The sequence below is a fragment of the Elephas maximus genome, chromosome 14 (genome assembly GCF_024166365.1).
Source record: "Elephas maximus indicus isolate mEleMax1 chromosome 14, mEleMax1 primary haplotype, whole genome shotgun sequence".
Classification (NCBI taxonomy): Eukaryota; Metazoa; Chordata; class Mammalia; order Proboscidea; family Elephantidae; genus Elephas; species Elephas maximus.
This window is the reverse complement of record NC_064832.1, coordinates 12,931,639-13,075,817: the sequence shown is the minus strand read 5'-3', so window position 1 is coordinate 13,075,817 and position 144,179 is coordinate 12,931,639.

Sequence of the window (144,179 nt, the reverse complement as noted above, 5' to 3'; positions counted from 1 at the left end):
ATAGAGCTCCACGACCTCAGCTATTTTCCCCGACCTTTGGCCCGTGCCCTCGTGACTGTGTCGTCTCTAGTTACACTTCTCCTCCGATCACACTGAATCCGCCACCCGCAGATACCTCAGCGTGGAAATCAACATCTATCACTGGCTGCACTCTCACAGGTCACTAGGTGTCTAGGCTCAGGCTGACCTTGGCTGTCTCCTGCCCAGGCAAGGAGCCTGCCTATTCCTTCAAAGGAAATGAGGACACGTGGTCACTGGCCGACATCCTTTCTTTCATCCACACAGCGGTCTAGATGAGGGTCAAGAGGCCAGGTAGGCCAGGTGAAGGCTGAGCGCGGGGCCTAAGGCTTCTTTCCCAATCACCGTGGAGACAGCCACCGGAAGGCTGGCCGGAACTTCTGACGGGGACGGGTCACAGCCACTGAGCCAATAGGAGAGGTCCAGCCTAACCGGCCAGTTCCGCAGAGCCCTCCATTTTACCCAAGGACACGCAACGGCCCCTCGTGTCTTTGGCCACAAAATCCAGGGCACCCAGGGAGTAACTTCACAGTAGGCAACCCCTCATGTGGACACGTTCGACACACTGGGCCAGCAGGCAGGTCCCACTCTTCCACTTACGCTAGGATGTCGGTAGGCAAGGCGCCCTTCCTCAGCATCTATGGCCCCTCTCTCTGTGTCTTCATTCAGACACATCTCTTCATTCTACCCCGAGACACATCACAAGTATCAGGGGCCTGAGAGAGAGCCTGGAGATGAAATGGGGTAGGCTTCTGGCTGTACCGCTTCCCCGTGGCTAGAGAATAGCAGCTAATCTCTCTGGAAGGTCTTAGCTTCTGCTGATTCACATGGCAATACAGTAGGGGCGGACCACGGCCAGGTGGAGCTTCTGGGCAGATGCAACCTCCGAGGCGACGAATACTTCCGCTCCTGCTTTCTATGCTGAAAACCTCCCCCCGCCAACTGGGATGGGCAGACAGCACTGACCCACACCTGCCAGGGGCCTTTCCTGGGACTAAAGATCCCAACCTGGTCTCAACGTCGTCACCCTCTCAGCACACACCCTTCCTGCACACATAATCCTAATCCTGCCTTTCTCCGTCAGGGCCCTATCCTACTAGGAAAAAAAGCGTGCCGCTCATAAAGGCCGATGCCAGGAAAATCGAGGAGACACTGCCGTTTTCCAAGTTTTTGCTGTCTACATGTCCCCGCCTCCGCTGGAAGGCCGCGTACGTGGCCGGGCTCCGAAGGCAAGGCCGAAATCCTGGCAGCCTGGGCCCCAGCGGTCCAATGGTTTATGGACGTGGGGACAGGGGTCGCCACTTTGCCACATACAGGAAGAATCCTTGGGCCCTTGACTGGCTCGCCATTCAGCTCCACGACGTCCACTGCTGGCCCTGGCCTTTGGCCGGTGCCACATTGAACGTGTGCTCCGGAGCGATGTTTCTCCACCCGTCACTATCGTTCTGCCACCAGGGCATATGTGAGTGTGGGAGTCACCGCTCGTCACTGGCAGCAGTGTCACAAGTCACTAGACTTCCAGGCACCCGCTGACCTAGGCTGCCTTCTGCCCCAGGCAAGGTCCCGAATCCTTTATCCCAGATGCTGACACCTGGCCATTGGCGGACATACATTTTTATCAACACGGAGGTCTGAGCGAGGGTTAGCAGGCCAGGTAGGTGAAGTGAAGGCCAGGTGGGCAGGGCTGAGGCTTCTTTGCCATCACCATGGAGACAGTCCCCCCACCGCAAGAGTGGGCGGAGCTTATGATGGGCCTGGTGACAAGACTGAGCCAATGGCAGAGATCCGGCCCACCAGGCAGATGACACAGGGCCCTCCAGTGTGACCTATGATACCTAGCGGACACAGGATTTGAGCACACCCTGGGAAAGAAAGGCTACGCAGGCACAAGGGAGGCCCTGGTGCGGACTGGTTCAGGGCACTGGCAGAGCAGGCCAGGCACCTCTTTCCCACTTCCCTGAGGATATCAGTACGCAAGGCATCCCCACTCAGCATCTCTTGCCTCTCTCTCTCTGTCTCTCTCTGGATGTGTTCATTCTCGGAAATCTCTTCCTTCTCCCCCTGAGTCACTTCTCAGCTTGGAGTGCCTGACAGAGTGCCTAGAGACCAAAGAGCAAAGGGGGAAGGCCTCTGGCTCTACTGCTTGCCCATGGGCAGAGAAGATCTGCTAGTCTATCTGCAAGGTCTAGAGAGTAGTCACTGATTGGGGAGCTACATCACGGGCGGACCCTGGCCAGGTGAAGTTTGCTGACACGTGGCAGCCTCTCTGGAGACTGCTAATTCCGCTGCTTACATTGTATGCAAATACCCGGTGAGTGCCATTAGCAGAAAACGTTGACATATACCTGCCAGAGGCCTACGCTGGGTCTGAAGAGTCCACCCTGCTCTCCAGCGACTCATCATCTCAGCACACACTTTGCACGCACACATGGACTTCCGTTCTCTCCACGAATGCCTTCCACCTGCTAGGAAACACAGGATGTCACTCAGCCAAAGGAGAGCACAGGCAAAGTCAACTGAAGCCCCCATTTGCAAGACTCTGCCCTCTGCTGGTCCACAGCCCCCGCTGGCACACAGCGTGTGCGTCACTTCTCCGAAGACAAGGCCGAAATCCGGGCATCCAAGGCCCCAGCGGTCCAGAGTCTGCGCATGGCGGCATATGGATCACCACTTTGCCATGTACAGGAGGAAGGCCTGGGCCCTAGACTGGCTCCAATAGAGCTCCACGACCTCAGCTATTTTCCCCGACCTTTGGCCCGTGCCCTCGTGACTGTGTCGTCTCTAGTTACACTTCTCCTCCGATCACACTGAATCCGCCACCCGCAGATACCTCAGCGTGGAAATCAACATCTATCACTGGCTGCACTCTCACAGGTCACTAGGTGTCTAGGCTCAGGCTGACCTTGGCTGTCTCCTGCCCAGGCAAGGAGCCTGCCTATTCCTTCAAAGGAAATGAGGACACGTGGTCACTGGCCGACATCCTTTCTTTCATCCACACAGCGGTCTAGATGAGGGTCAAGAGGCCAGGTAGGCCAGGTGAAGGCTGAGCGCGGGGCCTAAGGCTTCTTTCCCAATCACCGTGGAGACAGCCACCGGAAGGCTGGCCGGAACTTCTGACGGGGACGGGTCACAGCCACTGAGCCAATAGGAGAGGTCCAGCCTAACCGGCCAGTTCCGCAGAGCCCTCCATTTTACCCAAGGACACGCAACGGCCCCTCGTGTCTTTGGCCACAAAATCCAGGGCACCCAGGGAGTAACTTCACAGTAGGCAACCCCTCATGTGGACACGTTCGACACACTGGGCCAGCAGGCAGGTCCCACTCTTCCACTTACGCTAGGATGTCGGTAGGCAAGGCGCCCTTCCTCAGCATCTATGGCCCCTCTCTCTGTGTCTTCATTCAGACACATCTCTTCATTCTACCCCGAGACACATCACAAGTATCAGGGGCCTGAGAGAGAGCCTGGAGATGAAATGGGGTAGGCTTCTGGCTGTACCGCTTCCCCGTGGCTAGAGAATAGCAGCTAGTCTCTCTGGAAGGTCTTAGCTTCTGCTGATTCACATGGCAATACAGTAGGGGCGGACCACGGCCAGGTGGAGCTTCTGGGCAGATGCAACCTCCGAGGCGACGAATACTTCCGCTCCTGCTTTCTATGCTGAAAACCTCCCCCCGCCAACTGGGATGGGCAGACAGCACTGACCCACACCTGCCAGGGGCCTTTCCTGGGACTAAAGATCCCAACCTGGTCTCAACGTCGTCACCCTCTCAGCACACACCCTTCCTGCATACATAATCCTAATCCTGCCTTTCTCCGTCAGGGCCCTATCCTACTAGGAAAAAAAGCGTGCCGCTCATAAAGGCCGATGCCAGGGAAATCGAGGAGACACTGCCGTTTTCCAAGTTTTTGCTGTCTACATGTCCCCGCCTCCGCTGGAAGGCCGCGTACGTGGCCGGGCTCCGAAGGCAAGGCCGAAATCCTGGCAGCCTGGACCCCAGCGGTCCAATGGTTTATGGACGTGGGGACAGGGGTCGCCACTTTGCCACATACAGGAAGAATCCTTGGGCCCTTGACTGGCTCGCCATTCAGCTCCACGACGTCCACTGCTGGCCCTGGCCTTTGGCCGGTGCCACATTGAACGTGTGCTCCGGAGCGATGTTTCTCCACCCGTCACTATCGTTCTGCCACCAGGGCATATGTGAGTGTGGGAGTCACCGCTCGTCACTGGCAGCAGTGTCACAAGTCACTAGACTTCCAGGCACCCGCTGACCTAGGCTGCCTTCTGCCCCAGGCAAGGTCCCGAATCCTTTATCCCAGATGCTGACACCTGGCCATTGGCGGACATACATTTTTATCAACACGGAGGTCTGAGCGAGGGTTAGCAGGCCAGGTAGGTGAAGTCAAGGCCAGGTGGGCGGGGCTGAGGCTTCTTTGCCATCACCATGGAGACAGTCCCCCCACCGCAAGAGTGGGCGGAGCTTATGATGGGCCTGGTGACAAGACTGAGCCAATGGCAGAGATCCGGCCCACCAGGCAGATGACACAGGGCCCTCCAGTGTGACCTATGATACCTAGCGGACACAGGATTTGAGCACACCCTGGGAAAGGCTACGCAGGCACAAGGGAGGCCCTGGTGCGGACTGGTTCAGGGCACTGGCAGAGCAGGCCAGGCACCTCTTTCCCACTTCCCTGAGGATATCAGTACGCAAGGCATCCCCACTCAGCATCTCTTGCCTCTCTCTCTCTGTCTCTCTCTGGATGTGTTCATTCTCGGAAATCTCTTCCTTCTCCCCCTGAGTCACTTCTCAGCTTGGAGTGCCTGACAGAGTGCCTAGAGACCAAAGAGCAAAGGGGGAAGGCCTCTGGCTCTACTGCTTGCCCATGGGCAGAGAAGATCTGCTAGTCTATCTGCAAGGTCTAGAGAGTACTCACTGATTGGGGAGCTACATCACGGGCGGACCCTGGCCAGGTGAAGTTTGCTGACACGTGGCAGCCTCTCTGGAGACTGCTAATTCCGCTGCTTACATTGTATGCAAATACCCGGTGAGTGCCATGAGCAGAAAACGTTGACACATACCTGCCAGAGGCCTATGCTGGGTCTGAAGAGTCCGCCCTGCTCTCCAGCGACTCATCATCTCAGCACACACTTTGCACGCACACATGGACTTCCGTTCTCTCCACGAATGCCTTCCACCTGCTAGGAAACACAGGATGTCACTCAGCCAAAGGAGAGCACAGGCAAAGTCAACTGAAGCCCCCATTTGCAAGACTCTGCCCTCTGCTGGTCCACAGCCCCCGCTGGCACACAGCGTGTGCGTCACTTCTCCGAAGACAAGGCCGAAATCCGGGCATCCAAGGCCCCAGCGGTCCAGAGTCTGCGCATGGCGGCATATGGATCACCACTTTGCCACGTACAGGAGGGAGGCCTGGGCCCTAGACTGGCTCCAATAGAGCTCCACGACCTCAGCTATTTTCCCCGACCTTTGGCCCGTGCCCTCGTGACTGTGTCGTCTCTAGTTACACTTCTCCTCCGATCACACTGAATCCGCCACCCGCAGATACCTCAGCGTGGAAATCAACATCTATCACTGGCTGCACTCTCACAGGTCACTAGGTGTCTAGGCTCAGGCTGACCTTGGCTGTCTCCTGCCCAGGCAAGGAGCCTGCCTATTCCTTCAAAGGAAATGAGGACACGTGGTCACTGGCCGACATCCTTTCTTTCATCCACACAGCGGTCTAGATGAGGGTCAAGAGGCCAGGTAGGCCAGGTGAAGGCTGAGCGCGGGGCCTAAGGCTTCTTTCCCAATCACCGTGGAGACAGCCACCGGAAGGCTGGCCGGAACTTCTGACGGGGACGGGTCACAGCCACTGAGCCAATAGGAGAGGTCCAGCCTAACCGGCCAGTTCCGCAGAGCCCTCCATTTTACCCAAGGACACGCAACGGCCCCTCGTGTCTTTGGCCACAAAATCCAGGGCACCCAGGGAGTAACTTCACAGTAGGCAACCCCTCATGTGGACACGTTCGACACACTGGGCCAGCAGGCAGGTCCCACTCTTCCACTTACGCTAGGATGTCGGTAGGCAAGGCGCCCTTCCTCAGCATCTATGGCCCCTCTCTCTGTGTCTTCATTCAGACACATCTCTTCATTCTACCCCGAGACACATCACAAGTATCAGGGGCCTGAGAGAGAGCCTGGAGATGAAATGGGGTAGGCTTCTGGCTGTACCGCTTCCCCGTGGCTAGAGAATAGCAGCTAGTCTCTCTGGAAGGTCTTAGCTTCTGCTGATTCACATGGCAATACAGTAGGGGCGGACCACGGCCAGGTGGAGCTTCTGGGCAGATGCAACCTCCGAGGCGACGAATACTTCCGCTCCTGCTTTCTATGCTGAAAACCTCCCCCCGCCAACTGGGATGGGCAGACAGCACTGACCCACACCTGCCAGGGGCCTTTCCTGGGACTAAAGATCCCAACCTGGTCTCAACGTCGTCACCCTCTCAGCACACACCCTTCCTGCACACATAATCCTAATCCTGCCTTTCTCCGTCAGGGCCCTATCCTACTAGGAAAAAAAGCGTGCCGCTCATAAAGGCCGATGCCAGGAAAATCGAGGAGACACTGCCGTTTTCCAAATTTTTGCTGTCTACATGTCCCCGCCTCCGCTGGAAGGCCGCGTACGTGGCCGGGCTCCGAAGGCAAGGCCGAAATCCTGGCAGCCTGGGCCCCAGCGGTCCAATGGTTTATGGACGTGGGGACAGGGGTCGCCACTTTGCCACATACAGGAAGAATCCTTGGGCCCTTGACTGGCTCGCCATTCAGCTCCACGACGTCCACTGCTGGCCCTGGCCTTTGGCCGGTGCCACATTGAACGTGTGCTCCGGAGCGATGTTTCTCCACCCGTCACTATCGTTCTGCCACCAGGGCATATGTGAGTGTGGGAGTCACCGCTCGTCACTGGCAGCAGTGTCACAAGTCACTAGACTTCCAGGCACCCGCTGACCTAGGCTGCCTTCTGCCCCAGGCAAGGTCCCGAATCCTTTATCCCAGATGCTGACACCTGGCCATTGGCGGACATACATTTTTATCAACACGGAGGTCTGAGCGAGGGTTAGCAGGCCAGGTAGGTGAAGTCAAGGCCAGGTGGGCGGGGCTGAGGCTTCTTTGCCATCACCATGGAGACAGTCCCCCCACCGCAAGAGTGGGCGGAGCTTATGATGGGCCTGGTGACAAGACTGAGCCAATGGCAGAGATCCGGCCCACCAGGCAGATGACACAGGGCCCTCCAGTGTGACCTATGATACCTAGCGGACACAGGATTTGAGCACACCCTGGGAAAGGCTACGCAGGCACAAGGGAGGCCCTGGTGCGGACTGGTTCAGGGCACTGGCAGAGCAGGCCAGGCACCTCTTTCCCACTTCCCTGAGGATATCAGTACGCAAGGCATCCCCACTCAGCATCTCTTGCCTCTCTCTCTCTGTCTCTCTCTGGATGTGTTCATTCTCGGAAATCTCTTCCTTCTCCCCCTGAGTCACTTCTCAGCTTGGGGTGCCTGACAGAGTGCCTAGAGACCAAAGAGCAAAGGGGGAAGGCCTCTGGCTCTACTGCTTGCCCATGGGCAGAGAAGATCTGCTAGTCTATCTGCAAGGTCTAGAGAGTAGTCACTGATTGGGGAGCTACATCACGGGCGGACCCTGGCCAGGTGAAGTTTGCTGACACGTGGCAGCCTCTCTGGAGACTGCTAATTCCGCTGCTTACATTGTATGCAAATACCCGGTGAGTGCCATGAGCAGAAAACGTTGACATATACCTGCCAGAGGCCTACGCTGGGTCTGAAGAGTCCACCCTGCTCTCCAGCGACTCATCATCTCAGCACACACTTTGCACGCACACATGGACTTCCGTTCTCTCCACGAATGCCTTCCACCTGCTAGGAAACACAGGATGTCACTCAGCCAAAGGAGAGCACAGGCAAAGTCAACTGAAGCCCCCATTTGCAAGACTCTGCCCTCTGCTGGTCCACAGCCCCCGCTGGCACACAGCGTGTGCGTCACTTCTCCGAAGACAAGGCCAAAATCCGGGCATCCAAGGCCCCAGCGGTCCAGAGTCTGCGCATGGCGGCATATGGATCACCACTTTGCCATGTACAGGAGGGAGGCCTGGGCCCTAGACTGGCTCCGCTAGAGCTCCACGACCTCAGCTATTTTCCCCGACCTTTGGCCCGTGCCCTCGTGACTGTGTCGTCTCTAGTTACACTTCTCCTCCGATCACACTGAATCCGCCACCCGCAGATACCTCAGCGTGGAAATCAACATCTATCACTGGCTGCACTCTCACAGGTCACTAGGTGTCTAGGCTCAGGCTGACCTTGGCTGTCTCCTGCCCAGGCAAGGAGCCTGCCTATTCCTTCAAAGGAAATGAGGACACGTGGTCACTGGCCGACATCCTTTCTTTCATCCACACAGCGGTCTAGATGAGGGTCAAGAGGCCAGGTAGGCCAGGTGAAGGCTGAGCGCGGGGCCTAAGGCTTCTTTCCCAATCACCGTGGAGACAGCCACCGGAAGGCTGGCCGGAACTTCTGACGGGGACGGGTCACAGCCACTGAGCCAATAGGAGAGGTCCAGCCTAACCGGCCAGTTCCGCAGAGCCCTCCATTTTACCCAAGGACACGCAACGGCCCCTCGTGTCTTTGGCCACAAAATCCAGGGCACCCAGGGAGTAACTTCACAGTAGGCAACCCCTCATGTGGACACGTTCGACACACTGGGCCAGCAGGCAGGTCCCACTCTTCCACTTACGCTAGGATGCCGGTAGGCAAGGCGCCCTTCCTCAGCATCTATGGCCCCTCTCTCTGTGTCTTCATTCAGACACATCTCTTCATTCTACCCCGAGACACATCACAAGTATCAGGGGCCTGAGAGAGAGCCTGGAGATGAAATGGGGTAGGCTTCTGGCTGTACCGCTTCCCCGTGGCTAGAGAATAGCAGCTAGTCTCTCTGGAAGGTCTTAGCTTCTGCTGATTCACATGGCAATACAGTAGGGGCGGACCACGGCCAGGTGGAGCTTCTGGGCAGATGCAACCTCCGAGGCGACGAATACTTCCGCTCCTGCTTTCTATGCTGAAAACCTCCCCCCGCCAACTGGGATGGGCAGACAGCACTGACCCACACCTGCCAGGGGCCTTTCCTGGGACTAAAGATCCCAACCTGGTCTCAACGTCGTCACCCTCTCAGCACACACCCTTCCTGCACACATAATCCTAATCCTGCCTTTCTCCGTCAGGGCCCTATCCTACTAGGAAAAAAAGCGTGCCGCTCATAAAGGCCGATGCCAGGGAAATCGAGGAGACACTGCCGTTTTCCAAGTTTTTGCTGTCTACATGTCCCCGCCTCCGCTGGAAGGCCGCGTACGTGGCCGGGCTCCGAAGGCAAGGCCGAAATCCTGGCAGCCTGGGCCCCAGCGGTCCAATGGTTTATGGACGTGGGGACAGGGGTCGCCACTTTGCCACATACAGGAAGAATCCTTGGGCCCTTGACTGGCTCGCCATTCAGCTCCACGACGTCCACTGCTGGCCCTGGCCTTTGGCCGGTGCCACATTGAACGTGTGCTCCGGAGCGATGTTTCTCCACCCGTCACTATCGTTCTGCCACCAGGGCATATGTGAGTGTGGGAGTCACCGCTCGTCACTGGCAGCAGTGTCACAAGTCACTAGACTTCCAGGCACCCGCTGACCTAGGCTGCCTTCTGCCCCAGGCAAGGTCCCGAATCCTTTATCCCAGATGCTGACACCTGGCCATTGGCGGACATACATTTTTATCAACACGGAGGTCTGAGCGAGGGTTAGCAGGCCAGGTAGGTGAAGTCAAGGCCAGGTGGGCGGGGCTGAGGCTTCTTTGCCATCACCATGGAGACAGTCCCCCCACCGCAAGAGTGGGCGGAGCTTATGATGGGCCTGGTGACAAGACTGAGCCAATGGCAGAGATCCGGCCCACCAGGCAGATGACACAGGGCCCTCCAGTGTGACCTATGATACCTAGCGGACACAGGATTTGAGCACACCCTGGGAAAGGCTACGCAGGCACAAGGGAGGCCCTGGTGCGGACTGGTTCAGGGCACTGGCAGAGCAGGCCAGGCACCTCTTTCCCACTTCCCTGAGGATATCAGTACGCAAGGCATCCCCACTCAGCATCTCTTGCCTCTCTCTCTCTGTCTCTCTCTGGATGTGTTCATTCTCGGAAATCTCTTCCTTCTCCCCCTGAGTCACTTCTCAGCTTGGAGTGCCTGACAGAGTGCCTAGAGACCAAAGAGCAAAGGGGGAAGGCCTCTGGCTCTACTGCTTGCCCATGGGCAGAGAAGATCTGCTAGTCTATCTGCAAGGTCTAGAGAGTAGTCACTGATTGGGGAGCTACATCACGGGCGGACCCTGGCCAGGTGAAGTTTGCTGACACGTGGCAGCCTCTCTGGAGACTGCTAATTCCGCTGCTTACATTGTATGCAAATACCCGGTGAGTGCCATGAGCAGAAAACGTTGACACATACCTGCCAGAGGCCTTCGCTGGGTCTGAAGAGTCCACCCTGCTCTCCAGCGACTCATCATCTCAGCACACACTTTGCACGCACACATGGACTTCCGTTCTCTCCACGAATGCCTTCCACCTGCTAGGAAACACAGGATGTCACTCAGCCAAAGGAGAGCACAGGCAAAGTCAACTGAAGCCCCCATTTGCAAGACTCTGCCCTCTGCTGGTCCACAGTCCCCGCTGGCACACAGCGTGTGCGTCACTTCTCCGAAGACAAGGCCGAAATCCGGGCATCCAAGGCCCCAGCGGTCCAGAGTCTGCGCATGGCGGCATATGGATCACCACTTTGCCACGTACAGGAGGGAGGCCTGGGCCCTAGACTGGCTCCAATAGAGCTCCACGACCTCAGCTATTTTCCCCGACCTTTGGCCCGTGCCCTCGTGACTGTGTCGTCTCTAGTTACACTTCTCCTCCGATCACACTGAATCCGCCACCCGCAGATACCTCAGCGTGGAAATCAACATCTATCACTGGCTGCACTCTCACAGGTCACTAGGTGTCTAGGCTCAGGCTGACCTTGGCTGTCTCCTGCCCAGGCACGGAGCCTGCCTATTCCTTCAAAGGAAATGAGGACACGTGGTCACTGGCCGACATCCTTTCTTTCATCCACACAGCGGTCTAGATGAGGGTCAAGTGGCCAGGTAGGCCAGGTGAAGGCTGAGCGCGGGGCCTAAGGCTTCTTTCCCAATCACCGTGGAGACAGCCACCGGAAGGCTGGCCGGAACTTCTGACGGGGACGGGTCACAGCCACTGAGCCAATAGGAGAGGTCCAGCCTAACCGGCCAGTTCCGCAGAGCCCTCCATTTTACCCAAGGACACGCAACGGCCCCTCGTGTCTTTGGCCACAAATTCCAGGGCACCCAGGGAGTAACTTCACAGTAGGCAACCCCTCATGTGGACACGTTCGACACACTGGGCCAGCAGGCAGGTCCCACTCTTCCACTTACGCTAGGATGTCGGTAGGCAAGGCGCCCTTCCTCAGCATCTATGGCCCCTCTCTCTGTGTCTTCATTCAGACACATCTCTTCATTCTACCCCGAGACACATCACAAGTATCAGGGGCCTGAGAGAGAGCCTGGAGATGAAATGGGGTAGGCTTCTGGCTGTACCGCTTCCCCGTGGCTAGAGAATAGCAGCTAGTCTCTCTGGAAGGTCTTAGCTTCTGCTGATTCACATGGCAATACAGTAGGGGCGGACCACGGCCAGGTGGAGCTTCTGGGCAGATGCAACCTCCGAGGCGACGAATACTTCCGCTCCTGCTTTCTATGCTGAAAACCTCCCCCCGCCAACTGGGATGGGCAGACAGCACTGACCCACACCTGCCAGGGGCCTTTCCTGGGACTAAAGATCCCAACCTGGTCTCAACGTCGTCACCCTCTCAGCACACACCCTTCCTGCACACATAATCCTAATCCTGCCTTTCTCCGTCAGGGCCCTATCCTACTAGGAAAAAAAGCGTGCCGCTCATAAAGGCCGGTGCCAGGAAAATCGAGGAGACACTGCCGTTCTCCAAGTTTTTGCTGTCTACATGTCCCCGCCTCCGCTGGAAGGCCGCGTACGTGGCCGGGCTCCGAAGGCAAGGCCGAAATCCTGGCAGCCTGGGCCCCAGCGGTCCAATGGTTTATGGACGTGGGGACAGGGGTCGCCACTTTGCCACATACAGGAAGAATCCTTGGGCCCTTGACTGGCTCGCCATTCAGCTCCACGACGTCCACTGCTGGCCCTGGCCTTTGGCCGGTGCCACATTGAACGTGTGCTCCGGAGCGATGTTTCTCCACCCGTCACTATCGTTCTGCCACCAGGGCATATGTGAGTGTGGGAGTCACCGCTCGTCACTGGCAGCAGTGTCACAAGTCACTAGACTTCCAGGCACCCGCTGACCTAGGCTGCCTTCTGCCCCAGGCAAGGTCCCGAATCCTTTATCCCAGATGCTGACACCTGGCCATTGGCGGACATACATTTTTACCAACATGGAGGTCTGAGCGAGGGTTAGCAGGCCAGGTAGGTGAAGTGAAGGCCAGGTGGGCGGGGCTGAGGATTCTTTGCCATCACCATGGAGACAGTCCCCCCACCGCAAGAGTGGGCGGAGCTTATGATGGGCCTGGTGACAAGACTGAGCCAATGGCAGAGATCCGGCCCACCAGGCAGATGACACAGGGCCCTCCAGTGTGACCTATGATACCTAGCGGACACAGGATTTGAGCACACCCTGGGAAAGAAAGGCTACGCAGGCACAAGGGAGGCCCTGGTGTGGACTGGTTCAGGGCACTGGCAGAGCAGGCCAGGCACCTCTTCCCCACTTCCCTGAGGATATCAGTACGCAAGGCATCCCCACTCAGCATCTCTTGCCTCTTTCTCTCTGTCTCTCTCTGGATGTGTTCATTCTCTGAAATCTCTTCCTTCTCCCCCTGAGTCACTTCACAGCTTGGGGTGCCTGACAGAGTGCCTAGAGACCAAAGAGCAAAGGGGGAAGGCCTCTAGCTCTACTGCTTGCCCATGGGCAGAGAAGATCTGCTAGTCTATCTGCAAGGTCTAGAGAGTAGTCATTGATTGGGGAGCTACATCACGGGCGGACCCTGGCCAGGTGAAGTTTGCTGACACGTGGCAGCCTCTCTGGAGACTGCTAATTCCGCTGCTTACATTGTATGCAAATACCCGGTGAGTGCCTTGAGCAGAAAACATTGACACATACCTGCCAGAGGCCTACGCTGGGTCTGAAGAGTCCACCCTGCTCTCCAGCGACTCATCATCTCAGCACACACTTTGCACGCACACATGGACTTCCGTTCTCTCCACGAATGCCTTCCACCGGCTAGGAAACACAGGATGTCACTCAGCCAAAGGAGAGCACAGGCAAAGTCAACTGAAGCCCCCATTTACAAGACTCTGCCCTCTGCTGGTCCACAGCCCCCGCTGGCACACAGCGTGTGCGTCACTTCTCCGAAGACAAGGCCGAAATCCGGGCACCCAAGGCCCCAGTGGTCCAGAGTCTGCGCATGGCGGCATATGGATCACCTCTTTGCCACGTACAGGAGGGAGGCCTGGGCCCTAGACTGGCTCCGCTAGAGCTCCACGACCTCAGCTATTTTCCCCGACCTTTGGCCCGTGCCCTCGTGACTGTGTCGTCTCTAGTTACACTTCTCCTCCGATCACACTGAATCCGCCACCCGCAGATACCTCAGCGTGGAAATCAACATCTATCACTGGCTGCACTCTCACAGGTCACTAGGTGTCTAGGCTCAGGCTGACCTTGGCTGTCTCCTGCCCAGGCAAGGAGCCTGCCTATTCCTTCAAAGGAAATGAGGACACGTGGTCACTGGCCGACATCCTTTCTTTCATCCACACAGCGGTCTAGATGAGGGTCAAGAGGCCAGGTAGACCAGGTGAAGTCTGAGCGCGGGGCCTAAGGCTTCTTTCCCAATCACCGTGGAGACAGCCACCGGAAGGCTGGCCGGAACTTCTGACGGGGGGACGGGTCACAGCCACTGAGCCAATAGGAGAGGTCCAGCCTAACCGGCCAGTTCCGCAGAGCCCTCCATTTTACCCAAGGACACGCAACGGCCCCTCGTGTCTTTGGCCACAAAATCCAGGGCACCCAGGGAGTAACTTCACAGTAGGCAACCCCTCATGTGGACACGTTCGACACACTGGGCCAGCAGGCAGTTCCCACTCTTCCACTTACGCTAGGATGTCGGTAGGCAAGGCGCCCTTCCTCAGCATCTATGGCCCCTCTCTCTGTGTCTTCATTCAGACACATCTCTTCATTCTACCCCGAGACACATCACAAGTATCAGGGGCCTGAGAGAGAGCCTGGAGATGAAATGGGGTAGGCTTCTGGCTGTACCGCTTCCCCGTGGCTAGAGAATAGCAGCTAATCTCTCTGGAAGGTCTTAGCTTCTGCTGATTCACATGGCAATACAGTAGGGGCGGACCACGGCCAGGTGGAGCTTCTGGGCAGATGCAACCTCCGAGGCGACGAATACTTCCGCTCCTGCTTTCTATGCTGAAAACCTCCCCCCGCCAACTGGGATGGGCAGACAGCACTGACCCACACCTGCCAGGGGCCTTTCCTGGGACTAAAGATCCCAACCTGGTCTCAACGTCGTCACCCTCTCAGCACACACCCTTCCTGCACACATAATCCTAATCCTGCCTTTCTCCGTCAGGGCCCTATCCTTCTAGGAGAAAAAGCGTGCCGCTCATAAAGGCCGATGCCAGGAAAATCGAGGAGACACTACCGTTTTCCAAGTTTTTGCTGTCTACATGTCCCCGCCTCCGCTGGAAGGCCGCGTACGTGGCCGGGCTCCGAAGGCAAGGCCGAAATCCTGGCAGCCTGGGCCCCAGCGGTCCAATGGTTTATGGACGTGGGGACAGGGGTCGCCACTTTGCCACATACAGGAAGAATCCTTGGGCCCTTGACTGGCTCGCCATTCAGCTCCACGACGTCCACCGCTGGCCCTGGCCTTTGGCCGGTGCCACATTGAACGTGTGCTCCGGAGCGATGTTTCTCCACCCGTCACTATCGTTCTGCCACCAGGGCATATGTGAGTGTGGGAGTCACCGCTCGTCACTGGCAGCAGTGTCACAAGTCACTAGACTTCCAGGCACCCGCTGACCTAGGCTGCCTTCTGCCCCAGGCAAGGTCCCGAATCCTTTATCCCAGATGCTGACACCTGGCCATTGGCGGACATACATTTTTATCAACACGGAGGTCTGAGCGAGGGTTAGCAGGCCAGGTAGGTGAAGTGAAGGCCAGGTGGGCGGGGCTGAGGCTTCTTTGCCATCACCATGGAGACAGTCCCCCAACCGCAAGAGTCGGCGGAGCTTATGATGGGCCTGGTGACAAGACTGAGCCAATGGCAGAGATCCGGCCCACCAGGCAGATGACACAGGGCCCTCCAGTGTGACCTATGATACCTAGCGGACACAGGATTTGAGCACACCCTGGGAAAGGCTACGCAGGCACAAGGGAGGCCCTGGTGCGGACTGGTTCAGGGCACTGGCAGAGCAGGCCAGGCACCTCTTTCCCACTTCCCTGAGGATATCAATACGCAAGGCATCCCCACTCAGCATCTCTTGCCTCTCTCTCTCTGTCTCTCTCTGGATGTGTTCATTCTCGGAAATCTCTTCCTTCTCCCCCTGAGTCACTTCACAGCTTGGGGTGCCTGACAGAGTGCCTAGAGACCAAAGAGCAAAGGGGGAAGGCCTCTGGCTCTACTGCTTGCCCATGGGCAGAGAAGATCTGCTAGTCTATCTGCAAGGTCTAGAGAGTAGTCACTGATTGGGGAGCTACATCACGGGCGGACCCTGGCCAGGTGAAGTTTGCTGACACGTGGCAGCCTCTCTGGAGACTGCTAATTCCGCTGCTTACATTGTATGCAAATACCCGGTGAGTGCCATGAGCAGAAAGCATTGACACATACCTGCCAGAGGCCTACGCTGGGTCTGAAGAGTCCACCCTACTCTCCAGCGACTCATCATCTCAGCACACACTTTGCACGCACACATGGACTTCCGTTCTCTCCACGAATGCCTTCCACCTGCTAGGAAACACAGGATGTCACTCAGCCAAAGGATAGCACAGGCAAAGTCAACTGAAGCCCCCATTTGCAAGACTCTGCCCTCTGCTGGTCCACAGCCCCCGCTGGCACACAGCGTGTGCGTCACTTCTCCGAAGACAAGGCCGAAATCCGGGCACCCAAGGCCCCAGTGGTCCAGAGTCTGCGCATGGCGGCATATGGATCACCTCTTTGCCACGTACAGGAGGGAGGCCTGGGCCCTAGACTGGCTCCGCTAGAGCTCCACGACCTCAGCTATTTTCCCCGACCTTTGGCCCGTGCCCTCGTGACTGTGTCGTCTCTAGTTACACTTCTCCTCCGATCACACTGAATCCGCCACCCGCAGATACCTCAGCGTGGAAATCAACATCTATCACTGGCTGCACTCTCACAGGTCACTAGGGGTCTAGGCTCAGGCTGACCTTGGCTGTCTCCTGCCCAGGCAAGGAGCCTGCCTATTCCTTCAAAGGAAATGAGGACACGTGGTCACTGGCCGACATCCTTTCTTTCATCCACACAGCGGTCTAGATGAGGGTCAAGAGGCCAGGTAGACCAGGTGAAGTCTGAGCGCGGGGCCTAAGGCTTCTTTCCCAATCACCGTGGAGACAGCCACCGGAAGGCTGGCCGGAACTTCTGACGGGGGGACGGGTCACAGCCACTGAGCCAATAGGAGAGGTCCAGCCTAACCGGCCAGTTCCGCAGAGCCCTCCATTTTACCCAAGGACACGCAACGGCCCCTCGTGTCTTTGGCCACAAAATCCAGGGCACCCAGGGAGTAACTTCACAGTAGGCAACCCCTCATGTGGACACGTTCGACACACTGGGCCAGCAGGCAGTTCCCACTCTTTCACTTACGCTAGGATGTCGGTAGGCAAGGCGCCCTTCCTCAGCATCTATGGCCCCTCTCTCTGTGTCTTCATTCAGACACATCTCTTCATTCTACCCCGAGACACATCACAAGTATCAGGGGCCTGAGAGAGAGCCTGGAGATGAAATGGGGTAGGCTTCTGGCTGTACCGCTTCCCCGTGGCTAGAGAATAGCAGCTAATCTCTCTGGAAGGTCTTAGCTTCTGCTGATTCACATGGCAATACAGTAGGGGCGGACCACGGCCAGGTGGAGCTTCTGGGCAGATGCAACCTCCGAGGCGACGAATACTTCCGCTCCTGCTTTCTATGCTGAAAACCTCCCCCCGCCAACTGGGATGGGCAGACAGCACTGACCCACACCTGCCAGGGGCCTTTCCTGGGACTAAAGATCCCAACCTGGTCTCAACGTCGTCACCCTCTCAGCACACACCCTTCCTGCACACATAATCCTAATCCTGCCTTTCTCCGTCAGGGCCCTATCCTTCTAGGAGAAAAAGCGTGCCGCTCATAAAGGCCGATGCCAGGAAAATCGAGGAGACACTACCGTTTTCCAAGTTTTTGCTGTCTACATGTCCCCGCCTCCGCTGGAAGGCCGCGTACGTGGCCGGGCTCCGAAGGCAAGGCCGAAATCCTGGCAGCCTGGGCCCCAGCGGTCCAATGGTTTATGGACGTGGGGACAGGGGTCGCCACTTTGCCACATACAGGAAGAATCCTTGGGCCCTTGACTGGCTCGCCATTCAGCTCCACGACGTCCACCGCTGGCCCTGGCCTTTGGCCGGTGCCACATTGAACGTGTGCTCCGGAGCGATGTTTCTCCACCCGTCACTATCGTTCTACCACCAGGGCATATGTGAGTGTGGGAGTCACCGCTCGTCACTGGCAGCAGTGTCACAAGTCACTAGACTTCCAGGCACCCGCTGACCTAGGCTGCCTTCTGCCCCAGGCAAGGTCCCGAATCCTTTATCCCAGATGCTGACACCTGGCCATTGGCGGACATACATTTTTATCAACACGGAGGTCTGAGCGAGGGTTAGCAGGCCAGGTAGGTGAAGTGAAGGCCAGGTGGGCGGGGCTGAGGCTTCTTTGCCATCACCATGGAGACAGTCCCCCCACCGCAAGAGTGGGCGGAGCTTATGATGGGCCTGGTGACAAGACTGAGCCAATGGCAGAGATCCGGCCCACCAGGCAGATGACACAGGGCCCTCCAGTGTGACCTATGATACCTAGCGGACACAGGATTTGAGCACACCCTGGGAAAGGCTACGCAGGCACAAGGGAGGCCCTGGTGCGGACTGGTTCAGGGCACTGGCAGAGCAGGCCAGGCACCTCTTTCCCACTTCCCTGAGGATATCAGTACGCAAGGCATCCCCACTCAGCATCTCTTGCCTCTCTCTCTCTGTCTCTCTCTGGATGTGTTCATTCTCGGAAATCTCTTCCTTCTCCCCGAGTCACTTCAGAGCTTGGGGTGCCTGACAGAGTGCCTAGAGACCAAAGAGCAAAGGGGGAAGGCCTCTGGCTCTACTGCTTCCCCATGGGCAGAGAAGATCTGCTAGTCTATCTGGAAGGTCTAGAGAGTAGTCACTGATTGGGGAGCTACATCACGGGCGGACCCTGGCCAGGTGAAGTTTGCTGACACGTGGCAGCCTCTCTGGAGACTGCTAATTCCGCTGCTTACATTGTATGCAAATACCCGGTGAGTGCCATGAGCAGAAAACGTTGACACATACCTGCCAGAGGCCTACGCTGGGTCTGAAGAGTCCACCCTGCTCTCCAGCGACTCATCATCTCAGCACACACTTTGCACGCACACATGGACTTCCGTTCTCTCCACGAATGCCTTCCACCTGCTAGGAAACACAGGATGTCACTCAGCCAAAGGAGAGCACAGGCAAAGTCAACTGAAGCCCCCATTTGCAAGACTCTGCCCTCTGCTGGTCCACAGCCCCCGCTGGCACACAGCGTGTGCGTCACTTCTCCGAAGACAAGGCCGAAATCCGGGCATCCAAGGCCCCAGCGGTCCAGAGTCTGCGCATGGCGGCATATGGATCACCACTTTGCCACGTACAGGAGGGAGGCCTGGGCCCTAGACTGGCTCCGCTAGAGCTCCACGACCTCAGCTATTTTCCCCGACCTTTGGCCCGTGCCCTCGTGACTGTGTCGTCTCTAGTTACACTTCTCCTCCGATCACACTGAATCCGCCACCCGCAGATACCTCAGCGTGGAAATCAACATCTATCACTGGCTGCACTCTCACAGGTCACTAGGTGTCTAGGCTCAGGCTGACCTTGGCTGTCTTCTGCCCAGGCAAGGAGCCTGCCTATTCCTTCAAAGGAAATGAGGACACGTGGTCACTGGCCGACATCCTTTCTTTCATCCACACAGCGGTCTAGATGAGGGTCAAGAGGCCACGTAGGCCAGGTGAAGGCTGAGCGCGGGGCCTAAGGCTTCTTTCCCAATCACCGTGGAGACAGCCACCGGAAGGCTGGCCGGAACTTCTGACGGGGACGGGTCACAGCCACTGAGCCAATAGGAGAGGTCCAGCCTAACCGGCCAGTACCGCAGAGCCCTCCATTTTACCCAAGGACACGCAACGGCCCCTCGTGTCTTTGGCCACAAAATCCAGGGCACCCAGGGAGTAACTTCACAGTAGGCAACCCCTCATGTGGACACGTTCGACACACTGGGCCAGCAGGCAGGTCCCACTCTTCCACTTACGCTAGGATGTCGGTAGGCAAGGCGCCCTTCCTCAGCATCTATGGCCCCTCTCTCTGTGTCTTCATTCAGACACATCTCTTCATTCTACCCCGAGACACATCACAAGTATCAGGGGCCTGAGAGAGAGCCTGGAGATGAAATGGGGTAGGCTTCTGGCTGTACCGCTTCCCCGTGGCTAGAGAATAGCAGCTAATCTCTCTGGAAGGTCTTAGCTTCTGCTGATTCACATGGCAATACAGTAGGGGCGGACCACGGCCAGGTGGAGCTTCTGGGCAGATGCAACCTCCGAGGCGACGAATACTTCCGCTCCTGCTTTCTATGCTGAAAACCTCCCCCCGCCAACTGGGATGGGCAGACAGCACTGACCCACACCTGCCAGGGGCCTTTCCTGGGACTAAAGATCCCAACCTGGTCTCAACGTCGTCACCCTCTCAGCACACACCCTTCCTGCACACATAATCCTAATCCTGCCTTTCTCCGTCAGGGCCCTATCCTACTAGGAGAAAAAGCGTGCCACTCATAAAGGCCGATGCCAGGAAAATCGAGGAGACACTGCCGTTTTCCAAGTTTTTGCTGTCTACATGTCCCCGCCTCCGCTGGAAGGCCGCGTACGTGGCCGGGCTCCGAAGGCAAGGCCGAAATCCTGGCAGCCTGGGCCCCAGCGGTCCAATGGTTTATGGACGTGGGGACAGGGGTCGCCACTTTGCCACATACAGGAAGAATCCTTGGGCCCTTGACTGGCTCGCCATTCAGCTCCACGACGTCCACCGCTGGCCCTGGCCTTTGGCCGGTGCCACATTGAACGTGTGCTCCGGAGCGATGTTTCTCCACCCGTCACTATCGTTCTGCCACCAGGGCATATGTGAGTGTGGGAGTCACCGCTCGTCACTGGCAGCAGTGTCACAAGTCACTAGACTTCCAGGCACCCGCTGACCTAGGCTGCCTTCTGCCCCAGGCAAGGTCCCGAATCCTTTATCCCAGATGCTGACACCTGGCCATTGGCGGACATACATTTTTATCAACACGGAGGTCTGAGCGAGGGTTAGCAGGCCAGGTAGGTGAAGTGAAGGCCAGGTGGGCGGGGCTGAGGCTTCTTTGCCATCACCATGGAGACAGTCCCCCCACCGCAAGAGTGGGCGGAGCTTATGATGGGCCTGGTGACAAGACTGAGCCAATGGCAGAGATCCGGCCCACCAGGCAGATGACACAGGGCCCTCCAGTGTGACCTATGATACCTAGCGGACACAGGATTTGAGCACACCCTGGGAAAGGCTACGCAGGCACAAGGGAGGCCCTGGTGCGGACTGGTTCAGGGCACTGGCAGAGCAGGCCAGGCACCTCTTTCCCACTTCCCTGAGGATATCAGTACGCAAGGCATCCCCACTCAGCATCTCTTGCCTCTCTCTCTCTGTCTCTCTCTGGATGTGTTCATTCTCGGAAATCTCTTCCTTCTCCCCGAGTCACTTCAGAGCTTGGGGTGCCTGACAGAGTGCCTAGAGACCAAAGAGCAAAGGGGGAAGGCCTCTGGCTCTACTGCTTCCCCATGGGCAGAGAAGATCTGCTAGTCTATCTGGAAGGTCTAGAGAGTAGTCACTGATTGGGGAGCTACATCACGGGCGGACCCTGGCCAGGTGAAGTTTGCTGACACGTGGCAGCCTCTCTGGAGACTGCTAATTCCGCTGCTTACATTGTATGCAAATACCCGGTGAGTGCCATGAGCAGAAAACGTTGACACATACCTGCCAGAGGCCTACGCTGGGTCTGAAGAGTCCACCCTGCTCTCCAGCGACTCATCATCTCAGCACACACTTTGCACGCACACATGGACTTCCGTTCTCTCCACGAATGCCTTCCACCTGCTAGGAAACACAGGATGTCACTCAGCCAAAGGAGAGCACAGGCAAAGTCAACTGAAGCCCCCATTTGCAAGACTCTGCCCTCTGCTGGTCCACAGCCCCCGCTGGCACACAGCGTGTGCGTCACTTCTCCGAAGACAAGGCCGAAATCCGGGCATCCAAGGCCCCAGCGGTCCAGAGTCTGCGCATGGCGGCATATGGATCACCACTTTGCCACGTACAGGAGGGAGGCCTGGGCCCTAGACTGGCTCCGCTAGAGCTCCACGACCTCAGCTATTTTCCCCGACCTTTGGCCCGTGCCCTCGTGACTGTGTCGTCTCTAGTTACACTTCTCCTCCGATCACACTGAATCCGCCACCCGCAGATACCTCAGCGTGGAAATCAACATCTATCACTGGCTGCACTCTCACAGGTCACTAGGTGTCTAGGCTCAGGCTGACCTTGGCTGTCTTCTGCCCAGGCAAGGAGCCTGCCTATTCCTTCAAAGGAAATGAGGACACGTGGTCACTGGCCGACATCCTTTCTTTCATCCACACAGCGGTCTAGATGAGGGTCAAGAGGCCAGGTAGGCCAGGTGAAGGCTGAGCGCGGGGCCTAAGGCTTCTTTCCCAATCACCGTGGAGACAGCCACCGGAAGGCTGGCCGGAACTTCTGACGGGGACGGGTCACAGCCATGAGCCAATAGGAGAGGTCCAGCCTAACCGGCCAGTACCGCAGAGCCCTCCATTTTACCCAAGGACACGCAACGGCCCCTCGTGTCTTTGGCCACAAAATCCAGGGCACCCAGGGAGTAACTTCACAGTAGGCAACCCCTCATGTGGACACGTTCGACACACTGGGCCAGCAGGCAGGTCCCACTCTTCCACTTACGCTAGGATGTCGGTAGGCAAGGCGCCCTTCCTCAGCATCTATGGCCCCTCTCTCTGTGTCTTCATTCAGACACATCTCTTCATTCTACCCCGAGACACATCACAAGTATCAGGGGCCTGAGAGAGAGCCTGGAGATGAAATGGGGTAGGCTTCTGGCTGTACCGCTTCCCCGTGGCTAGAGAATAGCAGCTAATCTTTCTGGAAGGTCTTAGCTTCTGCTGATTCACATGGCAATACAGTAGGGGCGGACCACGGCCAGGTGGAGCTTCTGGGCAGATGCAACCTCCGAGGCGACGAATACTTCCGCTCCTGCTTTCTATGCTGAAAACCTCCCCCCGCCAACTGGGATGGGCAGACAGCACTGACCCACACCTGCCAGGGGCCTTTCCTGGGACTAAAGATCCCAACCTGGTCTCAACGTCGTCACCCTCTCAGCACACACCCTTCCTGCACACATAATCCTAATCCTGCCTTTCTCCGTCAGGGCCCTATCCTACTAGGAGAAAAAGCGTGCCGCTCATAAAGGCCGATGCCAGGAAAATCGAGGAGACACTGCCGTTTTCCAAGTTTTTGCTGTCTACATGTCCCCGCCTCCGCTGGAAGGCCGCGTACGTGGCCGGGCTCCGAAGGCAAGGCCGAAATCCTGGCAGCCTGGGCCCCAGCGGTCCAATGGTTTATGGACGTGGGGACAGGGGTCGCCACTTTGCCACATACAGGAAGAATCCTTGGGCCCTTGACTGGCTCGCCATTCAGCTCCACGACGTCCACCGCTGGCCCTGGCCTTTGGCCGGTGCCACATTGAACGTGTGCTCCGGAGCGATGTTTCTCCACCCGTCACTATCGTTCTGCCACCAGGGCATATGTGAGTGTGGGAGTCACCGCTCGTCACTGGCAGCAGTGTCACAAGTCACTAGACTTCCAGGCACCCGCTGACCTAGGCTGCCTTCTGCCCCAGGCAAGGTCCCGAATCCTTTATCCCAGATGCTGACACCTGGCCATTGGCGGACATACATTTTTATCAACACGGAGGTCTGAGCGAGGGTTAGCAGGCCAGGTAGGTGAAGTGAAGGCCAGGTGGGCGGGGCTGAGGCTTCTTTGCCATCACCATGGAGACAGTCCCCCCACCGCAAGAGTGGGCGGAGCTTATGATGGGTCTGGTGACAAGACTGAGCCAATGGCAGAGATCCGGCCCACCAGGCAGATGACACAGGGCCCTCCAGTGTGACCTATGATACCTAGCGGACACAGGATTTGAGCACACCCTGGGAAAGGCTACGCAGGCACAAGGGAGGCCCTGGTGCGGACTGGTTCAGGGCACTGGCAGAGCAGGCCAGGCACCTCTTTCCCACTTCCCTGAGGATATCAGTACGCAAGGCATCCCCACTCAGCATCTCTTGCCTCTCTCTCTCTGTCTCTCTCTGGATGTGTTCATTCTCGGAAATCTCTTCCTTCTCCCCGAGTCACTTCAGAGCTTGGGGTGCCTGACAGAGTGCCTAGAGACCAAAGAGCAAAGGGGGAAGGCCTCTGGCTCTACTGCTTCCCCATGGGCAGAGAAGATCTGCTAGTCTATCTGGAAGGTCTAGAGAGTAGTCACTGATTGGGGAGCTACATCACGGGCGGACCCTGGCCAGGTGAAGTTTGCTGACACGTGGCAGCCTCTCTGGAGACTGCTAATTCCGCTGCTTACATTGTATGCAAATACCCGGTGAGTGCCATGAGCAGAAAACGTTGACACATACCTGCCAGAGGCCTACGCTGGGTCTGAAGAGTCCACCCTGCTCTCCAGCGACTCATCATCTCAGCACACACTTTGCACGCACACATGGACTTCCGTTCTCTCCACGAATGCCTTCCACCTGCTAGGAAACACAGGATGTCACTCAGCCAAAGGAGAGCACAGGCAAAGTCAACTGAAGCCCCCATTTGCAAGACTCTGCCCTCTGCTGGTCCACAGCCCCCGCTGGCACACAGCGTGTGCGTCACTTCTCCGAAGACAAGGCCGAAATCCGGGCATCCAAGGCCCCAGCGGTCCAGAGTCTGCGCATGGCGGCATATGGATCACCACTTTGCCACGTACAGGAGGGAGGCCTGGGCCCTAGACTGGCTCCGCTAGAGCTCCACGACCTCAGCTATTTTCCCCGACCTTTGGCCCGTGCCCTCGTGACTGTGTCGTCTCTAGTTACACTTCTCCTCCGATCACACTGAATCCGCCACCCGCAGATACCTCAGCGTGGAAATCAACATCTATCACTGGCTGCACTCTCACAGGTCACTAGGTGTCTAGGCTCAGGCTGACCTTGGCTGTCTTCTGCCCAGGCAAGGAGCCTGCCTATTCCTTCAAAGGAAATGAGGACACGTGGTCACTGGCCGACATCCTTTCTTTCATCCACACAGCGGTCTAGATGAGGGTCAAGAGGCCAGGTAGGCCAGGTGAAGGCTGAGCGCGGGGCCTAAGGCTTCTTTCCCAATCACCGTGGAGACAGCCACCGGAAGGCTGGCCGGAACTTCTGACGGGGACGGGTCACAGCCACTGAGCCAATAGGAGAGGTCCAGCCTAACCGGCCAGTACCGCAGAGCCCTCCATTTTACCCAAGGACACGCAACGGCCCCTCGTGTCTTTGGCCACAAAATCCAGGGCACCCAGGGAGTAACTTCACAGTAGGCAACCCCTCATGTGGACACGTTCGACACACTGGGCCAGCAGGCAGGTCCCACTCTTCCACTTACGCTAGGATGTCGGTAGGCAAGGCGCCCTTCCTCAGCATCTATGGCCCCTCTCTCTGTGTCTTCATTCAGACACATCTCTTCATTCTACCCCGAGACACATCACAAGTATCAGGGGCCTGAGAGAGAGCCTGGAGATGAAATGGGGTAGGCTTCTGGCTGTACCGCTTCCCCGTGGCTAGAGAATAGCAGCTAATCTCTCTGGAAGGTCTTAGCTTCTGCTGATTCACATGGCAATACAGTAGGGGCGGACCACGGCCAGGTGGAGCTTCTGGGCAGATGCAACCTCCGAGGCGACGAATACTTCCGCTCCTGCTTTCTATGCTGAAAACCTCCCCCCGCCAACTGGGATGGGCAGACAGCACTGACCCACACCTGCCAGGGGCCTTTCCTGGGACTAAAGATCCCAACCTGGTCTCAACGTCGTCACCCTCTCAGCACACACCCTTCCTGCACACATAATCCTAATCCTGCCTTTCTCCGTCAGGGCCCTATCCTACTAGGAGAAAAAGCGTGCCGCTCATAAAGGCCGATGCCAGGAAAATCGAGGAGACACTGCCGTTTTCCAAGTTTTTGCTGTCTACATGTCCCCGCCTCCGCTGGAAGGCCGCGTACGTGGCCGGGCTCCGAAGGCAAGGCCGAAATCCTGGCAGCCTGGGCCCCAGCGGTCCAATGGTTTATGGACGTGGGGACAGGGGTCGCCACTTTGCCACATACAGGAAGAATCCTTGGGCCCTTGACTGGCTCGCCATTCAGCTCCACGACGTCCACCGCTGGCCCTGGCCTTTGGCCGGTGCCACATTGAACGTGTGCTCCGGAGCGATGTTTCTCCACCCGTCACTATCGTTCTGCCACCAGGGCATATGTGAGTGTGGGAGTCACCGCTCGTCACTGGCAGCAGTGTCACAAGTCACTAGACTTCCAGGCACCCGCTGACCTAGGCTGCCTTCTGCCCCAGGCAAGGTCCCGAATCCTTTATCCCAGATGCTGACACCTGGCCATTGGCGGACATACATTTTTATCAACACGGAGGTCTGAGCGAGGGTTAGCAGGCCAGGTAGGTGAAGTGAAGGCCAGGTGGGCGGGGCTGAGGCTTCTTTGCCATCACCATGGAGACAGTCCCCCCACCGCAAGAGTGGGCGGAGCTTATGATGGGCCTGGTGACAAGACTGAGCCAATGGCAGAGATCCGGCCCACCAGGCAGATGACACAGGGCCCTCCAGTGTGACCTATGATACCTAGCGGACACAGGATTTGAGCACACCCTGGGAAAGGCTACGCAGGCACAAGGGAGGCCCTGGTGCGGACTGGTTCAGGGCACTGGCAGAGCAGGCCAGGCACCTCTTTCCCACTTCCCTGAGGATATCAGTACGCAAGGCATCCCCACTCAGCATCTCTTGCCTCTCTCTCTCTGTCTCTCTCTGGATGTGTTCATTCTCGGAAATCTCTTCCTTCTCCCCGAGTCACTTCAGAGCTTGGGGTGCCTGACAGAGTGCCTAGAGACCAAAGAGCAAAGGGGGAAGGCCTCTGGCTCTACTGCTTCCCCATGGGCAGAGAAGATCTGCTAGTCTATCTGGAAGGTCTAGAGAGTAGTCACTGATTGGGGAGCTACATCACGGGCGGACCCTGGCCAGGTGAAGTTTGCTGACACGTGGCAGCCTCTCTGGAGACTGCTAATTCCGCTGCTTACATTGTATGCAAATACCCGGTGAGTGCCATGAGCAGAAAACGTTGACACATACCTGCCAGAGGCCTACGCTGGGTCTGAAGAGTCCACCCTGCTCTCCAGCGACTCATCATCTCAGCACACACTTTGCACGCACACATGGACTTCCGTTCTCTCCACGAATGCCTTCCACCTGCTAGGAAACACAGGATGTCACTCAGCCAAAGGAGAGCACAGGCAAAGTCAACTGAAGCCCCCATTTGCAAGACTCTGCCCTCTGCTGGTCCACAGCCCCCGCTGGCACACAGCGTGTGCGTCACTTCTCCGAAGACAAGGCCGAAATCCGGGCATCCAAGGCCCCAGCGGTCCAGAGTCTGCGCATGGCGGCATATGGATCACCACTTTGCCACGTACAGGAGGGAGGCCTGGGCCCTAGACTGGCTCCGCTAGAGCTCCACGACCTCAGCTATTTTCCCCGACCTTTGGCCCGTGCCCTCGTGACTGTGTCGTCTCTAGTTACACTTCTCCTCCGATCACACTGAATCCGCCACCCGCAGATACCTCAGCGTGGAAATCAACATCTATCACTGGCTGCACTCTCACAGGTCACTAGGTGTCTAGGCTCAGGCTGACCTTGGCTGTCTTCTGCCCAGGCAAGGAGCCTGCCTATTCCTTCAAAGGAAATGAGGACACGTGGTCACTGGCCGACATCCTTTCTTTCATCCACACAGCGGTCTAGATGAGGGTCAAGAGGCCAGGTAGGCCAGGTGAAGGCTGAGCGCGGGGCCTAAGGCTTCTTTCCCAATCACCGTGGAGACAGCCACCGGAAGGCTGGCCGGAACTTCTGACGGGGACGGGTCACAGCCACTGAGCCAATAGGAGAGGTCCAGCCTAACCGGCCAGTACCGCAGAGCCCTCCATTTTACCCAAGGACACGCAACGGCCCCTCGTGTCTTTGGCCACAAAATCCAGGGCACCCAGGGAGTAACTTCACAGTAGGCAACCCCTCATGTGGACACGTTCGACACACTGGGCCAGCAGGCAGGTCCCACTCTTCCACTTACGCTAGGATGTCGGTAGGCAAGGCGCCCTTCCTCAGCATCTATGGCCCCTCTCTCTGTGTCTTCATTCAGACACATCTCTTCATTCTACCCCGAGACACATCACAAGTATCAGGGGCCTGAGAGAGAGCCTGGAGATGAAATGGGGTAGGCTTCTGGCTGTACCGCTTCCCCGTGGCTAGAGAATAGCAGCTAATCTCTCTGGAAGGTCTTAGCTTCTGCTGATTCACATGGCAATACAGTAGGGGCGGACCACGGCCAGGTGGAGCTTCTGGGCAGATGCAACCTCCGAGGCGACGAATACTTCCGCTCCTGCTTTCTATGCTGAAAACCTCCCCCCGCCAACTGGGATGGGCAGACAGCACTGACCCACACCTGCCAGGGGCCTTTCCTGGGACTAAAGATCCCAACCTGGTCTCAACGTCGTCACCCTCTCAGCACACACCCTTCCTGCACACATAATCCTAATCCTGCCTTTCTCCGTCAGGGCCCTATCCTACTAGGAGAAAAAGCGTGCCGCTCATAAAGGCCGATGCCAGGAAAATCGAGGAGACACTGCCGTTTTCCAAGTTTTTGCTGTCTACATGTCCCCGCCTCCGCTGGAAGGCCGCGTACGTGGCCGGGCTCCGAAGGCAAGGCCGAAATCCTGGCAGCCTGGGCCCCAGCGGTCCAATGGTTTATGGACGTGGGGACAGGGGTCGCCACTTTGCCACATACAGGAAGAATCCTTGGGCCCTTGACTGGCTCGCCATTCAGCTCCACGACGTCCACCGCTGGCCCTGGCCTTTGGCCGGTGCCACATTGAACGTGTGCTCCGGAGCGATGTTTCTCCACCCGTCACTATCGTTCTGCCACCAGGGCATATGTGAGTGTGGGAGTCACCGCTCGTCACTGGCAGCAGTGTCACAAGTCACTAGACTTCCAGGCACCCGCTGACCTAGGCTGCCTTCTGCCCCAGGCAAGGTCCCGAATCCTTTATCCCAGATGCTGACACCTGGCCATTGGCCGACATACATTTTTATCAACACGGAGGTCTGAGCGAGGGTTAGCAGGCCAGGTAGGTGAAGTGAAGGCCAGGTGGGCGGGGCTGAGGCTTCTTTGCCATCACCATGGAGACAGTCCCCCCACCGCAAGAGTGGGCGGAGCTTATGATGGGCCTGGTGACAAGACTGAGCCAATGGCAGAGATCCGGCCCACCAGGCAGATGACACAGGGCCCTCCAGTGTGACCTATGATACCTAGCGGACACAGGATTTGAGCACACCCTGGGAAAGGCTACGCAGGCACAAGGGAGGCCCTGGTGCGGACTGGTTCAGGGCACTGGCAGAGCAGGCCAGGCACCTCTTTCCCACTTCCCTGAGGATATCAGTACGCAAGGCATCCCCACTCAGCATCTCTTGCCTCTCTCTCTCTGTCTCTCTCTGGATGTGTTCATTCTCGGTAATCTCTTCCTTCTCCCCGAGTCACTTCAGAGCTTGGGGTGCCTGACAGAGTGCCTAGAGACCAAAGAGCAAAGGGGGAAGGCCTCTGGCTCTACTGCTTCCCCATGGGCAGAGAAGATCTGCTAGTCTATCTGGAAGGTCTAGAGAGTAGTCACTGATTGGGGAGCTACATCACGGGCGGACCCTGGCCAGGTGAAGTTTGCTGACACGTGGCAGCCTCTCTGGAGACTGCTAATTCCGCTGCTTACATTGTATGCAAATACCCGGTGAGTGCCATGAGCAGAAAACGTTGACACATACCTGCCAGAGGCCTACGCTGGGTCTGAAGAGTCCACCCTGCTCTCCAGCGACTCATCATCTCAGCACACACTTTGCACGCACACATGGACTTCCGTTCTCTCCACGAATGCCTTCCACCTGCTAGGAAACACAGGATGTCACTCAGCCAAAGGAGAGCACAGGCAAAGTCAACTGAAGCCCCCATTTGCAAGACTCTGCCCTCTGCTGGTCCACAGCCCCCGCTGGCACACAGCGTGTGCGTCACTTCTCCGAAGACAAGGCCGAAATCCGGGCATCCAAGGCCCCAGCGGTCCAGAGTCTGCGCATGGCGGCATATGGATCACCACTTTGCCACGTACAGGAGGGAGGCCTGGGCCCTAGACTGGCTCCGCTAGAGCTCCACGACCTCAGCTATTTTCCCCGACCTTTGGCCCGTGCCCTCGTGACTGTGTCGTCTCTAGTTACACTTCTCCTCCGATCACACTGAATCCGCCACCCGCAGATACCTCAGCGTGGAAATCAACATCTATCACTGGCTGCACTCTCACAGGTCACTAGGTGTCTAGGCTCAGGCTGACCTTGGCTGTCTTCTGCCCAGGCAAGGAGCCTGCCTATTCCTTCAAAGGAAATGAGGACACGTGGTCACTGGCCGACATCCTTTCTTTCATCCACACAGCGGTCTAGATGAGGGTCAAGAGGCCAGGTAGGCCAGGTGAAGGCTGAGCGCGGGGCCTAAGGCTTCTTTCCCAATCACCGTGGAGACAGCCACCGGAAGGCTGGCCGGAACTTCTGACGGGGATGGGTCACAGCCACTGAGCCAATAGGAGAGGTCCAGCCTAACCGGCCAGTACCGCAGAGCCCTCCATTTTACCCAAGGACACGCAACGGCCCCTCGTGTCTTTGGCCACAAAATCCAGGGCACCCAGGGAGTAACTTCACAGTAGGCAACCCCTCATGTGGACACGTTCGACACACTGGGCCAGCAGGCAGGTCCCACTCTTCCACTTACGCTAGGATGTCGGTAGGCAAGGCGCCCTTCCTCAGCATCTATGGCCCCTCTCTCTGTGTCTTCATTCAGACACATCTCTTCATTCTACCCCGAGACACATCACAAGTATCAGGGGCCTGAGAGAGAGCCTGGAGATGAAATGGGGTAGGCTTCTGGCTGTACCGCTTCCCCGTGGCTAGAGAATAGCAGCTAATCTCTCTGGAAGGTCTTAGCTTCTGCTGATTCACATGGCAATACAGTAGGGGCGGACCACGGCCAGGTGGAGCTTCTGGGCAGATGCAACCTCCGAGGCGACGAATACTTCCGCTCCTGCTTTCTATGCTGAAAACCTCCCCCCGCCAACTGGGATGGGCAGACAGCACTGACCCACACCTGCCAGGGGCCTTTCCTGGGACTAAAGATCCCAACCTGGTCTCAACGTCGTCACCCTCTCAGCACACACCCTTCCTGCACACATAATCCTAATCCTGCCTTTCTCCGTCAGGGCCCTATCCTACTAGGAGAAAAAGCGTGCCGCTCATAAAGGCCGATGCCAGGAAAATCGAGGAGACACTGCCGTTTTCCAAGTTTTTGCTGTCTACATGTCCCCGCCTCCGCTGGAAGGCCGCGTACGTGGCCGGGCTCCGAAGGCAAGGCCGAAATCCTGGCAGCCTGGGCCCCAGCGGTCCAATGGTTTATGGACGTGGGGACAGGGGTCGCCACTTTGCCACATACAGGAAGAATCCTTGGGCCCTTGACTGGCTCGCCATTCAGCTCCACGACGTCCACCGCTGGCCCTGGCCTTTGGCCGGTGCCACATTGAACGTGTGCTCCGGAGCGATGTTTCTCCACCCGTCACTATCGTTCTGCCACCAGGGCATATGTGAGTGTGGGAGTCACCGCTCGTCACTGGCAGCAGTGTCACAAGTCACTAGACTTCCAGGCACCCGCTGACCTAGGCTGCCTTCTGCCCCAGGCAAGGTCCCGAATCCTTTATCCCAGATGCTGACACCTGGCCATTGGCGGACATACATTTTTATCAACACGGAGGTCTGAGCGAGGGTTAGCAGGCCAGGTAGGTGAAGTGAAGGCCAGGTGGGCGGGGCTGAGGCTTCTTTGCCATCACCATGGAGACAGTCCCCCCACCGCAAGAGTGGGCGGAGCTTATGATGGGCCTGGTGACAAGACTGAGCCAATGGCAGAGATCCGGCCCACCAGGCAGATGACACAGGGCCCTCCAGTGTGACCTATGATACCTAGCGGACACAGGATTTGAGCACACCCTGGGAAAGGCTACGCAGGCACAAGGGAGGCCCTGGTGCGGACTGGTTCAGGGCACTGGCAGAGCAGGCCAGGCACCTCTTTCCCACTTCCCTGAGGATATCAGTACGCAAGGCATCCCCACTCAGCATCTCTTGCCTCTCTCTCTCTGTCTCTCTCTGGATGTGTTCATTCTCTGAAATCTCTTCCTTCTCCCCGAGTCACTTCAGAGCTTGGGGTGCCTGACAGAGTGCCTAGAGACCAAAGAGCAAAGGGGGAAGGCCTCTGGCTCTACTGCTTCCCCATGGGCAGAGAAGATCTGCTAGTCTATCTGGAAGGTCTAGAGAGTAGTCACTGATTGGGGAGCTACATCACGGGCGGACCCTGGCCAGGTGAAGTTTGCTGACACGTGGCAGCCTCTCTGGAGACTGCTAATTCCGCTGCTTACATTGTATGCAAATACCCGGTGAGTGCCATGAGCAGAAAACGTTGACACATACCTGCCAGAGGCCTACGCTGGGTCTGAAGAGTCCACCCTGCTCTCCAGCGACTCATCATCTCAGCACACACTTTGCACGCACACATGGACTTCCGTTCTCTCCACGAATGCCTTCCACCTGCTAGGAAACACAGGATGTCACTCAGCCAAAGGAGAGCACAGGCAAAGTCAACTGAAGCCCCCATTTGCAAGACTCTGCCCTCTGCTGGTCCACAGCCCCCGCTGGCACACAGCGTGTGCGTCACTTCTCCGAAGACAAGGCCGAAATCCGGGCATCCAAGGCCCCAGTGGTCCAGAGTCTGCGCATGGCGGCATATGGATCACCACTTTGCCACGTACAGGAGGGAGGCCTGGGCCCTAGACTGGCTCCAATAGAGCTCCACGACCTCAGCTATTTTCCCCGACCTTTGGCCCGTGCCCTCGTGACTGTGTCGTCTCTAGTTACACTTCTCCTCCGATCACACTGAATCCGCCACCCGCAGATAGCTCAGCGTGGAAATCAACATCTATCACTGGCTGCACTCTCACAGGTCACTAGGTGTCTAGGCTCAGGCTGACCTTGGCTGTCTTCTGCCCAGGCAAGGAGCCTGCCTATTCCTTCAAAGGAAATGAGGACACGTGGTCACTGGCCGACATCCTTTCTTTCATCCACACAGCGGTCTAGATGAGGGTCAAGAGGCCAGGTAGGCCAGGTGAAGGCTGAGCACGGGGTCTAAGGCTTCTTTCCCAATCACCGTGGAGACAGCCACCGGAAGGCTGGCCGGAACTTCTGACGGGGACGGGTCACAGCCACTGAGCCAATAGGAGAGGTCCAGCCTAACCGGCCAGTTCCGCAGAGCCCTCCATTTTACCCAAGGACACGCAACGGCCCCTCGTGTCTTTGGCCACAAAATCCAGGGCACCCAGGGAGTAACTTCACAGTAGGCAACCCCTCATGTGGACACGTTCGACACACTGGGCCAGCAGGCAGGTCCCACTCTTCCACTTACGCTAGGATGTCGGTAGGCAAGGCGCCCTTCCTCAGCATCTATGGCCCCTCTCTCTGTGTCTTCATTCAGACACATCTCTTCATTCTACCCCGAGACACATCACAAGTATCAGGGGCCTGAGAGAGAGCCTGGAGATGAAATGGGGTAGGCTTCTGGCTGTACCGCTTCCCCGTGGCTAGAGAATAGCAGCTAATCTCTCTGGAAGGTCTTAGCTTCTGCTGATTCACATGGCAATACAGTAGGGGCGGACCACGGCCAGGTGGAGCTTCTGGGCAGATGCAACCTCCGAGGCGACGAATACTTCCGCTCCTGCTTTCTATGCTGAAAACCTCCCCCCGCCAACTGGGATGGGCAGACAGCACTGACCCACACCTGCCAGGGGCCTTTCCTGGGACTAAAGATCCCAACCTGGTCTCAACGTTGTCACCCTCTCAGCACACACCCTTCCTGCACACATAATCCTAATCCTGCCTTTCTCCGTCAGGGCCCTATCCTACTAGGAAAAAAAGCGTGCCACTCATAAAGGCCGATGCCAGGAAAATCGAGGAGACACTGCCGTTTTCCACGTTTTTGCTGTCTACATGTCCCCGCCTCCGCTGGAAGGCCGCGTACGTGGCCGGGCTCCGAAAGCAAGGCCGAAATCCTGGCAGCCTGGGCCCCAGCGGTCCAATGGTTTATGGACGTGGGGACAGGGGTCGCCACTTTGCCACATACAGGAAGAATCCTTGGGCCCTTGACTGGCTCGCCATTCAGCTCCACGACGTCCACCGCTGGCCCTGGCCTTTGGCCGGTGCCACATTGAACGTGTGCTCCGGAGCGATGTTTCTCCACCCGTCACTATCGTTCTGCCACCAGGGCATATGTGAGTGTGGGAGTCACCGCTCGTCACTGGCAGCAGTGTCACAAGTCACTAGACTTCCAGGCACCCGCTGACCTAGGCTGCATTCTGCCCCAGGCAAGGTCCCGAATCCTTTATCCCAGATGCTGACACCTGGCCATTGGCCGACATACATTTTTATCAACACGGAGGTCTGAGCGAGGGTTAGCAGGCCAGGTAGGTGAAGTGAAGGCCAGGTGGGCGGGGCTGAGGCTTCTTTGCCATCACCATGGAGACAGTCCCCCCACCGCAAGAGTGGGCGGAGCTTATGATGGGCCTGGTGACAAGACTGAGCCAATGGCAGAGATCCGGCCCACCAGGCAGATGACACAGGGCCCTCCAGTGTGACCTATGATACCTAGCGGACACAGGATTTGAGCACACCCTGGGAAAGGCTACGCAGGCACAAGGGAGGCCCTGGTGCGGACTGGTTCAGGGCACTGGCAGAGCAGGCCAGGCACCTCTTCCCCACTTCCCTGAGGATATCAGTACGCAAGGCATCCCCACTCAGCATCTCTTGCCTCTCTCTCTCTGTCTCTCTCTGGATGTGTTCATTCTCGGAAATCTCTTCCTTCTCCCCGAGTCACTTCAGAGCTTGGGGTGCCTGACAGAGTGCCTAGAGACCAAAGAGCAAAGGGGGAAGGCCTCTGGCTCTACTGCTTCCCCATGGGCAGAGAAGATCTGCTAGTCTATCTGGAAGGTCTAGAGAGTAGTCACTGATTGGGGAGCTACATCACGGGCGGACCCTGGCCAGGTGAAGTTTGCTGACACGTGGCAGCCTCTCTGGAGACTGCTAATTCCGCTGCTTACATTGTATGCAAATACCCGGTGAGTGCCATGAGCAGAAAACGTTGACACATACCTGCCAGAGGCCTACGCTGGGTCTGAAGAGTCCACCCTGCTCTCCAGCGACTCATCATCTCAGCACACACTTTGCACGCACACATGGACTTCCGTTCTCTCCACGAATGCCTTCCACCTGCTAGGAAACACAGGATGTCACTCAGCCAAAGGAGAGCACAGGCAAAGTCAACTGAAGCCCCCATTTGCAAGACTCTGCCCTCTGCTGGTCCACAGCCCCCGCTGGCACACAGCGTGTGCGTCACTTCTCCGAAGACAAGGCCGAAATCCGGGCATCCAAGGCCCCAGCGGTCCAGAGTCTGCGCATGGCGGCATATGGATCACCACTTTGCCACGTACAGGAGGGAGGCCTGGGCCCTAGACTGGCTCCGCTAGAGCTCCACGACCTCAGCTATTTTCCCCGACCTTTGGCCCGTGCCCTCGTGACTGTGTCGTCTCTAGTTACACTTCTCCTCCGATCACACTGAATCCGCCACCCGCAGATACCTCAGCGTGGAAATCAACATCTATCACTGGCTGCACTCTCACAGGTCACTAGGTGTCTAGGCTCAGGCTGACCTTGGCTGTCTTCTGCCCAGGCAAGGAGCCTGCCTATTCCTTCAAAGGAAATGAGGACACGTGGTCACTGGCCGACATCCTTTCTTTCATCCACACAGCGGTCTAGATGAGGGTCAAGAGGCCAGGTAGGCCAGGTGAAGGCTGAGCGCGGGGCCTAAGGCTTCTTTCCCAATCACCGTGGAGACAGCCACCGGAAGGCTGGCCGGAACTTCTGACGGGGACGGGTCACAGCCACTGAGCCAATAGGAGAGGTCCAGCCTAACCGGCCAGTACCGCAGAGCCCTCCATTTTACCCAAGGACACGCAACGGCCCCTCGTGTCTTTGGCCACAAAATCCAGGGCACCCAGGGAGTAACTTCACAGTAGGCAACCCCTCATGTGGACACGTTCGACACACTGGGCCAGCAGGCAGGTCCCACTCTTCCACTTACGCTAGGATGTCGGTAGGCAAGGCGCCCTTCCTCAGCATCTATGGCCCCTCTCTCTGTGTCTTCATTCAGACACATCTCTTCATTCTACCCCGAGACACATCACAAGTATCAGGGGCCTGAGAGAGAGCCTGGAGATGAAATGGGGTAGGCTTCTGGCTGTACCGCTTCCCCGTGGCTAGAGAATAGCAGCTAATCTCTCTGGAAGGTCTTAGCTTCTGCTGATTCACATGGCAATACAGTAGGGGCGGACCACGGCCAGGTGGAGCTTCTGGGCAGATGCAACCTCCGAGGCGACGAATACTTCCGCTCCTGCTTTCTATGCTGAAAACCTCCCCCCGCCAACTGGGATGGGCAGACAGCACTGACCCACACCTGCCAGGGGCCTTTCCTGGGACTAAAGATCCCAACCTGGTCTCAACGTCGTCACCCTCTCAGCACACACCCTTCCTGCACACATAATCCTAATCCTGCCTTTCTCCGTCAGGGCCCTATCCTACTAGGAGAAAAAGCGTGCCGCTCATAAAGGCCGATGCCAGGAAAATCGAGGAGACACTGCCGTTTTCCAAGTTTTTGCTGTCTACATGTCCCCGCCTCCGCTGGAAGGCCGCGTACGTGGCCGGGCTCCGAAGGCAAGGCCGAAATCCTGGCAGCCTGGGCCCCAGCGGTCCAATGGTTTATGGACGTGGGGACAGGGGTCGCCACTTTGCCACATACAGGAAGAATCCTTGGGCCCTTGACTGGCTCGCCATTCAGCTCCACGACGTCCACCGCTGGCCCTGGCCTTTGGCCGGTGCCACATTGAACGTGTGCTCCGGAGCGATGTTTCTCCACCCGTCACTATCGTTCTGCCACCAGGGCATATGTGAGTGTGGGAGTCACCGCTCGTCACTGGCAGCAGTGTCACAAGTCACTAGACTTCCAGGCACCCGCTGACCTAGGCTGCCTTCTGCCCCAGGCAAGGTCCCGAATCCTTTATCCCAGATGCTGACACCTGGCCATTGGCGGACATACATTTTTATCAACACGGAGGTCTGAGCGAGGGTTAGCAGGCCAGGTAGGTGAAGTGAAGGCCAGGTGGGCGGGGCTGAGGCTTCTTTGCCATCACCATGGAGACAGTCCCCCCACCGCAAGAGTGGGCGGAGCTTATGATGGGCCTGGTGACAAGACTGAGCCAATGGCAGAGATCCGGCCCACCAGGCAGATGACACAGGGCCCTCCAGTGTGACCTATGATACCTAGCGGACACAGGATTTGAGCACACCCTGGGAAAGGCTACGCAGGCACAAGGGAGGCCCTGGTGCGGACTGGTTCAGGGCACTGGCAGAGCAGGCCAGGCACCTCTTTCCCACTTCCCTGAGGATATCAGTACGCAAGGCATCCCCACTCAGCATCTCTTGCCTCTCTCTCTCTGTCTCTCTCTGGATGTGTTCATTCTCTGAAATCTCTTCCTTCTCCCCGAGTCACTTCAGAGCTTGGGGTGCCTGACAGAGTGCCTAGAGACCAAAGAGCAAAGGGGGAAGGCCTCTGGCTCTACTGCTTCCCCATGGGCAGAGAAGATCTGCTAGTCTATCTGGAAGGTCTAGAGAGTAGTCACTGATTGGGGAGCTACATCACGGGCGGACCCTGGCCAGGTGAAGTTTGCTGACACGTGGCAGCCTCTCTGGAGACTGCTAATTCCGCTGCTTACATTGTATGCAAATACCCGGTGAGTGCCATGAGCAGAAAACGTTGACACATACCTGCCAGAGGCCTACGCTGGGTCTGAAGAGTCCACCCTGCTCTCCAGCGACTCATCATCTCAGCACACACTTTGCACGCACACATGGACTTCCGTTCTCTCCACGAATGCCTTCCACCTGCTAGGAAACACAGGATGTCACTCAGCCAAAGGAGAGCACAGGCAAAGTCAACTGAAGCCCCCATTTGCAAGACTCTGCCCTCTGCTGGTCCACAGCCCCCGCTGGCACACAGCGTGTGCGTCACTTCTCCGAAGACAAGGCCGAAATCCGGGCATCCAAGGCCCCAGTGGTCCAGAGTCTGCGCATGGCGGCATATGGATCACCACTTTGCCACGTACAGGAGGGAGGCCTGGGCCCTAGACTGGCTCCAATAGAGCTCCACGACCTCAGCTATTTTCCCCGACCTTTGGCCCGTGCCCTCGTGACTGTGTCGTCTCTAGTTACACTTCTCCTCCGATCACACTGAATCCGCCACCCGCAGATAGCTCAGCGTGGGAATCAACATCTATCACTGGCTGCACTCTCACAGGTCACTAGGTGTCTAGGCTCAGGCTGACCTTGGCTGTCTTCTGCCCAGGCAAGGAGCCTGCCTATTCCTTCAAAGGAAATGAGGACACGTGGTCACTGGCCGACATCCTTTCTTTCATCCACACAGCGGTCTAGATGAGGGTCAAGAGGCCAGGTAGGCCAGGTGAAGGCTGAGCACGGGGTCTAAGGCTTCTTTCCCAATCACCGTGGAGACAGCCACCGGAAGGCTGGCCGGAACTTCTGACGGGGACGGGTCACAGCCACTGAGCCAATAGGAGAGGTCCAGCCTAACCGGCCAGTTCCGCAGAGCCCTCCATTTTACCCAAGGACACGCAACGGCCCCTCGTGTCTTTGGCCACAAAATCCAGGGCACCCAGGGAGTAACTTCACAGTAGGCAACCCCTCATGTGGACACGTTCGACACACTGGGCCAGCAGGCAGGTCCCACTCTTCCACTTACGCTAGGATGTCGGTAGGCAAGGCGCCCTTCCTCAGCATCTATGGCCCCTCTCTCTGTGCCTTCATTCAGACACATCTCTTCATTCTACCCCGAGACACATCACAAGTATCAGGGGCCTGAGAGAGAGCCTGGAGATGAAATGGGGTAGGCTTCTGGCTGTACCGCTTCCCCGTGGCTAGAGAATAGCAGCTAATCTCTCTGGAAGGTCTTAGCTTCTGCTGATTCACATGGCAATACAGTAGGGGCGGACCACGGCCAGGTGGAGCTTCTGGGCAGATGCAACCTCCGAGGCGACGAATACTTCCGCTCCTGCTTTCTATGCTGAAAACCTCCCCCCGCCAACTGGGATGGGCAGACAGCACTGACCCACACCTGCCAGGGGCCTTTCCTGGGACTAAAGATCCCAACCTGGTCTCAACGTTGTCACCCTCTCAGCACACACCCTTCCTGCACACATAATCCTAATCCTGCCTTTCTCCGTCAGGGCCCTATCCTACTAGGAAAAAAAGCGTGCCACTCATAAAGGCCGATGCCAGGAAAATCGAGGAGACACTGCCGTTTTCCACGTTTTTGCTGTCTACATGTCCCCGCCTCCGCTGGAAGGCCGCGTACGTGGCCGGGCTCCGAAAGCAAGGCCGAAATCCTGGCAGCCTGGGCCCCAGCGGTCCAATGGTTTATGGACGTGGGGACAGGGGTCGCCACTTTGCCACATACAGGAAGAATCCTTGGGCCCTTGACTGGCTCGCCATTCAGCTCCACGACGTCCACCGCTGGCCCTGGCCTTTGGCCGGTGCCACATTGAACGTGTGCTCCGGAGCGATGTTTCTCCACCCGTCACTATCGTTCTGCCACCAGGGCATATGTGAGTGTGGGAGTCACCGCTCGTCACTGGCAGCAGTGTCACAAGTCACTAGACTTCCAGGCACCCGCTGACCTAGGCTGCCTTCTGCCCCAGGCAAGGTCCCGAATCCTTTATCCCAGATGCTGACACCTGGCCATTGGCCGACATACATTTTTATCAACACGGAGGTCTGAGCGAGGGTTAGCAGGCCAGGTAGGTGAAGTGAAGGCCAGGTGGGCGGGGCTGAGGCTTCTTTGCCATCACCATGGAGACAGTCCCCCCACCGCAAGAGTGGGCGGAGCTTATGATGGGCCTGGTGACAAGACTGAGCCAATGGCAGAGATCCGGCCCACCAGGCAGATGACACAGGGCCCTCCAGTGTGACCTATGATACCTAGCGGACACAGGATTTGAGCACACCCTGGGAAAGGCTACGCAGGCACAAGGGAGGCCCTGGTGCGGACTGGTTCAGGGCACTGGCAGAGCAGGCCAGGCACCTCTTCCCCACTTCCCTGAGGATATCAGTACGCAAGGCATCCCCACTCAGCATCTCTTGCCTCTCTCTCTCTGTCTCTCTCTGGATGTGTTCATTCTCGGAAATCTCTTCCTTCTCCCCGAGTCACTTCAGAGCTTGGGGTGCCTGACAGAGTGCCTAGAGACCAAAGAGCAAAGGGGGAAGGCCTCTGGCTCTACTGCTTCCCCATGGGCAGAGAAGATCTGCTAGTCTATCTGGAAGGTCTAGAGAGTAGTCACTGATTGGGGAGCTACATCACGGGCGGACCCTGGCCAGGTGAAGTTTGCTGACACGTGGCAGCCTCTCTGGAGACTGCTAATTCCGCTGCTTACATTGTATGCAAATACCCGGTGAGTGCCATGAGCAGAAAACGTTGACACATACCTGCCAGAGGCCTACGCTGGGTCTGAAGAGTCCACCCTGCTCTCCAGCGACTCATCATCTCAGCACACACTTTGCACGCACACATGGACTTCCGTTCTCTCCACGAATGCCTTCCACCTGCTAGGAAACACAGGATGTCACTCAGCCAAAGGAGAGCACAGGCAAAGTCAACTGAAGCCCCCATTTGCAAGACTCTGCCCTCTGCTGGTCCACAGCCCCCGCTGGCACACAGCGTGAGCGTCACTTCTCCGAAGACAAGGCCGAAATCCGGGCATCCAAGGCCCCAGTGGTCCAGAGTCTGCGCATGGCGGCATATGGATCACCACTTTGCCACGTACAGGAGGGAGGCCTGGGCCCTAGACTGGCTCCAATAGAGCTCCACGACCTCAGCTATTTTCCCCGACCTTTGGCCCGTGCCCTCGTGACTGTGTCGTCTCTAGTTACACTTCTCCTCCGATCACACTGAATCCGCCACCCGCAGATAGCTCAGCGTGGAAATCAACATCTATCACTGGCTGCACTCTCACAGGTCACTAGGTGTCTAGGCTCAGGCTGACCTTGGCTGTCTTCTGCCCAGGCAAGGAGCCTGCCTATTCCTTCAAAGGAAATGAGGACACGTGGTCACTGGCCGACATCCTTTCTTTCATCCACACAGCGGTCTAGATGAGGGTCAAGAGGCCAGGTAGGCCAGGTGAAGGCTGAGCACGGGGTCTAAGGCTTCTTTCCCAATCACCGTGGAGACAGCCACCGGAAGGCTGGCCGGAACTTCTGACGGGGACGGGTCACAGCCACTGAGCCAATAGGAGAGGTCCAGCCTAACCGGCCAGTTCCGCAGAGCCCTCCATTTTACCCAAGGACACGCAACGGCCCCTCGTGTCTTTGGCCACAAAATCCAGGGCACCCAGGGAGTAACTTCACAGTAGGCAACCCCTCATGTGGACACGTTCGACACACTGGGCCAGCAGGCAGGTCCCACTCTTCCACTTACGCTAGGATGTCGGTAGGCAAGGCGCCCTTCCTCAGCATCTATGGCCCCTCTCTCTGTGTCTTCATTCAGACACATCTCTTCATTCTACCCCGAGACACATCACAAGTATCAGGGGCCTGAGAGAGAGCCTGGAGATGAAATGGGGTAGGCTTCTGGCTGTACCGCTTCCCCGTGGCTAGAGAATAGCAGCTAATCTCTCTGGAAGGTCTTAGCTTCTGCTGATTCACATGGCAATACAGTAGGGGCGGACCACGGCCAGGTGGAGCTTCTGGGCAGATGCAACCTCCGAGGCGACGAATACTTCCGCTCCTGCTTTCTATGCTGAAAACCTCCCCCCGCCAACTGGGATGGGCAGACAGCACTGACCCACACCTGCCAGGGGCCTTTCCTGGGACTAAAGATCCCAACCTGGTCTCAACGTTGTCACCCTCTCAGCACACACCCTTCCTGCACACATAATCCTAATCCTGCCTTTCTCCGTCAGGGCCCTATCCTACTAGGAAAAAAAGCGTGCCACTCATAAAGGCCGATGCCAGGAAAATCGAGGAGACACTGCCGTTTTCCACGTTTTTGCTGTCTACATGTCCCCGCCTCCGCTGGAAGGCCGCGTACGTGGCCGGGCTCCGAAAGCAAGGCCGAAATCCTGGCAGCCTGGGCCCCAGCGGTCCAATGGTTTATGGACGTGGGGACAGGGGTCGCCACTTTGCCACATACAGGAAGAATCCTTGGGCCCTTGACTGGCTCGCCATTCAGCTCCACGACGTCCACTGCTGGCCCTGGCCATTGGCCGGTGCCACATTGAACGTGTGCTCCGGAGCGATGTTTCTCCACCCGTCACTATCGTTCTGCCACCAGGGCATATGTGAGTGTGGGAGTCACCGCTCGTCACTGGCAGCAGTGTCACAAGTCACTAGACTTCCAGGCACCCGCTGACCTAGGCTGCCTTCTGCCCCAGGCAAGGTCCCGAATCCTTTATCCCAGATGCTGACACCTGGCCATTGGCGGACATACATTTTTATCAACACGGAGGTCTGAGCGAGGGTTAGCAGGCCAGGTAGGTGAAGTCAAGGCCAGGTGGGCGGGGCTGAGGCTTCTTTGCCATCACCATGGAGACAGTCCCCCCACCGCAAGAGTGGGCGGAGCTTATGATGGGCCTGGTGACAAGACTGAGCCAATGGCAGAGATCCGGCCCACCAGGCAGATGACACAGGGCCCTCCAGTGTGACCTATGATACCTAGCGGACACAGGATTTGAGCACACCCTGGGAAAGGCTACGCAGGCACAAGGGAGGCCCTGGTGCGGACTGGTTCAGGGCACTGGCAGAGCAGGCCAGGCACCTCTTTCCCACTTCCCTGAGGATATCAGTACGCAAGGCATCCCCACTCAGCATCTCTTGCCTCTCTCTCTCTGTCTCTCTCTGGATGTGTTCATTCTCAGAAATCTCTTCCTTCTCCCCGAGTCACTTCAGAGCTTGGGGTGCCTGACAGAGTGCCTAGAGACCAAAGAGCAAAGGGGGAAGGCCTCTGGCTCTACTGCTTCCCCATGGGCAGAGAAGATCTGCTAGTCTATCTGGAAGGTCTAGAGAGTAGTCACTGATTGGGGAGCTACATCACGGGCGGACCCTGGCCAGGTGAAGTTTGCTGACACGTGGCAGCCTCTCTGGAGACTGCTAATTCCGCTGCTTACATTGTATGCAAATACCCGGTGAGTGCCATGAGCAGAAAACTTTGACACATACCTGCCAGAGGCCTACGCTGGGTCTGAAGAGTCCACCCTGCTCTCCAGCGACTCATCATCTCAGCACACACTTTGCACGCACACATGGACTTCCGTTCTCTCCACGAATGCCTTCCACCTGCTAGGAAACACAGGATGTCACTCAGCCAAAGGAGAGCACAGGCAAAGTCAACTGAAGCCCCCATTTGCAAGACTCTGCCCTCTGCTGGTCCACAGCCCCCGCTGGCACACAGCGTGTGCGTCACTTCTCCGAAGACAAGGCCGAAATCCGGGCATCCAAGGCCCCAGCGGTCCAGAGTCTGCGCATGGCGGCATATGGATCACCACTTTGCCACGTACAGGAGGGAGGCCTGGGCCCTAGACTGGCTCCGCTAGAGCTCCACGACCTCAGCTATTTTCCCCGACCTTTGGCCCGTGCCCTCGTGACTGTGTCGTCTCTAGTTACACTTCTCCTCCGATCACACTGAATCCGCCACCCGCAGATACCTCAGCGTGGAAATCAACATCTATCACTGGCTGCACTCTCACAGGTCACTAGGTGTCTAGGCTCAGGCTGACCTTGGCTGTCTTCTGCCCAGGCAAGGAGCCTGCCTATTCCTTCAAAGGAAATGAGGACACGTGGTCACTGGCCGACATCCTTTCTTTCATCCACACAGCGGTCTAGATGAGGGTCAAGAGGCCAGGTAGGCCAGGTGAAGGCTGAGCGCGGGGTCTAAGGCTTCTTTCCCAATCACCGTGGAGACAGCCACCGGAAGGCTGGCCGGAACTTCTGACGGGGACGGGTCACAGCCACTGAGCCAATAGGAGAGGTCCAGCCTAACCGGCCAGTTCCGCAGAGCCCTCCATTTTACCCAAGGACACGCAACGGCCCCTCGTGTCTTTGGCCACAAAATCCAGGGCACCCAGGGAGTAACTTCACAGTAGGCAACCCCTCATGTGGACACGTTCGACACACTGGGCCAGCAGGCAGGTCCCACTCTTCCACTTACGCTAGGATGTCGGTAGGCAAGGCGCCCTTCCTCAGCATCTATGGCCCCTCTCTCTGTGTCTTCATTCAGACACATCTCTTCATTCTACCCCGAGACACATCACAAGTATCAGGGGCCTGAGAGAGAGCCTGGAGATGAAATGGGGTAGGCTTCTGGCTGTACCGCTTCCCCGTGGCTAGAGAATAGCAGGTAATCTCTCTGGAAGGTCTTAGCTTCTGCTGATTCACATGGCAATACAGTAGGGGCGGACCACGGCCAGGTGGAGCTTCTGGGCAGATGCAACCTCCGAGGCGACGAATACTTCCGCTCCTGCTTTCTATGCTGAAAACCTCCCCCCGCCAACTGGGATGGGCAGACAGCACTGACCCACACCTGCCAGGGGCCTTTCCTGGGACTAAAGATCCCAACCTGGTCTCAACGTTGTCACCCTCTCAGCACACACCCTTCCTGCACACATAATCCTAATCCTGCCTTTCTCCGTCAGGGCCCTATCCTACTAGGAAAAAAAGCGTGCCGCTCATAAAGGCCGATGCCAGGAAAATCGAGGAGACACTGCCGTTTTCCAAGTTTTTGCTGTCTACATGTCCCCGCCTCCGCTGGAAGGCCGCGTACGTGGCCGGGCTCCGAAAGCAAGGCCGAAATCCTGGCAGCCTGGGCCCCAGCGGTCCAATGGTTTATGGACGTGGGGACAGGGGTCGCCACTTTGCCACATACAGGAAGAATCCTTGGGCCCTTGACTGGCTCGCCATTCAGCTCCACGACGTCCACTGCTGGCCCTGGCCTTTGGCCGGTGCCACATTGAACGTGTGCTCCGGAGCGATGTTTCTCCACCCGTCACTATCGTTCTGCCACCCGGGCATATGTGAGTGTGGGAGTCACCGCTCGTCACTGGCAGCAGTGTCACAAGTCACTAGACTTCCAGGCACCCGCTGACCTAGGCTGCCTTCTGCCCCAGGCAAGGTCCCGAATCCTTTATCCCAGATGCTGACACCTGGCCATTGGCGGACATACATTTTTATCAACACGGAGGTCTGAGCGAGGGTTAGCAGGCCAGGTAGGTGAAGTGAAGGCCAGGTGGGCGGGGCTGAGGCTTCTTTGCCATCACCATGGAGACAGTCCCCCCACCGCAAGAGTGGGCGGAGCTTATGATGGGCCTGGTGACAAGACTGAGCCAATGGCAGAGATCCGGCCCACCAGGCAGATGACACAGGGCCCTCCAGTGTGACCTATGATACCTAGCGGACACAGGATTTGAGCACACCCTGGGAAAGGCTACGCAGGCACAAGGGAGGCCCTGGTGCGGACTGGTTCAGGGCACTGGCAGAGCAGGCCAGGCACCTCTTTCCCACTTCCCTGAGGATATCAGTACGCAAGGCATCCCCACTCAGCATCTCTTGCCTCTCTCTCTCTGTCTCTCTCTGGATGTGTTCATTCTCTGAAATCTCTTCCTTCTCCCCTAGTCACTTCACAGCTTGGGGTGCCTGACAGAGTGCCTAGAGACCAAAGAGCAAAGGGGGAAGGCCTCTGGCTCTACTGCTTCCCCATGGGCAGAGAAGATCTGCTAGTCTATCTGGAAGGTCTAGAGAGTAGTCACTGATTGGGGAGCTACATCACGGGCGGACCCTGGCCAGGTGAAGTTTGCTGACACGTGGCAGCCTCTCTGGAGACTGCTAATTCCGCTGCTTACATTGTATGCAAATACCCGGTGAGTGCCATGAGCAGAAAACGTTGACACATACCTGCCAGAGGCCTACGCTGGGTCTGAAGAGTCCACCCTGCTCTCCAGCGACTCATCATCTCAGCACACACTTTGCACGCACACATGGACTTCCGTTCTCTCCACGAATGCCTTCCACCTGCTAGGAAACACAGGATGTCACTCAGCCAAAGGAGAGCACAGGCAAAGTCAACTGAAGCCCCCATTTGCAAGACTCTGCCCTCTGCTGGTCCACAGCCCCCGCTGGCACACAGCGTGTGCGTCACTTCTCCGAAGACAAGGCCGAAATCCGGGCATCCAAGGCCCCAGCGGTCCAGAGTCTGCGCATGGCGGCATATGGATCACCACTTTGCCACGTACAGGAGGGAGGCCTGGGCCCTAGACTGGCTCCAATAGAGCTCCACGACCTCAGCTATTTTCCCCGACCTTTGGCCCGTGCCCTCGGGACTGTGTCGTCTCTAGTTACACTTCTCCTCCGATCACACTGAATCCGCCACCCGCAGATACCTCAGCGTGGAAATCAACATCTATCACTGGCTGCACTCTCACAGGTCACTAGGTGTCTAGGCTCAGGCTGACCTTGGCTGTCTCCTGCCCAGGCAAGGAGCCTGCCTATCCCTTCAAAGGAAATGAGGACACGTGGTCACTGGCCGACATCCTTTCTTTCATCCACACAGCGGTCTAGATGAGGGTCAAGAGGCCAGGTAGGCCAGGTGAAGGCTGAGTGCGGGGCCTAAGGCTTCTTTCCCAATCACCGTGGAGACAGCCACCGGAAGGCTGGCCGGAACTTCTGACGGGGACGGGTCACAGCCACTGAGCCAATAGGAGAGGTCCAGCCTAACCGGCCAGTTCCGCAGAGCCCTCCATTTTACCCAAGGACACGCAACGGCCCCTCGTGTCTTTGGCCACAAAATCCAGGGCACCCAGGGAGTAACTTCACAGTAGGCAACCCCTCATGTGGACACGTTCGACACACTGGGCCAGCAGGCAGGTCCCACTCTTCCACTTACGCTAGGATGTCGGTAGGCAAGGCGACCTTCCTCAGCATCTATGGCCCCTCTCTCTGTGTCTTCATTCAGACACATCTCTTCATTCTACCCCGAGACACATCACAAGTATCAGGGGCCTGAGAGAGAGCCTGGAGATGAAATGGGGTAGGCTTCTGGCTGTACCGCTTCCCCGTGGCTAGAGAATAGCAGCTAATCTCTCTGGAAGGTCTTAGCTTCTGCTGATTCACATGGCAATACAGTAGGGGCGGACCACGGCCAGGTGGAGCTTCTGGGCAGATGCAACCTCCGAGGCGACGAATACTTCCGCTCCTGCTTTCTATGCTGAAAACCTCCCCCCGCCAACTGGGATGGGCAGACAGCACTGACCCACACCTGCCAGGGGCCTTTCCTGGGACTAAAGATCCCAACCTGGTCTCAACGTCGTCACCCTCTCAGCACACACCCTTCCTGCACACATAATCCTAATCCTGCCTTTCTCCGTCAGGGCCCTATCCTACTAGGAAAAAAAGCGTGCCGCTCATAAATGCCGATGCCAGGAAAATCGAGGAGACACTGCCGTTTTCCACGTTTTTGCTGTCTACATGTCCCCGCCTCCGCTGGAAGGCCGCGTACGTGGCCGGGCTCCGAAGGCAAGGCCGAAATCCTGGCAGCCTGGGCCCCAGCGGTCCAATGGTTTATGGACGTGGGGACAGGGGTCGCCACTTTGCCACATACAGGAAGAATCCTTGGGCCCTTGACTGGCTCGCCATTCAGCTCCACGACGTCCACTGCTGGCCCTGGCCTTTGGCCGGTGCCACATTGAACGTGTGCTCCGGAGCGATGTTTCTCCACCCGTCACTATCGTTCTGCCACCAGGGCATATGTGAGTGTGGGAGTCACCGCTCGTCACTGGCAGCAGTGTCACAAGTCACTAGACTTCCAGGCACCCGCTGACCTAGGCTGCCTTCTGCCCCAGGCAAGGTCCCGAATCCTTTATCCCAGATGCTGACACCTGGCCATTGGCGGACATACATTTTTATCAACACGGAGGTCTGAGCGAGGGTTAGCAGGCCAGGTAGGTGAAGTCAAGGCCAGGTGGGCGGGGCTGAGGCTTCTTTGCCATCACCATGGAGACAGTCCCCCCACCGCAAGAGTGGGCGGAGCTTATGATGGGCCTGGTGACAAGACTGAGCCAATGGCAGAGATCCGGCCCACCAGGCAGATGACACAGGGCCCTCCAGTGTGACCTATGATACCTAGCGGACACAGGATTTGAGCACACCCTGGGAAAGGCTACGCAGGCACAAGGGAGGCCCTGGTGCGGACTGGTTCAGGGCACTGGCAGAGCAGGCCAGGCACCTCTTCCCCACTTCCCTGAGGATATCAGTACGCAAGGCATCCCCACTCAGCATCTCTTGCCTCTCTCTCTCTGTCTCTCTCTGGATGTGTTCATTCTCTGAAATCTCTTCCTTCTCCCCGAGTCACTTCACACCTTGGGGTGCCTGACAGAGTGCCTAGAGACCAAAGAGCAAAGGGGGAAGGCCTCTGGCTCTACTGCTTCGCCATGGGCAGAGAAGATCTGCTAGTCTATCTGGAAGGTCTAGAGAGTAGTCACTGATTGGGGAGCTACATCACGGGCGGACCCTGGCCAGGTGAAGTTTGCTGACACGTGGCAGCCTCTCTAAAAAAAAAAAAAAAGGAGACGGCTAATTCCGCTGCTTACATTGTATGCAAATACCCGGTGAGTGCCATGAGCAGAAAACTTTGACACATACCTGCCAGAGGCCTACGCTGGGTCTGAAGAGTCCACCCTGCTCTCCAGCGACTCATCATCTCAGCACACACTTTGCACGCACACATGGACTTCCGTTCTCTCCACGAATGCCTTCCACCTGCTAGGAAACACAGGATGTCACTCAGCCAAAGGAGAGCACAGGCAAAGTCAACTGAAGCCCCCATTTACAAGACTCTGCCCTCTGCTGGTCCACAGCCCCCGCTGGCACACAGCGTGTGCGTCACTTCTCTGAAGACGAGGCCGAAATCCGGGCATCCAAGGCCCCAGCGGTCCAGAGTCTGCGCATGGCGGCATATGGATCACCACTTTGCCACGTACAGGAGGGAGGCCTGGGCCCTAGACTGGCTCCAATAGAGCTCCACGACCTCAGCTATTTTCCCCGACCTTTGGCCCGTGCCCTCGTGACTGTGTCGTCTCTAGTTACACTTCTCCTCCGATCACACTGAATCCGCCACCCGCAGATACCTCAGCGTCGAAATCAACATCTATCACTGGCTGCACTCTCACAGGTCACTAGGTGTCTAGGCTCAGGCTGACCTTGGCTGTCTTCTGCCCAAGCAAGGAGCCTGCCTATTCCTTCAAAGGAAATGAGGACACGTGGTCACTGGCCGACATCCTTTCTTTCATCCACACAGCGGTCTAGATGAGGGTCAAGAGGCCAGGTAGGCCAGGTGAAGGCTGAGTGCGGGGCCTAAGGCTTCTTTCCCAATCACCGTGGAGACAGCCACCGGAAGGCTGGCCGGAACTTCTGACGGGGACGGGTCACAGCCACTGAGCCAATAGGAGAGGTCCAGCCTAACCGGCCAGTTCCGCAGAGCCCTCCATTTTACCCAAGGACACGCAACGGCCCCTCGTGTCTTTGGCCACAAAATCCAGGGCACCCAGGGAGTAACTTCACAGCAGGCAACCCCTCATGTGGACACGTTCGACACACTGGGCCAGCAGGCAGGTCCCACTCTTCCACTTACGCTAGGATGTCGGTAGGCAAGGCGCCCTTCCTCAGCATCTATGGCCCCTCTCTCTGTGTCTTCATTCAGACACATCTCTTCATTCTACCCCGAGACACATCACAAGTATCAGGGGCCTGAGAGAGAGCCTGGAGATGAAATGGGGTAGGCTTCTGGCTGTACCGCTTCCCCGTGGCTAGAGAATAGCAGCTAATCTCTCTGGAAGGTCTTAGCTTCTGCTGATTCACATGGCAATACAGTAGGGGCGGACCACGGCCAGGTGGAGCTTCTGGGCAGATGCAACCTCCGAGGCGACGAATACTTCCGCTCCTGCTTTGTATGCTAAAAACCTCCCCCCGCCAACTGGGATGGGCAGACAGCACTGACCCACACCTGCCAGGGGCCTTTCCTGGGACTAAAGATCCCAACCTGGTCTCAACGTCGTCACCCTCTCAGCACACACCCTTCCTGCACACATAATCCTAATCCTGCCTTTCTCCGTCAGGGCCCTATCCTACTAGGAAAAAAAGCGTGCCGCTCATAAAGGCCGATGCCAGGAAAATTGAGGAGACACTGCCGTTTTCCAAGTTTTTGCTGTCTACATGTCCCCGCCTCCGCTGGAAGGCCGCGTACGTGGCCGGGCTCCGAAGGCAAGGCCGAAATCCTGGCAGCCTGGGCCCCAGCGGTCCAATGGTTTATGGACGTGGGGACAGGGGTCGCCACTTTGCCACATACAGGAAGAATCCTTGGGCCCTTGACTGGCTCGCCATTCAGCTCCACGACGTCCACCGCTGGCCCTGGCCTTTGGCCGGTGCCACATTGAACGTGTGCTCCGGAGCGATGTTTCTCCACCCGTCACTATCGTTCTGCCACCAGGGCATATGTGAGTGTGGGAGTCACCGCTCGTCACTGGCAGCAGTGTCACAAGTCACTAGACTTCCAGGCACCCGCTGACCTAGGCTGCCTTCTGCCCCAGGAAAGGTCCCGAATCCTTTATCCCAGATGCTGACACCTGGGCATTGGCGGACATACATTTTTATCAACACGGAGGTCTGAGCGAGGGTTAGCAGGCCAGGTAGGTGAAGTCAAGGCCAGGTGGGCGGGGCTGAGGCTTCTTTGCCATCACCATGGAGACAGTCCCCCCACCGCAAGAGTGGGCGGAGCTTATGATGGGCCTGGTGACAAGACTGAGTCAATGGCAGAGATCCGGCCCACCAGGCAGGTGACACAGGGCCCTCCAGTGTGACCTATGATACCTAGCGGACACAGGATTTGAGCACACCCTGGGAAAGGCTACGCAGGCACAAGGGAGGCCCTGGTGCGGACTGGTTCAGGGCACTGGCAGAGCAGGCCAGGCACCTCTTTCCCACTTCCCTGAGGATATCAGTACGCAAGGCATCCCCACTCAGCATCTCTTGCCTCTCTCTCTCTGTCTCTCTCTGGATGTGTTCATTCTCTGAAATCTCTTCCTTCTCCCCCTGAGTCACTTCACAGCTTGGAGTGCCTGACAGAGTGCCTAGAGACCAAAGAGCAAAGGGGGAAGGCCTCTGGCTCTACCGCTTGCCCATGGGCAGAGAAGATCTGCTAGTCTATCTGGAAGGTCTAGAGAGTAGTCATTGATCGGGGAGCTACATCACAGGCGGACCCTGGCCAGGTGAAGTTTGCTGACACGTGGCAGCCTCTCTGGAGACTGCTAATTCCGCTGCTTACATTGTATGCAAATACCCGGTGAGTGCCATGAGCAGAAAACATTGACACATACCTGCCAGAGGCCTACGTTGGGTCTGAAGAGTCCACCCTGCTCTCCAGCGACTCATCATCTCAGCACACACTTTGCACGCACACATGGACTTCCGTTCTCTCCACGAATGCCTTCCACCTGCTAGGAAACACAGGATGTCACTCAGCCAAAGGAGAGCACAGGCAAAGTCAACTGAAGCCCCCATTTGCAAGACTCTGCCCTCTGCTGGTCCACAGCCCCCGCTGGCACACAGCGTGTGCGTCACTGCTACGAAGACAAGGCCGAAATCCGGGCATCCAAGGCCCCAGCGGTCCAGAGTCTGCGCATGGCGGCATATGGATCACCTCTTTGCCACGTACAGGAGGGAGGCCTGGGCCCTAGACTGGCTCCAATAGAGCTCCACGACCTCAGCTATTTTCCCCGACCTTTGGCCCGTGCCCTCGTGACTGTGTCGTCTCTAGTTACACTTCTCCTCCGATCACACTGAATCCGCCACCCGCAGATAACTCAGCGTGGAAATCAACATCTATCACTGGCTGCACTCTCACAGGTCACTAGGTGTCTAGGCTCAGGCTGACCTTGGCTGTCTCCTGCCCAGGCAAGGAGCCTGCCTATTCCTTCAAAGGAAATGAGGACACGTGGTCACTGGCCGACATCCTTTCTTTCATCCACACAGCGGTCTAGATGAGGGTCAAGAGGCCAGGTAGGCCAGGTGAAGGCTGAGCGCGGGGCCTAAGGCTTCTTTCCCAATCACCGTGGAGACAGCCACCGGAAGGCTGGCCGGAACTTCTGACGGGGACGGGTCACAACCACTGAGCCAATAGGAGAGGTCCAGCCTAACCGGCCAGTTCCGTAGAGCCCTCCATTTTACCCAAGGACACGCAACGTCCCCTCGTGTCTTTGGCCACAAAATCCAGGGCACCCAGGGAGTAACTTCACAGTAGGCAACCCCTCATGTGGACACGTTCGACACACTGGGCCAGCAGGCAGGTCCCACTCTTCCACTTACGCTAGGATGTCGGTAGGCAAGGCGCCCTCCCTCAGCATCTATGGCCCCTCTCTCTGTGTCTTCATTCAGGCAAATCTCTTCATTCTACCCCGAGACACATCACAAGTATCAGGGGCCTGAGAGAGAGCCTGGAGATGAAATGGGGTAGGCTTCTGGCTGTACCGCTTCCCCGTGGCTAGAGAATAGCAGCTAATCTCTCTGGAAGGTATTAGCTTCTGCTGATTCACATGGCAATACAGTAGGGGCGGACCACAGCCAGGTGGAGCTTCTGGGCAGGTGCAACCTCCGAGGCGACGAATACTTCCGCTCCTGCTTTCTATGCTGAAAACCTCCCCCCGCCAACTGGGATGGGCAGACAGCACTGACCCACACCTGCCAGGGGCCTTTCCTGGGACTAAAGATCCCAACCTGGTCTCAACGTCGTCACCCTCTCAGCACACACCCTTCCTGCACACATAATCCTAATCCTGCCTTTCTCCGTCAGGGCCCTATCCTACTAGGAAAAAAAGCATGCCGCTCATAAAGGCCGATGCCAGGAAAATCGAGGAGACACTGCCGTTTTCCAAGTTTTTGCTGTCTACATGTCCCCGCCTCCGCTGGAAGGCCGCGTACGTGGCCGGGCTCCGAAGGCAAGGCCGAAATCCTGGCAGCCTGGGCCCCAGCGGTCCAATGGTTTATGGACGTGGGGACAGGGGTCGCCACTTTGCCACATGCAGGAAGAATCCTTGGGCCCTTGACTGGCTCGCCATTCAGCTCCACGACGTCCACCGCTGGCCCTGGCCTTTGGCCGGTGCCACATTGAACGTGTGCTCCGGAGCGATGTTTCTCCACCCGTCACTATTGTTCTGCCACCAGGGCATATGTGAGTGTGGGAGTCACCGCTCGTCACTGGCAGCAGTGTCACAAGTCACTAGACTTCCAGGCACCCGATGACCTAGGCTGCCTTCTGCCCCAGGCAAGGTCCCGAATCCTTTATCCCAGATGCTGACACCTGGGCATTGGCGGACATACATTTTTATCAACACGGAGGTCTGAGCGAGGGTTAGCAGGCCAGGTAGGTGAAGTGAAGGCCAGGTGGGCGGGGCTGAGGCTTCTTTGCCATCACCATGGAGACAGTCCCCCCACCGCAAGAGTGGGCGGAGCTTATGATGGGCCTGGTGACAAGACTGAGCCAATGGCAGAGATCCGGCCCACCAGGCAGGTGACACAGGGCCCTCCAGTGTGACCTATGATACCTAGCGGACACAGGATTTGAGCACACCCTGGGAAAGGCTACGCAGGCACAAGGGAGGCCCTGGTGCGGACTGGTTCAGGGCACTGGCAGAGCAGGCCAGGCACCTCTTTCCCACTTCCCTGAGGATATCAGTACGCAAGGCATCCCCACTCAGCATCTCTTGCCTCTCTCTCTCTGTCTCTCTCTGGATGTGTTCATTCTCTGAAATCTCTTCCTTCTCCCCCTGAGTCACTTCACAGCTTGGAGTGCCTGACAGAGTGCCTAGAGACCAAAGAGCAAAGGGGGAAGGCCTCTGGCTCTACCGCTTGCCCATGGGCAGAGAAGATCTGCTAGTCTATCTGGAAGGTCTAGAGAGTAGTCATTGATCGGGGAGCTACATCACAGGCGGACCCTGGCCAGGTGAAGTTTGCTGACACGTGGCAGCCTCTCTGGAGACTGCTAATTCCGCTGCTTACATTGTATGCAAATACCCGGTGAGTGCCATGAGCAGAAAACATTGACACATACCTGCCAGAGGCCTACGCTGGGTCTGAAGAGTCCACCCTGCTCTCCAGCGACTCATCATCTCAGCACACACTTTGCACGCACACATGGACTTCCGTTCTCTCCACGAATGCCTTCCACCTGCTAGGAAACACAGGATGTCACTCAGCCAAAGGAGAGCACAGGCAAAGTCAACTGAAGCCCCCATTTGCAAGACTCTGCCCTCTGCTGGTCCACAGCCCCCGCTGGCACACAGCGTGTGCGTCACTGCTACGAAGACAAGGCCGAAATCCGGGCATCCAAGGCCCCAGCGGTCCAGAGTCTGCGCATGGCGGCATATGGATCACCTCTTTGCCACGTACAGGAGGGAGGCCTGGGCCCTAGACTGGCTCCAATAGAGCTCCACGACCTCAGCTATTTTCCCCGACCTTTGGCCCGTGCCCTCGTGACTGTGTCGTCTCTGGTTACACTTCTCCTCCGATCACACTGAATCCGCCACCCGCAGATAACTCAGCGTGGAAATCAACATCTATCACTGGCTGCACTCTCACAGGTCACTAGGTGTCTAGGCTCAGGCTGACCTTGGCTGTCTCCTGCCCAGGCAAGGAGCCTGCCTATTCCTTCAAAGGAAATGAGGACACGTGGTCACTGGCCGACATCCTTTCTTTCATCCACACAGCGGTCTAGATGAGGGTCAAGAGGCCAGGTAGGCCAGGTGAAGGCTGAGCGCGGGGCCTAAGGCTTCTTTCCCAATCACCGTGGAGACAGCCACCGGAAGGCTGGCCGGAACTTCTGACGGGGACGGGTCACAACCACTGAGCCAATAGGAGAGGTCCAGCCTAACCGGCCAGTTCCGTAGAGCCCTCCATTTTACCCAAGGACACGCAACGTCCCCTCGTGTCTTTGGCCACAAAATCCAGGGCACCCAGGGAGTAACTTCACAGTAGGCAACCCCTCATGTGGACACGTTCGACACACTGGGCCAGCAGGCAGGTCCCACTCTTCCACTTACGCTAGGATGTCGGTAGGCAAGGCGCCCTCCCTCAGCATCTATGGCCCCTCTCTCTGTGTCTTCATTCAGGCAAATCTCTTCATTCTACCCCGAGACACATCACAAGTATCAGGGGCCTGAGAGAGAGCCTGGAGATGAAATGGGGTAGGCTTCTGGCTGTACCGCTTCCCCGTGGCTAGAGAATAGCAGCTAATCTCTCTGGAAGGTATTAGCTTCTGCTGATTCACATGGCAATACAGTAGGGGCGGACCACAGCCAGGTGGAGCTTCTGGGCAGGTGCAACCTCCGAGGCGACGAATACTTCCGCTCCTGCTTTCTATGCTGAAAACCTCCCCCCGCCAACTGGGATGGGCAGACAGCACTGACCCACACCTGCCAGGGGCCTTTCCTGGGACTAAAGATCCCAACCTGGTCTCAACGTCGTCACCCTCTCAGCACACACCCTTCCTGCACACATAATCCTAATCCTGCCTTTCTCCGTCAGGGCCCTATCCTACTAGGAAAAAAAGCATGCCGCTCATAAAGGCCGATGCCAGGAAAATCGAGGAGACACTGCCGTTTTCCAAGTTTTTGCTGTCTACATGTCCCCGCCTCCGCTGGAAGGCCGCGTACGTGGCCGGGCTCCGAAGGCAAGGCCGAAATCCTGGCAGCCTGGGCCCCAGCGGTCCAATGGTTTATGGACGTGGGGACAGGGGTCGCCACTTTGCCACATGCAGGAAGAATCCTTGGGCCCTTGACTGGCTCGCCATTCAGCTCCACGACGTCCACCGCTGGCCCTGGCCTTTGGCCGGTGCCACATTGAACGTGTGCTCCGGAGCGATGTTTCTCCACCCGTCACTATTGTTCTGCCACCAGGGCATATGTGAGTGTGGGAGTCACCGCTTGTCACTGGCAGCAGTGTCACAAGTCACTAGACTTCCAGGCACCCGATGACCTAGGCTGCCTTCTGCCCCAGGCAAGGTCCCGAATCCTTTATCCCAGATGCTGACACCTGGGCATTGGCGGACATACATTTTTATCAACACGGAGGTCTGAGCGAGGGTTAGCAGGCCAGGTAGGTGAAGTGAAGGCCAGGTGGGCGGGGCTGAGGCTTCTTTGCCATCACCATGGAGACAGTCCCCCCACCGCAAGAGTGGGCGGAGCTTATGATGGGCCTGGTGACAAGACTGAGCCAATGGCAGAGATCCGGCCCACCAGGCAGATGACACAGGGCCCTCCAGTGTGACCTATGATACCTCTCGGACACAGGATTTGAGCACACCCTGGGAAAGGCTACGCAGGCACAAGGGAGGCCCTGGTGCGGACTGGTTCAGGGCACTGGCAGAGCAGGCCAGGCACCTCTTTCCCACTTCCCTGAGGATATCAGTACGCAAGGCATCCCCACTCAGCATCTCTTGCCTCTCTCTCTCTGTCTCTCTCTGGATGTGTTCATTCTCTGAAATCTCTTCCTTCTCCCCCTGAGTCACTTCACAGCTTGGAGTGCCTGACAGAGTGCCTAGAGACCAAAGAGCAAAGGGGGAAGGCCTCTGGCTCTACCGCTTGCCCATGGGCAGAGAAGATCTGCTAGTCTATCGGGAAGGTCTAGAGAGTAGTCATTGATCGGGGAGCTACATCACGGGCGGACCCTGGCCAGGTGAAGTTTGCTGACACGTGGCAGCCTCTCTGGAGACTGCTAATTCCGCTGCTTACATTGTATGCAAATACCCGGTGAGTGCCATGAGCAGAAAACATTGACACATACCTGCCAGAGGCCTACGCTGGGTCTGAAGAGTCCACCCTGCTCTCCAGCGAATCATCAGCTCAGCACACACTTTGCACGCACACATGGACTTCCGTTCTCTCCACGAATGCCTTCCACCTGCTAGGAAACACAGGATGTCACTCAGCCAAAGGAGAGCACAGGCAAAGTCAACTGAAGCCCCCATTTGCAAGACTCTGCCCTCTGCTGGTCCACAGCCCCCGCTGGCACACAGCGTGTGCGTCACTTCTCCGAAGACGAGGCCGAAATCCGGGCATCCAAGGCCCCAGCGGTCCAGAGTCTGCGCATGGCGGCATATGGATCACCTCTTTGCCACGTACAGGAGGGAGGCCTGGGCCCTAGACTGGCTCCGCTAGAGCTCCACGACCTCAGCTATTTTCCCCGACCTTTGGCCCGTGCCCTCGTGACTGTGTCGTCTCTAGTTACACTTCTCCTCCGATCACACTGAATCCGCCACCCGCAGATACCTCAGCGTGGAAATCAACATCTATCACTGGCTGCACTCTCACAGGTCACTAGGTGTCTAGGCTCAGGCTGACCTTGGCTGTCTCCTGCCCAGGCAAGGAGCCTGCCTATTCCTTCAAAGGAAATGAGGACACGTGGTCACTGGCCGACATCCTTTCTTTCATCCACACAGCGGTCTAGATGAGGGTCAAGAGGCCAGGTAGGCCAGGTGAAGGCTGAGCGCGGGGCCTAAGGCTTCTTTCCCAATCACCGTGGAGACAGCCACCGGAAGGCTGGCCGGAACTTCTGACGGGGACGGGTCACAACCACTGAGCCAATAGGAGAGGTCCAGCCTAACCGGCCAGTTCCGCAGAGCCCTCCATTTTACCCAAGGACACGCAACGGCCCCTTGTGTCTTTGGCCACAAAATCCAGGGCACCCAGGGAGTAACTTCACAGTAGGCAACCCCTCATGTGGACACGTTCGACACACTGGGCCAGCAGGCAGGTCCCACTCTTCCACTTACGCTAGGATGTCGGTAGGCAAGGCGCCCTTCCTCAGCATCTATGGCCCCTCTCTCTGTGTCTTCATTCAGGCAAATCTCTTCATTCTACCCCGAGACACATCACAAGTATCAGGGGCCTGAGAGAGAGCCTGGAGATGAAATGGGGTAGGCTTCTGGCTGTACCGCTTCCCCGTGGCTAGAGAATAGCAGCTAGTCTCTCTGGAAGGTCTTAGCTTCTGCTGATTCACATGGCAATACAGTAGGGGCGGACCACGGCCAGGTGGAGCTTCTGGGCAGATGCAACCTCCGAGGCGACGAATACTTCCGCTCCTGCTTTCTATGCTGAAAACCTCCCCCCGCCAACTGGGATGGGCAGACAGCACTGACCCACACCTGCCAGGGGCCTTTCCTGGGACTAAAGATCCCAACCTGGTCTCAACGTCGTCACCCTCTCAGCACACACCCTTCCTGCACACATAATCCTAATCCTGCCTTTCTCCGTCAGGGCCCTATCCTACTAGGAAAAAAAGCGTGCCGCTCATAAAGGCCGATGCCAGGAAAATCGAGGAGACACTGCCGTTTTCCAAGTTTTTGCTGTCTACATGTCCCCGCCTCCGCTGGAAGGCCGCGTACGTGGCCGGGCTCCGAAGGCAAGGCCGAAATCCTGGCAGCCTGGGCCCCAGCGGTCCAATGGTTTATGGACGTGGGGACAGGGGTCGCCACTTTGCCACATACAGGAAGAATCCTTGGGCCCTTGACTGGCTCGCCATTCAGCTCCACGACGTCCACTGCTGGCCCTGGCCTTTGGCCGGTGCCACATTGAACGTGTGCTCCGGAGCGATGTTTCTCCACCCGTCACTATCGTTCTGCCACCAGGGCATATGTGAGTGTGGGAGTCACCGCTCGTCACTGGCAGCAGTGTCACAAGTCACTAGACTTCCAGGCACCCGCTGACCTAGGCTGCCTTCTGCCCCAGGCGAGGTCCCGAATCCTTTATCCCAGATGCTGACACCTGGGCATTGGCGGACGTACATTTTTATCAACACGGAGGTCTGAGCGAGGGTTAGCAGGCCAGGTAGGTGAAGTGAAGGCCAGGTGGGCGGGGCTGAGGCTTCTTTGCCACCACCATGGAGACAGTCCCCCCACCGCAAGAGTGGGCGGAGCTTATGATGGGCCTGGTGACAAGACTGAGCCAATGGCAGAGATCCGGCCCACCAGGCAGATGACACAGGGCCCTCCAGTGTGACCTATGATACCTAGCGGACACAGGATTTGAGCACACCCTGGGAAAGGCTACGCAGGCACAAGGGAGGCCCTGGTGCGGACTGGTTCAGGGCACTGGCAGAGCAGGCCAGGCACCTCTTTCCCACTTCCCTGAGGATATCAGTACGCAAGGCATCCCCACTCAGCATCTCTTGCCTCTCTCTCTCTGTCTCTCTCTGGATGTGTTCATTCTCTGAAATCTCTTCCTTCTCCCCCTGAGTCACTTCACAGCTTGGAGTGCCTGACAGAGTGCCTAGAGACCAAAGAGCAAAGGGGGAAGGCCTCTGGCTCTACCGCTTGCCCATGGGCAGAGAAGATCTGCTAGTCTATCTGGAAGGTCTAGAGAGTAGTCATTGATCGGGGAGCTACATCACGGGCGGACCCTGGCCAGGTGAAGTTTGCTGACACGTGGCAGCCTCTCTGGAGACTGCTAATTCCGCTGCTTACATTGTATGCAAATACCCGGTGAGTGCCATGAGCAGAAAACATTGACACATACCTGCCAGAGGCCTACGCTGGGTCTGAAGAGTCCACCCTGCTCTCCAGCGACTCATCATCTCAGCACACACTTTGCACGCACACATGGACTTCCGTTCTCTCCACGAATGCCTTCCACCTGCTAGGAAACACAGGATGTCACTCAGCCAAAGGAGAGCACAGGCAAAGTCAACTGAAGCCCCCATTTGCAAGACTCTGCCCTCTGCTGGTCCACAGCCCCCGCTGGCACACAGCGTGTGCGTCACTGCTACGAAGACAAGGCCGAAATCCGGGCATCCAAGGCCCCAGCGGTCCAGAGTCTGCGCATGGCGGCATATGGATCACCTCTTTGCCACGTACAGGAGGGAGGCCTGGGCCCTAGACTGGCTCCAATAGAGCTCCACGACCTCAGCTATTTTCCCCGACCTTTGGCCCGTGCCCTCGTGACTGTGTCGTCTCTAGTTACACTTCTCCTCCGATCACACTGAATCCGCCACCCGCAGATAACTCAGCGTGGAAATCAACATCTATCACTGGCTGCACTCTCACAGGTCACTAGGTGTCTAGGCTCAGGCTGACCTTGGCTGTCTCCTGCCCAGGCAAGGAGCCTGCCTATTCCTTCAAAGGAAATGAGGACACGTGGTCACTGGCCGACATCCTTTCTTTCATCCACACAGCGGTCTAGATGAGGGTCAAGAGGCCAGGTAGGCCAGGTGAAGGCTGAGCGCGGGGCCTAAGGCTTCTTTCCCAATCACCGTGGAGACAGCCACCGGAAGGCTGGCCGGAACTTCTGACGGGGACGGGTCACAACCACTGAGCCAATAGGAGAGGTCCAGCCTAACCGGCCAGTTCCGTAGAGCCCTCCATTTTACCCAAGGACACGCAACGTCCCCTCGTGTCTTTGGCCACAAAATCCAGGGCACCCAGGGAGTAACTTCACAGTAGGCAACCCCTCATGTGGACACGTTCGACACACTGGGCCAGCAGGCAGGTCCCACTCTTCCACTTACGCTAGGATGTCGGTAGGCAAGGCGCCCTCCCTCAGCATCTATGGCCCCTCTCTCTGTGTCTTCATTCAGGCAAATCTCTTCATTCTACCCCGAGACACATCACAAGTATCAGGGGCCTGAGAGAGAGCCTGGAGATGAAATGGGGTAGGCTTCTGGCTGTACCGCTTCCCCGTGGCTAGAGAATAGCAGCTAATCTCTCTGGAAGGTATTAGCTTCTGCTGATTCACATGGCAATACAGTAGGGGCGGACCACAGCCAGGTGGAGCTTCTGGGCAGGTGCAACCTCCGAGGCGACGAATACTTCCGCTCCTGCTTTCTATGCTGAAAACCTCCCCCCGCCAACTGGGATGGGCAGACAGCACTGACCCACACCTTCCAGGGGCCTTTCCTGGGACTAAAGATCCCAACCTGGTCTCAACGTCGTCACCCTCTCAGCACACACCCTTCCTGCACACATAATCCTAATCCTGCCTTTCTCCGTCAGGGCCCTATCCTACTAGGAAAAAAAGCATGCCGCTCATAAAGGCCGATGCCAGGAAAATCGAGGAGACACTGCCGTTTTCCAAGTTTTTGCTGTCTACATGTCCCCGCCTCCGCTGGAAGGCCGCGTACGTGGCCGGGCTCCGAAGGCAAGGCCGAAATCCTGGCAGCCTGGGCCCCAGCGGTCCAATGGTTTATGGACGTGGGGACAGGGGTCGCCACTTTGCCACATGCAGGAAGAATCCTTGGGCCCTTGACTGGCTCGCCATTCAGCTCCACGACGTCCACCGCTGGCCCTGGCCTTTGGCCGGTGCCACATTGAACGTGTGCTCCGGAGCGATGTTTCTCCACCCGTCACTATTGTTCTGCCACCAGGGCATATGTGAGTGTGGGAGTCACCGCTCGTCACTGGCAGCAGTGTCACAAGTCACTAGACTTCCAGGCACCCGATGACCTAGGCTGCCTTCTGCCCCAGGCAAGGTCCCGAATCCTTTATCCCAGATGCTGACACCTGGGCATTGGCGGACATACATTTTTATCAACACGGAGGTCTGAGCGAGGGTTAGCAGGCCAGGTAGGTGAAGTGAAGGCCAGGTGGGCGGGGCTGAGGCTTCTTTGCCATCACCATGGAGACAGTCCCCCCACCGCAAGAGTGGGCGGAGCTTATGATGGGCCTGGTGACAAGACTGAGCCAATGGCAGAGATCCGGCCCACCAGGCAGATGACACAGGGCCCTCCAGTGTGACCTATGATACCTCTCGGACACAGGATTTGAGCACACCCTGGGAAAGGCTACGCAGGCACAAGGGAGGCCCTGGTGCGGACTGGTTCAGGGCACTGGCAGAGCAGGCCAGGCACCTCTTTCCCACTTCCCTGAGGATATCAGTACGCAAGGCATCCCCACTCAGCATCTCTTGCCTCTCTCTCTCTGTCTCTCTCTGGATGTGTTCATTCTCTGAAATCTCTTCCTTCTCCCCCTGAGTCACTTCACAGCTTGGAGTGCCTGACAGAGTGCCTAGAGACCAAAGAGCAAAGGGGGAAGGCCTCTGGCTCTACCGCTTGCCCATGGGCAGAGAAGATCTGCTAGTCTATCGGGAAGGTCTAGAGAGTAGTCATTGATCGGGGAGCTACATCACGGGCGGACCCTGGCCAGGTGAAGTTTGCTGACACGTGGCAGCCTCTCTGGAGACTGCTAATTCCGCTGCTTACATTGTATGCAAATACCCGGTGAGTGCCATGAGCAGAAAACATTGACACATACCTGCCAGAGGCCTACGCTGGGTCTGAAGAGTCCACCCTGCTCTCCAGCGACTCATCATCTCAGCACACACTTTGCACGCACACATGGACTTCCGTTCTCTCCACGAATGCCTTCCACCTGCTAGGAAACACAGGATGTCACTCAGCCAAAGGAGAGCACAGGCAAAGTCAACTGAAGCCCCCATTTGCAAGACTCTGCCCTCTGCTGGTCCACAGCCCCCGCTGGCACACAGCGTGTGCGTCACTGCTCCGAAGACAAGGCCGAAATCCGGGCATCCAAGGCCCCAGCGGTCCAGAGTCTGCGCATGGCGGCATATGGATCACCTCTTTGCCACGTACAGGAGGGAGGCCTGGGCCCTAGACTGGCTCCAATAGAGCTCCACGACCTCAGCTATTTTCCCCGACCTTTGGCCCGTGCCCTCGTGACTGTGTCGTCTCTAGTTACACTTCTCCTCCGATCACACTGAATCCGCCACCCGCAGATAACTCAGCGTGGAAATCAACATCTATCACTGGCTGCACTCTCACAGGTCACTAGGTGTCTAGGCTCAGGCTGACCTTGGCTGTCTCCTGCCCAGGCAAGGAGCCTGCCTATTCCTTCAAAGGAAATGAGGACACGTGGTCACTGGCCGACATCCTTTCTTTCATCCACACAGCGGTCTAGATGAGGGTCAAGAGGCCAGGTAGGCCAGGTGAAGGCTGAGCGCGGGGCCTAAGGCTTCTTTCCCAATCACCGTGGAGACAGCCACCGGAAGGCTGGCCGGAACTTCTGACGGGGACGGGTCACAACCACTGAGCCAATAGGAGAGGTCCAGCCTAACCGGCCAGTTCCGTAGAGCCCTCCATTTTACCCAAGGACACGCAACTTCCCCTCGTGTCTTTGGCCACAAATCCAGGGCACCCAGGGAGTAACTTCACAGTAGGCAACCCCTCATGTGGACACGTTCGACACACTGGGCCAGCAGGCAGGTCCCACTCTTCCACTTACGCTAGGATGTCGGTAGGCAAGGCGCCCTCCCTCAGCATCTATGGCCCCTCTCTCTGTGTCTTCATTCAGGCAAATCTCTTCATTCTACCCCGAGACACATCACAAGTATCAGGGGCCTGAGAGAGAGCCTGGAGATGAAATGGGGTAGGCTTCTGGCTGTACCGCTTCCCCGTGGCTAGAGAATAGCAGCTAATCTCTCTGGAAGGTATTAGCTTCTGCTGATTCACATGGCAATACAGTAGGGGCGGACCACAGCCAGGTGGAGCTTCTGGGCAGGTGCAACCTCCGAGGCGACGAATACTTCCGCTCCTGCTTTGTATGCTGAAAACCTCCCCCCGCCAACTGGGATGGGCAGACAGCACTGACCCACACCTGCCAGGGGCCTTTCCTGGGACTAAAGATCCCAACCTGGTCTCAACGTCGTCACCCTCTCAGCACACACCCTTCCTGCACACATAATCCTAATCCTGCCTTTCTCCGTCAGGGCCCTATCCTACTAGGAAAAAAAGCATGCCGCTCATAAAGGCCGATGCCAGGAAAATCGAGGAGACACTGCCGTTTTCCAAGTTTTTGCTGTCTACATGTCCCCGCCTCCGCTGGAAGGCCGCGTACGTGGCCGGGCTCCGAAGGCAAGGCCGAAATCCTGGCAGCCTGGGCCCCAGCGGTCCAATGGTTTATGGACGTGGGGACAGGGGTCGCCACTTTGCCACATGCAGGAAGAATCCTTGGGCCCTTGACTGGCTCGCCATTCAGCTCCACGACGTCCACCGCTGGCCCTGGCCTTTGGCCGGTGCCACATTGAACGTGTGCTCCGGAGCGATGTTTCTCCACCCGTCACTATTGTTCTGCCACCAGGGCATATGTGAGTGTGGGAGTCACCGCTCGTCACTGGCAGCAGTGTCACAAGTCACTAGACTTCCAGGCACCCGATGACCTAGGCTGCCTTCTGCCCCAGGCAAGGTCCCGAATCCTTTATCCCAGATGCTGACACCTGGGCATTGGCGGACATACATTTTTATCAACACGGAGGTCTGAGCGAGGGTTAGCAGGCCAGGTAGGTGAAGTGAAGGCCAGGTGGGCGGGGCTGAGGCTTCTTTGCCATCACCATGGAGACAGTCCCCCCACCGCAAGAGTGGGCGGAGCTTATGATGGGCCTGGTGACAAGACTGAGCCAATGGCAGAGATCCGGCCCACCAGGCAGATGACACAGGGCCCTCCAGTGTGACCTATGATACCTAGCGGACACAGGATTTGAGCACACCCTGGGAAAGGCTACGCAGGCACAAGGGAGGCCCTGGTGCGGACTGGTTCAGGGCACTGGCAGAGCAGGCCAGGCACCTCTTTCCCACTTCCCTGAGGATATCAGTACGCAAGGCATCCCCACTCAGCATCTCTTGCCTCTCTCTCTCTGTCTCTCTCTGGATGTGTTCATTCTCTGAAATCTCTTCCTTCTCCCCCTGAGTCACTTCACAGCTTGGAGTGCCTGACAGAGTGCCTAGAGACCAAAGAGCAAAGGGGGAAGGCCTCTGGCTCTACTGCTTGCCCATGGGCAGAGAAGATCTGCTAGTCTATCTGGAAGGTCTAGAGAGTAGTCATTGATCGGGGAGCTACATCACGGGCGGACCCTGGCCAGGTGAAGTTTGCTGACACGTGGCAGCCTCTCTGGAGACTGCTAATTCCGCTGCTTACATTGTATGCAAATACCCGGTGAGTGCCATGAGCAGAAAACATTGACACATACCTGCCAGAGGCCTACGCTGGGTCTGAAGAGTCCACCCTGCTCTCCAGCGACTCATCAGCTCAGCACACACTTTGCACGCACACATGGACTTCCGTTCTCTCCACGAATGCCTTCCACCTGCTAGGAAACACAGGATGTCACTCAGCCAAAGGAGAGCACAGGCAAAGTCAACTGAAGCCCCCATTTGCAAGACTCTGCCCTCTGCTGGTCCACAGCCCCCGCTGGCACACAGCGTGTGCGTCACTGCTACGAAGACAAGGCCGAAATCCGGGCATCCAAGGCCCCAGCGGTCCAGAGTCTGCGCATGGCGGCATATGGATCACCTCTTTGCCACGTACAGGAGGGAGGCCTGGGCCCTAGACTGGCTCCAATAGAGCTCCACGACCTCAGCTATTTTCCCCGACCTTTGGCCCGTGCCCTCGTGACTGTGTCGTCTCTAGTTACACTTCTCCTCCGATCACACTGAATCCGCCACCCGCAGATAACTCAGCGTGGAAATCAACATCTATCACTGGCTGCACTCTCACAGGTCACTAGGTGTCTAGGCTCAGGCTGACCTTGGCTGTCTCCTGCCCAGGCAAGGAGCCTGCCTATTCCTTCAAAGGAAATGAGGACACGTGGTCACTGGCCGACATCCTTTCTTTCATCCACACAGCGGTCTAGATGAGGGTCAAGAGGCCAGGTAGGCCAGGTGAAGGCTGAGCGCGGGGCCTAAGGCTTCTTTCCCAATCACCGTGGAGACAGCCACCGGAAGGCTGGCCGGAACTTCTGACGGGGACGGGTCACAACCACTGAGCCAATAGGAGAGGTCCAGCCTAACCGGCCAGTTCCGTAGAGCCCTCCATTTTACCCAAGGACACGCAACGTCCCCTCGTGTCTTTGGCCACAAAATCCAGGGCACCCAGGGAGTAACTTCACAGTAGGCAACCCCTCATGTGGACACGTTCGACACACTGGGCCAGCAGGCAGGTCCCACTCTTCCACTTACGCTAGGATGTCGGTAGGCAAGGCGCCCTCCCTCAGCATCTATGGCCCCTCTCTCTGTGTCTTCATTCAGGCAAATCTCTTCATTCTACCCCGAGACACATCACAAGTATCAGGGGCCTGAGAGAGAGCCTGGAGATGAAATGGGGTAGGCTTCTGGCTGTACCGCTTCCCCGTGGCTAGAGAATAGCAGCTAATCTCTCTGGAAGGTATTAGCTTCTGCTGATTCACATGGCAATACAGTAGGGGCGGACCACAGCCAGGTGGAGCTTCTGGGCAGGTGCAACCTCCGAGGCGACGAATACTTCCGCTCCTGCTTTGTATGCTGAAAACCTCCCCCCGCCAACTGGGATGGGCAGACAGCACTGACCCACACCTGCCAGGGGCCTTTCCTGGGACTAAAGATCCCAACCTGGTCTCAACGTCGTCACCCTCTCAGCACACACCCTTCCTGCACACATAATCCTAATCCTGCCTTTCTCCGTCAGGGCCCTATCCTACTAGGAAAAAAAGCATGCCGCTCATAAAGGCCGATGCCAGGAAAATCGAGGAGACACTGCCGTTTTCCAAGTTTTTGCTGTCTACATGTCCCCGCCTCCGCTGGAAGGCCGCGTACGTGGCCGGGCTCCGAAGGCAAGGCCGAAATCCTGGCAGCCTGGGCCCCAGCGGTCCAATGGTTTATGGACGTGGGGACAGGGGTCGCCACTTTGCCACATGCAGGAAGAATCCTTGGGCCCTTGACTGGCTCGCCATTCAGCTCCACGACGTCCACCGCTGGCCCTGGCCTTTGGCCGGTGCCACATTGAACGTGTGCTCCGGAGCGATGTTTCTCCACCCGTCACTATTGTTCTGCCACCAGGGCATATGTGAGTGTGGGAGTCACCGCTCGTCACTGGCAGCAGTGTCACAAGTCACTAGACTTCCAGGTACCCGATGACCTAGGCTGCCTTCTGCCCCAGGCAAGGTCCCGAATCCTTTATCCCAGATGCTGACACCTGGGCATTGGCGGACATACATTTTTATCAACACGGAGGTCTGAGCGAGGGTTAGCAGGCCAGGTAGGTGAAGTGAAGGCCAGGTGGGCGGGGCTGAGGCTTCTTTGCCATCACCATGGAGACAGTCCCCCCACCGCAAGAGTGGGCGGAGCTTATGATGGGCCTGGTGACAAGACTGAGCCAATGGCAGAGATCCGGCCCACCAGGCAGATGACACAGGGCCCTCCAGTGTGACCTATGATACCTCTCGGACACAGGATTTGAGCACACCCTGGGAAAGGCTACGCAGGCACAAGGGAGGCCCTGGTGCGGACTGGTTCAGGGCACTGGCAGAGCAGGCCAGGCACCTCTTTCCCACTTCCCTGAGGATATCAGTACGCAAGGCATCCCCACTCAGCATCTCTTGCCTCTCTCTCTCTGTCTCTCTCTGGATGTGTTCATTCTCTGAAATCTCTTCCTTCTCCCCCTGAGTCACTTCACAGCTTGGAGTGCCTGACAGAGTGCCTAGAGACCAAAGAGCAAAGGGGGAAGGCCTCTGGCTCTACCGCTTGCCCATGGGCAGAGAAGATCTGCTAGTCTATCTGGAAGGTCTAGAGAGTAGTCATTGATCGGGGAGCTACATCACGGGCGGACCCTGGCCAGGTGAAGTTTGCTGACACGTGGCAGCCTCTCTGGAGACTGCTAATTCCGCTGCTTACATTGTATGCAAATACCCGGTGAGTGCCATGAGCAGAAAACATTGACACATACCTGCCAGAGGCCTACGCTGGGTCTGAAGAGTCCACCCTGCTCTCCAGCGACTCATCATCTCAGCACACCCTTTGCACGCACACATGGACTTCCGTTCTCTCCACGAATGCCTTCCACCTGCTAGGAAACACAGGATGTCACTCAGCCAAAGGAGAGCACAGGCAAAGTCAACTGAAGCCCCCATTTGCAAGACTCTGCCCTCTGCTGGTCCACAGCCCCCGCTGGCACACAGCGTGTGCGTCACTGCTCCGAAGACAAGGCCGAAATCCGGGCATCCAAGGCCCCAGCGGTCCAGAGTCTGCGCATGGCGGCATATGGATCACCTCTTTGCCACGTACAGGAGGGAGGCCTGGGCCCTAGACTGGCTCCAATAGAGCTCCACGACCTCAGCTATTTTCCCCGACCTTTGGCCCGTGCCCTCGTGACTGTGTCGTCTCTAGTTACACTTCTCCTCCGATCACACTGAATCCGCCACCCGCAGATAACTCAGCGTGGAAATCAACATCTATCACTGGCTGCACTCTCACAGGTCACTAGGTGTCTAGGCTCAGGCTGACCTTGGCTGTCTCCTGCCCAGGCAAGGAGCCTGCCTATTCCTTCAAAGGAAATGAGGACACGTGGTCACTGGCCGACATCCTTTCTTTCATCCACACAGCGGTCTAGATGAGGGTCAAGAGGCCAGGTAGGCCAGGTGAAGGCTGAGCGCGGGGCCTAAGGCTTCTTTCCCAATCACCGTGGAGACAGCCACCGGAAGGCTGGCCGGAACTTCTGACGGGGACGGGTCACAACCACTGAGCCAATAGGAGAGGTCCAGCCTAACCGGCCAGTTCCGTAGAGCCCTCCATTTTACCCAAGGACACGCAACGTCCCCTCGTGTCTTTGGCCACAAAATCCAGGGCACCCAGGGAGTAACTTCACAGTAGGCAACCCCTCATGTGGACACGTTCGACACACTGGGCCAGCAGGCAGGTCCCACTCTTCCACTTACGCTAGGATGTCGGTAGGCAAGGCGCCCTCCCTCAGCATCTATGGCCCCTCTCTCTGTGTCTTCATTCAGGCAAATCTCTTCATTCTACCCCGAGACACATCACAAGTATCAGGGGCCTGAGAGAGAGCCTGGAGATGAAATGGGGTAGGCTTCTGGCTGTACCGCTTCCCCGTGGCTAGAGAATAGCAGCTAATCTCTCTGGAAGGTATTAGCTTCTGCTGATTCACATGGCAATACAGTAGGGGCGGACCACAGCCAGGTGGAGCTTCTGGGCAGGTGCAACCTCCGAGGCGACGAATACTTCCGCTCCTGCTTTGTATGCTGAAAACCTCCCCCCGCCAACTGGGATGGGCAGACAGCACTGACCCACACCTGCCAGGGGCCTTTCCTGGGACTAAAGATCCCAACCTGGTCTCAACGTCGTCACCCTCTCAGCACACACCCTTCCTGCACACATAATCCTAATCCTGCCTTTCTCCGTCAGGGCCCTATCCTACTAGGAAAAAAAGCATGCCGCTCATAAAGGCCGATGCCAGGAAAATCGAGGAGACACTGCCGTTTTCCAAGTTTTTGCTGTCTACATGTCCCCGCCTCCGCTGGAAGGCCGCGTACGTGGCCGGGCTCCGAAGGCAAGGCCGAAATCCTGGCAGCCTGGGCCCCAGCGGTCCAATGGTTTATGGACGTGGGGACAGGGGTCGCCACTTTGCCACATGCAGGAAGAATCCTTGGGCCCTTGACTGGCTCGCCATTCAGCTCCACGACGTCCACCGCTGGCCCTGGCCTTTGGCCGGTGCCACATTGAACGTGTGCTCCGGAGCGATGTTTCTCCACCCGTCACTATTGTTCTGCCACCAGGGCATATGTGAGTGTGGGAGTCACCGCTCGTCACTGGCAGCAGTGTCACAAGTCACTAGACTTCCAGGCACCCGATGACCTAGGCTGCCTTCTGCCCCAGGCAAGGTCCCGAATCCTTTATCCCAGATGCTGACACCTGGGCATTGGCGGACATACATTTTTATCAACACGGAGGTCTGAGCGAGGGTTAGCAGGCCAGGTAGGTGAAGTGAAGGCCAGGTGGGCGGGGCTGAGGCTTCTTTGCCATCACCATGGAGACAGTCCCCCCACCGCAAGAGTGGGCGGAGCTTATGATGGGCCTGGTGACAAGACTGAGCCAATGGCAGAGATCCGGCCCACCAGGCAGATGACACAGGGCCCTCCAGTGTGACCTATGATACCTCTCGGACACAGGATTTGAGCACACCCTGGGAAAGGCTACGCAGGCACAAGGGAGGCCCTGGTGCGGACTGGTTCAGGGCACTGGCAGAGCAGGCCAGGCACCTCTTTCCCACTTCCCTGAGGATATCAGTACGCAAGGCATCCCCACTCAGCATCTCTTGCCTCTCTCTCTCTGTCTCTCTCTGGATGTGTTCATTCTCTGAAATCTCTTCCTTCTCCCCCTGAGTCACTTCACAGCTTGGAGTGCCTGACAGAGTGCCTAGAGACCAAAGAGCAAAGGGGGAAGGCCTCTGGCTCTACCGCTTGCCCATGGGCAGAGAAGATCTGCTAGTCTATCGGGAAGGTCTAGAGAGTAGTCATTGATCGGGGAGCTACATCACGGGCGGACCCTGGCCAGGTGAAGTTTGCTGACACGTGGCAGCCTCTCTGGAGACTGCTAATTCCGCTGCTTACATTGTATGCAAATACCCGGTGAGTGCCATGAGCAGAAAACATTGACACATACCTGCCAGAGGCCTACGCTGGGTCTGAAGAGTCCACCCTGCTCTCCAGCGACTCATCATCTCAGCACACACTTTGCACGCACACATGGACTTCCGTTCTCTCCACGAATGCCTTCCACCTGCTAGGAAACACAGGATGTCACTCAGCCAAAGGAGAGCACAGGCAAAGTCAACTGAAGCCCCCATTTGCAAGACTCTGCCCTCTGCTGGTCCACAGCCCCCGCTGGCACACAGCGTGTGCGTCACTGCTCCGAAGACAAGGCCGAAATCCGGGCATCCAAGGCCCCAGCGGTCCAGAGTCTGCGCATGGCGGCATATGGATCACCTCTTTGCCACGTACAGGAGGGAGGCCTGGGCCCTAGACTGGCTCCAATAGAGCTCCACGACCTCAGCTATTTTCCCCGACCTTTGGCCCGTGCCCTCGTGACTGTGTCGTCTCTAGTTACACTTCTCCTCCGATCACACTGAATCCGCCACCCGCAGATAACTCAGCGTGGAAATCAACATCTATCACTGGCTGCACTCTCACAGGTCACTAGGTGTCTAGGCTCAGGCTGACCTTGGCTGTCTCCTGCCCAGGCAAGGAGCCTGCCTATTCCTTCAAAGGAAATGAGGACACGTGGTCACTGGCCGACATCCTTTCTTTCATCCACACAGCGGTCTAGATGAGGGTCAAGAGGCCAGGTAGGCCAGGTGAAGGCTGAGCGCGGGGCCTAAGGCTTCTTTCCCAATCACCGTGGAGACAGCCACCGGAAGGCTGGCCGGAACTTCTGACGGGGACGGGTCACAACCACTGAGCCAATAGGAGAGGTCCAGCCTAACCGGCCAGTTCCGTAGAGCCCTCCATTTTACCCAAGGACACGCAACGTCCCCTCGTGTCTTTGGCCACAAAATCCAGGGCACCCAGGGAGTAACTTCACAGTAGGCAACCCCTCATGTGGACACGTTCGACACACTGGGCCAGCAGGCAGGTCCCACTCTTCCACTTACGCTAGGATGTCGGTAGGCAAGGCGCCCTCCCTCAGCATCTATGGCCCCTCTCTCTGTGTCTTCATTCAGGCAAATCTCTTCATTCTACCCCGAGACACATCACAAGTATCAGGGGCCTGAGAGAGAGCCTGGAGATGAAATGGGGTAGGCTTCTGGCTGTACCGCTTCCCCGTGGCTAGAGAATAGCAGCTAATCTCTCTGGAAGGTATTAGCTTCTGCTGATTCACATGGCAATACAGTAGGGGCGGACCACAGCCAGGTGGAGCTTCTGGGCAGGTGCAACCTCCGAGGCGACGAATACTTCCGCTCCTGCTTTGTATGCTGAAAACCTCCCCCCGCCAACTGGGATGGGCAGACAGCACTGACCCACACCTGCCAGGGGCCTTTCCTGGGACTAAAGATCCCAACCTGGTCTCAACGTCGTCACCCTCTCAGCACACACCCTTCCTGCACACATAATCCTAATCCTGCCTTTCTCCGTCAGGGCCCTATCCTACTAGGAAAAAAAGCATGCCGCTCATAAAGGCCGATGCCAGGAAAATCGAGGAGACACTGCCGTTTTCCAAGTTTTTGCTGTCTACATGTCCCCGCCTCCGCTGGAAGGCCGCGTACGTGGCCGGGCTCCGAAGGCAAGGCCGAAATCCTGGCAGCCTGGGCCCCAGCGGTCCAATGGTTTATGGACGTGGGGACAGGGGTCGCCACTTTGCCACATGCAGGAAGAATCCTTGGGCCCTTGACTGGCTCGCCATTCAGCTCCACGACGTCCACCGCTGGCCCTGGCCTTTGGCCGGTGCCACATTGAACGTGTGCTCCGGAGCGATGTTTCTCCACCCGTCACTATTGTTCTGCCACCAGGGCATATGTGAGTGTGGGAGTCACCGCTCGTCACTGGCAGCAGTGTCACAAGTCACTAGACTTCCAGGCACCCGATGACCTAGGCTGCCTTCTGCCCCAGGCAAGGTCCCGAATCCTTTATCCCAGATGCTGACACCTGGGCATTGGCGGACATACATTTTTATCAACACGGAGGTCTGAGCGAGGGTTAGCAGGCCAGGTAGGTGAAGTGAAGGCCAGGTGGGCGGGGCTGAGGCTTCTTTGCCATCACCATGGAGACAGTCCCCCCACCGCAAGAGTGGGCGGAGCTTATGATGGGCCTGGTGACAAGACTGAGCCAATGGCAGAGATCCGGCCCACCAGGCAGATGACACAGGGCCCTCCAGTGTGACCTATGATACCTCTCGGACACAGGATTTGAGCACACCCTGGGAAAGGCTACGCAGGCACAAGGGAGGCCCTGGTGCGGACTGGTTCAGGGCACTGGCAGAGCAGGCCAGGCACCTCTTTCCCACTTCCCTGAGGATATCAGTACGCAAGGCATCCCCACTCAGCATCTCTTGCCTCTCTCTCTCTGTCTCTCTCTGGATGTGTTCATTCTCTGAAATCTCTTCCTTCTCCCCCTGAGTCACTTCACAGCTTGGAGTGCCTGACAGAGTGCCTAGAGACCAAAGAGCAAAGGGGGAAGGCCTCTGGCTCTACCGCTTGCCCATGGGCAGAGAAGATCTGCTAGTCTATCTGGAAGGTCTAGAGAGTAGTCATTGATCGGGGAGCTACATCACGGGCGGACCCTGGCCAGGTGAAGTTTGCTGACACGTGGCAGCCTCTCTGGAGACTGCTAATTCCGCTGCTTACATTGTATGCAAATACCCGGTGAGTGCCATGAGCAGAAAACATTGACACATACCTGCCAGAGGCCTACGCTGGGTCTGAAGAGTCCACCCTGCTCTCCAGCGACTCATCATCTCAGCACACACTTTGCACGCACACATGGACTTCCGTTCTCTCCACGAATGCCTTCCACCTGCTAGGAAACACAGGATGTCACTCAGCCAAAGGAGAGCACAGGCAAAGTCAACTGAAGCTCCCATTTGCAAGACTCTGCCCTCTGCTGGTCCACAGCCCCCGCTGGCACACAGCGTGTGCGTCACTGCTCCGAAGACAAGGCCGAAATCCGGGCATCCAAGGCCCCAGCGGTCCAGAGTCTGCGCATGGCGGCATATGGATCACCTCTTTGCCACGTACAGGAGGGAGGCCTGGGCCCTAGACTGGCTCCAATAGAGCTCCACGACCTCAGCTATTTTCCCCGACCTTTGGCCCGTGCCCTCGTGACTGTGTCGTCTCTAGTTACACTTCTCCTCCGATCACACTGAATCCGCCACCCGCAGATAACTCAGCGTGGAAATCAACATCTATCACTGGCTGCACTCTCACAGGTCACTAGGTGTCTAGGCTCAGGCTGACCTTGGCTGTCTCCTGCCCAGGCAAGGAGCCTGCCTATTCCTTCAAAGGAAATGAGGACACGTGGTCACTGGCCGACATCCTTTCTTTCATCCACACAGCGGTCTAGATGAGGGTCAAGAGGCCAGGTAGGCCAGGTGAAGGCTGAGCGCGGGGCCTAAGGCTTCTTTCCCAATCACCGTGGAGACAGCCACTGGAAGGCTGGCCGGAACTTCTGACGGGGACGGGTCACAACCACTGAGCCAATAGGAGAGGTCCAGCCTAACCGGCCAGTTCCGTAGAGCCCTCCATTTTACCCAAGGACACGCAACGTCCCCTCGTGTCTTTGGCCACAAAATCCAGGGCACCCAGGGAGTAACTTCACAGTAGGCAACCCCTCATGTGGACACGTTCGACACACTGGGCCAGCAGGCAGGTCCCACTCTTCCACTTACGCTAGGATGTCGGTAGGCAAGGCGCCCTCCCTCAGCATCTATGGCCCCTCTCTCTGTGTCTTCATTCAGGCAAATCTCTTCATTCTACCCCGAGACACATCACAAGTATCAGGGGCCTGAGAGAGAGCCTGGAGATGAAATGGGGTAGGCTTCTGGCTGTACCGCTTCCCCGTGGCTAGAGAATAGCAGCTAATCTCTCTGGAAGGTATTAGCTTCTGCTGATTCACATGGCAATACAGTAGGGGCGGACCACAGCCAGGTGGAGCTTCTGGGCAGGTGCAACCTCCGAGGCGACGAATACTTCCGCTCCTGCTTTGTATGCTGAAAACCTCCCCCCGCCAACTGGGATGGGCAGACAGCACTGACCCACACCTGCCAGGGGCCTTTCCTGGGACTAAAGATCCCAACCTGGTCTCAACGTCGTCACCCTCTCAGCACACACCCTTCCTGCACACATAATCCTAATCCTGCCTTTCTCCGTCAGGGCCCTATCCTACTAGGAAAAAAAGCATGCCGCTCATAAAGGCCGATGCCAGGAAAATCGAGGAGACACTGCCGTTTTCCAAGTTTTTGCTGTCTACATGTCCCCGCCTCCGCTGGAAGGCCGCGTACGTGGCCGGGCTCCGAAGGCAAGGCCGAAATCCTGGCAGCCTGGGCCCCAGCGGTCCAATGGTTTATGGACGTGGGGACAGGGGTCGCCACTTTGCCACATGCAGGAAGAATCCTTGGGCCCTTGACTGGCTCGCCATTCAGCTCCACGACGTCCACCGCTGGCCCTGGCCTTTGGCCGGTGCCACATTGAACGTGTGCTCCGGAGCGATGTTTCTCCACCCGTCACTATTGTTCTGCCACCAGGGCATATGTGAGTGTGGGAGTCACCGCTCGTCACTGGCAGCAGTGTCACAAGTCACTAGACTTCCAGGCACCCGATGACCTAGGCTGCCTTCTGCCCCAGGCAAGGTCCCGAATCCTTTATCCCAGATGCTGACACCTGGGCATTGGCGGACATACATTTTTATCAACACGGAGGTCTGAGCGAGGGTTAGCAGGCCAGGTAGGTGAAGTGAAGGCCAGGTGGGCGGGGCTGAGGCTTCTTTGCCATCACCATGGAGACAGTCCCCCCACCGCAAGAGTGGGCGGAGCTTATGATGGGCCTGGTGACAAGACTGAGCCAATGGCAGAGATCCGGCCCACCAGGCAGATGACACAGGGCCCTCCAGTGTGACCTATGATACCTCTCGGACACAGGATTTGAGCACACCCTGGGAAAGGCTACGCAGGCACAAGGGAGGCCCTGGTGCGGACTGGTTCAGGGCACTGGCAGAGCAGGCCAGGCACCTCTTTCCCACTTCCCTGAGGATATCAGTACGCAAGGCATCCCCACTCAGCATCTCTTGCCTCTCTCTCTCTGTCTCTCTCTGGATGTGTTCATTCTCTGAAATCTCTTCCTTCTCCCCCTGAGTCACTTCACAGCTTGGAGTGCCTGACAGAGTGCCTAGAGACCAAAGAGCAAAGGGGGAAGGCCTCTGGCTCTACCGCTTGCCCATGGGCAGAGAAGATCTGCTAGTCTATCTGGAAGGTCTAGAGAGTAGTCATTGATCGGGGAGCTACATCACGGGCGGACCCTGGCCAGGTGAAGTTTGCTGACACGTGGCAGCCTCTCTGGAGACTGCTAATTCCGCTGCTTACATTGTATGCAAATACCCGGTGAGTGCCATGAGCAGAAAACATTGACACATACCTGCCAGAGGCCTACGCTGGGTCTGAAGAGTCCACCCTGCTCTCCAGCGACTCATCATCTCAGCACACACTTTGCACGCACACATGGACTTCCGTTCTCTCCACGAATGCCTTCCACCTGCTAGGAAACACAGGATGTCACTCAGCCAAAGGAGAGCACAGGCAAAGTCAACTGAAGCTCCCATTTGCAAGACTCTGCCCTCTGCTGGTCCACAGCCCCCGCTGGCACACAGCGTGTGCGTCACTGCTCCGAAGACAAGGCCGAAATCCGGGCATCCAAGGCCCCAGCGGTCCAGAGTCTGCGCATGGCGGCATATGGATCACCTCTTTGCCACGTACAGGAGGGAGGCCTGGGCCCTAGACTGGCTCCAATAGAGCTCCACGACCTCAGCTATTTTCCCCGACCTTTGGCCCGTGCCCTCGTGACTGTGTCGTCTCTAGTTACACTTCTCCTCCGATCACACTGAATCCGCCACCCGCAGATAACTCAGCGTGGAAATCAACATCTATCACTGGCTGCACTCTCACAGGTCACTAGGTGTCTAGGCTCAGGCTGACCTTGGCTGTCTCCTGCCCAGGCAAGGAGCCTGCCTATTCCTTCAAAGGAAATGAGGACACGTGGTCACTGGCCGACATCCTTTCTTTCATCCACACAGCGGTCTAGATGAGGGTCAAGAGGCCAGGTAGGCCAGGTGAAGGCTGAGCGCGGGGCCTAAGGCTTCTTTCCCAATCACCGTGGAGACAGCCACTGGAAGGCTGGCCGGAACTTCTGACGGGGACGGGTCACAACCACTGAGCCAATAGGAGAGGTCCAGCCTAACCGGCCAGTTCCGTAGAGCCCTCCATTTTACCCAAGGACACGCAACGTCCCCTCGTGTCTTTGGCCACAAAATCCAGGGCACCCAGGGAGTAACTTCACAGTAGGCAACCCCTCATGTGGACACGTTCGACACACTGGGCCAGCAGGCAGGTCCCACTCTTCCACTTACGCTAGGATGTCGGTAGGCAAGGCGCCCTCCCTCAGCATCTATGGCCCCTCTCTCTGTGTCTTCATTCAGGCAAATCTCTTCATTCTACCCCGAGACACATCACAAGTATCAGGGGCCTGAGAGAGAGCCTGGAGATGAAATGGGGTAGGCTTCTGGCTGTACCGCTTCCCCGTGGCTAGAGAATAGCAGCTAATCTCTCTGGAAGGTCTTAGCTTCTGCTGATTCACATGGCAATACAGTAGGGGCGGACCACAGCCAGGTGGAGCTTCTGGGCAGGTGCAACCTCCGAGGCGACGAATACTTCCGCTCCTGCTTTGTATGCTGAAAACCTCCCCCCGCCAACTGGGATGGGCAGACAGCACTGACCCACACCTGCCAGGGGCCTTTCCTGGGACTAAAGATCCCAACCTGGTCTCAACGTCGTCACCCTCTCAGCACACACCCTTCCTGCACACATAATCCTAATCCTGCCTTTCTCCGTCAGGGCCCTATCCTACTAGGAAAAAAAGCATGCCGCTCATAAAGGCCGATGCCAGGAAAATCGAGGAGACACTGCCGTTTTCCAAGTTTTTGCTGTCTACATGTCCCCGCCTCCGCTGGAAGGCCGCGTACGTGGCCGGGCTCCGAGGCAAGGCCGAAATCCTGGCAGCCTGGGCCCCAGCGGTCCAATGGTTTATGGACGTGGGGACAGGGGTCGCCACTTTGCCACATGCAGGAAGAATCCTTGGGCCCTTGACTGGCTCGCCATTCAGCTCCACGACGTCCACCGCTGGCCCTGGCCTTTGGCCGGTGCCACATTGAACGTGTGCTCCGGAGCGATGTTTCTCCACCCGTCACTATTGTTCTGCCACCAGGGCATATGTGAGTGTGGGAGTCACCGCTCGTCACTGGCAGCAGTGTCACAAGTCACTAGACTTCCAGGCACCCGATGACCTAGGCTGCCTTCTGCCCCAGGCAAGGTCCCGAATCCTTTATCCCAGATGCTGACACCTGGGCATTGGCGGACATACATTTTTATCAACACGGAGGTCTGAGCGAGGGTTAGCAGGCCAGGTAGGTGAAGTGAAGGCCAGGTGGGCGGGGCTGAGGCTTCTTTGCCATCACCATGGAGACAGTCCCCCCACCGCAAGAGTGGGCGGAGCTTATGATGGGCCTGGTGACAAGACTGAGCCAATGGCAGAGATCCGGCCCACCAGGCAGATGACACAGGGCCCTCCAGTGTGACCTATGATACCTCTCGGACACAGGATTTGAGCACACCCTGGGAAAGGCTACGCAGGCACAAGGGAGGCCCTGGTGCGGACTGGTTCAGGGCACTGGCAGAGCAGGCCAGGCACCTCTTTCCCACTTCCCTGAGGATATCAGTACGCAAGGCATCCCCACTCAGCATCTCTTGCCTCTCTCTCTCTGTCTCTCTCTGGATGTGTTCATTCGCTGAAATCTCTTCCTTCTCCCCCTGAGTCACTTCACAGCTTGGAGTGCCTGACAGAGTGCCTAGAGACCAAAGAGCAAAGGGGGAAGGCCTCTGGCTCTACCGCTTGCCCATGGGCAGAGAAGATCTGCTAGTCTATCGGGAAGGTCTAGAGAGTAGTCATTGATCGGGGAGCTACATCACGGGCGGACCCTGGCCAGGTGAAGTTTGCTGACACGTGGCAGCCTCTCTGGAGACTGCTAATTCCGCTGCTTACATTGTATGCAAATACCCGGTGAGTGCCATGAGCAGAAAACATTGACACATACCTGCCAGAGGCCTACGCTGGTTCTGAAGAGTCCACCCTGCTCTCCAGCGACTCATCATCTCAGCACACACTTTGCACGCACACATGGACTTCCGTTCTCTCCACGAATGCCTTCCACCTGCTAGGAAACACAGGATGTCACTCAGCCAAAGGAGAGCACAGGCAAAGTCAACTGAAGCCCCCATTTGCAAGACTCTGCCCTCTGCTGGTCCACAGCCCCCGCTGGCACACAGCGTGTGCGTCACTTCTCCGAAGACGAGGCCGAAATCCGGGCATCCAAGGCCCCAGCGGTCCAGAGTCTGCGCATGGCGGCATATGGATCACCTCTTTGCCACGTACAGGAGGGAGGCCTGGGCCCTAGACTGGCTCCGCTAGAGCTCCACGACCTCAGCTATTTTCCCCGACCTTTGGCCCGTGCCCTCGTGACTGTGTCGTCTCTAGTTACACTTCTCCTCCGATCACACTGAATCCGCCACCCGCAGATACCTCAGCGTGGAAATCAACATCTATCACTGGCTGCACTCTCACAGGTCACTAGGTGTCTAGGCTCAGGCTGACCTTGGCTGTCTCCTGCCCAGGCACGGAGCCTGCCTATTCCTTCAAAGGAAATGAGGACACGTGGTCAGTGGCCGACATCCTTTCTTTCATCCACACAGCGGTCTAGATGAGGGTCAAGAGGCCAGGTAGGCCAGGTGAAGGCTGAGCGCGGGGCCTAAGGCTTCTTTCCCAATCACCGTGGAGACAGCCACCGGAAGGCTGGCCGGAACTTCTGACGGGGACGGGTCACAGCCACTGAGCCAATAGGAGAGGTCCAGCCTAACCGGCCAGTTCCGCAGAGCCCTCCATTTTACCCAAGGACACACAACGGCCCCTCGTGTCTTTGGCCACAAAATCCAGGGCACCCAGGGAGTAACTTCACAGTAGGCAACCCCTCATGTGGACACGTTCGACACACTGGGCCAGCAGGCAGGTCCCACTCTTCCACTTACGCTAGGATGTCGGTAGGCAAGGCGCCCTTCCTCAGCATCTATGGCCCCTCTCTCTGTGTCTTCATTCAGGCAAATCTCTTCATTCTACCCCGAGACACATCACAAGTATCAGGGGCCTGAGAGAGAGCCTGGAGATGAAATGGGGTAGGCTTCTGGCTGTACCGCTTCCCCGTGGCTAGAGAATAGCAGCTAGTCTCTCTGGAAGGTCTTAGCTTCTGCTGATTCACATGGCAATACAGTAGGGGCGGACCACGGCCAGGTGGAGCTTCTGGGCAGATGCAACCTCCGAGGCGACGAATACTTCCGCTCCTGCTTTCTATGCTGAAAACCTCCCCCCGCCAACTGGGATGGGCAGACAGCACTGACCCACACCTGCCAGGGGCCTTTCCTGGGACTAAAGATCCCAACCTGGTCTCAACGTCGTCACCCTCTCAGCACACACCCTTCCTGCACACATAATCCTAATCCTGCCTTTCTCCGTCAGGGCCCTATCCTACTAGGAAAAAAAGCGTGCCGCTCATAAAGGCCGATGCCAGGAAAATCGAGGAGACACTGCCGTTTTCCAAGTTTTTGCTGTCTACATGTCCCCGCCTCCGCTGGAAGGCCGCGTACGTGGCCGGGCTCCGAAGGCAAGGCCGAAATCCTGGCAGCCTGGGCCCCAGCGGTCCAATGGTTTATGGACGTGGGGACAGGGGTCGCCACTTTGCCACATACAGGAAGAATCCTTGGGCCCTTGACTGGCTCGCCATTCAGCTCCACGACGTCCACTGCTGGCCCTGGCCTTTGGCCGGTGCCACATTGAACGTGTGCTCCGGAGCGATGTTTCTCCACCCGTCACTATCGTTCTGCCACCAGGGCATATGTGAGTGTGGGAGTCACCGCTCGTCACTGGCAGCAGTGTCACAAGTCACTAGACTTCCAGGCACCCGCTGACCTAGGCTGCCTTCTGCCCCAGGCGAGGTCCCGAATCCTTTATCCCAGATGCTGACACCTGGGCATTGGCGGACGTACATTTTTATCAACACGGAGGTCTGAGCGAGGGTTAGCAGGCCAGGTAGGTGAAGTGAAGGCCAGGTGGGCGGGGCTGAGGCTTCTTTGCCACCACCATGGAGACAGTCCCCCCACCGCAAGAGTGGGCGGAGCTTATGATGGGCCTGGTGACAAGACTGAGCCAATGGCAGAGATCCGGCCCACCAGGCAGATGACACAGGGCCCTCCAGTGTGACCTATGATACCTAGCGGACACAGGATTTGAGCACACCCTGGGAAAGGCTACGCAGGCACAAGGGAGGCCCTGGTGCGGACTGGTTCAGGGCACTGGCAGAGCAGGCCAGGCACCTCTTTCCCACTTCCCTGAGGATATCAGTACGCAAGGCATCCCCACTCAGCATCTCTTGCCTCTCTCTCTCTGTCTCTCTCTGGATGTGTTCATTCTCTGAAATCTCTTCCTTCTCCCCCTGAGTCACTTCACAGCTTGGAGTGCCTGACAGAGTGCCTAGAGACCAAAGAGCAAAGGGGGAAGGCCTCTGGCTCTACCGCTTGCCCATGGGCAGAGAAGATCTGCTAGTCTATCTGGAAGGTCTAGAGAGTAGTCATTGATCGGGGAGCTACATCACGGGCGGACCCTGGCCAGGTGAAGTTTGCTGACACGTGGCAGCCTCTCTGGAGACTGCTAATTCCGCTGCTTACATTGTATGCAAATACCCGGTGAGTGCCATGAGCAGAAAACATTGACACATACCTGCCAGAGGCCTACGCTGGGTCTGAAGAGTCCACCCTGCTCTCCAGCGACTCATCATCTCAGCACACACTTTGCACGCACACATGGACTTCCGTTCTCTCCACGAATGCCTTCCACCTGCTAGGAAACACAGGATGTCACTCAGCCAAAGGAGAGCACAGGCAAAGTCAACTGAAGCCCCCATTTGCAAGACTCTGCCCTCTGCTGGTCCACAGCCCCCACTGGCACACAGCGTGTGCGTCACTTCTCCGAAGACGAGGCCGAAATCCGGGCATCCAAGGCCCCAGCGGTCCAGAGTCTGCGCATGGCGGCATATGGATCACCTCTTTGCCACGTACAGGAGGGAGGCCTGGGCCCTAGACTGGCTCCGCTAGAGCTCCACGACCTCAGCTATTTTCCCCGACCTTTGGCCCGTGCCCTCGTGACTGTGTCGTCTCTAGTTACACTTCTCCTCCGATCACACTGAATCCGCCACCCGCAGATACCTCAGCGTGGAAATCAACATCTATCACTGGCTGCACTCTCACAGGTCACTAGGTGTCTAGGCTCAGGCTGACCTTGGCTGTCTCCTGCCCAGGCAAGGAGCCTGCCTATTCCTTCAAAGGAAATCAGGACACGTGGTCTCTGGCCGACATCCATTCTTTCATCCACACAGAGGTCTGGATGAGGGTCAAGAGGCCAGGTAGGCCAGGTGAAGGCTGAGCGCGGGGCCTAAGGCTTCTTTCCCAATCACCGTGGAGACAGCCACCGGAAGGCTGGCCGGAACTTCTGACGGGGACGGGTCACAACCACTGAGCCAATAGGAGAGGTCCAGCCTAACCGGCCAGTTCCGCAGAGCCCTCCATTTTACCCAAGGACACGCAACGGCCCCTTGTGTCTTTGGCCACAAAATCCAGGGCACCCAGGGAGTAACTTCACAGTAGGCAACCCCTCATGTGGACACGTTCCACACACTGGGCCAGCAGGCAGGTCCCACTCTTCCACTTACGCTAGGTTGTCGGTAGGCAAGGCGCCCTCCCTCAGCATCTATGGCCCCTCTCTCTGTGTCTTCATTCAGACAAATCTCTTAATTCTACCCCGAGACACATCACAAGTATCAGAGGCCTGAGAGAGCGCGTAGATGAAATGGGGTAGGCTTCTGGCTGTACCGCTTCCCCGTGGCTAGAGAATAGCAGCTAGTCTCTCTGGGAGGTCTTAGCTTCTGCTGATTCACATGGCAGTACAGTAGGGGCGGACCACGGCCAGGTGGAGCTTCTGGGCAGATGCAACCTCCGAGGCGACGAATACTTCCGCTCCTGCTTTCTATGCTGAAAACCTCCCCCCGCCAACTGGGATGGGCAGACAGCACTGACCCACACCTGCCAGGGGCCTTTCCTGGGACTAAAGATCCCAACCTGGTCTCAACGTCGTCACCCTCTCAGCACACACCCTTCCTGCACACATAATCCTAATCCTGCTTTTCTCCGTCAGGGCCCTATCCTACTAGGAAAAAAAGCATGCCGCTCATAAAGGCCGATGCCAGGAAAATCGAGGAGACACTGCCGTTTTCCAAGTTTTTGCTGTCTACATGTCCCCGCCTCCGCTGGAAGGCCGCGTACGTGGCCGGGCTCCGAAGGCAAGGCCGAAATCCTGGCAGCCTGGGCCCCAGCGGTCCAGTGGTTTATGGACGTGGGGACAGGGGTCGCCACTTTGCCACATACAGAAAGAATCCTTGGGCCCTTGACTGGCTCGCCATTCAGCTCCACGACGTCCACTGCTGGCCCTGGCCTTTGGCCGGTGCCACATTGAACGTGTGCTCCGGAGCGATGTTTCTCCACCCGTCACTATCGTTCTGCCACCAGGGCATATGTGAGTGTGGGAGTCACCGCTCGTCACTGGCAGCAGTGTCACAAGTCACTAGACTTCCAGGCACCCGCTGACCTAGGCTGCCTTCTGCCCCAGGCGAGGTCCCGAATCCTTTATCCCAGATGCTGACACCTGGGCATTGGCGGACGTACATTTTTATCAACACGGAGGTCTGAGCGAGGGTTAGCAGGCCAGGTAGGTGAAGTGAAGGCCAGGTGGGCGGGGCTGAGGCTTCTTTGCCACCACCATGGAGACAGTCCCCCCACCGCAAGAGTGGGCGGAGCTTATGATGGGCCTGGTGACAAGACTGAGCCAATGGCAGAGATCCGGCCCACCAGGCAGATGACACAGGGCCCTCCAGTGTGACCTATGATACCTAGCGGACACAGGATTTGAGCACACCCTGGGAAAGGCTACGCAGGCACAAGGGAGGCCCTGGTGCGGACTGGTTCAGGGCACTGGCAGAGCAGGCCAGGCACCTCTTTCCCACTTCCCTGAGGATATCAGTACGCAAGGCATCCCCACTCAGCATCTCTTGCCTCTCTCTCTCTGTCTCTCTCTGGATGTGTTCATTCTCTGAAATCTCTTCCTTCTCCCCCTGAGTCACTTCACAGCTTGGAGTGCCTGACAGAGTGCCTAGAGACCAAAGAGCAAAGGGGGAAGGCCTCTGGCTCTACCGCTTGCCCATGGGCAGAGAAGATCTGCTAGTCTATCTGGAAGGTCTAGAGAGTAGTCATTGATCGGGGAGCTACATCACGGGCGGACCCTGGCCAGGTGAAGTTTGCTGACACGTGGCAGCCTCTCTGGAGACTGCTAATTCCGCTGCTTACATTGTATGCAAATACCCGGTGAGTGCCATGAGCAGAAAACATTGACACATACCTGCCAGAGGCCTACGCTGGGTCTGAAGAGTCCACCCTGCTCTCCAGCGACTCATCATCTCAGCACACACTTTGCACGCACACATGGACTTCCGTTCTCTCCACGAATGCCTTCCACCTGCTAGGAAACACAGGATGTCACTCAGCCAAAGGAGAGCACAGGCAAAGTCAACTGAAGCCCCCATTTGCAAGACTCTGCCCTCTGCTGGTCCACAGCCCCCACTGGCACACAGCGTGTGCGTCACTTCTCCGAAGACGAGGCCGAAATCCGGGCATCCAAGGCCCCAGCGGTCCAGAGTCTGCGCATGGCGGCATATGGATCACCTCTTTGCCACGTACAGGAGGGAGGCCTGGGCCCTAGACTGGCTCCGCTAGAGCTCCACGACCTCAGCTATTTTCCCCGACCTTTGGCCCGTGCCCTCGTGACTGTGTCGTCTCTAGTTACACTTCTCCTCCGATCACACTGAATCCGCCACCCGCAGATACCTCAGCGTGGAAATCAACATCTATCACTGGCTGCACTCTCACAGGTCACTAGGTGTCTAGGCTCAGGCTGACCTTGGCTGTCTCCTGCCCAGGCAAGGAGCCTGCCTATTCCTTCAAAGGAAATCAGGACACGTGGTCTCTGGCCGACATCCATTCTTTCATCCACACAGAGGTCTGGATGAGGGTCAAGAGGCCAGGTAGGCCAGGTGAAGGCTGAGCGCGGGGCCTAAGGCTTCTTTCCCAATCACCGTGGAGACAGCCACCGGAAGGCTGGCCGGAACTTCTGACGGGGACGGGTCACAACCACTGAGCCAATAGGAGAGGTCCAGCCTAACCGGCCAGTTCCGCAGAGCCCTCCATTTTACCCAAGGACACGCAACGGCCCCTTGTGTCTTTGGCCACAAAATCCAGGGCACCCAGGGAGTAACTTCACAGTAGGCAACCCCTCATGTGGACACGTTCCACACACTGGGCCAGCAGGCAGGTCCCACTCTTCCACTTACGCTAGGTTGTCGGTAGGCAAGGCGCCCTCCCTCAGCATCTATGGCCCCTCTCTCTGTGTCTTCATTCAGACAAATCTCTTCATTCTACCCCGAGACACATCACAAGTATCAGAGGCCTGAGAGAGCGCGTAGATGAAATGGGGTAGGCTTCTGGCTGTACCGCTTCCCCGTGGCTAGAGAATAGCAGCTAGTCTCTCTGGGAGGTCTTAGCTTCTGCTGATTCACATGGCAGTACAGTAGGGGCGGACCACGGCCAGGTGGAGCTTCTGGGCAGATGCAACCTCCGAGGCGACGAATACTTCCGCTCCTGCTTTCTATGCTGAAAACCTCCCCCCGCCAACTGGGATGGGCAGACAGCACTGACCCACACCTGCCAGGGGCCTTTCCTGGGACTAAAGATCCCAACCTGGTCTCAACGTCGTCACCCTCTCAGCACACACCCTTCCTGCACACATAATCCTAATCCTGCTTTTCTCCGTCAGGGCCCTATCCTACTAGGAAAAAAAGCATGCCGCTCATAAAGGCCGATGCCAGGAAAATCGAGGAGACACTGCCGTTTTCCAAGTTTTTGCTGTCTACATGTCCCCGCCTCCGCTGGAAGGCCGCGTACGTGGCCGGGCTCCGAAGGCAAGGCCGAAATCCTGGCAGCCTGGGCCCCAGCGGTCCAGTGGTTTATGGACGTGGGGACAGGGGTCGCCACTTTGCCACATACAGAAAGAATCCTTGGGCCCTTGACTGGCTCGCCATTCAGCTCCACGACGTCCACTGCTGGCCCTGGCCTTTGGCCGGTGCCACATTGAACGTGTGCTCCGGAGCGATGTTTCTCCACCCGTCACTATCGTTCTGCCACCAGGGCATATGTGAGTGTGGGAGTCACCGCTCGTCACTGGCAGCAGTGTCACAAGTCACTAGACTTCCAGGCACCCGCTGACCTAGGCTGCCTTCTGCCCCAGGCGAGGTCCCGAATCCTTTATCCCAGATGCTGACACCTGGGCATTGGCGGACGTACATTTTTATCAACACGGAGGTCTGAGCGAGGGTTAGCAGGCCAGGTAGGTGAAGTGAAGGCCAGGTGGGCGGGGCTGAGGCTTCTTTGCCACCACCATGGAGACAGTCCCCCCACCGCAAGAGTGGGCGGAGCTTATGATGGGCCTGGTGACAAGACTGAGCCAATGGCAGAGATCCGGCCCACCAGGCAGATGACACAGGGCCCTCCAGTGTGACCTATGATACCTAGCGGACACAGGATTTGAGCACACCCTGGGAAAGGCTACGCAGGCACAAGGGAGGCCCTGGTGCGGACTGGTTCAGGGCACTGGCAGAGCAGGCCAGGCACCTCTTTCCCACTTCCCTGAGGATATCAGTACGCAAGGCATCCCCACTCAGCATCTCTTGCCTCTCTCTCTCTGTCTCTCTCTGGATGTGTTCATTCTCTGAAATCTCTTCCTTCTCCCCCTGAGTCACTTCACAGCTTGGAGTGCCTGACAGAGTGCCTAGAGACCAAAGAGCAAAGGGGGAAGGCCTCTGGCTCTACCGCTTGCCCATGGGCAGAGAAGATCTGCTAGTCTATCTGGAAGGTCTAGAGAGTAGTCATTGATCGGGGAGCTACATCACGGGCGGACCCTGGCCAGGTGAAGTTTGCTGACACGTGGCAGCCTCTCTGGAGACTGCTAATTCCGCTGCTTACATTGTATGCAAATACCCGGTGAGTGCCATGAGCAGAAAACATTGACACATACCTGCCAGAGGCCTACGCTGGGTCTGAAGAGTCCACCCTGCTCTCCAGCGACTCATCATCTCAGCACACACTTTGCACGCACACATGGACTTCCGTTCTCTCCACGAATGCCTTCCACCTGCTAGGAAACACAGGATGTCACTCAGCCAAAGGAGAGCACAGGCAAAGTCAACTGAAGCCCCCATTTGCAAGACTCTGCCCTCTGCTGGTCCACAGCCCCCACTGGCACACAGCGTGTGCGTCACTTCTCCGAAGACGAGGCCGAAATCCGGGCATCCAAGGCCCCAGCGGTCCAGAGTCTGCGCATGGCGGCATATGGATCACCTCTTTGCCACGTACAGGAGGGAGGCCTGGGCCCTAGACTGGCTCCGCTAGAGCTCCACGACCTCAGCTATTTTCCCCGACCTTTGGCCCGTGCCCTCGTGACTGTGTCGTCTCTAGTTACACTTCTCCTCCGATCACACTGAATCCGCCACCCGCAGATACCTCAGCGTGGAAATCAACATCTATCACTGGCTGCACTCTCACAGGTCACTAGGTGTCTAGGCTCAGGCTGACCTTGGCTGTCTCCTGCCCAGGCAAGGAGCCTGCCTATTCCTTCAAAGGAAATCAGGACACGTGGTCTCTGGCCGACATCCATTCTTTCATCCACACAGAGGTCTGGATGAGGGTCAAGAGGCCAGGTAGGCCAGGTGAAGGCTGAGCGCGGGGCCTAAGGCTTCTTTCCCAATCACCGTGGAGACAGCCACCGGAAGGCTGGCCGGAACTTCTGACGGGGACGGGTCACAACCACTGAGCCAATAGGAGAGGTCCAGCCTAACCGGCCAGTTCCGCAGAGCCCTCCATTTTACCCAAGGACACGCAACGGCCCCTTGTGTCTTTGGCCACAAAATCCAGGGCACCCAGGGAGTAACTTCACAGTAGGCAACCCCTCATGTGGACACGTTCCACACACTGGGCCAGCAGGCAGGTCCCACTCTTCCACTTACGCTAGGTTGTCGGTAGGCAAGGCGCCCTCCCTCAGCATCTATGGCCCCTCTCTCTGTGTCTTCATTCAGACAAATCTCTTCATTCTACCCCGAGACACATCACAAGTATCAGAGGCCTGAGAGAGCGCGTAGATGAAATGGGGTAGGCTTCTGGCTGTACCGCTTCCCCGTGGCTAGAGAATAGCAGCTAGTCTCTCTGGGAGGTCTTAGCTTCTGCTGATTCACATGGCAGTACAGTAGGGGCGGACCACGGCCAGGTGGAGCTTCTGGGCAGATGCAACCTCCGAGGCGACGAATACTTCCGCTCCTGCTTTCTATGCTGAAAACCTCCCCCCGCCAACTGGGATGGGCAGACAGCACTGACCCACACCTGCCAGGGGCCTTTCCTGGGACTAAAGATCCCAACCTGGTCTCAACGTCGTCACCCTCTCAGCACACACCCTTCCTGCACACATAATCCTAATCCTGCTTTTCTCCGTCAGGGCCCTATCCTACTAGGAAAAAAAGCATGCCGCTCATAAAGGCCGATGCCAGGAAAATCGAGGAGACACTGCCGTTTTCCAAGTTTTTGCTGTCTACATGTCCCCGCCTCCGCTGGAAGGCCGCGTACGTGGCCGGGCTCCGAAGGCAAGGCCGAAATCCTGGCAGCCTGGGCCCCAGCGGTCCAGTGGTTTATGGACGTGGGGACAGGGGTCGCCACTTTGCCACATACAGAAAGAATCCTTGGGCCCTTGACTGGCTCGCCATTCAGCTCCACGACGTCCACCGCTGGCCCTGGCCTTTGGCCGGTGCCACATTGAACGTGTGCTCCGGAGCGATGTTTCTCCACCCGTCACTATCGTTCTGCCACCAGGGCATATGTGAGTGTGGGAGTCACCGCTCGTCACTGGCAGCAGTGTCACAAGTCACTAGACTTCCAGGCACCCGCTGACCTAGGCTGCCTTCTGCCCCAGGCGAGGTCCCGAATCCTTTATCCCAGATGCTGACACCTGGGCATTGGCGGACGTACATTTTTATCAACACGGAGGTCTGAGCGAGGGTTAGCAGGCCAGGTAGGTGAAGTGAAGGCCAGGTGGGCGGGGCTGAGGCTTCTTTGCCATCACCATGGAGACAGTCCCCCCACCGCAAGAGTGGGCGGAGCTTATGATGGGCCTGGTGACAAGACTGAGCCAATGGCAGAGATCCGGCCCACCAGGCAGATGACACAGGGCCCTCCAGTGTGACCTATGATACCTAGCGGACACAGGATTTGAGCACACCCTGGGAAAGGCTACGCAGGCACAAGGGAGGCCCTGGTGCGGACTGGTTCAGGGCACTGGCAGAGCAGGCCAGGCACCTCTTTCCCACTTCCCTGAGGATATCAGTACGCAAGGCATCCCCACTCAGCATCTCTTGCCTCTCTCTCTCTGTCTCTCTCTGGATGTGTTCATTCTCTGAAATCTCTTCCTTCTCCCCCTGAGTCACTTCACAGCTTGGAGTGCCTGACAGAGTGCCTAGAGACCAAAGAGCAAAGGGGGAAGGCCTCTGGCTCTACCGCTTGCCCATGGGCAGAGAAGATCTGCTAGTCTATCTGGAAGGTCTAGAGAGTAGTCATTGATCGGGGAGCTACATCACGGGCGGACCCTGGCCAGGTGAAGTTTGCTGACACGTGGCAGCCTCTCTGGAGACTGCTAATTCCGCTGCTTACATTGTATGCAAATACCCGGTGAGTGCCATGAGCAGAAAACATTGACACATACCTGCCAGAGGCCTACGCTGGGTCTGAAGAGTCCACCCTGCTCTCCAGCGACTCATCATCTCAGCACACACTTTGCACGCACACATGGACTTCCGTTCTCTCCACGAATGCCTTCCACCTGCTAGGAAACACAGGATGTCACTCAGCCAAAGGAGAGCACAGGCAAAGTCAACTGAAGCCCCCATTTGCAAGACTCTGCCCTCTGCTGGTCCACAGCCCCCACTGGCACACAGCGTGTGCGTCACTTCTCCGAAGACGAGGCCGAAATCCGGGCATCCAAGGCCCCAGCGGTCCAGAGTCTGCGCATGGCGGCATATGGATCACCTCTTTGCCACGTACAGGAGGGAGGCCTGGGCCCTAGACTGGCTCCGCTAGAGCTCCACGACCTCAGCTATTTTCCCCGACCTTTGGCCCGTGCCCTCGTGACTGTGTCGTCTCTAGTTACACTTCTCCTCCGATCACACTGAATCCGCCACCCGCAGATACCTCAGCGTGGAAATCAACATCTATCACTGGCTGCACTCTCACAGGTCACTAGGTGTCTAGGCTCAGGCTGACCTTGGCTGTCTCCTGCCCAGGCAAGGAGCCTGCCTATTCCTTCAAAGGAAATCAGGACACGTGGTCTCTGGCCGACATCCATTCTTTCATCCACACAGAGGTCTGGATGAGGGTCAAGAGGCCAGGTAGGCCAGGTGAAGGCTGAGCGCGGGGCCTAAGGCTTCTTTCCCAATCACCGTGGAGACAGCCACCGGAAGGCTGGCCGGAACTTCTGACGGGGACGGGTCACAACCACTGAGCCAATAGGAGAGGTCCAGCCTAACCGGCCAGTTCCGCAGAGCCCTCCATTTTACCCAAGGACACGCAACGTCCCCTCGTGTCTTTGGCCACAAAATCCAGGGCACCCAGGGAGTAACTTCACAGTAGGCAACCCCTCATGTGGACACGTTCGACACACTGGGCCAGCAGGCAGGTCCCACTCTTCCACTTACGCTAGGATGTCGGTAGGCAAGGCGCCCTCCCTCAGCATCTATGGCCCCTCTCTCTGTGTCTTCTTTCAGGCAAATCTCTTCATTCTACCCCGAGACACATCACAAGTATCAGGGGCCTGAGAGAGAGCCTGGAGATGAAATGGGGTAGGCTTCTGGCTGTACCGCTTCCCCGTGGCTAGAGAATAGCAGCTAATCTCTCTGGAAGGTATTAGCTTCTGCTGATTCACATGGCAATACAGTAGGGGCGGACCACAGCCAGGTGGAGCTTCTGGGCAGGTGCAACCTCCGAGGCGACGAATACTTCCGCTCCTGCTTTGTATGCTGAAAACCTCCCCCCGCCAACTGGGATGGGCAGACAGCACTGACCCACACCTGCCAGGGGTCTTTCCTGGGACTAAAGATCCCAACCTGGTCTCAACGTCGTCACCCTCTCAGCACACACCCTTCCTGCACACATAATCCTAATCCTGCCTTTCTCCGTCAGGGCCCTATCCTACTAGGAAAAAAAGCATGCCGCTCATAAAGGCCGATGCCAGGAAAATCGAGGAGACACTGCCGTTTTCCAAGTTTTTGCTGTCTACATGTCCCCGCCTCCGCTGGAAGGCCGCGTACGTGGCCGGGCTCCGAGGCAAGGCCGAAATCCTGGCAGCCTGGGCCCCAGCGGTCCAATGGTTTATGGACGTGGGGACAGGGGTCGCCACTTTGCCACATGCAGGAAGAATCCTTGGGCCCTTGACTGGCTCGCCATTCAGCTCCACGACGTCCACCGCTGGCCCTGGCCTTTGGCCGGTGCCACATTGAACGTGTGCTCCGGAGCGATGTTTCTCCACCCGTCACTATTGTTCTGCCACCAGGGCATATGTGAGTGTGGGAGTCACCGCTCGTCACTGGCAGCAGTGTCACAAGTCACTAGACTTCCAGGCACCCGATGACCTAGGCTGCCTTCTGCCCCAGGCAAGGTCCCGAATCCTTTATCCCAGATGCTGACACCTGGGCATTGGCGGACATACATTTTTATCAACACGGAGGTCTGAGCGAGGGTTAGCAGGCCAGGTAGGTGAAGTGAAGGCCAGGTGGGCGGGGCTGAGGCTTCTTTGCCATCACCATGGAGACAGTCCCCCCACCGCAAGAGTGGGCGGAGCTTATGATGGGCCTGGTGACAAGACTGAGCCAATGGCAGAGATCCGGCCCACCAGGCAGATGACACAGGGCCCTCCAGTGTGACCTATGATACCTCTCGGACACAGGATTTGAGCACACCCTGGGAAAGGCTACGCAGGCACAAGGGAGGCCCTGGTGCGGACTGGTTCAGGGCACTGGCAGAGCAGGCCAGGCACCTCTTTCCCACTTCCCTGAGGATATCAGTACGCAAGGCATCCCCACTCAGCATCTCTTGCCTCTCTCTCTCTGTCTCTCTCTGGATGTGTTCATTCGCTGAAATCTCTTCCTTCTCCCCCTGAGTCACTTCACAGCTTGGAGTGCCTGACAGAGTGCCTAGAGACCAAAGAGCAAAGGGGGAAGGCCTCTGGCTCTACCGCTTGCCCATGGGCAGAGAAGATCTGCTAGTCTATCGGGAAGGTCTAGAGAGTAGTCATTGATCGGGGAGCTACATCACGGGCGGACCCTGGCCAGGTGAAGTTTGCTGACACGTGGCAGCCTCTCTGGAGACTGCTAATTCCGCTGCTTACATTGTATGCAAATACCCGGTGAGTGCCATGAGCAGAAAACATTGGCACATACCTGCCAGAGGCCTACGCTGGGTCTGAAGAGTCCACCCTGCTCTCCAGCGACTCATCATCTCAGCACACACTTTGCACGCACACATGGACTTCCGTTCTCTCCACGAATGCCTTCCACCTGCTAGGAAACACAGGATGTCACTCAGCCAAAGGAGAGCACAGGCAAAGTCAACTGAAGCCCCCATTTGCAAGACTCTGCCCTCTGCTGGTCCACAGCCCCCGCTGGCACACAGCGTGTGCGTCACTTCTCCGAAGACGAGGCCGAAATCCGGGCATCCAAGGCCCCAGCGGTCCAGAGTCTGCGCATGGCGGCATATGGATCACCTCTTTGCCACGTACAGGAGGGAGGCCTGGGCCCTAGACTGGCTCCGCTAGAGCTCCACGACCTCAGCTATTTTCCCCGACCTTTGGCCCGTGCCCTCGTGACTGTGTCGTCTCTAGTTACACTTCTCCTCCGATCACACTGAATCCGCCACCCGCAGATACCTCAGCGTGGAAATCAACATCTATCACTGGCTGCACTCTCACAGGTCACTAGGTGTCTAGGCTCAGGCTGACCTTGGCTGTCTCCTGCCCAGGCACGGAGCCTGCCTATTCCTTCAAAGGAAATGAGGACACGTGGTCACTGGCCGACATCCTTTCTTTCATCCACACAGCGGTCTAGATGAGGGTCAAGAGGCCAGGTAGGCCAGGTGAAGGCTGAGCGCGGGGCCTAAGGCTTCTTTCCCAATCACCGTGGAGACAGCCACCGGAAGGCTGGCCGGAACTTCTGACGGGGACGGGTCACAGCCACTGAGCCAATAGGAGAGGTCCAGCCTAACCGGCCAGTTCCGCAGAGCCCTCCATTTTACCCAAGGACACGCAACGGCCCCTCGTGTCTTTGGCCACAAAATCCAGGGCACCCAGGGAGTAACTTCACAGTAGGCAACCCCTCATGTGGACACGTTCGACACACTGGGCCAGCAGGCAGGTCCCACTCTTCCACTTACGCTAGGATGTCGGTAGGCAAGGCGCCCTTCCTCAGCATCTATGGCCCCTCTCTCTGTGTCTTCATTCAGGCAAATCTCTTCATTCTACCCCGAGACACATCACAAGTATCAGGGGCCTGAGAGAGAGCCTGGAGATGAAATGGGGTAGGCTTCTGGCTGTACCGCTTCCCCGTGGCTAGAGAATAGCAGCTAGTCTCTCTGGAAGGTCTTAGCTTCTGCTGATTCACATGGCAATACAGTAGGGGCGGACCACGGCCAGGTGGAGCTTCTGGGCAGATGCAACCTCCGAGGCGACGAATACTTCCGCTCCTGCTTTCTATGCTGAAAACCTCCCCCCGCCAACTGGGATGGGCAGACAGCACTGACCCACACCTGCCAGGGGCCTTTCCTGGGACTAAAGATCCCAACCTGGTCTCAACGTCGTCACCCTCTCAGCACACACCCTTCCTGCACACATAATCCTAATCCTGCCTTTCTCCGTCAGGGCCCTATCCTACTAGGAAAAAAAGCGTGCCGCTCATAAAGGCCGATGCCAGGAAAATCGAGGAGACACTGCCGTTTTCCAAGTTTTTGCTGTCTACATGTCCCCGCCTCCGCTGGAAGGCCGCGTACGTGGCCGGGCTCCGAAGGCAAGGCCGAAATCCTGGCAGCCTGGGCCCCAGCGGTCCAATGGTTTATGGACGTGGGGACAGGGGTCGCCACTTTGCCACATACAGGAAGAATCCTTGGGCCCTTGACTGGCTCGCCATTCAGCTCCACGACGTCCACTGCTGGCCCTGGCCTTTGGCCGGTGCCACATTGAACGTGTGCTCCGGAGCGATGTTTCTCCACCCGTCACTATCGTTCTGCCACCAGGGCATATGTGAGTGTGGGAGTCACCGCTCGTCACTGGCAGCAGTGTCACAAGTCACTAGACTTCCAGGCACCCGCTGACCTAGGCTGCCTTCTGCCCCAGGCGAGGTCCCGAATCCTTTATCCCAGATGCTGACACCTGGGCATTGGCGGACGTACATTTTTATCAACACGGAGGTCTGAGCGAGGGTTAGCAGGCCAGGTAGGTGAAGTGAAGGCCAGGTGGGCGGGGCTGAGGCTTCTTTGCCACCACCATGGAGACAGTCCCCCCACCGCAAGAGTGGGCGGAGCTTATGATGGGCCTGGTGACAAGACTGAGCCAATGGCAGAGATCCGGCCCACCAGGCAGATGACACAGGGCCCTCCAGTGTGACCTATGATACCTAGCGGACACAGGATTTGAGCACACCCTGGGAAAGAAAGGCTACGCAGGCACAAGGGAGGCCCTGGTGCGGACTGGTTCAGGGCACTGGCAGAGCAGGCCAGGCACCTCTTTCCCACTTCCCTGAGGATATCAGTACGCAAGGCATCCCCACTCAGCATCTCTTGCCTCTCTCTCTCTGTCTCTCTCTGGATGTGTTCATTCTCTGAAATCTCTTCCTTCTCCCCCTGAGTCACTTCACAGCTTGGAGTGCCTGACAGAGTGCCTAGAGACCAAAGAGCAAAGGGGGAAGGCCTCTGGCTCTACCGCTTGCCCATGGGCAGAGAAGATCTGCTAGTCTATCTGGAAGGTCTAGAGAGTAGTCATTGATCGGGGAGCTACATCACGGGCGGACCCTGGCCAGGTGAAGTTTGCTGACACGTGGCAGCCTCTCTGGAGACTGCTAATTCCGCTGCTTACATTGTATGCAAATACCCGGTGAGTGCCATGAGCAGAAAACATTGACACATACCTGCCAGAGGCCTACGCTGGGTCTGAAGAGTCCACCCTGCTCTCCAGCGACTCATCATCTCAGCACACACTTTGCACGCACACATGGACTTCCGTTCTCTCCACGAATGCCTTCCACCTGCTAGGAAACACAGGATGTCACTCAGCCAAAGGAGAGCACAGGCAAAGTCAACTGAAGCCCCCATTTGCAAGACTCTGCCCTCTGCTGGTCCACAGCCCCCACTGGCACACAGCGTGTGCGTCACTTCTCCGAAGACGAGGCCGAAATCCGGGCATCCAAGGCCCCAGCGGTCCAGAGTCTGCGCATGGCGGCATATGGATCACCTCTTTGCCACGTACAGGAGGGAGGCCTGGGCCCTAGACTGGCTCCGCTAGAGCTCCACGACCTCAGCTATTTTCCCCGACCTTTGGCCCGTGCCCTCGTGACTGTGTCGTCTCTAGTTACACTTCTCCTCCGATCACACTGAATCCGCCACCCGCAGATACCTCAGCGTGGAAATCAACATCTATCACTGGCTGCACTCTCACAGGTCACTAGGTGTCTAGGCTCAGGCTGACCTTGGCTGTCTCCTGCCCAGGCAAGGAGCCTGCCTATTCCTTCAAAGGAAATCAGGACACGTGGTCTCTGGCCGACATCCATTCTTTCATCCACACAGAGGTCTGGATGAGGGTCAAGAGGCCAGGTAGGCCAGGTGAAGGCTGAGCGCGGGGCCTAAGGCTTCTTTCCCAATCACCGTGGAGACAGCCACCGGAAGGCTGGCCGGAACTTCTGACGGGGACGGGTCACAACCACTGAGCCAATAGGAGAGGTCCAGCCTAACCGGCCAGTTCCGCAGAGCCCTCCATTTTACCCAAGGACACGCAACGGCCCCTTGTGTCTTTGGCCACAAAATCCAGGGCACCCAGGGAGTAACTTCACAGTAGGCAACCCCTCATGTGGACACGTTCCACACACTGGGCCAGCAGGCAGGTCCCACTCTTCCACTTACGCTAGGTTGTCGGTAGGCAAGGCGCCCTCCCTCAGCATCTATGGCCCCTCTCTCTGTGTCTTCATTCAGACAAATCTCTTCATTCTACCCCGAGACACATCACAAGTATCAGAGGCCTGAGAGAGCGCGTAGATGAAATGGGGTAGGCTTCTGGCTGTACCGCTTCCCCGTGGCTAGAGAATAGCAGCTAGTCTCTCTGGGAGGTCTTAGCTTCTGCTGATTCACATGGCAGTACAGTAGGGGCGGACCACGGCCAGGTGGAGCTTCTGGGCAGATGCAACCTCCGAGGCGACGAATACTTCCGCTCCTGCTTTCTATGCTGAAAACCTCCCCCCGCCAACTGGGATGGGCAGACAGCACTGACCCACACCTGCCAGGGGCCTTTCCTGGGACTAAAGATCCCAACCTGGTCTCAACGTCGTCACCCTCTCAGCACACACCCTTCCTGCACACATAATCCTAATCCTGCTTTTCTCCGTCAGGGCCCTATCCTACTAGGAAAAAAAGCATGCCGCTCATAAAGGCCGATGCCAGGAAAATCGAGGAGACACTGCCGTTTTCCAAGTTTTTGCTGTCTACATGTCCCCGCCTCCGCTGGAAGGCCGCGTACGTGGCCGGGCTCCGAAGGCAAGGCCGAAATCCTGGCAGCCTGGGCCCCAGCGGTCCAGTGGTTTATGGACGTGGGGACAGGGGTCGCCACTTTGCCACATACAGAAAGAATCCTTGGGCCCTTGACTGGCTCGCCATTCAGCTCCACGACGTCCACCGCTGGCCCTGGCCTTTGGCCGGTGCCACATTGAACGTGTGCTCCGGAGCGATGTTTCTCCACCCGTCACTATCGTTCTGCCACCGGGGCATATGTGAGTGTGGGAGTCACCGCTCGTCACTGGCAGCAGTGTCACAAGTCACTAGACTTCCAGGCACCCGCTGACCTAGGCTGCCTTCTGCCGCAGGCAAGGTCCCGAATCCTTTATCCCAGATGCTGACACCTGGGCATTGGCGGACGAACATTTTTATCAACACGGAGGTCTGAGCGAGGGTTAGCAGGCCAGGTAGGTGAAGTGAAGGCCAGGTGGGCGGGGCTGAGGCTTCTTTGCCATCACCATGGAGACAGTCCCCCCACCGCAAGAGTGGGCGGAGCTTATGATGGGCCTGGTGACAAGACTGAGCCAATGGCAGAGATCCGGCCCACCAGGCAGATGACACAGGGCCCTCCAGTGTGACCTATGATACCTCTCGGACACAGGATTTGAGCACACCCTGGGAAAGGCTACGCAGGCACAAGGGAGGCCCTGGTGCGGACTGGTTCAGGGCACTGGCAGAGCAGGCCAGGCACCTCTTTCCCACTTCCCTGAGGATATCAGTACGCAAGGCATCCCCACTCAGCATCTCTTGCCTCTCTCTCTCTGTCTCTCTCTGGATGTGTTCATTCTCTGAAATCTCTTCCTTCTCCCCCTGAGTCACTTCACAGCTTGGAGTGCCTGACAGAGTGCCTAGAGACCAAAGAGCAAAGGGGGAAGGCCTCTGGCTCTACTGCTTGCCCATGGGCAGAGAAGATCTGCTAGTCTATCTGCAAGGTCTAGAGAGTAGTCATTGATCGGGGAGCTACATCACGGGCGGACCCTGGCCAGGTGAAGTTTGCTGACACGTGGCAGCCTCTCTGGAGACTGCTAATTCCGCTGCTTACATTGTATGCAAATACCCGGTGAGTGCCATGAGCAGAAAACATTGACACATACCTGCCAGAGGCCTACTCTGGGTCTGAAGAGTCCACCCTGCTCTCCAGCGACTCATCATCTCAGCACACACTTTGCACGCACACATGGACTTCCGTTCTCTCCACGAATGCCTTCCACCTGCTAGGAAACACAGGATGTCACTCAGCCAAAGGAGAGCACAGGCAAAGTCAACTGAAGCCCCCATTTGCAAGACTCTGCCCTCTGCTGGTCCACAGCCCCCGCTGGCACACAGCGTGTGCGTCACTTCTCCGAAGACGAGGCTGAAATCCGGGCATCCAAGGCCCCAGCGGTCCAGAGTCTGCGCATGGCGGCATATGGATCACCTCTTTGCCACGTACAGGAGGGAGGCCTGGGCCCTAGACTGGCTCCGCTAGAGCTCCACGACCTCAGCTATTTTCCCCGACCTTTGGCCCGTGCCCTCGTGACTGTGTCGTCTCTAGTTACACTTCTCCTCCGATCACACTGAATCCGCCACCCGCAGATACCTCAGCGTGGAAGTCAACATCTAACACCGGCTGCACTCTCACAGGTCACTAGGTGTCTAGGCTCAGGCTGACCTTGGCTGTCTTCTGCCCAGGCAAGGAGCCTGCCTATTCCTTCAAAGGAAATGAGGACACGTGGTCACTGGCCGACATCCTTTCTTTCATCCACACAGCGGTCTAGATGAGGGTCAAGAGGCCAGGTAGGCCAGGTGAAGGCTGAGCGCGGGGCCTAAGGCTTCTTTCCCAATCACCGTGGAGACAGCCACCGGAAGGCTGGCCGGAACTTCTGACGGGGACGGGTCACAACCACTGAGCCAATAGGAGAGGTCCAGCCTAACCGGCCGGTTCCGCAGAGCCCTCCATTTTACCCAAGGACACGCAACGGCCCCTTGTGTCTTTGGCCACAAAATCCAGGGCACCCAGGGAGTAACTTCACAGTAGGCAACCCCTCATGTGGACACGTTCGACACACTGGGCCAGCAGGCAGGTCCCACTCTTCCACTTACGCTAGGATGTCGGTAGGCAAGGCGCCCTTCCTCAGCATCTATGGCCCCTCTCTCTGTGTCTTCATTCAGACAAATCTCCTCATTCTACCCCGAGACACATCACAAGTATCAGGGGCCTGAGAGAGAGCCTGGAGATGAAATGGGGTAGGCTTCTGGCTGTAACGCTTCCCCGTGGCTAGAGAATAGCAGCTAGTCTCTCTGGAAGGTCTTAGCTTCTGCTGATTCACATGGCAATACAGTAGGGGCGGACCACGGCCAGGTGGAGCTTCTGGGCAGATGCAACCTCCGAGGCGACGAATACTTCCGCTCCTGCTTTCTATGCTGAAAACCTCCCCCCGCCAACTGGGATGGGCAGACAGCACTGACCCACACCTGCCAGGGGCCTTTCCTGGGACTAAAGATCCCAACCTGGTCTCAACGTCGTCACCCTCTCAGCACACACCCTTCCTGCACACATAATCCTAATCCTGCCTTTCTCCGTCAGGGCCCTATCCTACTAGGAAAAAAAGCGTGCCGCTCATAAAGGCCGATGCCAGGAAAATCGAGGAGACACTGCCGTTTTCCAAGTTTTTGCTGTCTACATGTCCCCGCCTCCGCTGGAAGGCCGCGTACGTGGCCGGGCCCCGAAGGCAAGGCCGAAATCCTGGCAGCCTGGGCCCCAGCGGTCCAATGGTTTATGGACGTGGGGACAGGGGTCGCCACTTTGCCACATACAGGAAGAATCCTTGGGCCCTTGACTGGCTCGCCATTCAGCTCCACGACGTCCACTGCTGGCCCTGGCCTTTGGCCGGTGCCACATTGAACGTGTGCTCCGGAGCGATGTTTCTCCACCCGTCACTATCGTTCTGCCACCAGGGCATATGTGAGTGTGGGAGTCACCGCTCGTCACTGGCAGCAGTGTCACAAGTCACTAGACTTCCAGGCACCCGCTGACCTAGGCTGCCTTCTGCCCCAGGCAAGGTCCCGAATCCTTTATCCCAGATGCTGACACCTGGCCATTGGCGGACGTACATTTTTATCAACACGGAGGTCTGAGCGAGGGTTAGCAGGCCAGGTAGGTGAAGTGAAGGCCAGGTGGGCGGGGCTGAGGCTTCTTTGCCATCACCATGGAGACAGTCCCCCCACCGCAAGAGTGGGCGGAGCTTATGATGGGCCTGGTGACAAGACTGAGCCAATGGAAGAGATCCGGCCCACCAGGCAGATGACACAGGGCCCTCCAGTGTGACCTATGATACCTAGCGGACACAGGATTTGAGCACACCCTGGGAAAGGCTACGCAGGCACAAGGGAGGCCCTGGTGCGGACTGGTTCAGGGCACTGGCAGAGCAGGCCAGGCATCTCTTTCCCACTTCCCTGAGGATATCAGTACGCAAGGCATCCCCACTCAGCATCTCTTGCCTCTCTCTCTCTGCCCCTCTCTGGATGTGTTCATTCTCTGAAATCTCTTCCTTCTCCCCCTGAGTCACTTCACAGCTTGGAGTGCCTGACAGAGTGCCTAGAGACCAAAGAGCAAAAGCGGAAGGCCTCTGGCTCTACCGCTTGCCCATGGGCAGAGAAGATCTGCTAGTCTATCTGCAAGGTCTAGAGAGTAGTCATTGATCGGGGAGCTACATCACGGGCGGACCCTGGCCAGGTGAAGTTTGCTGACACGTGGCAGCCTCTCTGGAGACTGCTAATTCCGCTGCTTACATTGTATGCAAATACCCGGTGAGTGCCATGAGCAGAAAACATTGACACATACCTGCCAGAGGCCTACGCTGGGTCTGAAGAGTCCACCCTGCTCTCCAGCGACTCATCATCTCAGCACACACTTTGCACGCACACATGGACTTCCGTTCTCTCCACGAATGCCTTCCACCTGCTAGGAAACACAGGATGTCACTCAGCCAAAGGAGAGCACAGGCAAAGTCAACTGAAGCCCCCATTTGCAAGACTCTGCCCTCTGCTGGTCCACAGCCCCCGCTGGCACACAGCGTGTGCGTCACTTCTCCGAAGACAAGGCCGAAATCCGGGCATCCAAGGCCCCAGCGGTCCAGAGTCTGCGCATGGCGGCATATGGATCACCTCTTTGCCACGTACAGGAGGGAGGCCTGGGCCCTAGACTGGCTCCGCTAGAGCTCCACGACCTCAGCTATTTTCCCCGACCTTTGGCCCGTGCCCTCGTGACTGTGTCGTCTCTAGTTACACTTCTCCTCCGATCACACTGAATCCGCCACCCGCAGATACCTCAGCGTGGAAATCAACATCTATCACTGGCTGCACTCTCACAGGTCACTAGGTGTCTAGGCTCAGGCTGACCTTGGCTGTCTCCTGCCCAGGCAAGGAGCCTGCCTATTCCTTCAAAGGAAATGAGGACACGTGGTCACTGGCCGACATCCTTTCTTTCATCCACACAGCGGTCTAGATGAGGGTCAAGAGGCCAGGTAGGCCAGGTGAAGGCTGAGCGCGGGGCCTAAGGCTTCTTTCCCAATCACCGTGGAGACAGCCACCGGAAGGCTGGCCGGAACTTCTGACGGGGACGGGTCACAACCACTGAGCCAATAGGAGAGGTCCAGCCTAACCGGCCGGTTCCGCAGACCCCTCCATTTTACCCAAGGACATGCAACGGCCCCTTGTGTCTTTGCCCACAAAATCCAGGGCACCCAGGGAGTAACTTCACAGTAGGCAACCCCTCATGTGGACACGTTCGACACACTGGGCCAGCAGGCAGGTCCCACTCTTCCACTTACGCTAGGATGTCGGTAGGCAAGGCGCCCTTCCTCAGCATCTATGGCCCCTCTCTCTGTGTCTTCATTCAGACAAATCTCTTCATTCTACCCCGAGACACATCACAAGTATCAGGGGCCTGAGAGAGAGCCTGGAGATGAAATGGGGTAGGTTTCTCGCTGTACCGCTTCCCCGTGGCTAGAGAATAGCAGCTAGTCTCTCTGGGAGGTCTTAGCTTCTGCTGATTCACATGGCAGTACAGTAGGGGCGGACCACGGCCAGGTGGAGCTTCTGGGCAGATGCAACCTCCGAGGCGACGAATACTTCCGCTCCTGCTTTGTATGCTGAAAACCTCCCCCCGCCAACTGGGATGGGCAGACAGCACTGACCCACACCTGCCAGGGGCCTTTCCTGGGACTAAAGATCCCAACCTGGTCTCAACGTCGTCACCCTCTCAGCACACACCCTTCCTGCACACATAATCCTAATCCTGCTTTTCTCCGTCAGGGCCCTATCCTACTAGGAAAAAAAGCATGCCGCTCATAAAGGCCGATGCCAGGAAAATCGAGGAGACACTGCCGTTTTCCAAGTTTTTGCTGTCTACATGTCCCCGCCTCCGCTGGAAGGCCGCGTACGTGGCCGGGCTCCGAAGGCAAGGCCGAAATCCTGGCAGCCTGGGCCCCAGCGGTCCAGTGGTTTATGGACGTGGGGACAGGGGTCGCCACTTTGCCACATACAGGAAGAATCCTTGGGCCCTTGACTGGCTCGCCATTCAGCTCCACGACGTCCACCGCTGGCCCTGGCCTTTGGCCGGTGCCACATTGAACGTGTGCTCCGGAGCGATGTTTCTCCACCCGTCACTATCGTTCTGCCACCGGGGCATATGTGAGTGTGGGAGTCACCGCTCGTCACTGGCAGCAGTGTCACAAGTCACTAGACTTCCAGGCACCCGCTGACCTAGGCTGCCTTCTGCCGCAGGCAAGGTCCCGAATCCTTTATCCCAGATGCTGACACCTGGGCATTGGCGGACGAACATTTTTATCAACACGGAGGTCTGAGCGAGGGTTAGCAGGCCAGGTAGGTGAAGTGAAGGCCAGGTGGGCGGGGCTGAGGCTTCTTTGCCATCACCATGGAGACAGTCCCCCCACCGCAAGAGTGGGCGGAGCTTATGATGGGCCTGGTGACAAGACTGAGCCAATGGCAGAGATCCGGCCCACCAGGCAGATGACACAGGGCCCTCCAGTGTGACCTATGATACCTAGCGGACACAGGATTTGAGCACACCCTGGGAAAGGCTACGCAGGCACAAGGGAGGCCCTGGTGCGGACTGGTTCAGGGCACTGGCAGAGCAGGCCAGGCACCTCTTTCCCACTTCCCTGAGGATATCAGTACGCAAGGCATCCCCACTCAGCATCTCTTGCCTCTCTCTCTCTGTCTCTCTCTGGATGTGTTCATTCTCTGAAATCTCTTCCTTCTCCCCCTGAGTCACTTCACAGCTTGGAGTGCCTGACAGAGTGCCTAGAGACCAAAGAGCAAAGGGGGAAGGCCTCTGGCTCTACTGCTTGCCCATGGGCAGAGAAGATCTGCTAGTCTATCTGCAAGGTCTAGAGAGTAGTCATTGATCGGGGAGCTACATCACGGGCGGACCCTGGCCAGGTGAAGTTTGCTGACACGTGGCAGCCTCTCTGGAGACTGCTAATTCCGCTGCTTACATTGTATGCAAATACCCGGTGAGTGCCATGAGCAGAAAACATTGACACATACCTGCCAGAGGCCTACGCTGGGTCTGAAGAGTCCACCCTGCTCTCCAGCGACTCATCATCTCAGCACACACTTTGCACGCACACATGGACTTCCGTTCTCTCCACGAATGCCTTCCACCTGCTAGGAAACACAGGATGTCACTCAGCCAAAGGAGAGCACAGGCAAAGTCAACTGAAGCCCCCATTTGCAAGACTCTGCCCTCTGCTGGTCCACAGCCCCCGCTGGCACACAGCGTGTGCGTCACTTCTCCGAAGACGAGGCCGAAATCCGGGCATCCAAGGCCCCAGCGGTCCAGAGTCTGCGCATGGCGGCATATGGATCACCTCTTTGCCACGTACAGGAGGGAGGCCTGGGCCCTAGACTGGCTCCGCTAGAGCTCCACGACCTCAGCTATTTTCCCCGACCTTTGGCCCGTGCCCTCGTGACTGTGTCGTCTCTAGTTACACTTCTCCTCCGATCACACTGAATCCGCCACCCGCAGATACCTCAGCGTGGAAGTCAACATCTATCACTGGCTGCACTCTCACAGGTCACTAGGTGTCTAGGCTCAGGCTGACCTTGGCTGTCTCCTGCCCAGGCAAGGAGCCTGCCTATTCCTTCAAAGGAAATGAGGACACGTGGTCACTGGCCGACATCCTTTCTTTCATCCACACAGCGGTCTAGATGAGGGTCAAGAGGCCAGGTAGGCCAGGTGAAGGCTGAGCGCGGGGCCTAAGGCTTCTTTCCCAATCACCGTGGAGACAGCCACCGGAAGGCTGGCCGGAACTTCTGACGGGGACGGGTCACAACCACTGAGCCAATAGGAGAGGTCCAGCCTAACCGGCCGGTTCCGCAGACCCCTCCATTTTACCCAAGGACATGCAACGGCCCCTTGTGTCTTTGCCCACAAAATCCAGGGCACCCAGGGAGTAACTTCACAGTAGGCAACCCCTCATGTGGACACGTTCGACACACTGGGCCAGCAGGCAGGTCCCACTCTTCCACTTACGCTAGGATGTCGGTAGGCAAGGCGCCCTTCCTCAGCATCTATGGCCCCTCTCTCTGTGTCTTCATTCAGACAAATCTCTTCATTCTACCCCGAGACACATCACAAGTATCAGGGGCCTGAGAGAGAGCCTGGAGATGAAATGGGGTAGGTTTCTCGCTGTACCGCTTCTCGTGGCTAGAGAATAGCAGCTAGTCTCTCTGGGAGGTCTTAGCTTCTGCTGATTCACATGGCAGTACAGTAGGGGCGGACCACGGCCAGGTGGAGCTTCTGGGCAGATGCAACCTCCGAGGCGACGAATACTTCCGCTCCTGCTTTGTATGCTGAAAACCTCCCCCCGCCAACTGGGATGGGCAGACAGCACTGACCCACACCTGCCAGGGGCCTTTCCTGGGACTAAAGATCCCAACCTGGTCTCAACGTCGTCACCCTCTCAGCACACACCCTTCCTGCACACATAATCCTAATCCTGCTTTTCTCCGTCAGGGCCCTATCCTACTAGGAAAAAAAGCATGCCGCTCATAAAGGCCGATGCCAGGAAAATCGAGGAGACACTGCCGTTTTCCAAGTTTTTGCTGTCTACATGTCCCCGCCTCCGCTGGAAGGCCGCGTACGTGGCCGGGCTCCGAAGGCAAGGCCGAAATCCTGGCAGCCTGGGCCCCAGCGGTCCAGTGGTTTATGGACGTGGGGACAGGGGTCGCCACTTTGCCACATACAGGAAGAATCCTTGGGCCCTTGACTGGCTCGCCATTCAGCTCCACGACGTCCACCGCTGGCCCTGGCCTTTGGCCGGTGCCACATTGAACGTGTGCTCCGGAGCGATGTTTCTCCACCCGTCACTATCGTTCTGCCACCGGGGCATATGTGAGTGTGGGAGTCACCGCTCGTCACTGGCAGCAGTGTCACAAGTCACTAGACTTCCAGGCACCCGCTGACCTAGGCTGCCTTCTGCCGCAGGCAAGGTCCCGAATCCTTTATCCCAGATGCTGACACCTGGGCATTGGTGGACGAACATTTTTATCAACACGGAGGTCTGAGCGAGGGTTAGCAGGCCAGGTAGGTGAAGTGAAGGCCAGGTGGGCGGGGCTGAGGCTTCTTTGCCATCACCATGGAGACAGTCCCCCCACCGCAAGAGTGGGCGGAGCTTATGATGGGCCTGGTGACAAGACTGAGCCAATGGCAGAGATCCAGCCCACCAGGCAGATGACACAGGGCCCTCCAGTGTGACCTATGATACCTAGCGGACACAGGATTTGAGCACACCCTGGGAAAGGCTACGCAGGCACAAGGGAGGCCCTGGTGCGGACTGGTTCAGGGCACTGGCAGAGCAGGCCAGGCACCTCTTTCCCACTTCCCTGAGGATATCAGTACGCAAGGCATCCCCACTCAGCATCTCTTGCCTCTCTCTCTCTGTCTCTCTCTGGATGTGTTCATTCTCTGAAATCTCTTCCTTCTCCCCCTGAGTCACTTCACAGCTTGGAGTGCCTGACAGAGTGCCTAGAGACCAAAGAGCAAAGGGGGAAGGCCTCTGGCTCTACTGCTTGCCCATGGGCAGAGAAGATCTGCTAGTCTATCTGCAAGGTCTAGAGAGTAGTCATTGATCGGGGAGCTACATCACGGGCGGACCCTGGCCAGGTGAAGTTTGCTGACACGTGGCAGCCTCTCTGGAGACTGCTAATTCCGCTGCTTACATTGTATGCAAATACCCGGTGAGTGCCATGAGCAGAAAACATTGACACATACCTGCCAGAGGCCTACGCTGGGTCTGAAGAGTCCACCCTGCTCTCCAGCGACTCATCATCTCAGCACACCCTTTGCACGCACACATGGACTTCCGTTCTCTCCACGAATGCCTTCCACCTGCTAGGAAACACAGGATGTCACTCAGCCAAAGGAGAGCACAGGCAAAGTCAACTGAAGCCCCCATTTGCAAGACTCTGCCCTCTGCTGGTCCACAGCCCCCGCTGGCACACAGCGTGTGCGTCACTTCTCCGAAGACGAGGCCGAAATCCGGGCATCCAAGGCCCCAGCGGTCCAGAGTCTGCGCATGGCGGCATATGGATCACCTCTTTGCCACGTACAGGAGGGAGGCCTGGGCCCTAGACTGGCTCCGCTAGAGCTCCACGACCTCAGCTATTTTCCCCGACCTTTGGCCCGTGCCCTCGTGACTGTGTCGTCTCTAGTTACACTTCTCCTCCGATCACACTGAATCCGCCACCCGCAGATACCTCAGCGTGGAAGTCAACATCTATCACTGGCTGCACTCTCACAGGTCACTAGGTGTCTAGGCTCAGGCTGACCTTGGCTGTCTCCTGCCCAGGCAAGGAGCCTGCCTATTCCTTCAAAGGAAATGAGGACACGTGGTCACTGGCCGACATCCTTTCTTTCATCCACACAGCGGTCTAGATGAGGGTCAAGAGGCCAGGTAGGCCAGGTGAAGGCTGAGCGCGGGGCCTAAGGCTTCTTTCCCAATCACCGTGGAGACAGCCACCGGAAGGCTGGCCGGAACTTCTGACGGGGACGGGTCACAACCACTGAGCCAATAGGAGAGGTCCAGCCTAACCGGCCGGTTCCGCAGAGCCCTCCATTTTACCCAAGGACACGCAACGGCCCCTTGTGTCTTTGGCCACAAAATCCAGGGCACCCAGGGAGTAACTTCACAGTAGGCAACCCCTCATGTGGACACGTTCGACACACTGGGCCAGCAGGCAGGTCCCACTCTTCCACTTACGCTAGGATGTCGGTAGGCAAGGCGCCCTTCCTCAACATCTATGGCCCCTCTCTCTGTGTCTTCATTCAGACAAATCTCCTCATTCTACCCCGAGACACATCACAAGTATCAGGGGCCTGAGAGAGAGCCTGGAGATGAAATGGGGTAGGCTTCTGGCTGTACCGCTTCCCCGTGGCTAGAGAATAGCAGCTAGTCTCTCTGGAAGGTCTTAGCTTCTGCTGATTCACATGGCAATACAGTAGGGGCGGACCACGGCCAGGTGGAGCTTCTGGGCAGGTGCAACCTCCGAGGCGACGAATACTTCCGCTCCTGCTTTCTATGCTGAAAACCTCCCCCCGCCAACTGGGATGGGCAGACAGCACTGACCCACACCTGCCAGGGGCCTTTCCTGGGACTAAAGATCCCAACCTGGTCTCAACGTCGTCACCCTCTCAGCACACACCCTTCCTGCACACATAATCCTAATCCTGCCTTTCTCCGTCAGGGCCCTATCCTACTAGGAAAAAAAGCGTGCCGCTCATAAAGGCCGATGCCAGGAAAATCGAGGAGACACTGCCGTTTTCCAAGTTTTTGCTGTCTACATGTCCCCGCCTCCGCTGGAAGGCCGCGTACGTGGCCGGGCCCCGAAGGCAAGGCCGAAATCCTGGCAGCCTGGGCCCCAGCGGTCCAATGGTTTATGGACGTGGGGACAGGGGTCGCCACTTTGCCACATACAGGAAGAATCCTTGGGCCCTTGACTGGCTCGCCATTCAGCTCCACGACGTCCACTGCTGGCCCTGGCCTTTGGCCGGTGCCACATTGAACGTGTGCTCCGGAGCGATGTTTCTCCACCCGTCACTATCGTTCTGCCACCAGGGCATATGTGAGTGTGGGAGTCACCGCTCGTCACTGGCAGCAGTGTCACAAGTCACTAGACTTCCAGGCACCCGCTGACCTAGGCTGCCTTCTGCCCCAGGCAAGGTCCCGAATCCTTTATCCCAGATGCTGACACCTGGCCATTGGCGGACGTACATTTTTATCAACACGGAGGTCTGAGCGAGGGTTAGCAGGCCAGGTAGGTGAAGTGAAGGCCAGGTGGGCGGGGCTGAGGCTTCTTTGCCATCACCATGGAGACAGTCCCCCCACCGCAAGAGTGGGCGGAGCTTATGATGGGCCTGGTGACAAGACTGAGCCAATGGAAGAGATCCGGCCCACCAGGCAGATGACACAGGGCCCTCCAGTGTGACCTATGATACCTAGCGGACACAGGATTTGAGCACACCCTGGGAAAGGCTACGCAGGCACAAGGGAGGCCCTGGTGCGGACTGGTTCAGGGCACTGGCAGAGCAGGCCAGGCATCTCTTTCCCACTTCCCTGAGGATATCAGTACGCAAGGCATCCCCACTCAGCATCTCTTGCCTCTCTCTCTCTGCCCCTCTCTGGATGTGTTCATTCTCTGAAATCTCTTCCTTCTCCCCCTGAGTCACTTCACAGCTTGGAGTGCCTGACAGAGTGCCTAGAGACCAAAGAGCAAAAGCGGAAGGCCTCTGGCTCTACCGCTTGCCCATGGGCAGAGAAGATCTGCTAGTCTATCTGCAAGGTCTAGAGAGTAGTCATTGATCGGGGAGCTACATCACGGGCGGACCCTGGCCAGGTGAATTTTGCTGACACGTGGCAGCCTCTCTGGAGACTGCTAATTCCGCTGCTTACATTGTATGCAAATACCCGGTGAGTGCCATGAGCAGAAAACATTGACACATACCTGCCAGAGGCCTACGCTGGGTCTGAAGAGTCCACCCTGCTCTCCAGCGACTCATCATCTCAGCACACACTTTGCACGCACACATGGACTTCCGTTCTCTCCACGAATGCCTTCCACCTGCTAGGAAACACAGGATGTCACTCAGCCAAAGGAGAGCACAGGCAAAGTCAACTGAAGCCCCCATTTGCAAGACTCTGCCCTCTGCTGGTCCACAGCCCCCGCTGGCACACAGCGTGTGCGTCACTTCTCCGAAGACGAGGCCGAAATCCGGGCATCCAAGGCCCCAGCGGTCCAGAGTCTGCGCATGGCGGCATATGGATCACCTCTTTGCCACGTACAGGAGGGAGGCCTGGGCCCTAGACTGGCTCCGCTAGAGCTCCACGACCTCAGCTATTTTCCCCGACCTTTGGCCCGTGCCCTCGTGACTGTGTCGTCTCTAGTTACACTTCTCCTCCGATCACACTGAATCCGCCACCCGCAGATACCTCAGCGTGGAAGTCAACATCTATCACTGGCTGCACTCTCACAGGTCACTAGGTGTCTAGGCTCAGGCTGACCTTGGCTGTCTCCTGCCCAGGCAAGGAGCCTGCCTATTCCTTCAAAGGAAATGAGGACACGTGGTCACTGGCCGACATCCTTTCTTTCATCCACACAGCGGTCTAGATGAGGGTCAAGAGGCCAGGTAGGCCAGGTGAAGGCTGAGCGCGGGGCCTAAGGCTTCTTTCCCAATCACCGTGGAGACAGCCACCGGAAGGCTGGCCGGAACTTCTGACGGGGACGGGTCACAACCACTGAGCCAATAGGAGAGGTCCAGCCTAACCGGCCGGTTCCGCAGACCCCTCCATTTTACCCAAGGACACGCAACGGCCCCTTGTGTCTTTGCCCACAAAATCCAGGGCACCCAGGGAGTAACTTCACAGTAGGTAACCCCTCATGTGGACACGTTCGACACACTGGGCCAGCAGGCAGGTCCCACTCTTCCACTTACGCTAGGATGTCGGTAGGCAAGGCGCCCTTCCTCAGCATCTATGGCCCCTCTCTCTGTGTCTTCATTCAGACAAATCTCTTCATTCTACCCCGAGACACATCACAAGTATCAGGGGCCTGAGAGAGAGCCTGGAGATGAAATGGGGTAGGTTTCTCGCTGTACCGCTTCCCCGTGGCTAGAGAATAGCAGCTAGTCTCTCTGGGAGGTCTTAGCTTCTGCTGATTCACATGGCAATACAGTAGGGGCGGACCACGGCCAGGTGGAGCTTCTGGGCAGATGCAACCTCCGAGGCGACGAATACTTCCGCTCCTGCTTTCTATGCTGAAAACCTCCCCCCGCCAACTGGGATGGGCAGACAGCACTGACCCACACCTGCCAGGGGCCTTTCCTGGGACTAAAGATCCCAACCTGGTCTCAACGTCGTCACCCTCTCAGCACACACCCTTCCTGCACACATAATCCTAATCCTGCCTTTCTCCGTCAGGGCCCTATCCTACTAGGAAAAAAAGCGTGCCGCTCATAAAGGCCGATGCCAGGAAAATCGAGGAGACACTGCCGTTTTCCAAGTTTTTGCTGTCTACATGTCCCCGCCTCCGCTGGAAGGCCGCGTACGTGGCCGGGCCCCGAAGGCAAGGCCGAAATCCTGGCAGCCTGGGCCCCAGCGGTCCAATGGTTTATGGACGTGGGGACAGGGGTCGCCACTTTGCCACATACAGGAAGAATCCTTGGGCCCTTGACTGGCTCGCCATTCAGCTCCACGACGTCCACTGCTGGCCCTGGCCTTTGGCCGGTGCCACATTGAACGTGTGCTCCGGAGCGATGTTTCTCCACCCGTCACTATCGTTCTGCCACCAGGGCATATGTGAGTGTGGGAGTCACCGCTCGTCACTGGCAGCAGTGTCACAAGTCACTAGACTTCCAGGCACCCGCTGACCTAGGCTGCCTTCTGCCCCAGGCAAGGTCCCGAATCCTTTATCCCAGATGCTGACACCTGGCCATTGGCGGACGTACATTTTTATCAACACGGAGGTCTGAGCGAGGGTTAGCAGGCCAGGTAGGTGAAGTGAAGGCCAGGTGGGCGGGGCTGAGGCTTCTTTGCCATCACCATGGAGACAGTCCCCCCACCGCAAGAGTGGGCGGAGCTTATGATGGGCCTGGTGACAAGACTGAGCCAATGGAAGAGATCCGGCCCACCAGGCAGATGACACAGGGCCCTCCAGTGTGACCTATGATACCTAGCGGACACAGGATTTGAGCACACCCTGGCAAAGGCTACGCAGGCACAAGGGAGGCCCTGGTGCGGACTGGTTCAGGGCACTGGCAGAGCAGGCCAGGCATCTCTTTCCCACTTCCCTGAGGATATCAGTACGCAAGGCATCCCCACTCAGCATCTCTTGCCTCTCTCTCTCTGCCCCTCTCTGGATGTGTTCATTCTCTGAAATCTCTTCCTTCTCCCCCTGAGTCACTTCACAGCTTGGAGTGCCTGACAGAGTGCCTAGAGACGAAAGAGCAAAAGCGGAAGGCCTCTGGCTCTACCGCTTGCCCATGGGCAGAGAAGATCTGCTAGTCTATCTGCAAGGTCTAGAGAGTAGTCATTGATCGGGGAGCTACATCACGGGCGGACCCTGGCCAGGTGAAGTTTGCTGACACGTGGCAGCCTCTCTGGAGACTGCTAATTCCGCTGCTTACATTGTATGCAAATACCCGGTGAGTGCCATGAGCAGAAAACATTGACACATACCTGCCAGAGGCCTACGCTGGGTCTGAAGAGTCCACCCTGCTCTCCAGCGACTCATCATCTCAGCACACACTTTGCACGCACACATGGACTTCCGTTCTCTCCACGAATGCCTTCCACCTGCTAGGAAACACAGGATGTCACTCAGCCAAAGGAGAGCACAGGCAAAGTCAACTGAAGCCCCCATTTGCAAGACTCTGCCCTCTGCTGGTCCACAGCCCCCGCTGGCACACAGCGTGTGCGTCACTTCTCCGAAGACGAGGCCGAAATCCGGGCATCCAAGGCCCCAGCGGTCCAGAGTCTGCGCATGGCGGCATATGGATCACCTCTTTGCCACGTACAGGAGGGAGGCCTGGGCCCTAGACTGGCTCCGCTAGAGCTCCACGACCTCAGCTATTTTCCCCGACCTTTGGCCCGTGCCCTCGTGACTGTGTCGTCTCTAGTTACACTTCTCCTCCGATCACACTGAATCCGCCACCCGCAGATACCTCAGCGTGGAAGTCAACATCTATCACTGGCTGCACTCTCACAGGTCACTAGGTGTCTAGGCTCAGGCTGACCTTGGCTGTCTCCTGCCCAGGCAAGGAGCCTGCCTATTCCTTCAAAGGAAATGAGGACACGTGGTCACTGGCCGACATCCTTTCTTTCATCCACACAGCGGTCTAGATGAGGGTCAAGAGGCCAGGTAGGCCAGGTGAAGGCTGAGCGCGGGGCCTAAGGCTTCTTTCCCAATCACCGTGGAGACAGCCACCGGAAGGCTGGCCGGAACTTCTGACGGGGACGGGTCACAACCACTGAGCCAATAGGAGAGGTCCAGCCTAACCGGCCGGTTCCGCAGACCCCTCCATTTTACCCAAGGACATGCAACGGCCCCTTGTGTCTTTGCCCACAAAATCCAGGGCACCCAGGGAGTAACTTCACAGTAGGCAACCCCTCATGTGGACACGTTCGACACACTGGGCCAGCAGGCAGGTCCCACTCTTCCACTTACGCTAGGATGTCGGTAGGCAAGGCGCCCTTCCTCAGCATCTATGGCCCCTCTCTCTGTGTCTTCATTCAGACAAATCTCTTCATTCTACCCCGAGACACATCACAAGTATCAGGGGCCTGAGAGAGAGCCTGGAGATGAAATGGGGTAGGTTTCTCGCTGTACCGCTTCCCCGTGGCTAGAGAATAGCAGCTAGTCTCTCTGGGAGGTCTTAGCTTCTGCTGATTCACATGGCAGTACAGTAGGGGCGGACCACGGCCAGGTGGAGCTTCTGGGCAGATGCAACCTCCGAGGCGACGAATACTTCCGCTCCTGCTTTCTATGCTGAAAACCTCCCCCCGCCAACTGGGATGGGCAGACAGCACTGACCCACACCTGCCAGGGGCCTTTCCTGGGACTAAAGATCCCAACCTGGTCTCAACGTCGTCACCCTCTCAGCACACACCCTTCCTGCACACATAATCCTAATCCTGCTTTTCTCCGTCAGGGCCCTATCCTACTAGGAAAAAAAGCATGCCGCTCATAAAGGCCGATGCCAGGAAAATCGAGGAGACACTGCCGTTTTCCAAGTTTTTGCTGTCTACATGTCCCCGCCTCCGCTGGAAGGCCGCGTACGTGGCCGGGCTCCGAAGGCAAGGCCGAAATCCTGGCAGCCTGGGCCCCAGCGGTCCAGTGGTTTATGGACGTGGGGACAGGGGTCGCCACTTTGCCACATACAGGAAGAATCCTTGGGCCCTTGACTGGCTCGCCATTCAGCTCCACGACGTCCACCGCTGGCCCTGGCCTTTGGCCGGTGCCACATTGAACGTGTGCTCCGGAGCGATGTTTCTCCACCCGTCACTATCGTTCTGCCACCGGGGCATATGTGAGTGTGGGAGTCACCGCTCGTCACTGGCAGCAGTGTCACAAGTCACTAGACTTCCAGGCACCCGCTGACCTAGGCTGCCTTCTGCCGCAGGCAAGGTCCCGAATCCTTTATCCCAGATGCTGACACCTGGGCATTGGCGGACGAACATTTTTATCAACACGGAGGTCTGAGCGAGGGTTAGCAGGCCAGGTAGGTGAAGTGAAGGCCAGGTGGGCGGGGCTGAGGCTTCTTTGCCATCACCATGGAGACAGTCCCCCCACCGCAAGAGTGGGCGGAGCTTATGATGGGCCTGGTGACAAGACTGAGCCAATGGCAGAGATCCAGCCCACCAGGCAGATGACACAGGGCCCTCCAGTGTGACCTATGATACCTAGCGGACACAGGATTTGAGCACACACTGGGAAAGGCTACGCAGGCACAAGGGAGGCCCTGGTGCGGACTGGTTCAGGGCACTGGCAGAGCAGGCCAGGCACCTCTTTCCCACTTCCCTGAGGATATCAGTACGCAAGGCATCCCCACTCAGCATCTCTTGCCTCTCTCTCTCTGTCTCTCTCTGGATGTGTTCATTCTCTGAAATCTCTTCCTTCTCCCCCTGAGTCACTTCACAGCTTGGAGTGCCTGACAGAGTGCCTAGAGACCAAAGAGCAAAGGGGGAAGGCCTCTGGCTCTACTGCTTGCCCATGGGCAGAGAAGATCTGCTAGTCTATCTGCAAGGTCTAGAGAGTAGTCATTGATCGGGGAGCTACATCACGGGCGGACCCTGGCCAGGTGAAGTTTGCTGACACGTGGCAGCCTCTCTGGAGACTGCTAATTCCGCTGCTTACATTGTATGCAAATACCCGGTGAGTGCCATGAGCAGAAAACATTGACACATACCTGCCAGAGGCCTACGCTGGGTCTGAAGAGTCCACCCTGCTCTCCAGCGACTCATCATCTCAGCACACCCTTTGCACGCACACATGGACTTCCGTTCTCTCCACGAATGCCTTCCACCTGCTAGGAAACACAGGATGTCACTCAGCCAAAGGAGAGCACAGGCAAAGTCAACTGAAGCCCCCATTTGCAAGACTCTGCCCTCTGCTGGTCCACAGCCCCCGCTGGCACACAGCGTGTGCATCACTTCTCCGAAGACGAGGCCGAAATCCGGGCATCCAAGGCCCCAGCGGTCCAGAGTCTGCGCATGGCGGCATATGGATCACCTCTTTGCCACGTACAGGAGGGAGGCCTGGGCCCTAGACTGGCTCCGCTAGAGCTCCACGACCTCAGCTATTTTCCCCGACCTTTGGCCCGTGCCCTCGTGACTGTGTCGTCTCTAGTTACACTTCTCCTCCGATCACACTGAATCCGCCACCCGCAGATACCTCAGCGTGGAAGTCAACATCTATCACTGGCTGCACTCTCACAGGTCACTAGGTGTCTAGGCTCAGGCTGACCTTGGCTGTCTCCTGCCCAGGCAAGGAGCCTGCCTATTCCTTCAAAGGAAATGAGGACACGTGGTCACTGGCCGACATCCTTTCTTTCATCCACACAGCGGTCTAGATGAGGGTCAAGAGGCCAGGTAGGCCAGGGGAAGGCTGAGTGCGGGGCCTAAGGCTTCTTTCCCAATCACCGTGGAGACAGCCACCGGAAGGCTGGCCGGAACTTCTGACGGGGACGGGTCACAACCACTGAGCCAATAGGAGAGGTCCAGCCTAACCGGCCAGTTCCGCAGAGCCCTCCATTTTACCCAAGGACACGCAACGGCCCCTTGTGTCTTTGGCCACAAAATCCAGGGCACCCAGGGAGTAACTTCACAGTAGGCAACCCCTCATGTGGACACGTTCGACACACTGGGCCAGCAGGCAGGTCCCACTCTTCCACTTACGCTAGGATGTCGGTAGGCAAGGCGCCCTTCCTCAGCATCTATGGCCCCTCTCTCTGTGTCTTCATTCAGACAAATCTCTTCATTCTACCCCGAGACACATCACAAGTATCAGGGGCCTGAGAGAGAGCCTGGAGATGAAATGGGGTAGGCTTCTGGCTGTACCGCTTCCCCGTGGCTAGAGAATAGCAGCTAGTCTCTCTGGGAGGTCTTAGCTTCTGCTGATTCACATGGCAATACAGTAGGGGCGGACCACGGCCAGGTGGAGCTTCTGGGCAGATGCAACCTCCGAGGCGACGAATACTTCCGCTCCTGCTTTCTATGCTGAAAACCTCCCCCCGCCAACTGGGATGGGCAGACAGCACTGACCCACACCTGCCAGGGGCCTTTCCTGGGACTAAAGATCCCAACCTGGTCTCAACGTCGTCACCCTCTCAGCACACACCCTTCCTGCACACATAATCCTAATCCTGCCTTTCTCCGTCAGGGCCCTATCCTACTAGGAAAAAAAGCGTGCCGCTCATAAAGGCCGATGCCAGGAAAATCGAGGAGACACTGCCGTTTTCCAAGTTTTTGCTGTCTACATGTCCCCGCCTCCGCTGGAAGGCCGCGTACGTGGCCGGGCTCCGAAGGCAAGGCCGAAATCCTGGCAGCCTGGGCCCCAGCGGTCCAATGGTTTATGGACGTGGGGACAGGGGTCGCCACTTTGCCATATACAGGAAGAATCCTTGGGCCCTTGACTGGCTCGCCATTCAGCTCCACGACGTCCACTGCTGGCCCTGGCCTTTGGCCGGTGCCACATTGAACGTGTGCTCCGGAGCGATGTTTCTCCACCCGTCACTATCGTTCTGCCACCGGGGCATATGTGAGTGTGGGAGTCACCGCTCGTCACTGGCAGCAGTGTCACAAGTCACTAGACTTCCAGGCACCCGCTGACCTAGGCTGCCTTCTGCCCCAGGCAAGGTCCCGAATCCTTTATCCCAGATGCTGACACCTGGCCATTGGCGGACGTACATTTTTATCAACACGGAGGTCTGAGCGAGGGTTAGCAGGCCAGGTAGGTGAAGTGAAGGCCAGGTGGGCGGGGCTGAGGCTTCTTTGCCATCACCATGGAGACAGTCCCCCCACCGCAAGAGTGGGCGGAGCTTATGATGGGCCTGGTGACAAGACTGAGCCAATGGCAGAGATCCGGCCCACCAGGCAGATGACACAGGGCCCTCCAGTGTGACCTATGATACCTAGATGACACAGGATTTGAGCACACCCTGGGAAAGGCTACGCAGGCACAAGGGAGGCCCTGGTGCGGACTGGTTCAGGGCACTGGCAGAGCAGGCCAGGCATCTCTTTCCCACTTCCCTGAGGATATCAGTACGCAAGGCATCCCCACTCAGCATCTCTTGCCTCTCTCTCTCTGCCCCTCTCTGGATGTGTTCATTCTCTGAAATCTCTTCCTTCTCCCCCTGAGTCACTTCACAGCTTGGAGTGCCTGACAGAGTGCCTAGAGACCAAAGAGCAAAAGCGGAAGGCCTCTGGCTCTACCGCTTGCCCATGGGCAGAGAAGATCTGCTAGTCTATCTGCAAGGTCTAGACAGTAGTCATTGATTGGGGAGCTACATCACGGGCGGACCCTGGCCAGGTGAAGTTTGCTGACACGTGGCAGCCTCTCTGGAGACTGCTAATTCCGCTGCTTACATTGTATGCAAATACCCGGTGAGTGCCATGAGCAGAAAACATTGACACATACCTGCCAGAGGCCTACGCTGGTTCTGAAGAGTCAACCCTGCTCTCCAGCGACTCATCATCTCAGCACACACTTTGCACGCACACATGGACTTCCGTTCTCTCCACGAATGCCTTCCACCTGCTAGGAAACACAGGATGTCACTCAGCCAAAGGAGAGCACAGGCAAAGTCAACTGAAGCCCCCATTTGCAAGACTCTGCCCTCTGCTGGTCCACAGCCCCCGCTGGCACACAGCGTGTGCGTCACTTCTCCGAAGACGAGGCCGAAATCCGGGCATCCAAGGCCCCAGCGGTCCAGAGTCTGCGCATGGCGGCATATGGATCACCTCTTTGCCACGTACAGGAGGGAGGCCTGGGCCCTAGACTGGCTCCGCTAGAGCTCCACGACCTCAGCTATTTTCCCCGACCTTTGGCCCGTGCCCTCGTGACTGTGTCGTCTCTAGTTACACTTCTCCTCCGATCACACTGAATCCGCCACCCGCAGATACCTCAGCGTGGAAGTCAACATCTATCACTGGCTGCACTCTCACAGGTCACTAGGTGTCTAGGCTCAGGCTGACCTTGGCTGTCTCCTGCCCAGGCAAGGAGCCTGCCTATTCCTTCAAAGGAAATGAGGACACGTGGTCACTGGCCGACATCCTTTCTTTCATCCACACAGCGGTCTAGATGAGGGTCAAGAGGCCAGGTAGGCCAGGTGAAGGCTGAGTGCGGGGCCTAAGGCTTCTTTCCCAATCACCGTGGAGACAGCCACCGGAAGGCTGGCCGGAACTTCTGATGGGGACAGGTCACAACCACTGAGCCAATAGGAGAGGTCCAGCCTAACCGGCCGGTTCCGCAGACCCCTCCATTTTACCCAAGGTCACGCAACGGCCCCTTGTGTCTTTGGCCACAAAATCCAGGGCACCCAGGGAGTAACTTCACAGTAGGCAACCCCTCATGTGGACACGTTCGACACACTGGGCCAGCAGGCAGGTCCCACTCTTCCACTTACGCTAGGATGTCGGTAGGCAAGGCGCCCTTCCTCAGCATCTATGGCCCCTCTCTCTGTGTCTTCATTCAGACAAATCTCTTCATTCTACCCCGAGACACATCACAAGTATCAGGGGCCTGAGAGAGAGCCTGGAGATGAAATGGGGTAGGCTTCTGGCTGTACCGCTTCCCCGTGGCTAGAGAATAGCAGCTAGTCTCTCTGGAAGGTCTTAGCTTCTGCTTATTCACATGGCAATACAGTAGGGGCGGACCACGGCCAGGTGGAGCTTCTGGGCAGATGCAACCTCCGAGGCGACGAATACTTCCGCTCCTGCTTTGTATGCTGAAAACCTCCCGCCGCCAACTGGGATGGGCAGACAGCACTGACCCACACCTGCCAGGGGCCTTTCCTGGGACTAAAGATCCCAACCTGGTCTCAACGTCGTCACCCTCTCAGCACACACCCTTCCTGCACACATAATCCTAATCCTGCCTTTCTCCATCAGAGCCCTATCCTACTAGGAAAAAAAGCATGCCGCTCATAAAGGCCGATGCCAGGAAAATCGAGGAGACACTGCCGTTTTCCAAGTTTTTGCTGTCTACATGTCCCCGCCTCCGCTGGAAGGCCGCGTACGTGGCCGGGCTCCGAAGGCAAGGCCGAAATCCTGGCAGCCTGGGCCCCAGCCGTCCAATGGTTTATGGACGTGGGGACAGGGGTCGCCACTTTGCCACGTACAGGAAGAATCCTTGGGCCCTTGACTGGCTCGCCATTCAGCTCCACGACGTCCACTGCTGGCCCTGGCCTTTGGCCGGTGCCACATTGAACGTGTGCTCCGGAGCGATGTTTCTCCACCCGTCACTATCGTTCTGCCACCGGGGCATATGTGAGTGTGGGAGTCACCGCTCGTCACTGGCAGCAGTGTCACAAGTCACTAGACTTCCAGGCACCCGCTGACCTAGGCTGCCTTCTGCCCCAGGCAAGGTCCCGAATCCTTTATCCCAGATGCTGACACCTGGCCATTGGCCGACATACATTTTTATCAACACGGAGGTCTGAGCGAGGGTTAGCAGGCCAGGTAGGTGAAGTGAAGGCCAGGTGGGCGGGGCTGAGGCTTCTTTGCCATCACCATGGAGACAGTCCCCCCACCGCAAGAGTGGGCGGAGCTTATGATGGGCCTGGTGACAAGACTGAGCCAATGGCAGAGATCCGGCCCACCAGGCAGATGACACAGGGCCCTCCAGTGTGACCTATGATACCTAGATGACACAGGATTTGAGCACACCCTGGGAAAGGCTACGCAGGCACAAGGGAGGCCCTGGTGCGGACTGGTTCAGGGCACTGGCAGAGCAGGCCAGGCATCTCTTTCCCACTTCCCTGAGGATATCAGTACGCAAGGCATCCCCACTCAGCATCTCTTGCCTCTCTCTCTCTGCCTCTCTCTGGATGTGTTCATTCTCTGAAATCTCTTCCTTCTCCCCCTGAGTCACTTCACAGCTTGGAGTGCCTGACAGAGTGCCTAGAGACCAAACAGCAAAAGCGGAAGGCCTCTGGCTCTACCGCTTGCCCATGGGCAGAGAAGATCTGCTAGTCTATCTGCAAGGTCTAGACAGTAGTCATTGATTGGGGAGCTACATCACGGGCGGACCCTGGCCAGGTGAAGTTTGCTGACACGTGGCAGCCTCTCTGGAGACTGCTAATTCCGCTGCTTACATTGTATGCAAATACCCGGTGAGTGCCATGAGCAGAAAACATTGACACATACCTGCCAGAGGCCTATGCTGGGTCTGAAGAGTCCACCCTGCTCTCCAGCGACTCATCATCTCAGCACACACTTTGCACGCACACATGGACTTCCGTTCTCTCCACGAATGCCTTCCACCTGCTAGGAAACACAGGATGTCACTCAGCCAAAGGAGAGCACAGGCAAAGTCAACTGAAGCCCCCATTTGCAAGACTCTGCCCTCTGCTGGTCCACAGCCCCCGCTGGCACACAGCGTGTGCGTCACTTCTCCGAAGACGAGGCCGAAATCCGGGCATCCAAGGCCCCAGCGGTCCAGAGTCTGCGCATGGCGGCATATGGATCACCTCTTTGCCACGTACAGGAGGGAGGCCTGGGCCCTAGACTGGCTCCGCTAGAGCTCCACGACCTCAGCTATTTTCCCCGACCTTTGGCCCGTGCCCTCATGACTGTGTCGTCTCTAGTTACACTTCTCCTCCGATCACACTGAATCCGCCACCCGCAGATACCTCAGCGTGGAAGTCAACATCTATCACTGCCTGCACTCTCACAGGTCACTAGGTGTCTAGGCTCAGGCTGACCTTGGCTGTCTCCTGCCCAGGCAAGGAGCCTGCCTATTCCTTCAAAGGAAATGAGGACACGTGGTCACTGGCCGACATCCTTTCTTTCATCCACACAGCGGTCTAGATGAGGGTCAAGAGGCCAGGTAGGCCAGGTGAAGGCTGAGTGCGGGGCCTAAGGCTTCTTTCCCAATCACCGTGGAGACAGCCACCGGAAGGCTGGCCGGAACTTCTGATGGGGACAGGTCACAACCACTGAGCCAATAGGAGAGGTCCAGCCTAACCGGCCGGTTCCGCAGACCCCTCCATTTTACCCAAGGACACGCAACGGCCCCTTGTGTCTTTGGCCACAAAATCCAGGGCACCCAGGGAGTAACTTCACAGTAGGCAACCCCTCATGTGGACACGTTCGACACACTGGGCCAGCAGGCAGGTCCCACTCTTCCACTTACGCTAGGATGTCGGTAGGCAAGGCGCCCTTCCTCAGCATCTATGGCCCCTCTCTCTGTGTCTTCATTCAGACAAATCTCTTCATTCTACCCCGAGACACATCACAAGTATCAGGGGCCTGAGAGAGAGCCTGGAGATGAAATGGGGTAGGCTTCTGGCTGTACCGCTTCCCCGTGGCTAGAGAATAGCAGCTAGTCTCTCTGGAAGGTCTTAGCTTCTGCTTATTCACATGGCAATACAGTAGGGGCGGACCACGGCCAGGTGGAGCTTCTGGGCAGATGCAACCTCCGAGGCGACGAATACTTCCGCTCCTGCTTTCTATGCTGAAAACCTCCCGCCGCCAACTGGGATGGGCAGACAGCACTGACCCACACCTGCCAGGGGCCTTTCCTGGGACTAAAGATCCCAACCTGGTCTCAACGTCGTCACCCTCTCAGCACACACCCTTCCTGCACACATAATCCTAATCCTGCCTTTCTCCATCAGGGCCCTATCCTACTAGGAAAAAAAGCGTGCCGCTCATAAAGGCCGATGCCAGGAAAATCGAGGAGACACTGCCGTTTTCCAAGTTTTTGCTGTCTACATGTCCCCGCCTCCGCTGGAAGGCCGCGTACGTGGCCGGGCTCCGAAGGCAAGGCCGAAATCCTGGCAGCCTGGGCCCCAGCGGTCCAATGGTTTATGGACGTGGGGACAGGGGTCGCCACTTTGCCACGTACAGGAAGAATCCTTGGGCCCTTGACTGGCTCGCCATTCAGCTCCACGACGTCCACTGCTGGCCCTGGCCTTTGGCCGGTGCCACATTGAATGTGTGCTCCGGAGCGATGTTTCTCCACCCGTCACTATCGTTCTGCCACCGGGGCATATGTGAGTGTGGGAGTCACCGCTCGTCACTGGCAGCAGTGTCACAAGTCACTAGACTTCCAGGCATCCGCTGACCTAGGCTGCCTTCTGCCCCAGGCAAGGTCCCGAATCCTTTATCCCAGATGCTGACACCTGGGCATTGGCGGACGTACATTTTTATCAACACGGAGGTCTGAGCGAGGGTTAGCAGGCCAGGTAGGTGAAGTCAAGGCCAGGTGGGCGGGGCTGAGGCTTCTTTGCCATCACCATGGAGACAGTCCCCCCACCGCAAGAGTGGGCGGAGCTTATGATGGGCCTGGTGACAAGACTGAGCCAATGGCAGAGATCCAGCCCACCAGGCAGATGACACAGGGCCCTCCAGTGTGACCTATGATACCTAGCGGACACAGGATTTGAGCACACCCTGGGAAAGGCTACGCAGGCACAAGGGAAGCCCTGGTGCGGACTGGTTCAGGGCACTGGCAGAGCAGGCCAGGCACCTCTTTCCCACTTCCCTGAGGATATCAGTACGCAAGGCATCCCCACTCAGCATCTCTTGCCTCTCTCTCTCTGTCTCTCTCTGGATGTGTTCATTCTCTGAAATCTCTTCCTTCTCCCCCTGAGTCACTTCACAGCTTGGAGTGCCTGACAGAGTGCCTAGAGACCAAAGAGCAAAGGGGGAAGGCCTCTGGCTCTACCGCTTGCCCATGGGCAGAGAAGATCTGCTAGTCTATCTGCAAGGTCTAGAGAGTAGTCATTGATTGGGGAGCTACATCACGGGCGGACCCTTTCCAGGCGAAGTTTGCTGACACGTGGCAGCCTCTCTGGAGACTGCTAATTCCGCTGCTTACATTGTATGCAAATACCCGGTGAGTGCCATGAGCAGAAAACATTGACACATACCTGCCAGAGGCCTACGCTGGGTCTGAAGAGTCCACCCTGCTCCCTAGCGACTCATCATCTCAGCACACACTTTGCACGCACACATGGACTTCCGTTCTCTCCACGAATGCCTTCCACCTGCTAGGAAACACAGGATGTCACTCAGCCAAAGGAGAGCACAGGCAAAGTCAACTGAAGCCCCCATTTGCAAGACTCTGCCCTCTGCTGGTCCACAGCCCCCGCTGGCACACAGCGTGTGCGTCACTTCTCCGAAGACGAGGCCGAAATCCGGGCATCCAAGGCCCCAGCGGTCCAGAGTCTGCGCATGGCGGCATATGGATCACCTCTTTGCCACGTACAGGAGGGAGGCCTGGGCCCTAGACTGGCTCCGCTAGAGCTCCACGACCTCAGCTATTTTCCCCGACCTTTGGCCCGTGCCCTCGTGACTGTGTCGTCTCTAGTTACACTTCTCCTCCGATCACACTGAATCCGCCACCCGCAGATACCTCAGCGTGGAAATCAACATCTATCACTGGCTGCACTCTCACAGGTCACTAGGTGTCTAGGCTCAGGCTGACCTTGGCTGTCTCCTGCCCAGGCAAGGAGCCTGCCTATTCCTTCAAAGGAAATGAGGACACGTGGTCACTGGCCGACATCCTTTCTTTCATCCACACAGCGGTCTAGATGAGGGTCAAGAGGCCAGGTAGGCCAGGTGAAGGCTGAGCGCGGGGCCTAAGACTTCTTTCCCAATCCCGTGGAGACAGCTACCGGAAGGCTGGCCGGAACTTCTGACGGGGACGGGTCACAACCACTGAGCCAATAGGAGAGGTCCAGCCTAACCGGCCGGTTCCGCAGACCCCTCCATTTTACCCAAGGACACGCAACGGCTCCTTGTGTCTTTGGCCACAAAATCCAGGGCACCCAGGGAGTAACTTCACAGTAGGCAACCCCTCATGTGGACACGTTCGACACACTGGGCCAGCAGGCAGGTCCCACTCTTCCACTTACGCTAGGATGTCGGTAGGCAAGGCGCCCTTCCTCAGCATCTATGGCCCCTCTCTCTGTGTCTTCATTCAGACAAATCTCCTCATTCTACCCCGAGACACATCAGAAGTATCAGGAGCCTGAGAGAGAGCCTGGAGATGAAATGGGGTAGGCTTCTGGCTGTACCGCTTCCCCGTGGCTAGAGAATAGCAGCTAATCTCTCTGGAAGGTCTTAGCTTCTGCTGATTCACATGGCAATACAGTAGGGGCGGACCACGGCCAGGTGGAGCTTCTGGGCAGATGCAACCTCCGAGGCGACGAATACTTCCGCTCCTGCTTTCTATGCTGAAAACCTCCCCCCGCCAACTGGGATGGGCAGACAGCACTGACCCACACCTGCCAGGGGCCTTTCCTGGGACTAAAGATCCCAACCTGGTCTCAACGTCATCACCCTCTCAGCACACACCCTTCCTGCACACATAATCCTAATCCTGCCTTTCTCCGTCAGGGCCCTATCCTACTAGGAAAAAAAGCGTGCCGCTCATAAAGGCCGATGCCAGGAAAATCGAGGAGACACTGCCGTTTTCCAAGTTTTTGCTGTCTACATGTCCCCGCCTCCGCTGGAAGGCCGCGTACGTGGCCGGGCTCCGAAGGCAAGGCCGAAATCCTGGCAGCCTGGGCCCCAGCGGTCCAATGGTTTATGGACGTGGGGACAGGGGTCGCCACTTTGCCACATACAGGAAGAATCCTTGGGCCCTTGACTGGCTTGCCATTCAGCTCCACGACGTCCACTGCTGGCCCTGGCCTTTGGCCGGTTCCACATTGAACGTGTGCTCCGGAGCGATGTTTCTCCACCCGTCACTATCGTTCTGCCACCGGGGCATATGTGAGTGTGGGAGTCACCGCTCGTCACTGGCAGCAGTGTCACAAGTCACTAGACTTCCAGGCACCCGCTGACCTAGGCTGCCTTCTGCCCCAGGCAAGGTCCCGAATCCTTTATCCCAGATGCTGACACCTGGCCATTGGCCGACATACATTTTTATCAACACGGAGGTCTGAGCGAGGGTTAGCAGGCCAGGTAGGTGAAGTCAAGGCCAGGTGGGCGGGGCTGAGGCTTCTTTGCCATCACCATGGAGACAGTCCCACCGCTGCAAGAGTGGGCGGAGCTTATGATGGGCCTGGTGACAAGACTGAGCCAATGGCAGAGATCCGGCCCACCAGGCAGATGACACAGGGCCCTCCAGTGTGACCTATGATACCTAGCGGACACAGGATTTGAGCACACCCTGGGAAAGGCTACGCAGGCACAAGGGAGGCCCTGGTGCGGACTGGTTCAGGGCACTGGCAGAGCAGGCCAGGCACCTCTTTCCCACTTCCCTGAGGATATCAGTACGCAAGGCATCCCCACTCAGCATCTCTTGCCTCTCTCTCTCTGTCTCTCTCTGGATGTGTTCATTCTCTGAAATCTCTTCCTTCTCCCCCTGAGTCACTTCACAGCTTGGAGTGCCTGACAGAGTGCCTAGAGACCAAAGAGCAAAGGGGGAAGGCCTCTGGCTCTACCGCTTGCCCATGGGCAGAGAAGATCTGCTAGTCTATCTGCAAGGTCTAGAGAGTAGTCATTGATTGGGGAGCTACATCACGGGCGGACCCTTTCCAGGCGAAGTTTGCTGACACGTGGCAGCCTCTCTGGAGACTGCTAATTCCGCTGCTTACATTGTATGCAAATACCCGGTGAGTGCCATGAGCAGAAAACATTGACACATACCTGCCAGAGGCCTACGCTGGGTCTGAAGAGTCCACCCTGCTCCCTAGCGACTCATCATCTCAGCACACACTTTGCACGCACACATGGACTTCCGTTCTCTCCACGAATGCCTTCCACCTGCTAGGAAACACAGGATGTCACTCAGCCAAAGGAGAGCACAGGCAAAGTCAACTGAAGCCCCCATTTGCAAGACTCTGCCCTCTGCTGGTCCACAGCCCCCGCTGGCACACAGCGTGTGCGTCACTTCTCCGAAGACGAGGCCGAAATCCGGGCATCCAAGGCCCCAGCGGTCCAGAGTCTGCGCATGGCGGCATATGGATCACCTCTTTGCCACGTACAGGAGGGAGGCCTGGGCCCTAGACTGGCTCCGCTAGAGCTCCACGACCTCAGCTATTTTCCCCGACCTTTGGCCCGTGCCCTCGTGACTGTGTCGTCTCTAGTTACACTTCTCCTCCGATCACACTGAATCCGCCACCCGCAGATACCTCAGCGTGGAAATCAACATCTATCACTGGCTGCACTCTCACAGGTCACTAGGTGTCTAGGCTCAGGCTGACCTTGGCTGTCTCCTGCCCAGGCAAGGAGCCTGCCTATTCCTTCAAAGGAAATGAGGACACGTGGTCACTGGCCGACATCCTTTCTTTCATCCACACAGCGGTCTAGATGAGGGTCAAGAGGCCAGGTAGGCCAGGTGAAGGCTGAGCGCGGGGCCTAAGACTTCTTTCCCAATCCCGTGGAGACAGCTACCGGAAGGCTGGCCGGAACTTCTGACGGGGACGGGTCACAACCACTGAGCCAATAGGAGAGGTCCAGCCTAACCGGCCGGTTCCGCAGACCCCTCCATTTTACCCAAGGACACGCAACGGCTCCTTGTGTCTTTGGCCACAAAATCCAGGGCACCCAGGGAGTAACTTCACAGTAGGCAACCCCTCATGTGGACACGTTCGACACACTGGGCCAGCAGGCAGGTCCCACTCTTCCACTTACGCTAGGATGTCGGTAGGCAAGGCGCCCTTCCTCAGCATCTATGGCCCCTCTCTCTGTGTCTTCATTCAGACAAATCTCCTCATTCTACCCCGAGACACATCAGAAGTATCAGGAGCCTGAGAGAGAGCCTGGAGATGAAATGGGGTAGGCTTCTGGCTGTACCGCTTCCCCGTGGCTAGAGAATAGCAGCTAATCTCTCTGGAAGGTCTTAGCTTCTGCTGATTCACATGGCAATACAGTAGGGGCGGACCACGGCCAGGTGGAGCTTCTGGGCAGATGCAACCTCCGAGGCGACGAATACTTCCGCTCCTGCTTTCTATGCTGAAAACCTCCCCCCGCCAACTGGGATGGGCAGACAGCACTGACCCACACCTGCCAGGGGCCTTTCCTGGGACTAAAGATCCCAACCTGGTCTCAACGTCATCACCCTCTCAGCACACACCCTTCCTGCACACATAATCCTAATCCTGCCTTTCTCCGTCAGGGCCCTATCCTACTAGGAAAAAAAGCGTGCCGCTCATAAAGGCCGATGCCAGGAAAATCGAGGAGACACTGCCGTTTTCCAAGTTTTTGCTGTCTACATGTCCCCGCCTCCGCTGGAAGGCCGCGTACGTGGCCGGGCTCCGAAGGCAAGGCCGAAATCCTGGCAGCCTGGGCCCCAGCGGTCCAATGGTTTATGGACGTGGGGACAGGGGTCGCCACTTTGCCACATACAGGAAGAATCCTTGGGCCCTTGACTGGCTTGCCATTCAGCTCCACGACGTCCACTGCTGGCCCTGGCCTTTGGCCGGTTCCACATTGAACGTGTGCTCCGGAGCGATGTTTCTCCACCCGTCACTATCGTTCTGCCACCGGGGCATATGTGAGTGTGGGAGTCACCGCTCGTCACTGGCAGCAGTGTCACAAGTCACTAGACTTCCAGGCACCCGCTGACCTAGGCTGCCTTCTGCCCCAGGCAAGGTCCCGAATCCTTTATCCCAGATGCTGACACCTGGCCATTGGCCGACATACATTTTTATCAACACGGAGGTCTGAGCGAGGGTTAGCAGGCCAGGTAGGTGAAGTCAAGGCCAGGTGGGCGGGGCTGAGGCTTCTTTGCCATCACCATGGAGACAGTCCCACCGCTGCAAGAGTGGGCGGAGCTTATGATGGGCCTGGTGACAAGACTGAGCCAATGGCAGAGATCCGGCCCACCAGGCAGATGACACAGGGCCCTCCAGTGTGACCTATGATACCTAGCGGACACAGGATTTGAGCACACCCTGGGAAAGGCTACGCAGGCACAAGGGAGGCCCTGGTGCGGACTGGTTCAGGGCACTGGCAGAGCAGGCCAGGCACCTCTTTCCCACTTCCCTGAGGATATCAGTACGCAAGGCATCCCCACTCAGCATCTCTTGCCTCTCTCTCTCTGTCTCTCTCTGGATGTGTTCATTCTCTGAAATCTCTTCCTTCTCCCCCTGAGTCACTTCACAGCTTGGAGTGCCTGACAGAGTGCCTAGAGACCAAAGAGCAAAGGGGGAAGGCCTCTGGCTCTACTGCTTGCCCATGGGCAGAGAAGATCTGCTAGTCTATCTGCAAGGTCCAGAGAGTAGTCATTGATTGGGGAGCTACATCACGGGCGGACCCTGGCCAGGTGAAGTTTGCTGACACGTGGCAGCCTCTCTGGAGACTGCTAATTCCGCTGCTTACATTGTATGCAAATACCCGGTGAGTGCCATGAGCAGAAAACATTGACACATACCTGCCAGAGGCCTACGCTGGGTCTGAAGAGTCCACCCTGCTCTCCAGCGACTCATCATCTCAGCACACACTTTGCACGCACACATGGACTTCCGTTCTCTCCACGAATGCCTTCCACCTGCTAGGAAACACAGGATGTCACTCAGCCAAAGGAGAGCACAGGCAAAGTCAACTGAAGCCCCCATTTGCAAGACTCTGCCCTCTGCTGGTCCACAGCCCCCGCTGGCACACAGCGTGTGCGTCACTTCTCCGAAGACAAGGCCGAAATCTGGGCATCCAAGGCCCCAGCGGTCCAGAGTCTGCGCATGGCGGCATATGGATCACCTCTTTGCCACGTACAGGAGGGAGGCCTGGGCCCTAGACTGGCTCCGCTAGAGCTCCACGACCTCAGCTATTTTCCCCGACCTTTGGCCCGTGCCCTCGTGACTGTGTCGTCTCTAGTTACACTTCTCCTCCGATCACACTGAATCCGCCACCCGCAGATACCTCAGCGTGGAAATCAACATCTATCACTGGCTGCACTCTCACAGGTCAATAGGTGTCTAGGCTCAGGCTGACCTTGGCTGTCTCCTGCCCAGGCAAGGAGCCTGCCTATTCCTTCAAAGGAAATGAGGACACGTGGTCACTGGCCGACATCCTTTCTTTCATCCACACAGCGGTCTAGATGAGGGTCAAGAGGCCAGGTAGGCCAGGTGAAGGCTGAGCGCGGGGCCTAAGGCTTCTTTCCCAATCACCGTGGAGACAGCCACCGGAAGGCTGGCCGGAACTTCTGACGGGGACGGGTCACAACCACTGAGCCAATAGGAGAGGTCCAGCCTAACCGGCCGGTTCCGCAGACCCCTCCATTTTACCCAAGGACACGCAACGGCTCCTTGTGTCTTTGGCCACAAAATCCAGGGCACCCAGGGAGTAACTTCACAGTAGGCAACCCCTCATGTGGACACGTTCGACACACTGGGCCAGCAGGCAGGTCCCACTCTTCCACTTACGCTAGGATGTCGGTAGGCAAGGCGCCCTTCCTCAGCATCTATGGCCCCTCTCTCTGTGTCTTCATTCAGAAAAATCTCCTCATTCTACCCCGAGACACATCAGAAGTATCAGGAGCCTGAGAGAGAGCCTGGAGATGAAATGGGGTAGGCTTCTGGCTGTACCGCTTCCCCGTGGCTAGAGAATAGCAGCTAGTCTCTCTGGAAGGTCTAAGCTTCTGCTGATTCACATGGCAGTACAGTAGGGGCGGACCACGGCCAGGTGGAGCTTCTGGGCAGATGCAACCTCCGAGGCGACGAATACTTCCGCTCCTGCTTTGTATGCTGAAAACCTCCCCCCGCCAACTGGGATGGGCAGACAGCACTGACCCACACCTGCCAGGGGACTTTCCTGGGACTAAAGATCCCAACCTGGTCTCAACGTCGTCACCCTCTCAGCACACACCCTTCCTGCACACATAATCCTAATCCTGCCTTTCTCCGTCAGGGCCCTATCCTACTAGGAAAAAAAGCGTGCCGCTCATAAAGGCCGATGCCAGGAAAATCGAGGAGACACTGCCGTTTTCCAAGTTTTTGCTGTCTACATGTCCCCGCCTCCGCTGGAAGGCCGCGTACGTGGCCCGGCTCCGAAGGCAAGGCCGAAATCCTGGCAGCCTGGGCCCCAGCGGTCCAATGGTTTATGGACGTGGGGACAGGGGTCACCACTTTGCCACATACAGGAAGAATCCTTGGGCCCTTGACTGGCTCGCCATTCAGCTCCACGACGTCCACTGCTGGCCCTGGCCTTTGGCCGGTGCCACATTGAACGTGTGCTCCGGAGCGATGTTTCTCCACCCGTCACTATCGTTCTGCCACCGGGGCATATGTGAGTGTGGGAGTCACCGCTCGTCACTGGCAGCAGTGTCAGAAGTCACTAGACTTCCAGGCACCCGCTGACCTAGGCTGCCTTCTGCCCCAGGCAAGGTCCCGAATCCTTTATCCCAGATGCTGACACCTGGCCATTGGCCGACATACATTTTTATCAACACGGAGGTCTGAGCGAGGGTTAGCAGGCCAGGTAGGTGAAGTGAAGGCCAGGTGGGCGGGGCTGAGGCTTCTTTGCCATCACCATGGAGACAGTCCCCCCACCGCAAGAGTGGGCGGAGCTTATGATGGGCCTGGTGACAAGACTGAGCCAATGGCAGAGATCCGGCCCACCAGGCAGATGACACAGGGCCCTCCAGTGTGACCTATGATACCTAGCGGACACAGGATTTGAGCACACCCTGGGAAAGGCTACGCAGGCACAAGGGAGGCCCTGGTGCGGACTGGTTCAGGGCACTGGCAGAGCAGGCCAGGCACCTCTTTCCCACTTCCCTGAGGATATCAGTACGCAAGGCATCCCCACTCAGCATCTCTTGCCTCTCTCTCTCTGTCTCTCTCTGGATGTGCTCATTCTCGGAAATCTCTTCCTTCTCCCCCTGAGTCACTTCACAGCTTGGAGTGCCTGACAGAGTGCCTAGAGATCAAAGAGCAAAGGGGGAAGGCCTCTGGCTCTACCGCTTGCCCATGGGCAGAGAAGATCTGCTAGTCTATCTGGAAGGTCTAGAGAGTAGTCATTGATCGGGGAGCTACATCACAGGCGGACCCTGGCCAGGTGAAGTTTGCTGACACGTGGCAGCCTCTCTGGAGACTGCTAATTCCGCTGCTTACATTGTATGCAAATACCCGGTGAGTGCCATGAGCAGAAAACATTGACACATACCTGCCAGAGGCCTACGCTGGGTCTGAAGAGTCCACCCTGCTCTCCAGCGACTCATCATCTCAGCACACACTTTGCACGCACACATGGACTTCCGTTCTCTCCACGAATGCCTTCCACCTGCTAGGAAACACAGGATGTCACTCAGCCAAAGGAGAGCACAGGCAAAGTCAACTGAAGCCCCCATTTGCAAGACTCTGCCCTCTGCTGGTCCACAGCCCCCGCTGGCACACAGCGTGTGCGTCACTTCTCCGAAGACGAGGCCGAAATCCGGGCATCCAAGGCCCCAGCGGTCCAGAGTCTGCGCATGGCGGCATATGCATCACCTCTTTGCCACGTACAGGAGGGAGGCCTGGGCCCTAGACTGGCTCCGCTAGAGCTCCACGACCTCAGCTATTTTCCCCGACCTTTGGCCCGTGCCCTCGTGACTGTGTCGTCTCTAGTTACACTTCTCCTCCGATCACACTGAATCTGCCACCCGCAGATACCTCAGCGTGGAAATCAACATCTATCACTGGCTGCACTCTCACAGGTCACTAGGTGTCTAGGCTCAGGCTGACCTTGGCTGTCTTCTGCCCAGGCAAGGAGCCTGCCTATTCCTTCAAAGGAAATGAGGACACGTGGTCACTGGCCGACATCCTTTCTTTCATCCACACAGCGGTCTAGATGAGGGTCAAGAGGCCAGGTAGGCCAGGTGAAGGCTGAGCGCGGGGCCTAAGGCTTCTTTCCCAATCACCGTGGAGACAGCCGCCACCGGAAGGCTGGCCGGAACTTCTGACGGGGACGGGTCACAACCACTGAGCCAGTAGGAGAGGTCCAGCCTAACCGGCCAGTTCCGCAGAGCCCGCCATTTTACCCAAGGACACGCAACGGCCCCTCGTGTCTTTGGTCACAAAATCCAGGGCACCCAGGGAATAACTTCACAGTAGGCAACCCCTCATGTGGACACGTTCGACACACTGGGCCAGCAGGCAGGTCCCACTCTTCCACTTACGCTAGGATGTCGGTAGGCAAGGCGCCCTTCCTCAGCATCTATGGCCCCTCTCTCTGTGTCTTCATTCAGACAAATCTCTTCATTCTACCCCGAGACACATCACAAGTATCAGGGGCCTGAGAGAGAGCCTGGAGATGAAATGGGGTAGGCTTCTGGCTGTACCGCTTCCCCGTGGCTAGAGAATAGCAGCTAGTCTCTCTGGGAGGTCTTAGCTTCTGCTGATTCACATGGCAATACAGTAGGGGCGGACCACGGCCAGGTGGAGCTTCTGGGCAGATGCAACCTCCGAGGCGACGAATACTTCCGCTCCTGCTTTCTATGCTGAAAACCTCCCCCCGCCAACTGGGATGGGCAGACAGCATTGACCCACACCTGCCAGGGGCCTTTCCTGGGACTAAAGATCCCAACCTGCTCTCAACGTCGTCACCCTCTCAGCACACACCCTTCCTGCACACATAATCCTAATCCTGCCTTTCTCCGTCAGGGCCCTATCCTACTAGGAAAAAAAGCGTGCCGCTCATAAAGGCCGATGCCAGGAAAATCGAGGAGACACTGCCGTTTTCCAAGTTTTTGCTGTCTACATGTCCCCGCCTCCGCTGGAGGGCCGCGTACGTGGCCGGGCTCCGAAGGCAAGGCCGAAATCCTGGCAGCCTGGGCCCCAGCGGTCCAATGGTTTATGGACGTGGGGACAGGGGTCGCCACTTTGCCACATACAGGAAGAATCCTTGGGCCCTTGACTGGCTCGCCATTCAGCTCCACGACGTCCACTGCTGGCCCTGGCCTTTGGCCGGTGCCACATTGAACGTGTGCTCCGGAGCGATGTTTCTCCACCCGTCACTATCGTTCTGCCACCAGGGCATATGTGAGTGTGGGAGTCACCGCTCGTCACTGGCAGCAGTGTCACAAGTCACTAGACTTCCAGGCACCCGCTGACCCAGGCTGCCTTCTGCCCCAGGCAAGGTCCCGAATCCTTTATCCCAGATGCTGACACCTGGGCATTGGCGGACATACATTTTTATCAACACAGAGGTCTGAGCGAGGGTTAGCAGGCCAGGTAGGTGAAGTGAAGGCCAGGTGGGCGGGGCTGAGGCTTCTTTGCCATCACCATGGAGACAGTCCCCCCACCGCAAGAGTGGGCGGAGCTTATGATGGGCCTGGTGACAAGACTGAGCCAATGGCAGAGATCCGGCCCACCAGGCAGATGACACAGGGCCCTCCAGTGTGACCTATGATACCTAGCGGACACAGGATTTGAGCACACCCTGGGAAAGGCTACGCAGGCACAAGGGAGGCCCTGGTGCGGACTGGTTCAGGGCACTGGCAGAGCAGGCCAGGCACCTCTTTCCAACTTCCCTGAGGATATCAGTACGCAAGCCATCCCCACTCAGCATCTCTTGCCTCTCTCTCTCTGTCTCTCTCTGGATGTGTTCATTCTCTGAAATCTCTTCCTTCTCCCCCTGAGTCACTTCACAGCTTGGAGTGCCTGACAGAGTGCCTAGAGACCAAAGAGCAAAGGGGGAAGGCCTCTGGCTCTACTGCTTGCCCATGGGCAGAGAAGATCTGCTAGTCTATCTGCAAGGTCCAGAGAGTAGTCATTGATTGGGGAGCTACATCATGGGCGGACCCTGGCCAGGTGAAGTTTGCTGACACGTGGCAGCCTCTCTGGAGACTGCTAATTCCGCTGCTTACATTGTATGCAAATACCCGGTGAGTGCCATGAGCAGAAAACATTGACACATACCTGCCAGAGGCCTACGCTGGGTCTGAAGAGTCCACCCTGCTCTCCAGCGACTCATCATCTCAGCACACACTTTGCACGCACACATGGACTTCCGTTCTCTCCACGAATGCCTTCCACCTGCTAGGAAACACAGGATGTCACTCAGCCAAAGGAGAGCACAGGCAAAGTCAACTGAAGCCCCCATTTGCAAGACTCTGCCCTCTGCTGGTCCACAGCCCCCGCTGGCACACAGCGTGTGCGTCACTTCTCCGAAGACGAGGCCGAAATCCGGGCATCCAAGGCCCCAGCGGTCCAGAGTCTGCGCATGGCGGCATATGGATCACCTCTTTGCCACGTACAGGAGGGAGGCCTGGGCCCTAGACTGGCTCCGCTAGAGCTCCACGACCTCAGCTATTTTCCCCGACCTTTGGCCCGTGCCCTCGTGACTGTGTCGTCTCTAGTTACACTTCTCCTCCGATCACACTGAATCCGCCACCCGCAGATACCTCAGCGTGGAAATCAACATCTATCACTGGCTGCACTCTCACAGGTCACTAGGTGTCTAGGCTCAGGCTGACCTTGGCTGTCTCCTGCCCAGGCAAGGAGCCTGCCTATTCCTTCAAAGGAAATGAGGACACGTGGTCACTGGCCGACATCCTTTCTTTCATCCACACAGCGGTCTAGATGAGGGTCAAGAGGCCAGGTAGGCCAGGTGAAGGCTGAGCGCGGGGCCTAAGGCTTCTTTCCCAATCACCGTGGAGACAGCCACCGGAAGGCTGGCCGGAACTTCTGACGGGGACGGGTCACAACCACTGAGCCAGTAGGAGAGGTCCAGCCTAACCGGCCAGTTCCGCAGAGCCCGCCATTTTACCCAAGGACACGCAACGGCCCCTCGTGTCTTTGGTCACAAAATCCAGGGCACCCAGGGAATAACTTCACAGTAGGCAACCCCTCATGTGGACACGTTCGACACACTGGGCCAGCAGGCAGGTCCCACTCTTCCACTTACGCTAGGATGTCGGTAGGCAAGGCGCCCTTCCTCAGCATCTATGGCCCCTCTCTCTGTGTCTTCATTCAGACAAATCTCTTCATTCTACCCCGAGACATATCACAAGTATCAGGGGCCTGAGAGAGAGCCTGGAGATGAAATGGGGTAGGCTTCTGGCTGTACCGCTTCCCCGTGGCTAGAGAATAGCAGCTAGTCTCTCTGGGAGGTCTTAGCTTCTGCTGATTCACATGGCAATACAGTAGGGGCGGACCACGGCCAGGTGGAGCTTCTGGGCAGATGCAACCTCCGAGGCGACGAATACTTCCGCTCCTGCTTTCTATGCTGAAAACCTCCCCCCGCCAACTGGGATGGGCAGACAGCATTGACCCACACCTGCCAGGGGCCTTTCCTGGGACTAAAGATCCCAACCTGCTCTCAACTTCGTCACCCTCTCAGCACACACCCTTCCTGCACACATAATCCTAATCCTGCCTTTCTCCGTCAGGGCCCTATCCTACTAGGAAAAAAAGCGTGCCGCTCATAAAGGCCGATGCCAGGAAAATCGAGGAGACACTGCCGTTTTCCAAGTTTTTGCTGTCTACATGTCCCCGCCTCCGCTGGAGGGCCGCGTACGTGGCCGGGCTCCGAAGGCAAGGCCGAAATCCTGGCAGCCTGGGCCCCAGCGGTCCAATGGTTTATGGACGTGGGGACAGGGGTCGCCACTTTGCCACATACAGGAAGAATCCTTGGGCCCTTGACTGGCTCGCCATTCAGCTCCACGACGTCCACTGCTGGCCCTGGCCTTTGGCCGGTGCCACATTGAACGTGTGCTCCGGAGCGATGTTTCTCCACCCGTCACTATCGTTCTGCCACCAGGGCATATGTGAGTGTGGGAGTCACCGCTCGTCACTGGCAGCAGTGTCACAAGTCACTAGACTTCCAGGCACCCGCTGACCTAGGCTGCCTTCTGCCCCAGGCAAGGTCCCGAATCCTTTATCCCAGATGCTGACACCTGGGCATTGGCGGACATACATTTTTATCAACACGGAGGTCTGAGCGAGGGTTAGCAGGCCAGGTAGGTGAAGTGAAGGCCAGGTGGGCGGGGCTGAGGCTTCTTTGCCATCACCATGGAGACAGTCCCCCCACCGCAAGAGTGGGCGGAGCTTATGATGGGCCTGGTGACAAGACTGAGCCAATGGCAGAGATCCGGCCCACCAGGCAGATGACACAGGGCCCTCCAGTGTGACCTATGATACCTAGCGGACACAGGATTTGAGCACACCCTGGGAAAGGCTACGCAGGCACAAGGGAGGCCCTGGTGCGGACTGGTTCAGGGCACTGGCAGAGCAGGCCAGGCACCTCTTTCCCACTTCCCTGAGGATATCAGTACGCAAGGCATCCCCACTCAGCATCTCTTGCCTCTCTCTCTCTGTCTCTCTCTGGATGTGTTCATTCTCTGAAATCTCTTCCTTCTCCCCCTGAGTCACTTCACAGCTTGGAGTGCCTGACAGAGTGCCTAGAGACCAAAGAGCAAAGGGGGAAGGCCTCTGGCTCTACTGCTTGCCCATGGGCAGAGAAGATCTGCTAGTCTATCTGCAAGGTCCAGAGAGTAGTCATTGATTGGGGAGCTACATCACGGGCGGACCCTGGCCAGGTGAAGTTTGCTGACACGTGGCAGCCTCTCTGGAGACTGCTAATTCCGCTGCTTACATTGTATGCAAATACCCGGTGAGTGCCATGAGCAGAAAACATTGACACATACCTGCCAGAGGCCTACGCTGGGTCTGAAGAGTCCACCCTGCTCTCCAGCGACTCATCATCTCAGCACACACTTTGCACGCACACATGGACTTCCGTTCTCTCCACGAATGCCTTCCACCTGCTAGGAAACACAGGATGTCACTCAGCCAAAGGAGAGCACAGGCAAAGTCAACTGAAGCCCCCATTTGCAAGACTCTGCCCTCTGCTGGTCCACAGCCCCCGCTGGCACACAGCGTGTGCGTCACTTCTCCGAAGACAAGGCCGAAATCTGGGCATCCAAGGCCCCAGCGGTCCAGAGTCTGCGCATGGCGGCATATGGATCACCTCTTTGCCACGTACAGGAGGGAGGCCTGGGCCCTAGACTGGCTCCGCTAGAGCTCCACGACCTCAGCTATTTTCCCCGACCTTTGGCCCGTGCCCTCGTGACTGTGTCGTCTCTAGTTACACTTCTCCTCCGATCACACTGAATCCGCCACCCGCAGATACCTCAGCGTGGAAATCAACATCTATCACTGGCTGCACTCTCACAGGTCAATAGGTGTCTAGGCTCAGGCTGACCTTGGCTGTCTCCTGCCCAGGCAAGGAGCCTGCCTATTCCTTCAAAGGAAATGAGGACACGTGGTCACTGGCCGACATCCTTTCTTTCATCCACACAGCGGTCTAGATGAGGGTCAAGAGGCCAGGTAGGCCAGGTGAAGGCTGAGCGCGGGGCCTAAGGCTTCTTTCCCAATCACCGTGGAGACAGCCACCGGAAGGCTGGCCGGAACTTCTGACGGGGACGGGTCACAACCACTGAGCCAGTAGGAGAGGTCCAGCCTAACCGGCCAGTTCCGCAGAGCCCGCCATTTTACCCAAGGACACGCAACGGCCCCTCGTGTCTTTGGTCACAAAATCCAGGGCACCCAGGGAATAACTTCACAGTAGGCAACCCCTCATGTGGACACGTTCGACACACTGGGCCAGCAGGCAGGTCCCACTCTTCCACTTACGCTAGGATGTCGGTAGGCAAGGCGCCCTTCCTCAGCATCTATGGCCCCTCTCTCTGTGTCTTCATTCAGACAAATCTCTTCATTCTACCCCGAGACATATCACAAGTATCAGGGGCCTGAGAGAGAGCCTGGAGATGAAATGGGGTAGGCTTCTGGCTGTACCGCTTCCCCGTGGCTAGAGAATAGCAGCTAGTCTCTCTGGGAGGTCTTAGCTTCTGCTGATTCACATGGCAATACAGTAGGGGCGGACCACGGCCAGGTGGAGCTTCTGGGCAGATGCAACCTCCGAGGCGACGAATACTTCCGCTCCTGCTTTCTATGCTGAAAACCTCCCCCCGCCAACTGGGATGGGCAGACAGCATTGACCCACACCTGCCAGGGGCCTTTCCTGGGACTAAAGATCCCAACCTGCTCTCAACGTCGTCACCCTCTCAGCACACACCCTTCCTGCACACATAATCCTAATCCTGCCTTTCTCCGTCAGGGCCCTATCCTACTAGGAAAAAAAGCGTGCCGCTCATAAAGGCCGATGCCAGGAAAATCGAGGAGACACTGCCGTTTTCCAAGTTTTTGCTGTCTACATGTCCCCGCCTCCGCTGGAGGGCCGCGTACGTGGCCGGGCTCCGAAGGCAAGGCCGAAATCCTGGCAGCCTGGGCCCCAGCGGTCCAATGGTTTATGGACGTGGGGACAGGGGTCGCCACTTTGCCACATACAGGAAGAATCCTTGGGCCCTTGACTGGCTCGCCATTCAGCTCCACGACGTCCACTGCTGGCCCTGGCCTTTGGCCGGTGCCACATTGAACGTGTGCTCCGGAGCGATGTTTCTCCACCCGTCACTATCGTTCTGCCACCAGGGCATATGTGAGTGTGGGAGTCACCGCTCGTCACTGGCAGCAGTGTCACAAGTCACTAGACTTCCAGGCACCCGCTGACCTAGGCTGCCTTCTGCCCCAGGCAAGGTCCCGAATCCTTTATCCCAGATGCTGACACCTGGGCATTGGCGGACATACATTTTTATCAACACGGAGGTCTGAGCGAGGGTTAGCAGGCCAGGTAGGTGAAGTGAAGGCCAGGTGGGCGGGGCTGAGGCTTCTTTGCCATCACCATGGAGACAGTCCCCCCACCGCAAGAGTGGGCGGAGCTTATGATGGGCCTGGTGACAAGACTGAGCCAATGGCAGAGATCCGGCCCACCAGGCAGATGACACAGGGCCCTCCAGTGTGACCTATGATACCTAGCGGACACAGGATTTGAGCACACCCTGGGAAAGGCTACGCAGGCACAAGGGAGGCCCTGGTGTGGACTGGTTCAGGGCACTGGCAGAGCAGGCCAGGCACCTCTTTCCCACTTCCCTGAGGATATCAGTACGCAAGGCATCCCCACTCAGCATCTCTTGCCTCTCTCTCTCTGTCTCTCTCTGGATGTGTTCATTCTCTGAAATCTCTTCCTTCTCCCCCTGAGTCACTTCACAGCTTGGAGTGCCTGACAGAGTGCCTAGAGACCAAAGAGCAAAGGGGGAAGGCCTCTGGCTCTACTGCTTGCCCATGGGCAGAGAAGATCTGCTAGTCTATCTGCAAGGTCCAGAGAGTAGTCATTGATTGGGGAGCTACATCACGGGCGGACCCTGGCCAGGTGAAGTTTGCTGACACGTGGCAGCCTCTCTGGAGACTGCTAATTCCGCTGCTTACATTGTATGCAAATACCCGGTGAGTGCCATGAGCAGAAAACATTGACACATACCTGCCAGAGGCCTACGCTGGGTCTGAAGAGTCCACCCTGCTCTCCAGCGACTCATCATCTCAGCACACACTTTGCACGCACACATGGACTTCCGTTCTCTCCACGAATGCCTTCCACCTGCTAGGAAACACAGGATGTCACTCAGCCAAAGGAGAGCACAGGCAAAGTCAACTGAAGCCCCCATTTGCAAGACTCTGCCCTCTGCTGGTCCACAGCCCCCGCTGGCACACAGCGTGTGCGTCACTTCTCCGAAGACAAGGCCGAAATCTGGGCATCCAAGGCCCCAGCGGTCCAGAGTCTGCGCATGGCGGCATATGGATCACCTCTTTGCCACGTACAGGAGGGAGGCCTGGGCCCTAGACTGGCTCCGCTAGAGCTCCACGACCTCAGCTATTTTCCCCGACCTTTGGCCCGTGCCCTCGTGACTGTGTCGTCTCTAGTTACACTTCTCCTCCGATCACACTGAATCCGCCACCCGCAGATACCTCAGCGTGGAAATCAACATCTATCACTGGCTGCACTCTCACAGGTCAATAGGTGTCTAGGCTCAGGCTGACCTTGGCTGTCTCCTGCCCAGGCAAGGAGCCTGCCTATTCCTTCAAAGGAAATGAGGACACGTGGTCACTGGCCGACATCCTTTCTTTCATCCACACAGCGGTCTAGATGAGGGTCAAGAGGCCAGGTAGGCCAGGTGAAGGCTGAGCGCGGGGCCTAAGGCTTCTTTCCCAATCACCGTGGAGACAGCCACCGGAAGGCTGGCCGGAACTTCTGACGGGGACGGGTCACAACCACTGAGCCAGTAGGAGAGGTCCAGCCTAACCGGCCAGTTCCGCAGAGCCCGCCATTTTACCCAAGGACACGCAACGGCCCCTCGTGTCTTTGGTCACAAAATCCAGGGCACCCAGGGAATAACTTCACAGTAGGCAACCCCTCATGTGGACACGTTCGACACACTGGGCCAGCAGGCAGGTCCCACTCTTCCACTTACGCTAGGATGTCGGTAGGCAAGGCGCCCTTCCTCAGCATCTATGGCCCCTCTCTCTGTGTCTTCATTCAGACAAATCTCTTCATTCTACCCCGAGACATATCACAAGTATCAGGGGCCTGAGAGAGAGCCTGGAGATGAAATGGGGTAGGCTTCTGGCTGTACCGCTTCCCCGTGGCTAGAGAATAGCAGCTAGTCTCTCTGGGAGGTCTTAGCTTCTGCTGATTCACATGGCAATACAGTAGGGGCGGACCACGGCCAGGTGGAGCTTCTGGGCAGATGCAACCTCCGAGGCGACGAATACTTCCGCTCCTGCTTTCTATGCTGAAAACCTCCCCCCGCCAACTGGGATGGGCAGACAGCATTGACCCACACCTGCCAGGGGCCTTTCCTGGGACTAAAGATCCCAACCTGCTCTCAACGTCGTCACCCTCTCAGCACACACCCTTCCTGCACACATAATCCTAATCCTGCCTTTCTCCGTCAGGGCCCTATCCTACTAGGAAAAAAAGCGTGCCGCTCATAAAGGCCGATGCCAGGAAAATCGAGGAGACACTGCCGTTTTCCAAGTTTTTGCTGTCTACATGTCCCCGCCTCCGCTGGAGGGCCGCGTACGTGGCCGGGCTCCGAAGGCAAGGCCGAAATCCTGGCAGCCTGGGCCCCAGCGGTCCAATGGTTTATGGACGTGGGGACAGGGGTCGCCACTTTGCCACATACAGGAAGAATCCTTGGGCCCTTGACTGGCTCGCCATTCAGCTCCACGACGTCCACTGCTGGCCCTGGCCTTTGGCCGGTGCCACATTGAACGTGTGCTCCGGAGCGATGTTTCTCCACCCGTCACTATCGTTCTGCCACCAGGGCATATGTGAGTGTGGGAGTCACCGCTCGTCACTGGCAGCAGTGTCACAAGTCACTAGACTTCCAGGCACCCGCTGACCCAGGCTGCCTTCTGCCCCAGGCAAGGTCCCGAATCCTTTATCCCAGATGCTGACACCTGGGCATTGGCGGACATACATTTTTATCAACACGGAGGTCTGAGCGAGGGTTAGCAGGCCAGGTAGGTGAAGTGAAGGCCAGGTGGGCGGGGCTGAGGCTTCTTTGCCATCACCATGGAGACAGTCCCCCCACCGCAAGAGTGGGCGGAGCTTATGATGGGCCTGGTGACAAGACTGAGCCAATGGCAGAGATCCGGCCCACCAGGCAGATGACACAGGGCCCTCCAGTGTGACCTATGATACCTAGCGGACACAGGATTTGAGCACACCCTGGGAAAGGCTACGCAGGCACAAGGGAGGCCCTGGTGCGGACTGGTTCAGGGCACTGGCAGAGCAGGCCAGGCACCTCTTTCCAACTTCCCTGAGGATATCAGTACGCAAGCCATCCCCACTCAGCATCTCTTGCCTCTCTCTCTCTGTCTCTCTCTGGATGTGTTCATTCTCTGAAATCTCTTCCTTCTCCCCCTGAGTCACTTCACAGCTTGGAGTGCCTGACAGAGTGCCTAGAGACCAAAGAGCAAAGGGGGAAGGCCTCTGGCTCTACTGCTTGCCCATGGGCAGAGAAGATCTGCTAGTCTATCTGCAAGGTCCAGAGAGTAGTCATTGATTGGGGAGCTACATCATGGGCGGACCCTGGCCAGGTGAAGTTTGCTGACACGTGGCAGCCTCTCTGGAGACTGCTAATTCCGCTGCTTACATTGTATGCAAATACCCGGTGAGTGCCATGAGCAGAAAACATTGACACATACCTGCCAGAGGCCTACGCTGGGTCTGAAGAGTCCACCCTGCTCTCCAGCGACTCATCATCTCAGCACACACTTTGCACGCACACATGGACTTCCGTTCTCTCCACGAATGCCTTCCACCTGCTAGGAAACACAGGATGTCACTCAGCCAAAGGAGAGCACAGGCAAAGTCAACTGAAGCCCCCATTTGCAAGACTCTGCCCTCTGCTGGTCCACAGCCCCCGCTGGCACACAGCGTGTGCGTCACTTCTCCGAAGACGAGGCCGAAATCCGGGCATCCAAGGCCCCAGCGGTCCAGAGTCTGCGCATGGCGGCATATGGATCACCTCTTTGCCACGTACAGGAGGGAGGCCTGGGCCCTAGACTGGCTCCGCTAGAGCTCCACGACCTCAGCTATTTTCCCCGACCTTTGGCCCGTGCCCTCGTGACTGTGTCGTCTCTAGTTACACTTCTCCTCCGATCACACTGAATCCGCCACCCGCAGATACCTCAGCGTGGAAATCAACATCTATCACTGGCTGCACTCTCACAGGTCACTAGGTGTCTAGGCTCAGGCTGACCTTGGCTGTCTCCTGCCCAGGCAAGGAGCCTGCCTATTCCTTCAAAGGAAATGAGGACACGTGGTCACTGGCCGACATCCTTTCTTTCATCCACACAGCGGTCTAGATGAGGGTCAAGAGGCCAGGTAGGCCAGGTGAAGGCTGAGCGCGGGGCCTAAGGCTTCTTTCCCAATCACCGTGGAGACAGCCACCGGAAGGCTGGCCGGAACTTCTGACGGGGACGGGTCACAACCACTGAGCCAGTAGGAGAGGTCCAGCCTAACCGGCCAGTTCCGCAGAGCCCGCCATTTTACCCAAGGACACGCAACGGCCCCTCGTGTCTTTGGTCACAAAATCCAGGGCACCCAGGGAATAACTTCACAGTAGGCAACCCCTCATGTGGACACGTTCGACACACTGGGCCAGCAGGCAGGTCCCACTCTTCCACTTACGCTAGGATGTCGGTAGGCAAGGCGCCCTTCATCAGCATCTATGGCCCCTCTCTCTGTGTCTTCATTCAGACAAATCTCTTCATTCTACCCCGAGACATATCACAAGTATCAGGGGCCTGAGAGAGAGCCTGGAGATGAAATGGGGTAGGCTTCTGGCTGTACCGCTTCCCCGTGGCTAGAGAATAGCAGCTAGTCTCTCTGGGAGGTCTTAGCTTCTGCTGATTCACATGGCAATACAGTAGGGGCGGACCACGGCCAGGTGGAGCTTCTGGGCAGATGCAACCTCCGAGGCGACGAATACTTCCGCTCCTGCTTTCTATGCTGAAAACCTCCCCCCGCCAACTGGGATGGGCAGACAGCATTGACCCACACCTGCCAGGGGCCTTTCCTGGGACTAAAGATCCCAACCTGCTCTCAACGTCGTCACCCTCTCAGCACACACCCTTCCTGCACACATAATCCTAATCCTGCCTTTCTCCGTCAGGGCCCTATCCTACTAGGAAAAAAAGCGTGCCGCTCATAAAGGCCGATGCCAGGAAAATCGAGGAGACACTGCCGTTTTCCAAGTTTTTGCTGTCTACATGTCCCCGCCTCCGCTGGAGGGCCGCGTACGTGGCCGGGCTCCGAAGGCAAGGCCGAAATCCTGGCAGCCTGGGCCCCAGCGGTCCAATGGTTTATGGACGTGGGGACAGGGGTCGCCACTTTGCCACATACAGGAAGAATCCTTGGGCCCTTGACTGGCTCGCCATTCAGCTCCACGACGTCCACTGCTGGCCCTGGCCTTTGGCCGGTGCCACATTGAACGTGTGCTCCGGAGCGATGTTTCTCCACCCGTCACTATCGTTCTGCCACCAGGGCATATGTGAGTGTGGGAGTCACCGCTCGTCACTGGCAGCAGTGTCACAAGTCACTAGACTTCCAGGCACCCGCTGACCTAGGCTGCCTTCTGCCCCAGGCAAGGTCCCGAATCCTTTATCCCAGATGCTGACACCTGGGCATTGGCGGACATACATTTTTATCAACACGGAGGTCTGAGCGAGGGTTAGCAGGCCAGGTAGGTGAAGTGAAGGCCAGGTGGGCGGGGCTGAGGCTTCTTTGCCATCACCATGGAGACAGTCCCCCCACCGCAAGAGTGGGCGGAGCTTATGATGGGCCTGGTGACAAGACTGAGCCAATGGCAGAGATCCGGCCCACCAGGCAGATGACACAGGGCCCTCCAGTGTGACCTATGATACCTAGCGGACACAGGATTTGAGCACACCCTGGGAAAGGCTACGCAGGCACAAGGGAGGCCCTGGTGTGGACTGGTTCAGGGCACTGGCAGAGCAGGCCAGGCACCTCTTTCCCACTTCCCTGAGGATATCAGTACGCAAGGCATCCCCACTCAGCATCTCTTGCCTCTCTCTCTCTGTCTCTCTCTGGATGTGTTCATTCTCTGAAATCTCTTCCTTCTCCCCCTGAGTCACTTCACAGCTTGGAGTGCCTGACAGAGTGCCTAGAGACCAAAGAGCAAAGGGGGAAGGCCTCTGGCTCTACTGCTTGCCCATGGGCAGAGAAGATCTGCTAGTCTATCTGCAAGGTCCAGAGAGTAGTCATTGATTGGGGAGCTACATCACGGGCGGACCCTGGCCAGGTGAAGTTTGCTGACACGTGGCAGC